General features: G+C 38.3%; 1 protein-coding gene and 1 pseudogene across 7 annotated transcripts; both read right to left on the bottom strand.

Moving 5' to 3' along the window:
• Positions 1-30,190: 30,190 nt before the first annotated feature.
• On the bottom strand, positions 30,191-138,431 carry RAD54B (RAD54 homolog B). 7 transcript variants are annotated; one of them, XM_061123769.1, is made up of 16 exons: positions 138,338-138,422; positions 126,481-126,609; positions 122,964-123,114; positions 115,589-115,757; positions 78,604-78,798; positions 75,049-75,327; positions 70,679-70,841; positions 67,775-68,000; positions 67,303-67,510; positions 57,420-57,559; positions 52,056-52,346; positions 45,987-46,162; positions 39,691-39,952; positions 38,112-38,178; positions 37,727-37,924; positions 30,192-31,836 (listed from the first exon to the last, which is right to left on the bottom strand). In XM_061123769.1, the coding sequence occupies exons 3-16, from the start codon at positions 123,096-123,098 to the stop codon at positions 31,619-31,621; spliced, it is 2,727 nt and encodes a 908-aa protein (XP_060979752.1). In that variant the 5' UTR covers positions 123,099-123,114; positions 126,481-126,609; positions 138,338-138,422; the 3' UTR covers positions 30,192-31,618. The 7 variants fall into 7 exon arrangements, with proteins under 7 accessions (XP_060979750.1, XP_060979752.1, XP_060979751.1 ...); XM_061123767.1 differs by lacking the exons at positions 126,481-126,609; positions 138,338-138,422 and adding an exon at positions 137,652-137,708 and having other exon boundaries at positions 30,191-31,836; positions 67,327-67,510; XM_061123768.1 differs by lacking the exon at positions 126,481-126,609 and having other exon boundaries at positions 138,338-138,431.
• Positions 62,259-62,418, bottom strand: LOC133042931 (U4 spliceosomal RNA; annotated as a pseudogene).
• Positions 138,432-144,179: the final 5,748 nt, after the last annotated feature.

Below are 144,179 nucleotides of genomic sequence, written 5' to 3'. Positions count from 1 at the left end.
GGCACCTGCAATGACGGTGCCAGGGCTGAGATGGTCAGTAGGATTTATGCCAGACACAATCAAGTCTCTTTCCATTGTTCTTAAAGTGGGTCTTTATACCTGGAAATTTCCAGGGAAGATGTAATACTCATGATCTATGGATAAAACTAAAAGCAAATTTACTGACTATTTAGCTAAAGCATGCATAGCTGTTCCCTTCTGAAGGGGATCTTCCCAACCCAGGGATCCCTGACCCAGGGATCAGACCTGTGCCTCTTACATCTCCTGCATTGGCATTGGCAGGTAGGTTCTTTACAACTAGCACCACCTGGGAAGCCCGCATAGCTAAAGCATGCGTGTGTGCTAAGTCGCTTAAGTCGTGTCCAACTCTTTGCAACCCTAGGGACCATAGCCCGCCAGGCTCCTCTGTCCATGGGATTCTCCAAGCAAGAATACTGGAATAGGTCACCATGTCCTCCTCCAAGGAATCTTCCCAACCCAGGGATCGAACTCATGTCTCTTATGTCTCTTGCATTGCAGGCAGGTTCTTTACCACTAGCACCAATAAGCCCAGCTTATTGGTAAGCCCAGCTAAAGCATACCCAACTACTATTATATATCTGTATTATTATGGCTATACAAAAGCGCATAAGCAAGCAATTTAGGCTACTAGGATCTTTCACTTCATGTCACAGGCTGCTCCTTGGCATCTTGGTCTGCCTCTCCCTTCCCCTGACAACTTGGCTCATTTTCAAGGGAAGCACAGTCAGAAAAAAGGGGTCAAATGACAGTCTTGCCACTTGGGCCTTGTACACCACGAGCAGCTCTTCAAGTCCCGCATTCCTTATCTGTAAACTCGGAAAAACAACAGTAATGATAGGGTTGTTTAATTTACTGGAAATTGAATGAGATAATATAAATAAAATGCTTATCACTGCCTGAAACACTCAATAAACAGTAACTGTCTATCAGGGTGGAATCTTAGATGTACCATTTATACTGTTAACCTTGAACGAACGGCTCCATCTATCAGAGTTTCCATTTTCCTCCTCAGTAAAAGCGTGATAACAATGCCTGTCTTCCAGAATTCTTGAGAATATTCGGCGATATAGTATGTATAGAAGAGCCTGGCCCAGAATAGGTGTTCAGCTAACACTAGTTGATCAGAGGGAACAGCTTTTCTGTTCTGACCCATTGTCCCCTCTCGCATGGATTATGCTCAGATTTGCATGGTTGGGGTTATCTGGCTCTTTCTTCCAAAGAGAGAAATCTAAGTTACTAAGACTTTTAATAAATGACTTAAGGAGTGAGCCTATTTCTTCTATAATTTGGCATCCCTTGTGCCTGCACACATAGATACACAATAAAATAAAATTTTTAAAGAATTGCTTCTCTTTCACTGACTTCTCACCTTGCCCCACCTCCCAATAGCCCCCGACTCCATCACATACTGTTCCCTGAGAACTTATTTATTGGTTTGATGAAATAAAGGGTCAGCTCAGAAAGCACAATACTGGTAATATAGAATAAATTCTGAAAATTATAGATCATTTTCTTCCCTGTGATTAGATTAAGAAAATATTTAAAAGAAAAAAAAACTCTTTCTCTAAACTAGTGAGTGCTCCTCAGTTGCTTCAGTTGTGTCCGACTCTTTGCGACCCCCGTTGACTGTAGCCCACCAGGCACCTCTGTCCATGGGATTCTCCAGACAAGAATACTGGAGTGAGGAGTGTACTCCTGCAGGGGATCTTCCCAACCCAGGAATCGAACCCATATCTCCGGTGTCTCCTGCATTGCAGAACACGCATTGCAGGCAGTTTATTGACCCACTGAGCCACCTGGGAAGCCCATTAGCACACTAAGACCCCCTAAACCTTGTTCCCACTAGCTCATGGTATCAGAATGCAGAGAAGCAAACCTACAGATCTGTCTCCTGACTACCTTCATAAGGCAGGTAAAGTAACTGTTTAAACTATTTTGTGAAGTTGATGTGATTGTGGGGGAGGAGATTCATGCATCTCACAATGTACCCAAGTTGATCCACTAGTGTGTGGGCAAAACATATTAGTACTTCAGTTAGTGCAACAGTAGATGTATATATGCCAGTGTATAAAAAAATAAATTCTGTATACTGGGGGCACATATCCAAAAATGGCGATGGAATTACAATTTATGTCATCAAAAATGTTTGGAAATCACTGACTTAAATTGCATATTAAATGTCACAATTTTCCATTATTCTTATATCCAAAACTTATCATGACATTTCAATTTCATTACTTCGGATTTACGATCAGAATTAGTCCCATAAAAGCTATATATGTGGCTTTAGAAGGTCCAATACTTTTATTACACTTATGAGGCAAAAGGAGAGGAAATGAAAGGACCATGAGATTGAAATTGTTTAAATCTGAAGAGAATAACTTCACCAGCTCATGCATTGTACCAACATTTCTATGACTAACACCCCAGTGAAGTTGCTCAGTCATGTCCAACTCTTTGCCATCCCATGGACTGCAGCCTACCAGGTTCCTCCATCCATGGAATTTTCCAGACAAGAGTACTGGAGTGGGTTGCCATTTCCTTCTCCAGGGGATCTTCCCGACCCAGGGATCGAACCCGGGTCTCCCTCATTGCAGGCAGACACTTTACCGGGGAAGCCAGCCAAAGTAGAAGAATACTTGTGAAAACTTGAGTTTTGTCAGCCAGCGTAAAACAACACACGAACACGAGGTCCCATCTGAGTCAGCAGAGTCCAGCTTTCTCCCCAGGAACTCGAGGCCCTGGGCAGGTGTCTGTTCCGCGGCTCTTTGCCTGGCCTCTCCTTGACTCTGACCTGTGTGAGGACCTTGGCTCTTGGCTCCTGAGGTTGGTTATAATTATGTTCTTGCTGCCCTTTGCTTGTCCATGGCTTTTTTTTTTTAAGTATACTTGAGTTACAAGATTATATTAGTTTCAGGTGTACAACACATCGATTCAGTATTTTTAAAGATTATACTCCATTAAAAGTTATTAAGAGATAATGGCTGTAATTCCCTGGGCTGTACAATATTATCCTTGTTGCTCATCTATTTTATACATACTAGTTTGCATCTCTTAATCCCATACTCCTATTCTGTCCCTGCTCCTTCCCTCTCCCCTCTGGGAACCACTAGTTTAAAATTTTCTATATCAGTGAGTCTGTTTCTGTTTTGCATTTACATTGTTTGTACTATTTTTCAGATTCCACATATAAACAGTATCAAACAGTATTTGTCAATGTCTCACTTATTTCACTAAGCATAATATTCTCTAGATCCATCCATGTTGCTGCAGATGGCATGTCTATTCCTTAAAGAGGTGTTGAGTCATGAATGGGGATCCCAAGGATGCCCCAGGATTGCACTGGGCTGTAGGTTATTAACTCGAATTGCCTGAACAGAGCAGTTGCATGAGATCCTCTCCTTAGAGAAATGTATTTTGTTAAACATATGTTTTTAAAATCTTCACTTCATTACTGAAGCCTCTCAGCACCCTGTCTAGCCATCTAGGGACAAACTGAGGTGCAGTCTCCATTGTCTACATCTGCCATGGGAGTGGTGGGCACCCCCTCTCCCGTGGAAAGTTCTTGCTCCCACATTCAAGGCTACCCAAGGCCCATTAAAGCCGGTCTCTGGACACACTCGTCATCTGGGAAGTATTCCCTTTCTGTGAGTTGAATACCCATTATTAACACAAGGCCACTAATGAGTCAGTCCTGGTCTCTATTGTTTGGACAAGTCATCACTGACTAAGTCACTTCTCAGACTTGTGACCCAAGGTTTGGTGCCAGTGTGGAGGAGTTGCTTTTTCTTTATGACCTGAGGGCCAAAAGTTTAGCCAGCTGGGCTATAAAGTGAACTAGTAACAGAGATAAAATGTTAAATTATTTTTCAACATAAATCAGATTTTTCATTTAAATGAAATTGTGAACTTTTAGCTATTGTTAAAACAGTAATAACCAAACAGCAACTCTTCGTTAAGTCTCCTTTTAAGGTCCTCCATATTTTCCCCCACCCAACCTCTGATACTTGAATTTCATTCTTTCGGAACATTTCCCTTCCCCTCTGACACCTTGAATCCTGGGCCATCCGATCCAGCTGTCCAAACCCACCCTACCATCAAGGTCTCATTCACATCACACATTCTCCTAGAGCTTCTGCTGATATTTGAAGCCCATACTGATCTCCCCCTTCTGCGCATATTTGCAACAGCCTCAGTCAATTCAGGGGCTTCCCAGGTGGCGCCAGTGGTAAAGAACCTGCCTGCCAGTGCAGGAGGCATAAGGGTCACGGGTTCAATCCCTGGGTTGAGATGATCCCCTGGAGGAGGACATGGCAACTCACTCCAGTATTCTTGCCTGGAGAATCCCATGGACAGAGGAGCCTGGCAGGGCTACAGTCCATGGGGTTGCCCAGAGTCAGACACAACTGAACAACTACTTTCAGTCAATTTATGCTACTTTCTGCTCTTCTCCAATGATGCAAGAAATTTTGTATGTTTCATAATTACAAGTATATTTGCTTTCACCATACCACCAAACTCAACAGTCAATATCATACTATTTATGAAGCTACATTCAATCAGCATATGAGAACTTTTAACCTTGAGGCTGTCGGTTTCTGTGCTAATCAGGGGAGATGTGCCCCCATGCCAAGAAGAACCTTGATGGAAAGGAAACACTGTGTTCCTAGAAACAACATGTGCCAGGTTATTGGCTTATTAACCTAATCCTCCCCACATATTAATAATAGCTACTGTTCATTGAACTTTTAATTTCAAGCAGAAAAGTATAAAGGATGATGTTATAATAGTTGTGTTTATCTCAGATCAAGTTTTTAGAGAAAATAATGTTACAGAAATTAGAAATTTATATATTAGAAATTCTTTTTCCCTAGCCCCATCATGCTGTCTCTCTAGCCATTGGCAAGTAATATTTTGAATATGTGCATCCTGACAGAGGATAAGATGGTTGGATGGCATCACCGACTCAATGGACATGAGTTTGAGTAAACTCTGGGAGTTGGTGATGGACAGGGAGGCCTGGCGTGCTGCAGCCTATGGGGTTGCAAGGAGTCGGACATGACTGAGCGACAGAACTGAACTGATCCTGACCATGTTGTTGATGTTCATTTTACACACACACACACACACACTATGGATCTCTGTTACATTAGTTTCCTCTAATGAAAAACTCCTTCCAGAATTCACATCATTCAGTAGACCCGTCCCTTGAGTCCAAGTTGGCCTGTAAATGGTAGAAATGATTCTGGCCCACTTCCATGTCTAAGCTGTGAGAATGTCCGGCTGTTTCTACTTTTGCACTCTTGGAAGCCCTGACCCACCATATAGGAAACCTGGCCTGTGTGAGAGACCACGTGTAGAGACTACGTGGAGAAGGAGAAGCCCCAAAACAACAAGGAGAGAGAAAGCCCGGCTCACCTGAGCCCCTGCTGACTCAGGTCCGGCAGATCTGCCAGCCACCGAGTGACCACTGACCAGTAGAACTGGCCAGCTGAGCCAAGCCCAGGCTGCAGAATTGTAGCCAAATAAAATTTTTATTGACTTACAATGTTTTAGGGTGGTTTGTTATGAAGCAATAGATAATCAGAACATATGTGTTCATAAACCATATTATTTTATGTGGATTCTTTTTAACGAGTGTTATCCATGCACATGGGTTTCCAGATGGCTCAGAGGTAAAGAATCTGCCTGCAATGCAGGAGACATGGGTTGGATCCCTGGGTCAGGAAGATTCCCTGGAGAAGGAAATGGCAACCCACTCCAGTACTCTTGCCTGGAAAATCCCATGGACAGAGGAGCCTGAAGGGCTACAGTCCATGGGGTTGCAAAAAGTCAGATACAACTGAGTATGCATGCATCAGTGTACATAATATTCTGAAATTTGCTTTTTCTTGGTCAATATTATGCTTTTAAATTTATTAATATTCAATCCATAGATCTAGTTCATTCATTTCAATTATTACACATTCCATTTTATGAGCAAAACAACTTGTTTTAAAAATTGAGTTGTTCTCAGTTTTTCTCTATTGCAGACAAAGAAACAGTGGACATTCTTAAGTAGATCTCCTTGTGCTAATATTTGAGAATTTCTCTAGTTTAAATATCCAAGCATTATTTAAGATTTTCCATGCACTGAGCACTGTATTACTGAAACAAAGTTTTTAAGTAGTCAATATTACCCTGCTTTACAAATGAGGAATGTGAGGCTCAGAGAAATTAAGTAACTGGCTTAAGGTCACATAGCAAATAAGTTACAAAACTAGAATTTGAATAGGTTTATTTGTCTCCAGAGCTACATCCTCAACCTCTATACTGTTCTGTATCCAAGTGTCCTGTGGATCTACATTTGTTGATTTTCTCTACCAGAATTATAAGTCCTTTTAGGGTTAATAATAATAATAGCTACAACATATTCAGTACTTAATATGTGCCAGGTGCTGGGCATAACATTTGAAATACTATTTAATTTCATTTAATCATCACACAACCTGATGATTGAGGTATTACGCCCATTTTAGAAATGAGGAAACTGAATTTAAATAGCTTAGCCAGAGTCATACAGAGAGACAAAGGCCAAGACAGGAACAAAGCCAAGTTTTGCAAGGCTTGAAGCTTATACAAGTTGGAATAAGGAGGGTCTCTCATAGAAAAAGAATTCAAATATACAAATACAGAATTAGGTATGAAAGTGAATATTCAAACTGAAAAAAGAAATCACAATTAGTTGTTGAATTCTAGGTATGCAAGTCTCCTGAGATAGCTTTAGAGAGTTTCCCTGAAATGCTTACAAAGAAAACGCTTCCTGGTTGCCACCTGGCTTCCCCTCACCATCTAGAACATTCTGCAACTCCCTTCACCCACAAGGGCTGTTAACAGCGAGGTGCTCCAAGGTTGAACCAGCATTAGCTCATGACTGATAAATCTGCCTCTGGGCAGAAAATAATTATGAATTATGGGGACATAATTTTGTCTGCTCTTCTCCAAAGCCCAGATCTCAGGCACGATTTTGGTTTCACAAAGTCCAGAGGGCCTGGCATGGATGCTCAGTACATATTAGGAGCCACACCGTTATATGCTGTCCACCTCCATCATTCTCCCTCATGTCACACAGGTAATTTTCTTCCCAGTATCTATTATTGCCTTGTTGTTCAGTCCTAAGTCATGTCCAACTCTTTACAACCCCATGGACTGCAGATGAAGTTCCTTCCCTGTCCTTCACTAATCTCCCAGAATTTGCTCAAACTCATGTCCATTGAATCAATGATGCCATTCAATCATCACATATTCTCTTAACCCCTTCTCCTCCTGTCCTTAAGTTTTCCCAGCATCATGGTGTTTTCCAATGAGTAAGACTCTTCACATCACGTGGCCAAAGTATTGGAGCTTCAGCTTCTGCATCATTACTGCCTACAATTAGTGTGGGAGACCTGGGTTCGATCCCTGGGTTGGGAAGGTCCCCTGGAGAAGAGAAAGGCTACCCACTCCAGCATTCTGGCCTGGAGAATCCCATGGACTGTATGTATAGTCCATGGGGTTGCAAAGAGTTGGACATGACTGAGAGACTTTCACTTTCACTTTTCATCTTATTTGTGTACTCATGTGTCTATTGTCTGTTTGTCCACTGAAACATAAACTTGATAAGATCAGGGACCTTGTCCATCTTTCTTCCACACTGTATCTCAACATCCAGGATAGTGCCTAGGCCTCACACATAGTGTCAACAAACAACTGTAGAATAAATAAGAAACAAATATTAATTGAATAAACAAATCAAAATACTTTAGGATTAAAATAGCACAAAGCTTAGAGAAGTTTGTAACAGAAACAAAAGAAAAACAAAAATGTGTGTAATAGTTTGTAGCTTTTGAAACAAGTTCAGGTAATCTTCTTAAAAACAAATTTATATTTTGCACAAATCATGCATTATACTAAAGTCATTTTCTATCAAAATATTCAATATTTCAAATCCCAGGTACAATCCAGTTTTTGAGCAAGATTTATTATCTCTCCTCTATAGTAATTACAATAGTTTGAGATCTAAAATATTTGAGTATTATCTTTATTAATATGGTAATCAAAAAGTTACACCACATGTACTTTGGGAAAGAATGGGTATCTAAAAGAACTAACTATAGTAGCTTCTTTTTTCAGTGGAGAAATATCAGTTTTGCCCCTACATGGATGATTTATCTTAAGGAATCATCATAGCATCAAAATAAGGAGAAGTTTTCATTTCTAGACTATGAATCATATGAGAAAATTGCAGAAACTCTGTGTCTTCTATCTTTTTACTTTGGTCAACTTGACTACTTCATTTTTTATCCTCATTTCACATTTAACTAACATGATAAAAATTCAAAATAATGACCTTGTTTTCTTTAACTACATAATTGTTACTGAAGAAAAATTATAGACTACATGAAGTTATTGTCTGAGGTAAATATTTGAGGTTAAAATGTCTTTTGTTTTCTGTTGTTCTATTAAATACAGCAAAAAATATCCTCAAAATAACCATAATTAATGTTTCATTTGGGAATGGTTCACTTGCCTGTTGACTTTCCAAGCAACCCACAAGCCCCTGTTTCTGTTTGTTTGGGTTAACAAGATTTCCAAATCTTTAGCCAGTATTGTGATGAGATTTAAGAGTATGATTCCAGCATCTATTTACATTGCTGTCAAATGTATGTGTTGGGATAGTTAACTTACCATCTGGAGAAAAATTAATTAGATAACTCACTTCTTATACCAAAATAAATTCCAGTGGAACCAGACACTTAAATAGAAAAAAAATAAAAGAAACCACAAAAGTACAAGGGAAAAACACAGGGAACTTCTATTTCTTGTGCTAGTAACTTGGGTAATTCAATTGTCCTCTTAAGAAAAGCAAGGTAAAATATTTTTAAGCACATACCTACCAAAGGATCTAATTATTCCACTCCTAGATATTTGCCAAAGAGGAATAAAAGTAAAAGTCCATACAAAGACTTTTACATAAAAGTTCACAGCAGTTTTATTTGTAAGAACCAAAAACTGGAAACAATCCAAATGTCCATCAACAGGTGAATGGATAAACAAATTGTGGGTACATGTACTCAGTGGAGTACTACTCAGTTTTAAAAAGGACTGAATACTCTCACAAGCAACAACAATGGGTGAGCCTTAAGATAACTGTGCTGCCTGAAAGAATCCAGACGTAAAAGAATAAATGCTTCCATCCTTTTGTTTATATAAAATTCTTGGAAAATGCAAACCAGTTTTCAGTGATAGAAGGTAGATCAGTGGTCACCTGAAGAAGAGGCATTGGAAGAGGGAAAGGAATGGAGGGAGAATCAGTAAATGACATGAGGAAACTTTGGAAGTGAACATTTTGATGGTGGTAATGGTTTCATGGTTATATACATGTGTCAGACTCATCAAATTATACACTTCATACCTATGCAGTTTGCTAAATACGGACTATACCTTAATAATTAACTCAGCAACAGTTAAAACAATGAATTCAATAATATACCTCGACAAAATGAGTAATAAACAGAATCTGGCAAGATTCATCAGGAAAAAGAAGAAAAGTAAAAAATATACCAGGAATGAAAAAGGTGATAGAACTATAAAGAAAGTAGATATCTAAAAACCATAAAATACACAACTTTATGCCAATATATTTGAAAATGACACTTTCAGAAAAATTTTATTTACCAAAACTGACATAAGGAGAATTTTTTCTAACCCTAAATAAACTTAACAACCATTAAAGTGTTTTAAAAATCTACCCCTCTTACACACACACACACACACACACACACACACACCCTCCACAAACACCAAACCTGAAGAGTTTCACCAGCAAGTTCTAGCAGATCCTCAAAGAACAGACAATCTTAGTCTTATATTTCAGAGCATAGAAAAGACAAATTCTACAGTTCATTTAACAAACTTAATATGACCATTATACTAAAACAAACTAAGGAGAGCATGAAAAAGGGAAATTATGGGCTAATACCATTTATGAATATAAATGCAAAAGTCCTAAATAAAATGCTTCTTAATATACGAGTGTATTAAAAATTCCTCTTGACTGAACTATGTTTATTCTAGGGATACAAATATGGCTTAATATTTAAATTTTATTAATGTACTCTACCTAATTAACAAAACAAAAAAGTTATGAGTCTTCCAATAGTTGCAGAATATGCATTGATATAAATGAAAACCCATTCATAAGTTTTTTAAATCATAGAAAATAAGAATAGAAATATCCTTAATCTGAGAATGGGAATCAAGCAAATTCTTATATCAAACATCTTATTTGATGGTAAATGTTAGGTCTATTCTCTTTAAAGTAGAAAATATAAAGGATATTTATTACCGATTCTATCCTACATTGTACTGGAAGACATTGTAAAACAAGAAAAAGTAATATAAAGGCTACAAATGAATAACAAAACTGTCATTACCAGATGATATGTCAACAGACAAGCCAAGAGAACTTACAAACTTTTAGAGTTCAGCAAGATCAACAGGCCTGAATCAATTACTTTTCTATGCACCAGTAACAAATAAGCAGCCAGAGCAATTTTTAATAGCATGTTTTTCACAAAAGAATAAATAACACCTAAAGCAAGAACTGGGCTTCCCAGGTGGCACAGCAGTAAAGAATCCACCTGCGAATGCAAGAGATGCAAGTTCAATCCCTGGGTCAGGAAAATCCTCTGGAGTAGGAAATGGCAACCCACTCCAGTATTCTTGCCTGGGAAATCCCACGGACAGAGGAGCCTGGCAGGCTACAGTCCACGGGGTCGCGCAGAGTCAGACACAACTGAACAACTGAGCACGCACACATAGCAAGGACTAAATCTATCATTTATGTGCAGTATTTCTGTGGAAAAGGCTATAAAACAACACCAAATGATACAAAACACAATTGAAGGATTAAATAAATGGAAACAGATTGATAGTCATAGGTGGGGAGCCCCCATATCTTCAAGAGAGCAAGTCTCCCAAAATGAATCTAGGAAAGTTAGTGCAAACCCAATCAAAATACCAAGACTGTTCTCTGCATCTTGACAAGCTAACTCTGAAATTTATAGGAAAAGCAAAGAGCCAGAAGCAGCCACAGCATTCTGAAGAACACATCTGGGTATTAAGCTGTAGTGATTAATAGTACTTAGGACAAGGACAGCCAAGTATATCCATGAGCGATCACAGAAAGTCCAGAAACAGAACCATAAATATAAAAACTTGATATTTTCAAAGACAGCACTAAAAATCATGGAGAAATTATCAACTAGCATGTAAATAGCATTGGAATAAGCAGTGATCCTTGCTGCTGCTGCTGCTGCTAAGTCACTTCAGTTGTGTCCAACTCTGTGCGACCCCGTAGACGGCAGCCCACCAGGCTCCCCCGTCCCTGGGATTCTCCAGGCAAGAACACTGGAGTGGGTTGCCATTTCCTTCTCCAATGCACGGAAGTGAAAAGTGAAAGTGAAGTCGCTCGGTCGTGTCCGACTCTTAGCGACCCCATGGACTGCAGCCCACCAGGCTCCTCTGTCCATGGGATGTTCCAGGCAAGAGTAGTGGAGTGGGGTGCCATTGTCTTCTCCTAGTGATCCTTAAGAGGGGAAAGAAAACCTAGATCCTGATTAAACAGCATATACAAAAACAAATTTCAGGTGGATTAAACACTTAAATGTGAAAAGGAAAACGTTAAAGATTTTAAGCTAAAATATAGAAAAATATATTCATGACTTTAGGGTGAAGAAGGATTTTTTTTAACCAAAATACAAGAAGTCATAAGGAAAGATTGAATTTAAAAGCCTCTATTCAACTGAATAGAAACACCTAAAATTTAACACAACATTGTGATTTAACTATATTCCAATAAATTTAAAAACAAAATAAAAAATATTTATTGAGCAAAATGATACAAAGTTAAAAAAAAAAAAGAAACCAAAACCTCTGTACATCAAAGCATATGCTAAGTCGCTTCAGTCCTGTCTGACTCTTTGCAACCCTATGGACTGTAGCCCACCAAGCTCCTCTGTCCATGGGATTCTCCAGGTAAGAATACTGGAGTGGGTTGCCATTCCCTTCTCCAGGGGATCTTCCCAAGCCAGGGACTGAACCCACATCTCCTGCATCTCCTGCAAAGCAGATGAATTCTTTACCGTTGAGCCATTCAGAAAGCCCATATCAAAGTATACTAGTAACAAAATGACAATACAAACTACTTCAAAGAAGATAATTTGACATGCAACTGCACAAGATTAGTGTTCAGAATATGTAAAAGGTTCATAAAAACAAGTAAAACAAAAAGTTCAGTGTTTAAAGTGGACAATTCTCAGAGGAAAAAGTCCAAATAGTCCATTAAAATATGACCGTATACTCAATTCCACTTGTAGTTAAATACGCTTTCACTAAGATACAATTTTAGTCCCGCAGGGACTGGCAAAGACCACTTGGAGAGTAATTTTTCTGTAAGGATGGACTAGCTCAGTGAAGTCGCTCAGTCATGTCCAACTCTTTTCGACCCCATGGACTGTAGCCTACTAGGCTCCTCCATCCATGGGATTTTCCAGGCAATAGTACTGGAGTGGGTTGCCATTTCCTTCTCCAGGGGATCTTCCTGACCCAGGGATCAAACCCGGGTCTACCACATTGTAGACAGACCCTTTACCGTCTGAGCCACCAGGGAAGTCCTTATAGCTGAGCAATTCCACTTTTAGACAAACTCTTGCTCAGGTATCTAAAGAGACATGAGCAAAAATAAGTTTGGGAGCTTGTCTATGGAGGAAAAAAAATTAGAATCAACCTAAATTTTCACCATAGGATAAACAATGAATTGTGATATGTTCATTCTATGACTATTACTCAGCAATTACAGTAAGAAACCAGAGCAACTTGTATTAGCATGGATAATTTTTTTAAAATATGTAGGGTTGAAAGAATACTCACAGTACTATAACACTTACATAAAGTTTTACAGCCCACAAAACAATACTTTAAAAACTTTATGGAAAGATTCAGGATATCAATTATTTCTGAGAAGAGGAATGAGGTCAGAGTAGGGTTCACTGTATTTGTTAGATTTTGTTTCTTTTTTAAAAAATCCATTTCTTTTTATTTTTTAAATGTAGATTTTATTTCTTAATGAAAAAACATCTAAAGTGACCCAGCAAAATGTTATGATAGTGAAAGTTGTGTGATATGTAGAGGTAGCTACTACTATATTGTACTATATACCTTTTTTATATGTTTAAAGTATTTCATAATTTTAAAAAGAAAAAGGTGGTATAACCAGGTACTGGGGGCAGAAGTAATGTTGAGAAAAAAGACCCAGGTGATCGAGTCATTAAAGAATGAAGAAATGAGAATGCACACATGTAACTAGGCAGGCTGGGTGAAAGGAACAGGATGGGTTGAACAGAGAAGACTGTCAGATATCACATCGAACAGCACGTCTTTCACAGGGTCTAGTTTGGAAAAAAGGAGCAAGCAGCCGATTTATCGACAAAAAATTTAAATCCCATTATTTTACTCATAGGAGAGGTTTCCGCAGTCTAGGCACCATCAAAATTCTTTACACAGGTATAAGTTAATCAGCTCTGCCAGCTCAAATAAAAAGATTTCTCTTGATCAATATTTCTGCTCACGGGCATGGGGCATGGCAGAGCTTCTCAAACTGCAGCTGATGGCAAAGCAGTCTGAAATTCCTGAGTCAGCGGTGAAGAAATACACTGTGGCAGTGCTGCAAGGAGAAAATTGGATTCTGCTCTGGCTACTGGGGATTCGCTCCAAGGGAGACACCCGAAATCCTCTCTGAGACGGAAAGAACCTGATCCAATCTAATCATCAGAGCACTTCGAGTTCTGAGCAGAAGCAAATGAACCTCTGAATCCCAGGAGAAGGGCTCATCTCCTTCAGACAGCACCCTTCTCTCCGCTCTATCCCCACAATTCAAGTTTGGTATTGTCTAAAAGCATCTTGCCAGGATTTGTTTATGTGTCGAAGTTTCCATGGACTTTATCTACATTATAAAAGTGTACTTCAAACATCAGTTGCAGTTGTGTTTGGTTTTGTTTTTTACTGGAGGTAGAAAATAATGCTGACCCATCCTGAAAACCTAGAACGTGAAATGATCCCATCGGCTCTTTGAGCAAAGTAGAAAATCTTATGCTGTTTTATGGCAATTTTGGGTCCAGCGAGCAGTTCTACTTACAGCCAAAGAAACAATAGAATCACAGCATCTCAGAGGAGAAGAAACTTATTTTACTTCCCAGAGTAAACAAGTAAACATTCCTCCAAGATGTAAGAAATCTCAGACCATTGACATTGTTTTACTTAAGATCTGGAAAAACTTCGGCACAAAACTAAGCCTAAGGTGTCAGCTCAAAAGAACAAAACATTCAACTAAGATTTGGGAATAAAGATGGACGTGGGTCATTTTTCAGAAAGACTGTATTTAAGTAGCTGCAAATTGGGGTTTCTTAATGTAATTAAAAAAGAGTCTGAGTTAATAGAAAATGTTCAAAGATTGGTACAAAAAGAAGAAAAAGAAGAAGGTCAGGGACAAGCATACAGAGGGAGGGAGACAGAAGAAACTGTCCCAGCCAAGAAGACATAACCAGGCTAGCCATTAATATTTTAAAATTATGGTGATTTTCTGGAGTGATAAGATCTTTTCAATTTTTTTCTTCAGACATTTTTATTACTATTAAAATGGACTAAATAGAGAATGAGTAACTAAAAAACAATGTCAATGGCTCTTTGTAGCTTTACAAGTGAAAACTAAAATTAATGGAAAAGAGCAAAAGATCAAAAACAAGTCAGTACAAATTTTAAGCAAAATGGGTGAGCTTTCCATTCGTATGTCAAGATTTATTACAAAGTTATGTAAATTGAATGAAAGTAGTATTTATTCAGGGTTCAGCTAACAAACCAACATAAGAGAATACAAAAGGCAGAACTTTTCCATGTGCGGTGGAAACTTCAGCCGTGTCCAAGGCAACATTACATTCTACCGAGGGCATGCTCAGTCACTCAGCTGTGTCCAACTTCTTTGCGACTCTGTGGACAGTAGCCCACCAGGCTCCCCTGTCCATAGCATTCTCCAAGCAAGTATACTGGAGAGGGTTGCCATTTCTTCCTCCAAGGGATCTTCCAACCCAGAGGTCGAGCCCGGTTCTCCTGTGTCTCCTGCATTGGCAGGTGAATTCTTTAACACTTCGCCACCTGGGAAGCCCTTACATTCTAGTTTCAAAGGGATAAATTTATTCAACAAATATTATTAGGACAACTAATTATGCAATCAGAAAAAAATACATAGATTCCTATATTACATCCCTTACAAAAATACATTTCAGGTAAATTAAAGACCTAACAGGAAATCATAAAACTTAAAACTTTAGGAGAGGACTTCCCTGGTGGTCCAGGGGCTAAGACTCCAAGCTCCCAATGCAGGGGTCCCAGGTTCAATCCCTGGTCAGAGAACCAGATCTCACATGCAGCAGCTAAGAGTTCTCCTGCCACAACTGAAGAACCCACATGCCACAGCAAAGATCGAGGAGCCCACATGCTGCAACTGAGAACTGGCACAGTCAAATAAATAAAAACTTTAGCAGAAATTATAGAATCTCTTTATGACTTCAGGGCAAGAAAGAATTTCTTCAATAAATGAACAAATAAGCAAACAAAAAAATCACAAACTCTAAAAGAAAATATAAATTTGTCTACTTTAAAACTTAAGAATTATATAAATAAAGAAACAAAAGATTGCAAAGAAGATACACGTGTAATGCAAACAACTGACAAAGGATTAGTGACCAACCAAAATATTAAATTAATATTAAATATTAAACAATTAAATCAACCTGAGTATTTTCAATCTTTAATATCAGTAAAAGAAAAACAATAAGGAAATGGACACTATAATGAAAAGGCAATGTACAGAAGAGGAAATCTAAACGTCCAATTAAGAATATGGAAGGCTTCCGGTTCAAGATGGCAGAACAGAAGGATGAGCAGCCCACAAGAGCACCAAAATCGCAACTAGCTGTTGAACAACCATTGACAGGAGGACCCTTCAGTTCAGTTCAGTTGCTCAGTCGGGCCCAACTCTTTGCAATCCCGTGGACTGCAGCACTCCAAGCTTCCCTGTCTAACACCAACTCCCAGATCTTGCTCAAACTCATGTCCATTCCCCAAAATCAATTGGCAAAATAATTTTAAGACTCATCCAAAAAAGTAATTGACAAAATATTAATAACAAAAGAAACATTAAAAAAAAGATGGGTACTGTAGTGAGGTCTGATCTACTAAATATTAATAAATCTTGTAAATCCATAGTAATTAAAATACTTTGTCTAAGTTCAAGAGCAGACAGATCAACTCAAAAACACAAAAAGTCCAGAAATAAATCTATAGTATATAAACAGCATATCACATCAATTGTCAGAAAATGAATTATTTAAGTGTAGTTACAATTGGCCAATTGAAAAAAAAATGTTTTTTCCTAAAATTTAGATTCCTGATTCGCTCTTCCCACCAAAATTATAGATGAAAGAACCTGCAGAAATGAAAATAAGCATTTTGAATCTGCGTGTGCATGCTCAATCGCTTCAGTCATGTCCGACTCTTTGCGACCCCATGATTATAACCCACCAGACTCCTCTGTCCATGGGATTCTCCAGACAAGAATACAGGAGTGAGTTACCATACGCTCCTCCAGGGGATCTTCCTGACCCAGGGATTAAACCAGTGTCTCTTCTCTCTCCTGCATTGGCAGACGAGTTCTTTACCACTTAGCGCCACCTGGGATGCCCCATCTTTGAATCTAGGTATTAATAAAATCTATTAGTTTAGCATGAATATCTGCATGCTCAAATAATGTATGGCAGAAGAATGAATAAATGAATGAAATAGACCTAGAGCTCCTTACGGAAGAAATGAAAGGAGTTATCTTGCATTATGTTATTTGTCTTCTTTGTTTCTTCATTTAACTCACATAAATTGCACACTTGCTTAGTACCATCAATATCTCAGGGTATAGGAATTATTGAAAGCTCAACAGGTCCTTCCAGGTCTATCATATTTCTCCTGTTAAAGGGCTCCATCCAGATGCAACTTTGGGTCAGATCTCTTATCTACAAGGCACTCAGCATCCTTTAAGACCCAGCATTTGTTCCTTCCATTCAAGGAGGCCAGATGTGGTCTGCTGACCCTTTCTAATAAACATGACTCTTCTATCTCCTCCTCAGCAGTACTCTAGAATCAGAAACCCGGCTCAGAGGTAGCAAGGCCTATGGCGCTAAGCTACTCAGAGAAAAAGCAATGTCCAAGTCAAAGGATTAGTCTGACCTTAAGAACCTTCTGCATCTGGGCCTCCAAGGACAGAAATGGGAGTGAGACACGAGACTGGCCTTCTTCAAAGCTCAGAAATTGTAGACATTTTCAGTTTCTCTTTATGAGCACTTCCTTAGGCATAGATAGAACATCCAAAACACCCATTTATCTTCTACTATTTATAGACTTAATATTATTATTTCCATGTTTTCAAAGCCATCTGACAAAGAATTCCTTAATCATTTGTATGAAAGGAAACTGAAAAATCATTACCGGAGCTCTCGCAAAACATTCTCAACAAAGTAACAAATATTTCATTCTGTGCAAAACTCAGTTTATTAAATCTCTATTCACCTTACAACAAAATCAGAGGTTAATAACTAAGGCGTTACCAATTTCAGTGGTCTAGTCCCTCAGTTTTTAAAACGTTTGCACATTTTTCACTTAATTAGTAATATCCACCCCCCTTCCATCCCCTCAACCAATAGGGGAAGAAATGAATGTAAATTCTAGAATAGAAAGTGTTCTGGAAAATAATCCTGTCAGTCATATTGATAGCTAGAATGATTTTCCAATTTTTATAGCTATCATAACAGCAGCCTGTGATTTGAAATCTTATAAAAACAGGAAAGTCATGTTTTAAGCTGTGCTTGGAATTCCTAATGGGATGAAAGAAAATTGTGATCTGTTGCTGCCACCAGCAGGTCATTCTCACAAAATGATATTTTCCCCTTGGCTCTTGGCTTTGTTTCCAACCTTGACAGATATTTCTTGAACACAAGATTCCTCAGTCAGGATGAATAATTATTATGTAAGTGCTCAATCGCTCAGTCGTGTCCAGCTCTTTGCAACCCCATTGACTGTAACCCACCAGCTTCCTCTGTCCATGGGATTCTCCAGGCAAGAAAACTGAAATGAGTTGCCATTTCCTTCCCCAGGGGATCCTCCCAACCCAGGGATTGAACCTGGCGTCTCCTGCATTGGCAGATGGATTCTTTACCACTGCGAATAATTATTACCTAATAACAAATCTCTTTCATATGGAGCCTCAGTAACAATTTTTAAAATATCTACTATATATGATTTTTTCTTTTAGAAATAGATCTAATTTTTTTTTTCTTCTCTTCAATTCTTACTTCCATTTTTCTTCATAAGCTCCCAAACTCTTGCTTTTTGGAGGCAATTTTTTCTGGTAAATGTACCTTGAGAATATGTGATCTGACTGCTACAAGACATTCCTTAAATTTTCATTTAGCTTACAGGTTTAAGGCTGGAGAATACTAGTGCATTCTAAAGCCACATCATCCTGGGATTATACCCAGCTTCTACCACTAACCACCCTGGTGGTCTAAGGAAGTATGTAACTTTTCCAGGCCCAAGTTTCTTCCTCTTTGAAATGAAGATAATAATATATGCATCTCAGGACTGTTAAGAAAACTAAATGAAATAATGAGTATAAAGCATTTAGCAAAATGTCTAAGCAATCCATGATGATTTGTTACTATCCCCAGAAAGGGCAAAAATAAGCGACTTCTATATGATCAGAAGCCAAATGAGACAATTCTGCCTAAGTCTCCAGATGGTGGACTCCCACATCAAAGCTCTGACCATCACAAGGCTCTGATGCTGACTTTATCTCTGTCCAATTAATTTTAAGGCTCTGGTTCCCTTGAGACAGCTACAAAAGTGCTTCATTTTTAAAAAGATGGTAACAACAATCCTACATGCAGGGCAGCAAAGGAGACACGATGTAAAGAACAGACTTTGGGACTCAGTGGGAGAAGACGGGAGTGGGATGATTTGAGAGAATAGCCTTGAAACGTGTACATGACCACATGTAAAATAGATGGCCAGTGCAAGTTTGATGCATGAAGCCCAAGGCCAAAGCCAGTGCTCTGGGACAACCCAGAGGGATGGGGTGGGGAGGGACGGGGGAGGGGGGCTCAGGATGGGGGACACATGTATACCTGTGGCTGATTCATGTTGGTGTATGGCAAAAACTATCACAATATTATAAAGTGATTATCCTCCAATTAAAATAAATTTTAAACAAAAGTGAAGTCCTTTATAGGCCCAGAACTATATTAAGTTGGACAAAAGTTTCATTTTCCGTAAGATGGCTCTTACGGAACTTAGTTGTCTTTAACTTCACTCAAAACAATTTTGTTGGATTGTATTGTGACAGGTAGCATATCAGTTTGCATTTTTTTTTAATTATCAAAATTGGTGACTTATGTGTAGCCATTTTAACATTGGGGATGGAAGGGGGAAAAGCAACATTTTTTGTATATTATGCTTTATTTTCCATATTATGTTTTATATTTCAAGAAAGACAAAAATGCAACTGAAATGCAAAAAAAGGTTTGTGCAGTGTATGGAGAAGGTGTTGTGACTGATCAAACATGTCAAAAGTGGTTTGCGAAGTTTCATGCTAGAGATTTCTTGCTGGATGATGCTTCATGGTAGGGTAGACCAGGTGAAACTGACAGTGATCAACTTGAGACATTGAGAACAAGCAACATTATACCACATGGGAGACAGCCAGCACACCCAAAATAAACAAGTCAAACACTGAAAATCATTTGCACCAGCTTGGTTATGTTCATCACTTTGATGTTTGGGTTCCACATAAGTTAATTGAAAAAACCTGCTTGATCATATTTCCACATAGGATTCTCTACTTAAATGTAACAAAAATGTTCTTTTTTAAAACAAATTGTGATGGGTGATAAAAAGTGGATCCAATACAATGATGTGACATGGAAGAGATCGTGGGGTCAGGAAAATGAACCACCACCAACCACATCAAAGGCCGGTCTTCATCCAAAGAAAGTGATGCTGCGTGTGTGGTGGGACTGGAAGGGCCTCCTCTATTACGAGCTCCTTGCCGAAAACCAAACAATTAATTTCAACAAGTACTGCTCCCAATTAGATCAACTGAAAGCAGTTCTTGACAAAAAGCTTTGGGGATTAGTCAACAGAAAACGCATAATTGTCCATCAGGATAATGCAAGACTTCATGTTTCTTTGATGACCAGGCAAAAACTGTTACAACCTGGCTGGTAAATTCTGATTCATCTGCTGTATTATACATATGCTATACCATACATTGCTCCTTCAAATGTCCATTTATTCCGCTATTTACAAAATTCTCTCAATGGAAAAAATTTCAATTCTCTGAAGACTGTAGAAGGCACCTGGAACTGTTCTTTGCTCAAAAAGATAAAAAACTTTGGGAAGACGGATTTAGGAAGTTGCCTGAAGAATAGCCGAAGGCAATGGAGTGAAACAGTGAATGTGCTGTTCAATCAAGTTCTTGGTGAAAATGAAACTGTGTGTTTTATTTTTACTTAAAAACTGAAGGCACTTTTTGGCCAACCTAAGATAAACAAATTAGGTTCCCTGGATATCCCACTAACACCTGATAACAGCTTTCTTCCCAAGAGATGACAGAAGTGGTATTTCCATATTTCTCATAAGATATAAGTGCGTGTAAGTACATTTCTCTCTAAGCTTTGAAATTTCTTTCTTTTGATGAGTTTCAGAGAAATAAAAGTTATCTATTATTTGTTTCTGCCACCATTAAATATATTCAAGGTGGAGTGTAACCGATAGGGCTGTTCCCCAGTACAATTAGTGGAAATGATTTCTCGTCTAGGCCAAGAGAGTAACCAAAGCCACAGAGTCTCCTTGCTTGACGCTGGTTGAGACTGATTCCTTGGATGTCTCGCTGAGGAGCTTCCATTTGGTACAAGACTGGACAATGTAAATTCCCACCCAGCATAGCTCTAAAGTCTTGTGGAGGATGAAGATGATGGAAAATAAATTTCAAAAATAATATATGTGTACTTGCATAACTAAATCACCTTGCGGTGCACCTGAAACACTGTAAGTCAACTATACTTCAATAATATATTTATACATATATCAAAAAATAAAAAAAAATGATTGTGTGGATTGATCATTATTAGAGGCATGTGCTTCTGCCCCAATACTCCAGTGAAGAGGACTCAATGAATACAGCTCCTGCCTCCCTTGCTCCTTCATCCCCCGTAACCCTTGGGAGAAGGAGATGACTGCGACAGCCAGTCTGGACCACAAGGTGGAAGCCGCATGGTGAAAACAGAGGAGCAGCGGCATGCTGGGAGCCTGGGTGACTGAGCTCACACAGGCCTGGACTACCAACCCAGACCCCAGACTTTTACTTAAGAAATCAACTTCTGCCTCATTTTTGCTCCTGTTATTTTGGATTCTCTGACAATCGGAGCCTCAGAATGACAGCAGAGTCTAGGAACGCAGGGGCAGGCAGAGATGCAGCCCAGAAAAACAGGGACGTGATTAAGGCGAACAACAAGCAGATGAATGGGGTGGCAGGCAGTGCACATATTCGGGGAACAACCTAGCAAGCCATGAAGTATATTCAGACACTAAGATTCACATTCACGTACAAGTATAATGGATCTTCATTAATAAAGCACTTAGAAAAGTCTCTAGCACACAGTAAATAATATAGAGGTGCTACTAACTAAAAATTAAGAAGGATGAATGGGGTGATGGTTAATTTTGAGTCAATTTGGCTACGGAGGTGACTTGTGTGGGGCCAAAGCCTCTGTTCAAATCCCAGTTGTTTAGTAAATCACTAGTCTAGAGTTTGTGGTGAAGGTATATTTTAGATACGATTAAGATTTACCATCAGTTGATTGTAAATCAGATGGAAATACCAGAGCACCTTACCTGTCTCCTAAGAAGCCTGCATGTAGGTCAAAGAGCAACAGTTAGTACCAGATACAGGACAATGGACTGGTTCAAAATGGGGAAAAGCTGTATAACGTCACCCTGCTTATTTAACTTCTAAGCAGAGTACATCATGAGAAATGCCAGGCTGGATGAATCACAAACTGGAATCAAGATTGCCAGGGACAATATCAATAACCTCAGATATGCAGATAAAAGCACTCTAATGCCAGAAAGCAAAGAGGAACTAACTAGAGAGTCTCTTGATGAGGGTGAAACAGGAGAGTGAAAAAGCTGGCTTGAAATTCAACATTCAAAAAATTAAGATCATGTCATCCAGTCCCATACTTTACGGCAAATAGAAGGGGGAAAAGCGGAAGCAGTAACAGAATTTAGTTTCTTGGTCTCCAAAATCTCTGCAGATGGTGACTGCAGCCATAACATTAAAAGACGCTGGCTCCTTGGAAGGAAAGCTATGACCAACCTAGACAGCATATTAAAAAGCAGAGACATCACTTTGCCAACAAAGGTCCATCCAGACAAAGCTATGGTTTTCCCAGTGGTCATGTATGGATGTGAGAGTTGGACCATAAAGAGGGCTGACTGCCAAAGAATTGATGCTTTTGAATTGTGGTGCTGGAGAAGACTCTTGAGAGTCCCTTGGACTGCAAGGAGATCAAACCAGTCAATCCTAAAGGAAATCAGTCCTGAATATTCATTGGAAGGACTGATCCTGCAGCTGAAATTCCAATACTTTGGCCACCTGATGAGAAGAACTGATTCATTGGAAAAGACCCTGATGCTGGGAAAGATTGAAGAAAGGAGGAGAAGGGGGCGACAGATGGTTGGGTGGCCTCACCGAGCCAATGGACATGAACTTGGGGAATCTCCAGGAGATGGTGCAGGACAGGGAAGCCTAGCATGTTGCAGTCCATGGGGTTGCAAAGAGTCAGACATGACTAAGCTACTGAAAATCAACAACAACAAAAAAATAGATTATCCTCCCTAATGTGGGAGAACAGACGGCATTAAGAGCAAAAACTAAAGTTGCCAAAGAAGAAGGAATTCTGCCTCAAAACTGCAACATGGAGATTCTGCCTGCTTTTTCCAGCTGCTGGCTTGCCCTAGATTTTGGCTTGCCCCACCAGCCCTCACAATCGCATGAGTCAACTCGGACAGAGAGATAGACAGACAGACAGACAGACTACTCTCATTTTGCTTCTCTAGAGAACAGTAATACAAATGGAAAGTTGGTGGTCCAGTGGTTAAGAATCTGCCATACAATGCAGGGGACAAGGGTTCGAGTCCTGATCAGGGAACTGGGATCCCACCAGCTGCAGAGCAAATAAGCCCTCGCACTACAGCTAGAGAGTCCACGCATCACAAAGAGAGATCTCGCATGATGCAGCTGAGACCTGAGGCAGCAGAGAAAGAAACCTGCGCTAGAAGGCACTGGAATTGTTTGCTGACCGCTGGGAGGGGCGGTAACGGACCAGAACAGTCAGAGGGAAGCCTTGCTCAGCACAGCATCACCTCCAATCCTCAGCATCACCTCCAATCCTCCTTCCCTCCCAAAGCCGTCCTGAAGACCAACCCCTCCAGGATCCCAAATGTTCGGTCACCCTCCTTCCCTTGCCACTGATTTAGAGAAGATGAGAAGGACCATAATAGTAACAGTCTACCCCAGCTCTGGAAGTAAATCCTTACAGGCACAGGATATCTTTGAGAGGGTGACAAAAATGTTCTAGGGTAAGAGAATGGTGATCACTAAGCACCACTTTTGAAAAAATATTAATAAATGGCACTGAGTCACTCACTTTTAAAATGATTGGTTTTTATGTTATGTGAACCTTACTTCAATAAATTACTTTCAATAGTGAATTTTATGTTATATGAATTTTTCCTCAAAAAAATTTCCACCTCCTTCCTCTGGGACGAGAGCTTTGAGCCTGTTACAGAAAGCAGGATTCCTTTCCCCGCCTCCACAGCACAGCTTTCCCAGGGAAGCATTTCCATGCAGGCAAGACAGAGGTCAGTATTATGTTCACTTGGGTAACAGACCTCAAGCTAAGTCCAACAAGTAAGCTGTTGTCGATAATAAAAGTGGTACCTTAGCCACATTTACTCTTTATTTCTCAACCTTGAAAGGTATAAAGGTTGAAGGACCCCCCAGTAACTGAGGTTGTCCACACCCCCTCAGTCTTACGTCCCACAACCACATGCACCCCAAGTGCAGAGTGGTTGGGGCATCTGGAGGCCTCGCCTGGAGTCAGGAAGCTTCCGCTCCACTTTTACAATACACGCTCTCTTGTTCCCCATCCTGTATATTGTTGTTGTACGGCTGCTAAGTCGTGTCTGACTCTGCCACCCCGTGGACCGTAGCCCGCCAGGCTCCTCTGTCCTTGGGATTTCCCGCACAAGAATGCTGGAGCGGGTTGCCCTTCTCCTCTCCAGGGGATCTTCCTGACTCAGGGATCGAACCTGCATCTCCAGCTTGGCAGGCAGGCGCTTTACCGCTGAGCCACCTGGGAAGCCCCCACCCTGTGTCTAAGGAGACCTCAAAGCAGCCTCTTGTGACTTGTGTTTGTCAATCTAAGCAACCTGAGCAGGACGGGAGGTGCAATCAGACCAACTGCACTGGCGGTGAAGCACCATTTCCACACTGTCCTGTGACAGCACAAACGCCCATGTGGACCAGATATTCCCATCAAGTCAGGGATAAAGACCACGGCGAAGACGAGGGAGAAACTGTGGACATGAGCTTCTCTCCTGTCCCCTTGCTACGTCCCTACCTCTGACACTATACGGATCTAAAACTACTTAAAACGTCTTTAGTATTTTCTGACATTTCTTCAAAAAAAATAGAAATAAAGGAATCGTTTGTTTTGTCTGTTTGATTGGATTTTCATCTCTTACAAAAAAGATTTATCATTTTTTATAAATTAAAAAAATTATAACGATTAACCTACATTTAACACTTTAGGTTTTCAAGTAAGTGTAACAAACTCCAACAAACCGTCCTGTCTGTGTCAATAAGGATTTTTCCCCAGTTTTTTTTTTTAATCACAAATGCTGCATGCTGAACTGGTGCGGACGTTGTGGACAACATAAGGCTCTTAGGGATGTTAGTCTGTGATGGTCTGAAGCCGAGAACACAGGTCAGCTATAGAAGAGGCTTCAGGAAAACTATTCTAAACCAAAAAAACCCTCTGTCACACAAGGTAAGAGAAAATTATATCCCTTTGTTGAGTCCTTTCTTCAACAACAAAAATAGCATGTCTACAAACCCCTCTAAGGCCCAATATACTAACTGGGAACCAACTCAGAGAAACAGTGCCACCTACTGATTATACATGCTATTTGCCGCAAGTCACAGAATTTCAATATTGTCAGTAAATTGCCAGACAATGTGAAGTAGACCTTGAACACAACGTTCAGAAACAAAGTTTATTTGACTCGTTCCTTTATCATACACACTGCTAAATGGATGGATGAGCTCTTGGGAAGTTGAATTCTACAGATCCGAGCTGCTCACACTTTAATCCATTAGTGATTCAGTCCTAATGAGAACATGATTCAAATGTATTTACGCTGTCATTTAGAGCAAGATATTCCCATGAAGACATGTCAAATGTGAACTTGTGCAGTTAGAAATGAATCACATACTTGAATCAAATAGTACCCTTTGCACTGACAGTTATTGTCAGCTCATGCTGCAGACATGATTCCAGAAATCATGGAAGTAAGAAGGGAAGTCTCTGATGCTGGAAGGGAAGAAAAACCACTGGTTCTGCCTTCTGGAGAAGGAAACGGCGACCCACACCAGGACTGCCTCGCCTGGAGAATTCCATGGACAGAGGCCCTGGGCAGGTTACAGTCCATGGGGTGGCAAAGAGTTGGACACAACTGTGTGACTAACTTTCACTTTCACTTTCTTTCTGCCTTCTTCAGTGCCAAGCGCAGCCCCACATTCAGCAATCAGCTTTAAAAAATACCCTGAAAGTGAGATCTCTGAGTAAGGAACCCAATCGAGGCAGTTAAAGGGGGCGTGGGGCGGAGAGGGGGGGCGCGGTGCGGGATGAAGTATCTCATTCATTTATTCATTCATTTCTCACTTGCAAGTAGCTGTCTTGTGCCAGAGACCATACAAGGTACTGAGATACTAGGAAAGTGAAGTCACTCAGTTATGGCCAACTCTTTGCAACCCCATGGCCTGTAGCCTACCAGGCTCCTCCATCCATGGAATTTCCCAGGCAAGAATACTGGAGTGGGTTGCCATTTCCTTCTCCAAGGGATCTTCCCAACTCAGGGTTCAAACCCAGGTCTCCCGCGTTGCAGGCAGACGCTTTACCATCTGAGCCACCAGGGAAGCCCCGAGATACTAGGGTGAATATGATAAAGGCCCCATCCTCAGAGAATTCAGCCTAGTGTAAGAGGGAGCCAGGTATTACAAAATAACAGTTACAAATTGTGTTACCTTGGAGTAGATAACAGACAAAAGAATTCTTATAAATTGAGTACCAACCACAGGAAAGGCACTGTGTATGTGCAACCCAGATGTTAACTGGATACTCCTTAAATTTTGGGTTCACTGAGTCTGATCCCCCGCAAATCCCTGGCCTGTTGGCCCGAAAGCCTTCTTCGATCCCCAATGGCCGAGCGCTGTCTTCTCAGCCTCCGGGCTCCGTGTGTCCTGCACGCGGGCCTTGGCCCCAAGTCACATGGAGGCTCTTGGCAAACTCAGCCTCTCTTCTGAAATTCTGGCAAGATTTTGGGGTAGGGCAGAGATTGAGGAGGGTTACTTTCCACACTCCTTAGCAAACAGTCAAGTGAAGAACAATTGTGATTCAAATATCCTCCCTTGTTCTCATCACAGGGCGCATCCCTTATCTAACCCAGTCCCAGCCTCCCTCCACAATCTCATTTTTCTCCCCTCCATCCTTCCCACTCAGATTGTCTCCAAAGTTCTAAATTTTCCTTCCTCTATTCCACTTTGAGAGCAACCAACACCCATGTTGTTGAAAGGCTCACCAAGTTTGAATAGGGTGTTTTTCCAAATAAAAACTAAGAGGAATTCTGATGTAGTCTAGATAATATTTCTCCACAGACACAGAAAACAAACATCTGGTTACCAAAGAGGAAATGGGGCAGGAAGGATAAATTAGGAGTTTGGAATCAACAGATACACACGACTATATATAAAATAGTAAACAGCAAGGACCCACTGCAGAGCACACGGAACTATACTCAGTATCTCGTGATAGTCTCTAATGGTGAAGAATCTGAAAAAGGATATATATATAAATGAATCACTTGTTGTAAACCCATACCTGAAACTAACACAACATTATAAACCAACTATACTTCAAAAAAAAAAAAATAATAATATTTCTCTACCTGGCTGGCTATATATTTCATGAAGTTTTGCAACTACTCTTGGACATATCACTGAACAGACAGTAAAACTCAGTTCATCAAAGACAACACTAACGCAGTGTCATAGGTTGCTAATGTATGCAAAGCACTTAGCATTTAGAACACAGTAATAAAAACTTAATGTTAGCCATTATTATTTTTATCATTATAACATTCATTTTATCTCTTCTGTAGCAACATTTACTACCAAGGTAATATCTTCCAGTCTCACGGCTTTATTAAACACCATCTACATGCTGAAAAATCCTGAATTTCTCTCTAGCCTTGACCAATGTCTCCGAACTCAGCTCATACCAAATTGCTTATTTGACACCTCCACTGGCCACCTAACAGGCATATCAAACTTGACGTAATCATGTCTGAACTTGCGCTTTTCCCCCACAAACCTCCTCTCGCTGTCTTCTTATCTCAGTAACTGGCAATTCCATTTCTCCTTTGGCTCGGGCCAGAAACCTTGCCCCATTCCAAATAATTCCAAATTCAAAATCACTTTTTCTTTTTTTCTTACACCTTAAATTCAATCCATTCAGATATCTTGTCAGCTCTGTTCAAAAATATCCACAATCCAACACTGCCCTGCTCCCCCTTGGTCCAATCACCAACGCCTCTTGACATGATTATGGCAAGAGCCTCCTAACTCATCTCATTGTTTCCATCCCATGTTCCACCAGTCTGTTCTCACGATGCGAGTCAGCTCGTGACTTTCCTTGGCTCAATTCCCAGTGGTTTTCCATCTCCCTCAGGGTAAAGCTGAAGCCTTCAAGATGGTCTTCCATGCCCTGTAACATCTGACCTCCTCCACTGCGATTATCTTTCACCTCATCTCTTACTACTCTTCTGACTCTCTCCACAGCTGCCTCCAGCTGCTTCTCAAATGCATCAACACTCCTTCACCTGTCTCAGGACCTTTGCCCTTGTGGTTCCTTCTATCTGGAACATTTTTTCCCAGAGAATGTCATGGGTCTCAATCCTTTTTTCAGGCCTCTGCATAAATCCACCGCATATAAATAGCAATCTCCATCTTCACTTTAATATCTCCCTTATTCTTCTTATTTTTCTTCATAGCACTTATCACCATGTGCAATATTATGTTGTTAAGTCACTTTAGTTGTGTCCAGGCTTGCCAGGTTCCTCTGTCTCTGGGATTCTCCAGGCAAGAATACTGGAGAGGGTTGCCATTTCCTCCTCCAGGGCATTTTACTGACCCAGGGATCAAACCCACATCTCTTATGTCTCCTGCATTGGCAGGTGGGCCCTTTACCGCTAGCATCACCTGGGGAGCCCTCTGAAACCACAGAACTGTCTACAAAAGCAGGCTCCTGCTCAGGACACTCTGGGCTGCAGAAGTAGACACACACCCAGGCACGCCAGCTCTGCGCAAGGCTCCAAGGTCACACGTGTGCGGGTGCACGATCCCTGCTCCCTGGGGGACCAACCTGACCGGCTCTCACAGGCAGACCTGAGAACACTGCCGGACGGGGGTCTCCTGGGAGAGGACATGCTTCCTGACCAAGCAGGCCCAAGTTCAAGGCTTCCTGGCCTAGAGCTGAGGGCCTGGGCTCCCAGAGCTGCCTCCCCAGAGCTGGGGGTCCCTCTGAGTGGCCCCACCTGGCACATCCATCTGACACCTCCCTTACATATGCGCATTATTCTCATGATGCTAGAATGAAAGCACAAGGAGGGCAGAGACTGCCTCATTTTTTGTTGGATGTGTAATCCCTAAGACGACGTCCAACACATACTAGGTATTCAATAAATAATTGTGGAATGACAGATGAATTTAATCAAAATTAAGAAAGGCGGGGATTTCAAGCAGTTCACCAATACCTAAAATGAACATAAGTCAAGATGAAGACTGAAAAGAGTTCACTGCATTTGTCAACTAGTGAATGACTGGATAGAGGCCTCTTGTATTGGGAAGAGACACTGAGAACTCTTCTGAAAATGGATAGTGGTGATGACTGTACAACACTGTGAATGTACAGACAGTAATTCATTTCGACGGGGTCTGTTTTTCAAATGTGGTATAAAGTAAAATTTATTATACTTTTTACAATGTTTTCATGTATCAGTTCATTCCATTCAAGGATTATTCTGCCAACAACTAATGACAGTTGGATGCCATCAATTATATTATTAAAGTGCTTTTCCTCGGTGATATCTCTGTGGGTAATGTCTCACGTCAGGTCACCTGGAAAACAGACCGAGCAGATCTGCAGGCAGGGAGTTTGTTAGGAGCGACATCTGTAAGGCACTGAAGGAAGCAGGTCTGGACACAGAGACAAGCTGAACGTCAATGAAACTACAACACAGGCCTCAACGGAGGGCCTCTGGAGCTGGAGTGGTCCTGAAGGCTTGTCCCAAACTGAGGCAAGGGGCTGGGCCTTTCTACCTTATATCATCAGATCAGTGGGCGCCAGTCACCTAGGGGAGGGAGGGGAACTTTGCATAAGGCAGCTCCTTTCAGCTGCGGGCTCTTCTTGGAGAGAGACTTGGCTATGAGTGGTTGTCAGTGACACTCCCAACAGCTGGATAAATGAGCAGCCTGATCCTAAAAGGGCCAACCTGGGCAGTACACCCTAGTGTCCACTACAATTAACATAGACAATAAAGAAGCTAGTCTCTTACCTTTTAAAAAATATTTTTCCACATTTATTTTTGTTAGTAAAAAAGATTTTATACCTGAGAATAATGTGATACAAGATACATTTGAAGACAGTTTTATATGTTAAGCCTCACATAAGAAGCCTATACACAAGAGTCCAGAAATGCCATTTTTGCTTTTTATTAGTTGATTACTCCCTTTCTGACAAACTTGGTCCCCAAAATGCCAGTTTGAGTCACAGATGTACAAATGTCCAGGCGTGCATATGCGTGCCGTGTCTAGTCACTCAGTCGTGTCCGACTCTTTGTGATCCCATGGACTGTAGCCTGCCAGACTTCTCTGTCCACGGGGACTCTCCAGGCAATAATACTGGAGTGGGTAGCCTTTCCCTTCTCTAAGGGATCTTCCCAACCCACTGATCAAACCCAGGTCTCCCACATTGCAATTGGATTCTTTACCATCTGAGCCACCAGGGAAGCCAAGAATATTGGGAGTGGGTAGCCTATCCCTTCTCCAGGGGATCTTCCCGATCCAGGAATCGAACCGGGGTCTCCTGCATTGCAAGCAGATTCTTCACCATCTGAGCTACTAAGGAAGCCCATAAATACCCAGGCATGGCACTACAGAGCTAAAGAACTCAGATTTGATGATAATGAGTCTTTACTCAAAATCTTAAGACCATATTCAGTCTAAAAGAAATTTCCCTAAAAAGAATCAAAAGCTGATTACAGGAGCCCTAACTGGAATTAAATGAGTAATTCCTTTCTCTTTGCAGACTTCAGTCTTGTAAAGCTTGTTTTGTACATTAATGGCAACAATTACCTCACAAACCTTCGACATGATGGTAGCTGAACCATGGTCCAGTGTATATACAATGCTTGGTGGACATGGTTTTACAGACCACGTGTCAGTCCCCTAGGAGTCAGAGGTCCCAGATTAGAAACCAGTGCTTTGAAGCATCCAGTGCTCCTCCGCATCCTGCCACAAGCTACACACCATTCTCACCCAAACTGCCCTGCAGTAACTACCACATCACATCTCAGCATCTGCTATCTTAGTCTCTCACCCTCCCTCTCCTTTGAGCTACAGTTTAAACTTAGCAAAGCTTTCAATTGTCTACCACATCTATGGCTACAACTCCTAATCGATTTAGCTTTCCCAAAGACAAGGAACTGGGTGTTTCACCTTTTAATATTCCCTATGAAAATTCCTTAGAAAGCACTTAATAAAAGCGCACAAATTATGGAATTATTGATAAACAATTATAGGATGACAGAAGTATGTCTTTAATGTGTCAATATTTAGGAACATATACAAAACATTAAACAAGTCAGTTTTGACTACCGTATCAAAACTATAATATAGTGTGCAACAAAATACATTATTATAATTAAAATAATTCTGTTTGTTTTCCAAAAGTACATTTACTTACTAGATTAACTTTTTAAAGGGGGGAGCAAAACAATGTCATAAAGTAATATTTCATTATATAGCAACAGTTTGATTGGTTATATTTTGAAAAAAGAATGATACATTTTCTCTTATTCTTTCAAGAAAAGGATCTGTAAGATTTAAATGATCTCCAGGAAAATGTTTCCACTGTTTCAGCTGTGACATGGAGAGAGGTTTCAGGGAGTCAGACTTCTGGTGATGTGGACCAAGCTGACAACTTCTAGACACAGGGAATTTTTCCAATGAATCACCTGAAAAAAGTAAAACAATAAGAAAATCCTAAGGCCAATCAATATTCTATTATACACAATACCTTTTAATTATATAATGAGTTTGTGTGATTTATTATATTTGATTACCATAGTTCATGTTAAGATGAGCAAATTCAATTGATTCATTCCTTCTACAAATATTTATAAACCGTTTATTATGTGCTAATTTGAGCAAAGAGGGCCAAAGTGGTCAACAAAAATAGACATGGCCTCTGACTTCAAGGACTTTATGATCTAACAAGAGAACTACACATTAAACAAATAATCATCCAGAGAGATAGATGTATTATAGGTCCACAATTTCTTATCTAAAAGCCTGTGGGGCCAGATATGTTTCCAAATTTAGAATATAATTGTAACAACGTGGGATAACACTTCATAGTCAAATTCATTAATTAGCTACGGCAAGAACAGTTGTACAAAAGAGATTAAAGACCATCGATGAATTCACGTAAATTTAGCTAAGGTTTCTGCCAACAACTAAGATTGAAGCAAATTTATGAAAGTGTAGTGAGGGAAAGTCGCTTAGTTGTGTCCAACTCTGCAACCCCTATATAGTCCATGGAATTCTCCAGGCCAGAATACTGGAGTGGGATCTTCTCCAGTATTCTCCAGGGGATCTTCCCAGCCCAGGGATCGAACCCAGGTCTCCCGCATTGCAGGCGGATTCTTTACCAGCTGAGCTATAAGGGAAGAAGGTGCGGGATGGGCAGAGGGGGTGGCCCACAACTTTTGGTCTTTCAAGCTTTCTAGATTTCAAAACTGGAAATAAGGAACTATGGAGCCACATTACAAATAGAGCTAAGGGTATGAAGCTAAGACAGAGAGGGCTATGAGCATGTACAACAGGAAAAGCTGACCTGTGTTACTGAGATCTGAAGGATGACAGAGTGGCCACAATGGCAAAGCAGGAAGGCCCTGAGCTCACCTTCTCCCGTGAGCACACCAGAAGAACTACTATGCAATTGTTACAAATTGCAGCTTTTTATGAGAGGGATGTGAAGACTGACAGGAGAGATTTTCCACAATTAAAGACAGAAGGAACTACAAGGAGATAGGTAGGAGAGGCAGAGATGCAGTCAGGAACCACCCCCTGGGTAGGTGACCCACAAAGGGGAGGATAATCACAATTGCAGAGGTTCTCCCCAAGGAGCAAGGGGCCTGAGGCCCACATCAAGCTCTCCAGCCTGGGGGTCCTGCACAGGGAAGATGAGCCCCCAAAACATCTGGCTTTGAAGACCAGAGGGAATTACATATGGGGAAGCCAGAGGACTATAGGAAATAAGAGACTCCATACTCAAAAGGCTCATGCAAATCTCACATGCTAAAAGTCCCAGGGCAGAGGCAATGATTTGAAAAGAATGAAAAGAACCGGTGTCAGATCCACTTGCTGATCTTAGAAAGCCTCCTGGAGAAGCAGGAGCTAACTGTAATCCCCCTGGGAACAGCCATTCCGGGGAGCTCATTCTTCCCACAAGGGCATTGATGCTGGCGAGCACCATTTTGAAGTTCTCCCTACAACCTAGCAGAACCAGGGGCCTACCTGCCCACCAGCAAGCCAACACCAGTCCCAGAAACCATAGGCCGAGCAGCTAGACAAACAGGAACCCGGCCCCACCCACCCGTAGGCCACACTCCCCCTATGACCCTCTGGGGCACACAGCCGGCAGAACCAGGACGTGGCACGGCCAGTGAACCGGCTGGAGCCACCGTATGCAGCGAGTCTGGCAGCCAGCCAGGCCAGGGACCGGCTCCAACTCCCAGGGTACCCACTCTGGCTGCCTGCCACAACAGAAGGAGCCACGCAGCCCCCAGAGGGGGCGCCTGAGATACAGCTCCGGTGACCGAGGGGAGTGCGCTGCGGGGCCCCACTGCATGACTCCTACACAGGCCACTTCTCCAACATCAGGAAAACCCCAACCTATTTAATACACAAAAATAAACACAGAGGCAAAATGAGGAGACAGAAGGATATGTTCCAAACAAGGAAATAAAATGAAAGCCCAGAAGAAGTACTGAGAGAAGAAGAGATAAGCAATCTACCTAATAAAGAGCTCAAGGTAATAATCATAAAGATGCTCAACAAACTCAGGAGATGAATGGTGAGAAGTTTAACAAGAGCTAGAAAACAGACAGAAGAACCAAACAGAGCAGAAGATAACAAAAGCTAAGGCTGCTTTGACAGTAGAATAATACCTCAAAGTACTGACTAAAAAAAAAACCAAAACATTAAAACACCCTATCAACTAGAACTGTACACTCAGCAAAGAAAGAATTTAAGAAAGAGAAAAAACACTTTGAAAAAATACTGAGAGACAACCACTAATAGACCCTTGTTGGGGGAAAAAACAAAAAATGAAAAGACAGACAGTAGAAATGAATCCAAATATATCAGTAATTATAATTAATGTAAATAGACTGAATGCTCTAGTTGAAGGAAAACATCAGACTGGATAAAAAAGAAAATCCAGGCTCATGCTATTTAAATGAGAGTTACCGAAAATGATACAGAAAGATTTAATGTAAAAGAATGGGAAAAGTATCAGATAAATACTAACAATGAGAAAGTCAGTGTAATATATTAACAGAAGACAAAATGAAAGCAAAAGACATTAGGGATAAAGCAATTCCTACATAATAAAAATATAAATAATAATAAAATAAATAATAATGAAAACATTTCACAAACAACATAAAATATATAAAGCAAAAATTGACAGAACAATGAGAAACAAATTCACTGTCATACTGTAAGATTTTAATGTATTTCTTAATAACAGACACGTCTAACAAAGAATTAGGTTATTAACGGAAAAATGGGCAAATGTTATAAACAGGTGGTTCACATAAAGAAAATACAGCTCTTAACCACAGAAAAACATTCTCAATTTCACTCATAACAAAATAAAATTAAATTAAATTAAAACTAAACAAACAAACCATTTTTCACTCTCAGACTGGCAAAAACCCAAACATTTGATAATCCTAAATTGGGAAAGCTGTGGGGAAATAGTATACTGTTGGTGGGGTATAAATGATACAACCTCCACTCCAGTGGAGGGCACGTTAGCAGGACCTATCAAAATTACAAATGCACATATTGTCTGACAAAGCAACACTGATAATTAACCTTACAAGATATTTGAACATATGGAAAAAGATGTATGAATGAAGATGCATACTGACTGAAAAGAACCTAATTACATGGCTGTGAGGTTAGATGAATAAATATGGTCTATTCATTCAATGGAGGATTATACACTGAGGGGAAAAAAAGAATGAGGAAACTCCTTCTGTAATGATATACTATTAAATGAAAAAGGTACAGAAGGTACAGAATCCTACATATACTACACTATCCCTTATGGGGGGTGGGCGGAACTGGGCAATAATATTTATTCAGAGTTCCTTGCATATGCATAAAAATACATCTAGGATACACAAGAAACTAGTAACAGTGGATTCTTATAGGGTAGCAGGACTAGAAACTAGACAGATGAGGGCATTACAGAAGGAAGTGTTTCCACCATATACATTTTATACTTTCCAATAGCTTTCACATGTAAACACTGCCAATTTTCCAGTTAAATTAGTAAATTTTTAAATCTTTAAAATAAGAAAAAAATAATTTGGTAACAGAAAATTTGACTAATATGGCAGAGCTCTAAACTAAGTAATTAAGAGAATACAAATGATTTTCATGCACAAGGGAAACATTTATTAACTGAACACACCAGGCCATACACCAAGTCTCTATAGTTGCCAAAGAATCAATATCATGCAGACCATACTTGGGACTACAGTGCAGTAGCCAGAATTCAATGACAAAAACTAAAATACACTTTAAAACATATTTTTAAATACCTCATGAGTCAAAGAAGAAATCATAATAGAAAACAAAAAATAGATGGCATATCAAAATCATGAGATTCAACTTAGTAGAAAATTTACAGCCTTAATACCCATTTTAGAAAAGAAGACTGAAAGTCATTAAGCTAAGGATTTAACTTTAGAAAATAAGGGAAAAAATTAGATAAATACAGGGCAAAAGAAAAGAAATAATTAGAGTAGAAATCACTAAAATGGAAAAAACATACAATAGAGGAGATTAATGTTGACTATATAAAGTATAAATTATTTCATGCTAGTCTTATACAGTTTCACTTCTTAAACTCATCTCAATACAATTATCAAGTGACTTCCAACTTCCAGACATTGCTTGCTCAAGTACTACTTCCAGTCGAGCGCCTATCTGAATAGTGTTCATTCTGGAGGGCTGACACTCTCAGCCTCATTTAAGCAGCACAAGCAGCGTGTGAAGTGCTGAGAAGTAGGGTGTCTCGGGCGTACTGTTGGGAAAGTATGACCTCATCAGGAGTGAGTGGTACACAAAAATAAACAGTAGGATTAGCCTGTCGTGTTTGTGTGTGTGTGTGAAACAGAAATAAGGATTAAAAACATTCCTCTAATTCTTAAATCATTATCATCAGGATTTGAATGATTTTTACTAAATAAGTCCAATTTTCCACAATTGATTCTGAATAGGCTAAATTGAGAGAACCAACAGGGTTCTAATTAAAATTTTTGCTCCTAGAGTAATGGAAATAAAAATAAAAATAAACTAAAGGATCTAATTAAAAGCAAAAGGAAACTATAAATAAAAAGACAACCCTCAGAATGTTAAAAAATAACTGCAAACAAAGCAACTGACAAAGGATTAATCTCCAAAACATACAAGCAGTTCAAGCAGCTCAGTATCAGAAAACAAATAATCCAATCAAAAAAATGGGTGGAAGACCTAAACAAACATTTCTCCAAAGAAGACAAACAAAAATGAAAAGATACTCAACACTGCTGATTATTAGAGAAATGCAAACCAAAACTACAATGAGGTATCACCTCACACTGGTCAGAACAGCCATCATCAAAAAAATCTACAGACAATAAATGCTGGAGAGGATGTGGAGAAAAGGGAGTCCTCTTGCACTGTTGGTGGGAAAGCAAATTGATACAGCCACTATTCCTTTAAAAAACTAGGAATTCAACTACCATATCACCCAGCAATCCCACTACTGGGCATAAACCTTGAGAAAACCATAATTCAAAAAGTCACATATACCCCAGTGTTCACGGCAGCACTATTTTCAAGAGCCGGGACATGGAGGTCACCTAGATGTCCCCTGACATAAAAGAAGTTGTGGCACATATATATAATGGAATGTTACTCAGCCATAAAGAGGAAGAAATTTGAGTCAGTTGAAGTGAGGTGGATGAAACTGAAGCTTGTTATACAGGGTGAAGTTAAGTTAAAAAGAGAAAAATATCGTATATTAACGCATACACATGGAATCTAGAAAAACAGTACTGATGAACCTATGTGCAGGACGGGAGCAGAGACACAGACGTAGAGAACAGACGTGGACACAGCTGGGGAAGGAGCGGGCGGGTATGAGCTGCGAGAGCAGCACTGACAGATAAACACTGCCACGTGTGGAACAGCTAAGCGGGAAGCAGCTGGACCGCACAGGCGTCTCAGCTGGGAGCTCTGGGATGACCCGGGGGTGGGGTGGGGAGGGGATGAGAGGGCGGCCCAGGAGGGAGGGGATATAGTACACTTATAGCTGAGTCATACAGCGGAAACCAACACAACACTGGAAAGCAATTATCCTCCAATTAAAAAAAAAAAAAGGGCCAAAAAAATTTTTTTTTCTCAAATACCTATGTCACAGCTGCCCTAGGATCTGAAGAGAAAATTAAACTAACATATGCAAGTGGTCAATATTTTAGTCATTCTGTTTTTAAATATTTTCAACTGCTAAAGAGAGACCAATTAACTTCATCATCATAACAGAATTAAAATACAACTAACCTGTATGATTTTCTCCTGTACATTCACAGTCAAGCAGGTCATGAGTAATGCAATGTGAACTTTCATGCAATGTGAACAAATTTTTAAGTTCTTCCACTGAAAACTGAATATGATCAGATGTCTTGGATAGGTCTACAACTGCCCCAGAAAGACCTTGCTTACTGATCTGTCTTTGATAGATCTTTTCCTCTATTGTGCCTGAAGAGAAAACATTCATTAGATTTCCTTCAGATTTTTACATCTGTCATTTTGGTAGGGTAAGATACGTTTATGCTATACTAGCTAAAAAATAGCTACCAATATTCCTGGTACTGAAGTTTAACACACAAAACACCTTTATTTACTCAAAGAGAATACATCTTTTTTCATACTGGAGGGTTACTACCTGTGGTTAGGAGTCTGTAAATATGTACAGGGTGCTTCTGACCATCTCTCCACACTCTAGACATTGCCTGTAGAAAATAAATGAGAACTCAGAGTACAACAGAAACTAATAACCTTCTCCACACAAGCAACTTGTATTCATAAATTTAAGACTAGGAATTCTACATTTCACTTATAGCTTCAAAAACCAAAGCCCAGACATACTTAAGCATTCTCCACTTCAATTTTTTTTTCCCCCGAGTTAAAGAAAGGGATGAATGAACACTTGCTATGGTACTGTAAAATAACTACAGGGTGCCAGGCAACAGTGAGAGGGTCTATTTACATAAAAAAAAAAAAAAAAATGGGATAGCAAGTTTAGGAAGTAAGAATGCAATAAACCAAGTATAGCATGGGCATTGAGGGTTTATTCTCAGTCCAAAAGGCTAATGATTCACCTCTAAGGAATCCTAGGATACCTGCAATCAGCTCAGGCTCTAGGCAGATCCCTGAGGTTTTAGGATTTATCAGTAATGCTATTTAGTAAAAGGTTAATGTTCAAACCCCGAACATTCCAAAGAAAATTCTGGCCCTCAAGCAGCTTCTGAAAACCCCTAGAATATCCTGCCTGATAAAAGCATCTTAGGTTACCTGGGGTCTTGGGCCACACCAAGTTGTTTACATTAACGATGTGATTTAGGTGGGGGCTTGGGCCAGTCTGACCTTTGCAGAGGCCAATCACGCAGGTATCTGTGCCTACATGACCTACCTCCAACAAAAAATCTAGACATCAAGGCTTAAGTGAACTTCTCTGGTTGACAAAATTCCATGGGTGTCGTCACTCACTGATGCTAGGAAAATTAAGTGTTGTCCATACAATTCCATAGGGAAAGGAAAACTGGAGGCTTGTACCTGGTCTCTCCTGGACTCTGCCCGATGTACCTTTCACCTGTGCTGATTTTACTCTGTATCCTTTCACTGTAATAAACCCTAACTTGAATGTAACTGCTTTCCTAGATTCTGTGAGTCCTTCTAGTGAATCACTGAACCTGAGGGTTGTCTCCCAGTCCCCTAACACAGCTACCAGGTGAGGTGCAAATCTATAAGTAGAAACCTCAAAACCCGTGAAGATGGACTGTACTCTGAAGAAAACCGAAGGCCGCTACTGAAATATTTTCCTAAGTAAGCTAATTTTGTATCTTCACTATACCCTGCACGAACACCGATCCTGGCACCGGTAACACCTTACTGTCGTCCCCTGACGGTCATGAGCATCCTGAAAGACCCAACTAACTACAGAGTCAAGTAGGGCCTGGAGACACAGGCTTGCGTATGGATCCTGGCATTGCCTCTTACAAGCTTCGTGACCTGGAACAAGCTTCCATACCTTCATCTGCAAAACAGAGCTTACAACACGCACACTTGTAGGACTACTGTGAGGATTAAACAGATGTAAAGCATTTAGTAGAATGCTTATTTTTAGAAAATAAAGGCTGAATATGCAGCAGTTATTATACTTCATCATCACCCTCATATCGCCACAGGCACCATATCCCCCTTCAGCATTCGATAATGTTTGTTTAATATAGAAACAGTCCTACCTGGATATCAGTAGCTGGATTCCAATCAATGTCATAGAGGATTAAGTGAGATCCTCCAATAAGGTTAAGCCCCACACCACCAGCTTTTGAACTTAACAAAAAAATAAAATCAGAAGAGTATTTACTATTAAAGCCATCAACAATTTTCTGCCTTTGAGAGATTGGGGTCTGTCCATCAAGTCTTGTATAAGTATATCCATGACGCTTGCAGACTTCTTGTAAAATATCCAAGGTTCGTGTATAGTTGGATACCAACACAACTCTGTTAATCAAAAAGAAAGAATCTTCATATACAACTTAGAAGCAGTATTTGAATTTTTTAGAGAAAAATACTAATATTATCATTGATATTTATAGAATAACCAACAGAACTTTGTATAATTAAAACATAGATTTTCTTTCAAATTCCAGTTTAAAGTCAATATCTAAGAGGGAATTCCCTGGAGGTCCGGTGGTTAGGACTCTGTGCTTTCACTGCCAAAGGCATGGGTTCAATCCCTGGTTGGGGAGCTGGGATCCCACAAGGCACATGGTGTGGCAAAAAAAAAGAAATCTACACAGAGGGATCGGGTAGAGAGGGAAGTGGGAGGGGGGATCGGGATGGGGAATACATGTAAATCCATGGCTGATTCATGTCAATGTGTAACAAAAACCACTACAATACTGTAAAGTAATTAGCCTCCAACTAATAAAAATAAATGGAAAAAAAAGAAATCTAAGAGACTTTCAGTATAAAGATAATGGAATAAACGCCGTTCTGCTTTCGTTACCTTTCTTAAGTCACCCTAAGAACAGCAGGAGAATAAGAAACACAAATTCTATCTTTGATGAAACAAGCAGAGATTTATATATGAAAACAGAGAGTAGTGGAATGGTGACCTGTTGAGGAGTGAAACCTAAGTGCCCACAGAGGGAGATACAAGCTCATTCACACAGCCACATCTTATAAAGGCAGTGCAGAAGGAAGGGGTTTAGACTGCAGCTATTACAAGAGCAAAAGCAAGTAGAACCAGGTCCTACTCCCATGAAACAAGTTGACTTCACTTTCTCAACTAGAATACTTACTCTCTGTGGAAAGTAAATCAAAGAAACTTACTCTCTGTGGAAAGTAAATCAAAGAAACTTAGACCAGGGAAGGCAGAGATATAGCAACAAACCAAAATGCAAGTCTGAGTTTCTCACGTCTCTCATCCTCTAGCAGGCTAGCCCAGGCTTCTTCACATGGTGACAAAAAGGTTCCAGGAACCCCAAGGGCGGGCAAGCCCCAGTGCACAAGACCTTTTCAAGCCCCCTGTGCTGCCACGTTTGCCAGCATTTCATGGGCCAATCCAAGTCAGGTGGCTGAGCTCAGAGTCAGAATGGGAGATGACCCAAAGTCACACAGCAAAGGGACAAGGATGGGGGGAGGGGGAACTTGAGACCATTTTTGTAATCCACCAACATTCCTATAAAAAGACTCTGCCTGTACTAACATAGGGACAACATTATTACTATTGTTAGTGGTATAGGAAGAACACTCCAGTACTAATGTTTCAGTCATTTTTTGCCCTTTCAATACTATTGTGTGGATGAATAACATTATCTAAGCATAGTTTTTCTGATACAGCTTTACTGGACTGGAGGAAGTCTGGTTTAGAATATTTTTCCCCAACAAGTTCTTAGAAGACTAGATGTAGATTGATGGGAGCAGTGATTATCTTGGTAAGGAGTCTTGGACAATCCCCTTTCATAGGTTGAGAGCTCCTCCTCCTCCACAAACATAATACTTTCAAATAAGGATAGTATTTTCATGGTTACTTTAGTGTCCCTAAAAGCAGGTGAAATCTGCAGGAAGACTGCCATGTGAGGTACAGTACAAGGTGTACCCGGCACAAGAGTGTCCAACCAAGATGTACGGGGGTTGGAATTCAGCAGGAACTCTGCTCACTAGGTTTCAAGCCATGCATGAATGCAACCAAGAGGGAAAAGGAACTTTTTAAATTTTGAAGTATTTTTTTTTAGAAATTCCATATAAGGGCCATCATCCAGACAAGTCAGGAGTTCTAATTAATCTTAATATACACAAAAGCACTGTGAAAGAGTTTAGCCTGGAGACCTAAAACACAGCTACCTGGTTCCAGTTAATGAGGGTACAGTAGACCAAGTACACACAGTAATACTATCCCTGAAATCAAACACTGTAGCAACTTATAGCTACATATTTTAAAGGTTTAGGAGATGCTTGTACATAGGCAGTTCAGCTGTGGAAAATCTGACCTCTATATCCAATTGGCCATATAAGAAAAAAAAAAAGGCTACAACTCAGCAACAACAATAAAAAACCAACCCAATTAAAAAATGGGCACAGGATTTGACATCTTCCAAAGAAAATACACAGATGGTCATTAAGTACAACAAAAGATGCCCAACATCACTAATTACTGTGTATGTGTGGGTGCATATGTGCACTTAGTTGCTAAGTTGTGTCCAACTCTTTACGACCCCATGGACTGTAGCCTGCCAGGTTCCTCTGTACATGGAATTTTCCAGGTAAGAATACTGGAGTGGGTTGCCATTTCCTACTCTAAGAGATCTTCCCGACCCAGGGATCAAACACACATCTCTTACATCTCTTGCATTGGCAGGCAGACTCTTTACCACTGTGCCATTTGGGAAGCCCCCATTAATTACTAAGGAAATGCAAATCAAAACCACAATGAGATATCATCTTACATCCATTAGGACATCAAAAACAAAACAGAAAATAGCAACACTGGTGAGGCTGTTGAGAAACTAGAATCTTTGTGCACTCTTGTTGAGAATATAAAATGGTGCAAAAAAAGAGTATGCAGGTTCCTTAAAAAATTAAAAAGAGAATTATCCTATGATCCAACAATTCTATTTCTGGATATGTATCCAAAGGAATCAAAAACATGGTCTCAAAAAGACATTGATTCACTCATGTTCACAGCAACATTATGCACAATAGCCAAAAGGTGGAAGCAACCCAATCATCCATAGGCAGATGAATGGGTAAACAAAGTATCACATACATACAGTGGACTATTATTCAGCCTTAAAAAGGAAAGAAATTCTGACACATGACAGAACATGGATGAACTTTGAGGACATTACGCTAAGTAGAATAAGCTAGTCATAAAAAGACAAAACATCGTATGATTTCACTTATATAAGGTACCTACAGTAATCAGATTCATGAAGACAGAAATTAGACAGGTGGTTACACACTTCAGTTCAGTTCAGTCACTCAGTCGTGTCCGACTCTTTGCGACCCCATGAATCGCAGCACGCCAGGCCTCCCTGTCCATCACAAGCTCCCAGAGTTTACTCAAACTCATGTCCATCAAGTCGGTGATGCCATCCAGTCATCTCATCCTCTGTCGTCCCCTTCTCTTCCTGCCCCCAATTCCTCCCAGCATCAGGGTCTTTTCCAATGAGTCAACTCTTCGCATGAAGTGGCCAAAGGATTGGAGTTTCAGCTTCAGCATCAGTCCTTCCAATGAACACCCAGGACTGATTTCCTTTAGGATGGACTGGTTGGATCTCCTTGCAGTCCAAGGGACTCTCAAGAGTCTTCTCCAACACCACAGTTCAAAAGCATCAATTCTTTGGCGCTCAGCTTTCTTCACAGTCCAACTCTCACATCCATACATGACCACTGGAAAGACCATAGCCTTGACTAGACAGACCTTTGTTGGCAAAGTAATGTCTCTGCTTTTTAACATGCTATCTAGGTTGGTCATAATTTTGCTTCCAAGTAAGCGTCTTTTAATTTCATGGCTGCAATCACCATCTGCAGTGATTTTGGAGCCCAAAAATATAAAGTCTGACACTGTTTCCACTGTTTCCCCATCTATTTCCCATGAAGTGATTGGACCAGATGCCATGATCTTAGTTTTCTGAATGTTGAGCTTTAAGCCAACTTTTTCACTCTCTTTCACTTTCATCAAGAGGCTTTTTAGTTCCTCTTCACTTTCTGCCATAAGGGTGGTGTCATCTTCATATCTGAGGTTACTGATATTTCTCCCAGCAATGATTCCAGGCTGTGCTTCTTCCAGCCCAGAATTTCTCATGATGTACTCTGCATATAAGTTAAATAAGCAGGGTGACAATATACAGCCTTGACGTACTCCTTTTCCTATTTGGAACCAGTCTGTTGTTCCATGTCCAGTTCTAACTGTTGCTTCCTGACCTGCATATAGGTTTCTCAAGAGGCAGGTCAGGTGGTCTGGTATTCCTATCTCTTTCAGAACTTTCCACAGTTTATTGTGGACAAACTAGTATATATAAAATATCATCCAATAAAACATTTTAATCAAACTGTATTAAAGAGTTCATAGAAAGTTTCCTTAGTCACGTCAGTATTATGAAAAAAGCAAATGACACTGTTAATACTCCAAAGAGGTGAAGCAGACTCCTTGACAATTAAATATAATTACTATTTTGCAAACTTTTCTCTGCATTTTTGCATTCAAAAAGTTTGAATATCTCCTACAAGGATAATTAAGACACAGTCCCTGCACTACAGGTGCTGACATAGACGAGAACTACTGATGACAGTATAACATGAGAAGAGCTCCATCAGAGGCAGGTACATGACGCTAGGGGAGTACAGATGAGGGGCCGCTAACTCAGTATGAGGCCAGGGGCTTCCAAGAGGAGAAAGCTTCTGACCTGAGTCTTAAGAGAAAGTCAGCCAGAAGAATGAGAAGTGGGGGTATTTCAGGCATAGGAACCTGCAACAGGTAAGAACAGAGGTGAGAAGCAGAGCAAACTGTAGGTTCTGCAAATAGATTCTGGTATAATTGGACAACTTGAAAGTGTGAAAGAGTCAAGAGGGATAAGGCTGGAAAAGGAGGTACCACCATGTCATGAAGAGTCTTGAACAATGTGCTATAGAGTTTAGAAATTTCTGGACGGCAACTGGGAATCTTTGAATGATTTTTAAGAAAAGGAGTAACGTGTTCACATTTGTATTTTAAAAAATATACATTTTAGGGCACAATGATATGCAATGGGATTGAAAGTCAGAGGAACACAGTTTATATGAGACCACCACAATCCAATTGTAATTACAAGACTCAAAACAAAAATCTTGGTTGTGAACAGCAGTAATTAACACAGCAGTGCAATCCAACCAGACCTCAAAAATAAATTTTTTTTAATAAATTTTTAAAAATATTTACAATAAAACTCAAAACAGGTGCTAAAAAAATTCTTGGTACCAGAAAGCAAATGGATTCCTGAGATCAAGAAATAAAAGCAATAGAATGTAGTGACTGATGACACTGGGAAAGTGCAGGAGAAAAGTGAGTCTAGAATGATGAAAGCTTTTTCTTTGCATATGGTACCATTCATCATGCCAAGGAACAGTGAAAAAAGATTTAGGCTTGCAATGGCAAAGTGATGAAGCTGGTTTGGTACATGAGAAGGCTGAGATCCAGACAGATTTAGAGTCCATTAAATTGAGGCTTGAACTAGAGATACAGATTTCGAATCAACACTATATGGCTGATAGCTGAAACTAGGGGACTAGAACTAAGGCAGGAAGGATCTTTAGAGTGAGAAGGTGGCTGAAGAGAATGTCCTTAGGAGTATCAACATTGAAGGACAGAAAGAGGATTCTTAAAGAGATAAAGAAATGAGTTAGGGGCTTCCCTGGTCGCTCAGTGGTAAAGAATTCACCTGCCAAGGTAGGAGACACGGGTTCGATCCCTGATGCAGAAAGATCCCACATCCTGCAGAGTAACTGAGCCAGGGCACCACAACCATTGAGCCTTCGCTCTAGAGCCTGGAAGCTGCAACCACTGAGCCCACGTGCCCAGCTACTGAAGCCTGCACGCCCTAGGACCCATGGCCCTAGGTGCCAACCAGAGGAGGCACCGCAATGAGACACCCGTGTGCCGCAACGAGAGAGGAGCCCCTGCTCGCTGCAACTAGAGAAAGCCCGTGCAGCGATGAAGACCCAGCACAGCCAAAAATAAACAAATTTAAAAACAGAAAATTTTTAAAAAAAAGAAACAAGTTAGGTGTTACATATCAAAAGACATCTCTAGGGTTTTTTAAATATAGGTATTTACTTTACATTTAGTTTTTCTCAGATAAAAACTTACAGACACATTGGTAATGGCAGGTTTATAAAAGACTAGGAGCTGACCATGCTCCCAAAAAAGAAAACAACTTGTCTTTAATGTTTTCTTTTTTTCAAAAAGAGGCAGTGAGGAAAGGGAGTAAGGACATGGTCTAAGCTGAAATCCATAAGCACATAGAAGCGGTTTATTAAACCGCGCTCTTACTTTTCAGCAGGACGAAGTTCGCGGATAACGGCTAAGAGCTTTGACAGCACCTGCAGTTTTCCAGACTCTTCCTCAGTAAACATGATCGGGTTGTAATCAGCAGGGAACACATTCATCAAGCCTTCATAGAGATTTCTTTCTTCACTCTCATCCCAAGTTGAGTTGCTTTCTTTTTCCTGTTAAAAAGGGTAACTGTCAACCCTGGTTCATGTTTTTTAAACAGGGAGGAAAAAATGCTTAAATTATGGGTAAAAAAAAAAAAAAATGAAGTTTAATAGCTACCTGAAAAGCCCACTCTAATTGTTATGTAAATCTTTAAAGGTCACAATTCGACCATGTTTGATTACAGTGATTACAGAGCAGTTCTAATGATGTCTCCAAAATGCCTGCTCCCTGAACCCCACAAGGGCAGTAGCATCGCCAATGTGTGATCAAGGGGGAGGCGGGTAGCAGAGAAATAAACGGGAGGAAAACAGAGGGCAGACAGTGCTAGGAAATCTGTGCGCTCTGAAACCCTGAGGATCCTCATCACTGCTGCCTCCTTTTCTCTCTTCTTCCCTCCTTCTCTCCCTGCCGTTCCTTTTCTCTCCTGATTTGCAGGCTCACACAGCACCTCCCAGGTGATACTCAGCACAAACTCAATCTTATCCACTTCTTCTACAAGAAGGAATAATTCTGCCAACACATTAACAGAGAAATTTACTGTTAGTTACAATATTTTGGCTTTTTTACAAAAGGTTTTTGTATATTATTCCAAAGAGATTATCACCACCTCCAAAACTCCCCCGCCAAAACTGACATGTGAGCCCAAAACTGGAGATTACACTTGTTAATGACTGCATCACTTTTTTAGATTAAATTTCTGGGATTGGCAGTCTCCTCACTCTCTCCCACATTTAGCAGATTTTTCACTGTTCCTGAAACTTTGTTCAGCCTATGTCCCCTGCCTGGAATGTTCCGTCACTTTTTTTATTTTGCCCAATTATCGCACTTCTATAAACACTTGAGGACCCAATGCAAATTCCACCTGATTACTCACAGACACCTTTTGGGGGGCATTAAGTCTTAAAACTTTATGGTTACACAGTACATTTCAACTTTGAATTTATTTAGTTGTACAATTAACAATTTTTTAAAATAATTCCCTAATGCTTTAATGTGTAATATTTCACTAATACTACTAGAAACATCTTAAGGGCAGTGAGTCCTGTAGCATAAATTGCTTGGCACAAAGTACTAATTTTAACTTGGCTTATTCCCAAAACATAGCAATATTTGCGTAAAATCACTTGATTAAAAATACTTGGAACCCTAAGATATTTTACATAACTGGGATATATATGAGAGGAGAGATGGTTGCTGGCTGCTTTGGGTTAGGTTTCCTACACCAATGCCTACACCTTGGCAGGGTTATCAAAGGATGACAGACCCTGGGTCCAATCTACAGCTTTTCATGTTCAGAAACTTGCATATGCTTAAGCTCTAGGGAAATGAGCCATACTAACCAAATTAAGAGACTAAATCAGACTATAAATTATATAAATTTATTGACCTATAAATGAGGCCTGACTATTTAAACCGACTGGTCTATGTATTCTATCCTATAAACAGTCCATGGGGAAACCAAATTATTAGCACTACGCTGTCTGGTGAACAATAAACCAAAATACAAGGGAGGTGAGTGATCCTAAGGCACAAGAGTTCTCAGCCAGGAGCACATAATCAGAATCACTCGGGGCAGCTTTTTCAAAATCTTCATGACTGGGTCCTACTCTCAGAGAATCTGAATGTCCTCTAAACAGTGTCCCTGAAAACTATAATGTATACTCCTAATTAAGAATCAATTAACAGATAACACCTTTATGCTGAGACAGCCTGATTCATGGAGATGCATCACAGAGATTTACCAGTTAGACTTCCCAAATCAACTAGACAGGGCAATCTCTTCTCTGACTCTATGCAACCCAATACTCTCCTTATAAGAAGATACACATATATCATATATAAGAAGATACACAGAAATACACAACTCATATAAGTTGTGACTTATTTTTATTGGTTATATCCATGCACATTTCCTGAAGAGAAACCCATCATTTTGAATGAACTTGGGAAAACAATCTAGTTTCAGTTGGAACACATTTATTAAGCCATTGCTTAAAGGTTACTTATATATAAAGGCTCATTTCAGTCATTTTCTTATTGATCCTTACTTGCTATGATGTTAGAGGGATGGTAAATTATGTCCTCTATTTAAAGTTTGTAGTATACTCTGCCTGTTAATAGTTAAGCGGTACATTCTGGGTCATCATAGGTTTTTTCTTTTAAGGAAGAATTCTGGCTTCTTTTTTTGCTGGGCATCATGCCCAAAGAGTTTAATTTTTATCACTGTGTTTAGAATCTGTTCCTTTAAAAGTTGCTTAATAAATTGTTATAATCCTGTCTACTGCAGAGTTATAGAGAGCTGACTTCTCCTATGATAAACTATGTAAATATAATCCACTGTAGGAATAAACACGGAGAAATGTGACAGAACACTACATCTCCTAAATACATAATTAATGACCTCTGCATAACGTAGCACCCACAGGTTTTCTTTCGATTTGTTTGCAAATTATTTTACTATTTAAATAAAAATTAAAAAAAAAATTAAGGGTGAGTTGGGGATAACAGGGTATTAATAGTTACTGTACAGCTTCCATGACCAGGCATTCTGCTAGGTTCCTTCCATCTTCTTTCATCAAATTGCCTCAATAACATTTTCAGGAGGTTATTATTATCTCTGTCTTCCAGTTAAGACAAACTAAAGCTCACAGACATAACCTGGCCATGGTTAAATAAGTAGTACAGAAGAATAAGTAAAATGAGTTAAATAAATAAGTAGTACAGAAGAATAAATCCAAGAAGGCAAAGTTGTTGTCTAAGGAGGCTTCCCAAATATCTGAGAAAAGAAGAGAATTAAAAGGCAAAGGAGAAAGGGAAAGACATACCAAACTGAATGCAGAATTCCAGACAATAGCAAGGAGAGATAATAAAGCCTTCTCAAGTGAACAATGCAAACAAATAGAGGAAAACAACAGAATGGGAAAGACTAGAGATCTCATCAAGAAAATTGGAGATAGCAAGGAAACATTTCATGAAAGGATGGGCACAATAAAGGACAGAAATGGTAAGGATATAACAGAAGCAGAAGAGATTAAAAAGAAGTGGTAAAAATATACAGAAGAACTATACAAAGAAGGTCTTATAGGACCCAGCAAATCACAATGGTGTGGTCCCTCACCTAGAGCCAGACATCCTGGAGTCAAGTGGGCCTTAAGAAGCATCACTACGAACAAAGCTAGTGATGGTGATGAAATTCCAGCTGAGCTATTTTAAATCCTAAAAGATCATGCTGTTAAAAAGTGCTGCACTCAGTATGTCAGCAAATTTGGAAAACTCAGCAGTGGCCACAAGACTGGAAAAGGTCAGTTTTCACTCCAATCCCAAAGAAAGGCAATGCCAAAGAACGTTCAAACTATCTTACAACTGTGCTCATTTCATGCTAACAAAGTTCGGTTCAAAATCCTTCAAGTTAGGATTCAGCCATATGTGAACCAAGAACTTCCAGATGTCCAAGCTGTTTAAAAAAGGCAGAGGAACCAGAGATCAAATTGCCAACATCTGCTGGATCATAGAGAAAGGAAGGAAATTCTGAAAAATATCTATTTCTGCTTCACTGACTGTGGTAAAGCCTTTAACTGCATGGATCACAACCAATTGGAAAATTCTTAAACAGATGGGAATACTAGACTACCTTACCTGTCTCCTGCGAAACCTGTATGCAGGTCAAGAAGAAAGTTAGAACCAGACATGGAACAAAGGACTGGTTCAAAATTGGGAAAGGAGTATGTCAAGGCTGTATACTGCCACTCTGCTTATTAACTTATATGCAGAGCTGTTGCTGTTGTTCAGTCGCCCAGTCATGTCTGACTCTGCAACCCCATGACTGCAGCACTCCATGCCTCTCCATCCCTCACCATCTCCTGACATTTGCCCAAGTTCATGTCCACTGCTTCAGTGATGCCATCCAGCAATCTCATCCTCTGACGCCCTCTTCTCCTTCTGCCCTCAATCTTTTCCAGCATCAGGGACTTTTCCAATGAGTTAACTGTTTGCATCAGATGACCAAAATACTGGAGTTTCGGATTCAGAATCAGTCCTTCCAATGTACTTTGCACAATATGCAGAGTACATCATGCAAAATGCAGGACTGGATGAATCACAAGCTGGAATCAAGATTGCCACAAGAAATATCAACAACCTCAGATATGCAGATGATACCACTCTCATGGCAGAAACCAAAGAGGAATTAAAGAGCCTCTTGATGAGGGTGAAAGAGGAGAGTGAAAAAGCTAAGAATACTCAAAAAACTAAAATCATGGCATCCGGTCCCATTACTTCATGACAAATAGAAGGGGAAAAAGTGGAAACAGTGATGATTTTCTTTTCTTAGGCTTCAAAATCATGGCAGATGGTGACTGCAGCCAGGAAATTATAAGACACTTACTCCTTGGAAGAATAGCTACGACAAACCTAAAGAGCATATTAAAAAACAGAGACATCACTTTGCCAACAAAGGTTCATATAGTCTAAGCTGTGGTTTTTCCAGTAGTCATGTACAGATGTGAGAGTTGAACCATAAAGAAGACTGAGCACTGAAGAATTGATGTTTTCAAATTGTGGTGCTGGAGAAGACTCTTGAGAGTCCCTTGGACACCAAGGATATCAAACCAGTCAATCCTAAAGGAAATCAACGCTGAATATTCTGTGGAAGGAAGCTGAAGCTCCAATACTTTGGCTACCTGATGTGAAGAGACGAGTCAACGGAAAAAACCCTGATGCTGGGGAAGACTGAGGGCAGGAGGAGATCGGGGTGACAGAGGATGAGACAGTTAGATAGCATCACTGACTCAATGAACAAGAATTTGAGCAAACTTCGAGAGATAGTGAAGGACAGAGAAGCCTGGCGTGCTGCAGTCCATGGGGTTGCAAAGAGTGGGACACGACTTAGAAACTAAACAACAGTGTCAGAGTTGGGACTGATTCTTTGTTCCAAATCCAAAAGAGAAAGTTCTCACTGTAGCCCAAACTGCTTTATGTTCATATTCAAATGGACAGCTCAACTACGTAGCCATTAAAAACCGTATTTGTAGAAGGCATCTAATTTGGGGAAATGTTCACAATTTATTTAGTTAAAAAAATAGATTTTTAAATAATAAGCATAGCATCATTAGAATTAAGTTTCTCTAGAAAAAGACTACACATGTGTATCTTTAAGTTCCTATTTCCTCACCAAAAAATGGAGATGGTAATAATAATACTTACTCCATAAAATTTTGTGAAGTAAAACAATATTTGCTAAGTACTTAGTGTTTTGATACATGTAAGTGTTTAATAAGCATCAACTAAGATTATTATTACTAATACAAAATGTGGTTTTCTCTAGCTGAAGAGCTTTACCTCTTTATAACAAATTCCTCAAAGTGGTATTGCCAGGCCACAAGTTACATAAAATTTTAACGTCTTTGATACACATTGCTAAACTGTCTCCCAGTTGGACCAATTTACATTCTAACCAGTAGATGATTTTTATTTTCTTCTTTGTGATTTTCACAAACTTCATACAATAATCATGTATCACTTTTATAATGAGGAAAAAATAAATTATTTCTTAATGGTGGATTTTGTATGTGTTAAACCAAACAAACTGACTGGCTTTACTAACATAAAATAGGAAGGGAAACCAGGACCAAACAGTAGGTGAGGCACCAGAGGGCATGGGACACAAAATCCAGAAGAAGGCTCTAGAGCCCAGTCCATCCCCTGTTTAACCCTATGAATAAGGACATGCTCTGAAGAACAAGCAGAAGGCTGGATGAGCTCTAGAGAAGAATCACACTGGAGAGGCTGCACAGCTTTTGGAAAACACACAAATGTAACCTCAGGGATTAGTCTCATCTGCCCTCTTGGATTCATATGACATAGAACCCTCAGCTCATATTCCTGACAGTCTCACAAACTACTTACCTTTATTGAGCCAAACAAAAGGCAGGGGTGATTGCAAAGTTTTTTAAGAGCTCCAATACATATTAGGTGAGAAGTATTTTCCAACAATCCTTGAAGACAGAATCTGACGGCCTGAGAATTTAACAGTTTTCTATAAAGTTCAATCTGTAGGGCTCCTGGTCGGCAAAAGACTACATTCTCTATTTTAGGAGGGAGATATTTATTTATGACTTCTTGGGTTCTTCTAAGGATGAAGAGTCCAGTGAGGCAAGTAAGTTCAGCTGCTCTTTGCTCTCCTAACTTCCTTTCTTCCTATGGAAAAATTGCAGACTTAAAAGTGTTTTAGACAAAAAAAAAATACATGCAGTTAAAAAGAATATTAAATATTTTATCAAGATCAAACATTTACTAATTGCTTCCCTTCAGATTTATTTTAAACAAGAATTATTTGAAATACAGCTTAGAACAGAAAAACCAACAATCATCTCTTTAAATGTTTAGCATAACCATTTAATTAAGTGAAGCCACAGTCTCCAAATCCTTGCTTGTTTGGCTACTGCCACCACTGACAACCACTGGAAATCAATAATCTACAAACTGAATTATCTGAAAGTAATCTTTTATGTGAAGATACAATGGTACAATAGTCTTAAAATCATTATCAAAGCACTAAAAAAGCAAATTCTTGGAAGAAAATATTTTTACAATTACTGATCCTAAAACAAAGCCTTTAAGAAATTACTGGCACAAGGCACTGCTGACTCTTTAAAAATCATTACACATTGTTTGTTCATTATATAATAGTACATCTTTAAAGTCAAAATACAGTATGAATGAAATATATGTTTAAATTCTCTACATAGAATCTTCTTGTCTTCTACACTACAATCTTCACAGTGTAAGTATATATTTGTTTCTATACAAATCATGGAAAATTTCCCTTATATTTTAAAACTATTTTCAATTTTTATTACAAAAAACCTGGGTCACAGGTAATAAAATACAGTGATACAAAAATAAAAAAATTAAAGCTAACTTTCATCAACCAGAAATAGCAAACGCTGTCAAAACTTTTTATAAATATTTTCAAAATCATTTTGTTTGCATAAATATGCAAACGTATTATATGTTTTATTTTTATTTGTTACAAAAAACATGATCTGAAACAATAAAGCTTCAAGAAAATTAGAAACCAGTTTGGCTTATCATCATAGTCCCCCGTGTCTGGCACTTAGCATTTGGCCCACTTGAGGGATTTCATATGTAAGTGCTGGGGAAGTAAATGAATGTGGTCTTATTTTTAAATAATGTATTATAAACACTTTCCTTTCTATGAAATATATGTATAAATAACTATTTTATATGGTTCCTGGTTCATGGAAACTGCTCAATAACTATCTGTTAACTAATCACAGTATTGTATTAATTCTGAAATTTTTTCTTTCTCAATTTAACTGCTCTGAAATAGGATGCTTTTACAATCGATGACTTCTTACAATTACAACTGACAGTGTTTTGCTACTGGTACAAAAAATAATGGTGCATCCTAGAATTAATAGTATAATAGATGTTATGAAATATATACAACATGTAGCACCTAACTTAGATTTTTCTATCTTCAGTTCAGTTCAGTTGCGTCCAACTCTTTGAGATCCCATGGACTGCAGCATGTCAGGCCTCCTTGTCCATCACCAACTTCCAGGGTTTACTCAAACTCATGTCCATTGAGTCAGTGATGCCATCCAACCACCTCATCCTCTGTCGTCCCCTTCTCCTTCTGCCTTCAATCTTTCCCAGCATCAGGATATTTCAAATGAGTCGGTTTTTCACATCAGGTGGCCAAAGTATTGGAGTTTCAGCTTCAACATCAGTCCTTCCAATGAACACCCAGGACTGATCTCCTTTAGGATGGACTGGTTGGATCTCCTTGCAGTCCCAGGGACTCTCAAGAGTCTTCTCCAACACCACAGTTCAAAAGCATCAATTCTTCTGTGCTCAGCTTTCTTTATGGTCCAACTCTCACATTCATACATGACTACTGGAAAAACCATAGCCTTAACTAGACAGACCTTTGTTGGCAAAGTAATGTCTCCGCTTTTTAATATGCTATCTAGCTTGCTCATAACTTTTTTCCCAAGGAGTAAATGTCTTTTAATTTCATGGCTGCAGTCACCATGTGTAGTGATTCTGGAGCCCAGAAAAATAGACTTTCACTGTTTCCCCATCTATTTGTCATGAAGTGATGGGACCAGATGCCATGATCTTAGCTTTCTGAATGTTGAGCTTTAAGCCAATTTTTTCACTCTCCTCTCTCATCTTGAAAATCAAGATGCTCTTTAGTTCTTAGCTTTCTGCCATAAGGGTGGTGTCGTCTGCATATCTGAGGTTATTGATATTTCTCCCAGCAATCTTGATTGCAGCTTGTGCTTCTTCCAGCCTGGCGTTTCTCATGATGTACTCTGCATATAAGTTAAATAAGCAGGGTGACAATATACAGCCTTGACGTACTCCTTTTCCTATTTGGAACCAGTCTGTTGTTCCATGTCCAGTTCTAACTGTTGCTTCCTGACCTGCATACAGATTTCTCAAGAGGCAGGTCAGATGGTCTGGTATTCCCATCTCTTAAAGAATTTTCCACAGTCTGTGGTGATCTACACAGTCAAAGGCTTTGGCATAGTCAATAAAGCAGAAATAGATGTTCTTCTAGAACTCTCTTGCTTTTGTGATGATTCAACAAATGTTGGCAATTTGATCTCTGGGTCCTCTGCGTTTTCTAAATCCAGCTTGAACATCTGGAAGTTCACAGTTCACATACTATTAAAGCCTGGCTTGGGGAATTTTGAGCATTACTTTGCTAGTATGTGAGATGAGTGCAACTGTGCAGTAGTTTGAGCATTCTTTGACATGGCCTTTCTTTGGGATTGGAATGAAAACTGACCTTTTCCAGTCCTGTGGCCACTGCTGAGTTTTCCAAATTTGCTGACATACTGAGTGCAGCACTTTCACAGCATCATCTTTTAGGATTTGAAATGGCTCAACTGGAATTCCAGCACCTCCACTATCTTTGTTCATAGTGATGCTTCCTAAGGTCCACTTGACTTCATATTCCAGGATGTCTGGCTCTGGTTGAGTGATCACACCATCATGATTATCTGGGTCATGAAGATCTTTTTTGTATAGTTCTTCTGTGCATTCTTGCCACCTCTTCTTAATATCTTCTGCTTCTGTTAGGTCCATACCATTTCTGTCATTTATTGAGCTCATCTTTGCATGAAATGTTCCCTTGGTATCTCCTATTTTCTTGAAGAGATCTCTAGTCTCTCCCATTCTGTTGTTTTCCTCTATTCCTTTGCATTGATCACTGAGGAAGGCTTTCTTATCTCTCCTTGCTATTCTTTGGACCTCTGCATTCAAATGCATATATCTCTCCTTTTCTCCTTTGCTTTTAGCTTCTCTTCTTTTCACAGCTATTTTAAGGCCTCCTCAGACAGCCATTTTGCTTTTTTGCATTTCTTTTTCTTGGGGATGGTCTTGCTCCCTGTCTCCTATACAATGTCATGAACCTCTGTCCATAGTTCATCAGGCACTCTATCAGATCTAGTCCCTTAAATCTATTTCTCACTTCCACTGAATAATCATAAGGGATTTGATTTAGGAGATAATCTGAATAGCCTAGCAGTTTTCCCTACTTTCTTCAATATAAGTCTGAATTTGGCAATAAGGAGTTCATGATCTGAGCCACAGTCAGCTCCTGGACCTGTTTTTGCTAACTGTATAGAGCTTCTCCACCTTTGGCTGCAAAGAATATAATCAATCTGATTTTGGTGTTGACCATCTGGTGATGTCCATGTGTAGAGTCTTCTCTTGTGTTGTTGGAAGCGGGTGTTTGCTGTGACCAGTGTGTTCTCTTGGCAAAACTCTATTATCCTTTGCCCTGCTTCATTCTCTACTCCAAGGCCAAATTTGCCTGTTACTCTAGGTGTTTCTTGACTTCCTACTTTTGCACTCCAGTCCCCTATAATGAAAAAGACATCTTTTTTGGGTGTTAGTTCTAGAGGGTCTTGTAAGTCTTCATAGAACTGTTCAGCTTCTTCAGCATTACTGGTCGGGGCATAGACTTGGATTACCGTGATACTGAATGGTTTGCCTTGGAAATAAACAGAGATCATTCTGTCATTTTTGAGATGGCATCCAAGTACTGCATTTTGGACTCTTGTTGACTATGATGGCTACTCCATTTCTTCTAAGGGATTCTTGCCCACAGTAGTAGATATAATGGTCATCTAAATTCACCCATTCCAGTCCATTTTAGCTCGCTGATTCCTAAAATGCTGACATTCACCCTTTCCATCTCCTGTTTGACCACTTCCAATTTGCCTTGATTCATGGACCTAACATTTCAGGTTCCTATGCAATATTGCTCTTTATAGCATCGGAACTTGCTTCCATCACCAGTCACATCCACAACTGGGTGTTGTTTTTGCTTTGGCTCTATCTCTTCATTCTTTCTGGAGTTATTTCTTCACTGATCTCCAGTAGCATACTGGGCACCTACCAACCTGGGGAGTTCAAAGTGTCCTATCTTTTTGCCTTTTCATACTGTTTATGGGGTTCTCAAGGCAAGTATACTGAAGTGGTTTGCCATTCCCTTCTCCAGTGGACCACATTTCATCAGAACTCTCCACTATGACCCATCCACCTTGGGTGGCCCTACACGGCATGGCTCATAGTTTCATTCAGTTAGAGAAGGCTGTGGTCCATCTGATTAGACTGGTTAGTTTTCTGTGATTGTGGTTAGAAATGTTTATTTCAGATTAGTTTGTTTTCCTTAGTTTTATCTATAATTTTTTTTTACCCTTACAGCTAAATCTTTAAGCATTTAATAAACATCTATGATTACTTCTGTATAATAAATTCCTAAAGGTGGTACTTCCAGGCCACAAGATACACTCAAATTGAAAGCTTTTAATACATATTGGCAAACTATCCTCCAATCATACCAATTTATATTTCAATTGGTAGAGGACAGTATTCTCAGGTACACTTGCTATTACAATGTAATCTAACCAATGAAAAAATCAGTAGAAATGTACAAAAATCACTTCACAGTTATTTAATTTACATTTTTCAAAATCAGTAAAGATAAACATTTTTATATGTTTCCGGTCATTTCTAATTCTTTGTGAAGTACCTACCTATGAATCTTTTTAAAGTGATAATGTCATTTTCCAAAGTAAGAAATGCAAAAGAAGTTGAAAGATTATGGAGAAAATAAAAAATTCACTCCACTAATTTATTTTTTCCTAAATTAAAATAATACCCAAGTTATGGATGATTTTCCCAGATAAACTACTCATCTTTAACCTTTATTAAAGTAAACTATACCTCAGAAGCAGAAGGTTGTCTTGATATAATAATGGGTTCTTCATATATTTTTCTATAAGCTGACAAAGAGCCTAATATTCCTGGATTTACAAAATCAATTAATGTAAAAAATTCTTGGAGATCATTCTGAACTGGAGTACCTAAAGAGATAAAAGTGATGAGAAGGTCAAGTTTGTGTTTTACAGTATGAGTTTTTTATAGAAATTTGTACTCTCTTCCCTCAGAGGACTACATATAAGCAAAGTCTCAAATTAAAAAAGAGCAGCTAAATCAAGTTTTTAAAAATTAAAAATCATGTAAATTTTTAACTCTGGTTGTAACTGTGAACTGAAGTCTTATTTGGTACAGCATTTTGGCAGAGTACAGGCTCTAGAGTCTGACTGTGCTGTGCTTAGTCACTGAGTTGTGTCCGACTCTTTGCGACCCCATGGACTGTAGCCCACCAGGCTCCTCTGTCTGTGGGGATTCTCCAGGCAAGAATACTGGAGTGGGTTGCCAAGCCCTCCTCCAGGGAGAGTCTGACTATTTGGGTTCAAATGCCACCTGTATCTCTTACTCTCTGAGTAACCTTGAAAAGTTACTTACCCCAATTTTATTATTAGGGTTGTGAGGATAAAATGAATTAATTCATACTAAGAACAGTGCCTGGAGCACAGTAATGTTCCATAGCTGTTAGCTGTTACTGTTAGAACTGTGTGACTCTGGACAAAGTTACTTAAGTTCTTTTAAGTTAAACTGGGGATTGTTTTTTCACTTAAAAAAGTGGAAAGATAATTTCCCAGAATATTACAATGAAAAGTAAAGACAAAGGATGTGAAGTGCCTGACATTTAGTAGACACAGTGAAAGGTACCTAATACCTTACAAAGTTATCAGATAAAATTGGGATCTTCACTAATCCTAAAGAGTGACAGAGACTCTAATGGATTGATATACCCTGCACATACTACATGCTCAATAACTTCCGGCTAACTAATTTTCAAAGAAACACCAGCATGTTTCAATAATTATAATAATGTCAAATGAATATATAAGTCAGCACAGTAAAAGAGCATAATTTCAGATGAGTTTCAGATAAGAGACTATAAAAAGTTGTCCAAAGATATAAATAATATAAGAAGTACATAAAAATGCACTTATTTCAGTAACAAATGACACGAACTTTTACAATGTTAGGGATTTTTACGATCACTTTCTTCAAAATTAAATGGGTAGACCGAGGCTGGACCAATGCTGACTAATTTTTTTAATACATCTAGTTAGTTCTAAATTTTTTTAGACACATCAGAGAGTTAAGAAAATATTATTTGTATTAATATGTATTTTGTTAAGCCTTTAAAAGAATTCATGACAATGATTGATAAAAAAGTGGGGGAACAGGAAAAGCAAGAAGGGAACAAAAGGTACAAGGGTCACTGTGATTGGCTTCCAGACAATCATCCAAATGATTAATCCAAGCTAATCATAGTAGTTCTGTCCCCTATGCCAATGACTGATGTTAAAGAAGAGTTTGTCTCAAACTAGGTTCTAAGAAGGAGAGCCTGAGATACAGATTAGCTACACATGATTTATGGAGAAATGACTCAGGAGAAAGGGAATCAGAAAAGGCAGGGAAAACAACTAACAATGTAGCTTGAGTTAATTTACAGGGAGCCTTAGAGCAAAAACTGCACCACATAAAGCTGCTCCTGAAATTACCCTAAGGTGAAGGAGCTGGTATTTTCTACTTGCTGCTCTATATGAGTCCGAGCTACAAGGGAGAGAAGCAGCTCTCATTCAACCAATGATAATTCTCCAGATAAGGCAGGAACACGAATTCTTTAACCAACAGTCCCAGTAGCTAAGAGGTGGGTCCGACAGCTCAGAAAAGGCGAGCTAGGGAGGGTACCGACAGTGTCCGCCAAGAGTATGCGATCCATCTTGTCCAATGAGGAAGTCAAGAGAAAAAGGCAGAGCCAGCCCATTTTCCTTTAAACATCACCACATCTGGATGTGATGTCTGGAACTGCTCCGGCCACTTGTTATAAGCATAAAGACGAAGTCAACACCAAACACGGCACAGCAGAGAACAAAAAGAACCAGAATCCTTGACAACATTGTTGAGCTGCTGGATCACCCCCCTGGAGCCTGTCCTTGCTCTAGATTTGCAGTTGTGTGGGAGAATAAGCACGTTTGATTCACGTATCTGTTACTCGCAGCTGAAATCACCCTGATACACAAGGGAAAGAGGCAAAAGCAAAACTGGAAAACAGAAAGGTGGAACGTAAGAAAGGGGCAGGAAAACGATTTAGGGCAGAAAATAATAGGGAAGTAGAGTAAAGAAGGAAAAGAAAAGATGGGTTTCCCTGGTGGTACAGTGGATAGGAATCCACCTACCAATACAGAGGATACAGGTTTGATCCCTGGTCCAGGAAGATTCCACACACCGGGGAGCAATTAAGCCTGGGTACCACAACTGCTGAACCCATGTTCTAGAGCCTGAGAGCCGCAGCTAGAGAAGCCACCGTAAGGAGAATCCTAAGCATGGAAAAGAAGAGTAACTCCCGCTCACCACAACTAGAGAAAGCCCACTCACAGCAACAAAGACCCAGTGCAGCAAAAAAATAATAAACTTTTTTAAAAAAAGAAAAGAAGGGGCTATACGCCAGACAATACACTAGGATAGTATCATTCTGAGAAGCTGTCACAAATGTTATCTAGAAATACTTTAGTCCCCAGCTCGCTGCTTTTAGTATTCCTTTCTAATTCTAGACTATGTGGAACTTGTAGAAGAAGCTAAATAATATAACGTTAATGAAAGTTAAGCAGCAATGTCCTGTGATAAGAAAAAAGGAAACACTGAAGATTTTTCAAGTTTGTGTATTTACTAAAATTATTTTCAGAGCTATGGAAGTGAAATTAAGAGAACTTTCTCTTCCCCTACCTCTATCCCAGCAATAAAAGCTTTTCATTTCATTGTTTACTTTTAAGGAGACATAAATCTACCACCCTACCCAAGTACAGCTATATCCATGTCTCTGATTTCCATAAAAAGGTATAAGAGCTCTTTATACATACTCTTAACGTGTATTTTTCCTTTAGGTCCAATAATTTCACTTTCAGCAGTCTACATAGAAAAAGTATGTACTTGTAGATATTCATCACATTTCAAAATTATGCAATATCATAGAAAAATGTTTACATTAAGTGTATTTTGATGTACATTGTGTGTCAATGAATAAAGATGGATTGTATGTATTGGACTGGCCAAAAAGTTCATTCAGGTTTTTCCATATGATCTTATGGGAAAACCCAAACACACTTTTTGGCCAACCCAATATATACAAAAAACAAAGAAATATGCATGTATGTTCTGTGTGTGCATGTGTGTGTGTGTGTGTGTGAATAATGAAACATGACAAAATGCTAACAGCTCATTAAGAAACTGAGACTGAAGGATGACTTCCACACTCTAGTTTGTAAGCATGCCATAATACAGCAGTACATATATGTATCTGTATGTCTGCGTATGTGGTATATATTTTTAACTTTCAATCTTCAATAAGAATTTTGCTTCAAATCTCATACTTTTCTTTTTTATACTATAAATAAAGGATATCTAACATCTAATGAAAGGTTATCTAACATAATGAGATGTTACAAATTGACCTGTGTCCCCTCAAAATTCCTATCTTGAAGTCCTAATTCCCAATGTGACTATATTTGAAAACAGGCCTTTTCAGGAGGTAAAGTTAAAGAAACTCATAAGGGTGAGGCCCTAATCCAACATGACTTATATTCTTTCAAGAAGAAAGAAAGACACAGGGATACACACACTCAGAGGACAGGCCATGAGAGGACCCAGCGAGCACACAGTCATCTTCAAGGCAAGGAGAGAGGCCTCAGAAGAAATCAAACCTGCTGATAGCCTGAGACCGGACTTCCAGTCTCCAGAATTGTAGGAAAATACATTTCTGTCATTGAAGAAATTTACCACCCAGTCCATGGTATTTTGTTATTTCAGCCCTAGAAGTCTAATATACCTCTATTAAATTTTAATTTTAATATTAAAATTTTCTAGGAAATATTAACCGAATATTCTTCATACCACTGAGCCAGGTAAGAGCAGGAAACAAAACCAAAATTACTTTCACTGGATTCTTAGATAGCTTTTGAGCACCTATTATGTATGCAGCACTGCACATACTCATAATCAAATGTTAATTCCATAATAAAACACAAATCACCTTGGGAGTAAGATATTCTGCCACTATTAAAAAGAATTTATTCAGGCAATTCTGAGCAGATAAAAACCAATGATAAGCATTTCTAAATACGAGAGGTTACCCAGTGCTAGTTTTCACCTAAATTCACAGCTCAGGAGCAGCAGTGACCAGGACAAGAAAACAGAAACAGGGACCTCCCTGGTGGTCCAGGGGTTAAGAACCCACCTGCACGGCAGGGGACCAAGTTCGTTCCCTGGGTGGGGAACTAAGGCCCCACATGCCACAGAACAACTAGAGAGCCTGCTTGCCACAACAACACAACAACGAGAGCAGCAAGAAAGGTCCCACATGATGCAACCAAGATCTGCAACTAAGACCTAATGCAGTCAAATAAATAAATATATTTTTTAAAAAGAAAGAAAGCAGAAACAAGGTAAAGAAGACAAAGCACAAATAAAGGGGGCAATGCTAATTCCTCAAAGGAAATGACTTTATTGGTCATCATTAGGACAGTCCTTCTGAATGGAGTCCCAGAATCACTTTCTAACTGAAAATATTAAATTTAATAATCTCCAAAATATATAAGCAGCTCTTACAGCCCAATATCAGAAAAACAAACAACCCAATCAAAAAATGGGCAGAAGACCTAAACAGATATTTCTACAAGGAAGACATACGGATGGCTAGTAAATTCAAGAAAAGATGCTCAACATCACTATTAGAAAAGTTTTCAATTAGCAATAATCGCGCCTCAGATAAACCTCATTGGCTACGATACTGCCACTGCGCAAAGCTAACATCACTATTAGAGAAATCAAAACTACAATGAGGTATTCCCTCACACTGGTCAGAATTGTTGTTCAGTCAGTCAGTCATGTCTGACTCTTTGCAACCCCATGGACTGCAGCATGCCAGGCTTCCCTGTCCTTCACTATCCCCCAGAGTTTGTTCAAACTCATGTCTATTGAGTCAGTGAGCCCATCCAACCATCTCATCCTCTGTCATCCCCTTCTCCTCCTACCCTCAATCTTTCCCAGCATCAGGGTCTTTTCCAGTGAGTTGGCTCTTCTCATTAGGTGGCCAAAGTATTGGAGTTTCAGCTTCAGCATCAGTCCTTCTGGTGAATATCCAGGGTTGATTTCCTTTAGGATTGACTGGTTTGATCTCCTTGGTGTCTAAGGGACTCTCAAGAGCCTTCTCCAGCATTACAGATCAAAAGCATCAATTCTTCAATGTTCAGCCTTCTTTATGGTCCAACTCTCTTTGACTACACAGACCTTTGTCAGCAAAGTGATGTCTCTGCTTTTTAATACACTGTCTAGGTTTTAATACGATGGTCAGAATGGCCTTCATCAAAAAATCTACAAACAAAAATGCTGAAGAGGATGTAGAGAAAAGGGAACCCTCCTGCACTGTTGGTAGAAATGTAAACTGATACAGCCATTATGGAGAACAGTATGGAGATTCCTTAAAAAAAAAAAAAAACAACTAGGAATAAATCTACCATCTGACCCAACAATCCCACTACTGGGAATATACCCTGAGAAAATCACAATTCCAAAAGACACATGTAGGGGAATTCCCTGGTGGTCCAGCGGTTAAGACTTGGAGCTTCAACTGCAGGGGGCACAAGTTCAATCCCTGGTTAGGGAACAAAGAGCCCGCATGCCGCAAAGTGCGGCCCCAAAAACTTAAAAAAAATTTTTTTAAATAAATAAATAAATACGACACATGTACCCCAATCAATGTTCACTGCAGCACTATCTACAATAGCTAGGCTATGGAAGCAACCTAGATGCTCGTTCACAGATGAAATAAGTCAGAAAGAGAAAAACAAATATTGTATATTAATGCATATATATGGAATCTAGAGAAGTGGTATTGATGAACCTATTTCCAGGAAAAGAATAGAAACAGATACAGAGACTTGTGGTCTTGTGGGGTTGAGAGAGCAGGACAGATGGAGAAAGTAGCAAGGACATATACACACTATCACGTCTAAAACAGATAGCTGGTGAGAAGTTGCCGTGTAACACAGGAAGCAGAGCCTAGCACTCAGTGATGATTTAGAGGGGTACTACGACGAAGGGAGGGAAGGGAGGCTCAAGAGGGAGGTGATATATGTATAATTATAGCTGATGTGCATTGTTGTATGGCAGAAACCACACAACACCGTAAAGCAATTTTCCCCCAATTAAAAATAAAGTGTAAAAAAATTAAGAGTGGTATCATCCACATATCTGAGGTTGTTGATGTTCTCCCACCTGTCTTGATTCCAGCTTGTAACTCATCCAGCCTGACATTTCTCATAATGTGCTCAACATATAGGTTAAACAAACAGGGTCACAGCAGACAGCCCTGTGGTACTCCTTTCTCAATCCTGAACAAATCAGTTGTTCCAAACAGGGTACTAACCATTGTTTCTTGACCTGCATAAAGTTTCTCAGGGGACAGGTAAGATGGTCTGGTATTCCTATCTCTTTAAGAGCTTTCCACAGTTTGTCGTGATCCACACAATCAAAGGCTTTAGTGTAGTCGATGAAAGAGGTAGATGTCTTGTCTGGAATTCCCTAGCTTTCTCTATGATCCAGCGAATGTGAGCAATTTGATCTCTGGTTCCTCTTCCTTTTCTAAACCCAGCTTGGACATCTGGAAGTTCTTGGTTCGCATAATGCTGAAACCTAGCATGCAAGATTTTAAGCATGACCTTACTAGCATGGGAGTCACTGACTCCAACTGTCCGACCCACACAGAGTCGGACACAACTGGGTGACAGAAAAACAACAAAAAAATAAAATTTAATTTGTAATGCTAGTTAAATTGATATTTTCTCATAATGGAGAATAGTAGTAAAACTGTTCGTTTTTGCTAAAGGACATTATCTGATTGTCAAATAGAAGAGAATCCATTTTTTTGCACTGGGTCTGGGTCTGGTTGCCACGTGTGGGCTGTCTCTAGCTGTGGTAAATGGGCTACTCTTTGTCGTGGTGTGCAAGCTTCTCACTGGGACAGCTTCTTTCATTGCGGAGCACAGGCTCTAGACAGGCTTCGGTAGTTGTGGCTCCTGGGCTCTAGAGCCCTAGAGCCCTAGAGCCCCAGCTCAGTAGTTATGGTGCTCGGGCTTACTTGCTCCACAGCATGTGGAATCTTCCCACACCAGAGATCAAACCCACGTCCCCTGCATTGACAGGTGAATTCTCACCCACTGTGCCACCAGGGAAGTCCTATTTTTTTTTTAATTGCTCTACTATTATTACCCAAAAGTAATCTAAATTCATCACTCTTTATTTTTGTTTTCCCCCTTGAATGCCAATCTTTTTAACACTATAGCTATTACTACTATTTAGGTAAGCAATATTGACGCCACATTGCGGTAAAGAGAAATAATCTCTGCTTTGCTCTTCCCACAATGTAACTAAATTCACCTAAATCTTTTTTCGCCATTGCTTTTCTGGCCCCAGTTCAGTTCAGTTGCTCAGTCGTGTCTGACTCTTTGCGACCCCATGAACCGCAGCACGCCAGGCCTCCCTGTCCATCACCAACTCTCAGAGTCCACCCAAACCCATGTCCATCGAGTCGGTGATGCCATCCAACCATCTCATCCTCTGTCGTCCCTTCTCTTCTGGCCCTCAATCTTTCCCAGCATCAGGGTCTTTTCAAATGAGTCAGCTTTTCACATCAGGCGGCCAAAGTATTGGGAGTTTAAGCTTCAACATCAGTCCCTCCAATGAACACCCAGGACTGATCTCCTTTAGGATGGACTGGCTGGATCTCCTTGCAGTCCAAGGGATGCTCAAGAGTCTTCTCCAACACCACAGTTCAAAAGCATCAATTCTTCGGCACTCTTCTTTATAGTCCAACTCTCACATCCATACGTGACCACTGGAAAAACCACAGTCTTGACTAGACGGACCTTTGTTGGCAAAGTAATGTCTCCGCTTTTTAATATGCTGTCTCAGTTGGTCATAACCTTCCTTCCAAGGAGCAAGCGTCTTTTAATTTCATGGATGCAATCACCATCTGCAGTGATTTCGGAGCCCAGAAAAATAAAGTCAGCCACTGTGTCCACTGTTTCCCCATCTATTTGCCATGAAGTGATGGGACTGGATGTCATGATCTTAGTTTTCTGAATGTTGAGCTTTAAGCCAACTTTTTCACTCTCCTCTCTCACTTTCATCAAGATGCTCTTTAGTTCTTCCTCACTTTCTGCCATAAGGGTGGTGTCATCTGCATATCTGAGGTTATTGATGTTTCTCCCCGCAATCTTGATTCCAGCTTGTGCTTCATCCAGCCCAGTATTTCTCATGATGTACTCTGCATATTAAGTTAAATAAGCAGGGTGACAATATACAGCCTTGATGTACTCCTTTTCCTATTTGGAACCAGTCTGTTGTTCCATGTCCAGTTCTAACTGTTGCTTCCTGACCTGCATACAGGTTTCTCAAGAGTCAGGTCAGGTGGTCTGGTATTCCCATCTCTTTCAGAATTTTCCACAGGATTTCAAAATCAAAGGCTACTCAAGAAGTATAAAGAGTCCACTTTGACTAAACATGAAGAATGTAAAGGTCATTTAACAGTTGCCCAAATCATTTCTAAAAAGCATATATGGTTTTAAAAATCACATTTGGTAATGGTTTTACAATCCTTCTACACAAATTGGAAGTCAAATAGCCATGAATCATTTAAAGGCGGGCCCCCTCTGTAGCCCAACTCAGGGAGAGCACACCAGAGGGGGTTTCTCTGTTGCTCCAGGGCACACTTCTACCCTGAAGATGTATACTGGAGGAATAAGCTGTTGGTCACAGCCCTTCTCCCTCATTTTAACTTCAGAGGAGAGCTCTGACATGCATAAAGGACACACGAAGGACACAAAGACATGGGATATAATGCAGTAAGAGTAACCATGCCCTGCCCATCCCTTCTAAAAGGATAAAAGATGATTGGGAAAAGGAGCCTTAAGCAGAAAACAGAAGGGTTGTAAACATTAGTAATGACATCTTCTTTCTCCTGCTACCGAAATGGTAAATTGAAAGCACCACACAAGACCAAAGTGAGGTGTGGGAAAATAACTCCTTTGAGTTATTTAGGCCTAATTCTAGTCTAGGCCTTAAGCTAAAAAGGATAAGGTAGAAAAGTATTCTTGTATTCATGTACAGTCGATCCCACTTTTCCAGACAACCTAGGCTAGAAGCTTTGGTCAGCAAAAAACCATATGCATACAGCACAAACATGGAAAAATAAAGGATATTTATATTAAACACTTATCATATAAGGGTAGTCTTCCAAGAACTTTACATGAATTAACTCATTTGGCCCTCACAACACAAGGAATCTATGTCACACATAAGAAAACTGAGGTACGGAGAAGTACAACTTGCCCAAAGTTGCACAGCTCTAAATGAACGTCAGACTTGGAAACCAAGCTCAAGCAGTCTAGCCCCATCTCCTACTTTCCTTACCATGACACCATCATGTTTACTCCTCAAAGAATCCAACATCTGGGAAACATTACGCAGGAATTTGACAATTCAGAATCCTACCGAGACTCAACTAACCCAGGTTGATTAGTATGAATTCCACTCAATATCATCAATTCTTTGGATGTCAAACATCATACTACAAGTTCTGCATATTCATTAGGCAAAACTCCATTATATCTCACCCAAAGTAAATACAAACCAGTTAAAATTATCCTTTTCTCACAAGAGAGGCTAATGAGGGCTGTAGTTGTCTTAATGGCACTGTTCTTCAAACGATGCCCTTCATCACAAATTAGAAGATCAAATTTTACAGTCTTAATTTGATCCAGGGACCGAAGTAACATTTCATAACTGATGATAAGAACAGAATAAAATGGAGATTTGGTGAATTCTTCTACTTTGTGGTCCTAAAAAAAAAAAAAAAAAGGTAACCTTTAACAAACCATGGGCAAAAACTGTGTGAAATTAAATAAAAGCAGCATATTCCTGAAAACCATTCTCTAGGTATTAGAATATATTAACTCAACCAAATTGTAAGGCAAGATTCCACTTATCAGAAAAAAGAGAGCTACATACACTTGAAAAACTGCTAGACAGTGAAAGCTGCAGCATTGATTTGAAAAGCTAGAGATTTAGTAAAGACCAAATCTAAATTTTCAAAAGTCTCTTACCTGATCAACAGTAAATATCTTGATTCTTTCAATTCCTAGCCATTTTTGGAATTCTTTCCTCCAATTATTCACCAAGCTTCCAGGTGTGACAATAAGTGTCTTCTTTATTATTGGCTTGCCTCCGTAGGGTCCCTGACACTGTAGGGTCCAGATAAGCGAAATACATTGCAGTGTTTTCCCTAAACCCATTTCATCAGCAAGAATAGCTCCACATCTGCCATTCACCCTGTTAGAAATAATTATATTTCCATCAACTACAAAAGGAAAATTTTTATGCCCCTAACATCATTACCTATCAGTCAAAAACCAGAAGCGGATATTTTGTAATTAGGATGAATTCTAGCCCCCACTAAACACATTTTCTAGCTCTTCATTCAGCTGATTTATGACATTTTGCATCTGTGCTAATTATATTCATTATATAGTTATTGTCAACTAAATTACTAAAACAAATTGAAATTACAGTTGAATCTAAATCTGTTACTATCATAATTCCATATTTAGAAACTAAAAATGAATGCCAATTTCATATCTACAGTTAAATAATTTAACTATAACTGTGCTTCTCATCACTAACAGCTGAGCAGTTTTTATCAGTTTCAGTATTAGATATCAAAACACTTTAAAATATAATGAAACATAAACCAGAAAGACCTAGTGATCTGTATATATGATTCTCTTTCAATAAATGATATCCTCAACCAAAATAGCTCCTTGACCTGTAAGAAAAATTAAACGCTATTTGATCTAATACACATAATTTAGTAAAAATCTTATCCTACAAGCCTACTTGGTTCACACAATTCAAAATGAAACATAAGGAATACTACCAGTAACTAAAATTTATACCACTTCATGGTTTTAAAAGCTCTTTGACAGGTATTAGATAAACACTTTAAAAGTTACAAAATCCAAAGGAATTAAGGAAATATAAGTATAGTTGGTTAATCCATTCTGTTTCTTACTAGTAGAAATAACAACCAAAACCAATTTGATTTATGTTTTCCAGTTCAAAATGTAGAGAAAAAATTACAATCATGAATTATAGCCACTATTATTATTTTAGATTATTATAGCCCTTAGTATTACTTTAGATTATTTTAGATTTTGCCATTGCAGGATGCCAGCTAAATGAGATATAGTGAGTGGCAGAGAGAAAACAGTGATACAGCATCCAGCATCCAGGTATAGTGAAGAGAGCAGGAATGCTTCCCTTGCGGAAGATGAACCTCGAGCAGAGTGTTAAAGGAAAACAGGAATTCACTACATTAATCAGTATTAACACATCAGCACAGCTGGAGCTTGAACTGAATTCCAAGCAAAGAAATACAGGGTTAGGAAGCTGGCAAGATTGGTAGCAGACAGACTGTATCTTGTAGGTCAGTGTCTCCCCAGCATCAGTCTTCCATGGATGACTACAATGCTTGGCCATATACGTGATACTATGTGTGCTACTATTCATTATTTTTCTCTAAATCAACTCACTTTTTAACTTAGATTTATTTGAAAAGAAAATAAATTCTTTCTAAGCATAATCTACTTGTGAAACCAAAAGTTTGATGTGCTATTTCCTTCCAATTATTCACTAACTAAATATGCTGTGATTAAAAGTAAAAAATAAAGTTTGTCCATGCACACCTAAAATAATCCTATACACCACCCAACTGGAATGCATACCACAGATTAGAAAACATTGCTCTAAGTTCTGAGAACTGTAATCACTTTAAGCAAGGAAATGCCATGCTCAGAACTGTTTCCAGAAACATCAAACTGGCAGCAATAAGTAGAAAGAATCTGAGGAGCATCAGAAACAGATATACAAGTTAGAAGCTGTTGCAATAGTCCAGATAAAATATAACTTTATGACACCAGTTACTAGAACTGCTACAGTGAGGTGCCAGAAACAGTTAGGTTCGAAATGGTATTTGGGAAGTCAAAATATTCAAAAGTTTAGATGTGATTAGATAGAGAAGGTGAGAGAAAAGAAATAAAAGATGATTCTCAGGCCAACTGACGTAAGATCTCCAGAAAAGAAGAGCATATTTGAAAGAATGTGAATCTAGAAAGTTTCTAGGAGATAATTTTCCCCTTGTCATCATTCAAGGGGTTCTTTAGAGCTTGGAGGAATTTACATTCCTAACTCCCTAGTAACTGAGACATACTGAGTGGCAATAACCAAAGTAAAAATCAAGGTCCTATGCATTAAAAACAAAACAAAAAAAGGACTGAAAGGAAATGTACTAATATGTTAGCAGAGACTTTTGATTCTTTTAACCCTCTTTGATTTGAATTTATATATGTGTCTTCTACTTCAACTGTATTTTGACTACAATTCTTTAAGAAAACTCAATTTTAAAAGAGGAAGAGGGACTTGTGTGTATATGTGTGTGTGTGTGTGTGTAAGCAGAGGTGAGATAAGAAGATAATTTTTTTGTAAAATCCTCTTAAGTTGTGTGCCCAGTTCCAAGCAAGATGTCTAGCACACAGTATCCTTCAAGAACTACCTGTGGAGATTTCCCTGGTGGTCCACTGTGGCTAAGACTCTGGGTTCCCAATGCAAGGGGCCTGGGTTCAATCCCTGGTCAGAGAACCAGATCCCCCATGCTGCAACTAAGAGTTAGCATGCTGCATTAAAAAAAAAAAAAAGATCCTGCATGCTGCAACAAAGACTAAAAATCCTGCCTGTCTCAACTAAGACCAGGCACAGCCAAATATTTTCCTAAATAAAATGATTTTTTAAAAAAGAACTGTGGAATAAACATATGCATTACCATTTGCCATTCCTATCAACTAAAATATATGCTGCACTCATTGAGACTCATTATATATTAGGCTCGTCCTAGAAAACCATTATGTTACAGGTAAATCAAAGCTCTGATTAGATCAAACAAATTGTTTTCCTACCTCATTCCCATCACACATTCATAAAGGAATATGACCCCTTCTTTCTGATGTGGTCGAAGGTAATATACAAGGTGAGGATCTATCACTACATCCACAACAGGAAAACAGGTCTTATTGAACAGCCACTGGTGATTCTTATCTGGTCGGAGCATAACAAGGGAATCTTCAGAAAAAGGGAAAAGTATAATTATAAATGTATTCCACTCTGTCAGTAATTACATTATCTTGCTCTAATTACTCAGAAGATACAACTGTTTGCCGTCATTTGTGACCAAAAAAAAAAAAAATCCAAAACTTTGAAATTCAAAAAGAAAAAGAAATAAAAACACAATAATTTTTAAATTCAGTAACATCAATGCTAAGCAAAGGCACAAAATTTTAAAAATAAATCTCAAAAAAAAACAAAAAAAACAAAAAAAAAAATAAATCTCATGCCTTATTGATGTAAGATTCATGCAAAGAATGGCAAAGAGTTTTCCAAATTTCATGCACAAAAGTGCTTTGAAACCACTAAAATTCACTATTGTTTCATAAAGAATTCATTAAGCCACAATACTTACTAGTTCAGTATTCAAAGCAAAGAGAACTGTTTCCAACTGAAAGCACAGGTTGGAATTTTGCCAAGATGGCCTTTACTAATGCTCATAGCATCTTATTCTGCAAAGGCTTTCCAAATTTAATATAAAGGCTTCCTTTATTTTCATTCCTATGCCACTAACAATGTCTATTACCCCTATTAAACAGAAGAACTGAGAAAGAATGACAAATTTTCCACTGACTTCACCACCATTATTTGCTTAAAATTAATTACTTCATTCATGAAATATAAAATTCATGAATCTTGACAAAGCAGCATGGAGTAACCATCAAATAACAATGTAATTCTTTAGTAATATGGTAATATAATTTAAAAGATTTATTGAAAATCACTCAAAAAACAAAGCTAAACATAACTAGAAAGCTGGTATCAACTGATAAATCCGAAATCAGATAATAAACTCATCAAAATAATTCTCTGGATATATTTAATGTCTACATCATGGTTAAAAAAAGTAAAATAGATTTTTTAAATATGAAGAAAGAAAAGAACAAAGATGAGAAAAGGAGATTAAAAAACAGTAAGTTCCAGGAGACTAAATATGGGAAATCCCCTGGTGGTCCAGTGGTTAAGACTCAGTGCTTTCACTGCTGAGGACACGGGTTCAAATCCTGGTCCAGGAACAAAAGCTATATGGGGCAACCAAAAAAAAAAAAAAAACGGGGAATTTAATAAATAACCATCAGTGTAGAAATACATAGTCACAGAAATGAGAGTCTGGTCATGTTTACTGCTAGTAATTACCTGGAGGAAGGTTTTCTGTGGATCTTCCCAGGTTTCTGAGCAACCAAAAGAAACTCTCATTTTCGAGGTAAATTCCTGGCAGGTAGGGGACTAGGGAGTGAAAACGGAAAACTCAGCCCCTGAGTTTCCTCCATATCCCAGTAGTAAAGAAGAGTGTATGCCTTGTGCATTTCCAACCAAGAAATGGTCCCATTTTTTTTCTTAAAAAAAAAGAACAAAAAGAGGATCTCCCTGGTGGTCCAGTAGTTAAGAATCCACCTGCCAATGCAGGGGACACAGGTATGGCCCCTGGTCCAGGAAGATCTCACATGCCTCAGAGCAACTGAGCAAACGCTCTGCAAAGACTGAAGCCCGTGCATTTCAGGGCCCAAGTGTAAGGAACAGGAGAAGCCGCTGCAATGAGAAGCCCGCACACCGCACTCGAGCATCCCCTGCTCACTGCAGCTGGAGGAAACCCACAGGCAGCACTGAGGCTCAGTGCAGCTACAAATAAATAAATAAAGCTTTTAAAACATTCGTTAAAAAGGACAAAGGGAATTAAAAAGAAAACAGAGAAAAAGATGATTCACAGCTCAAGCAAGGACCATAGAATCATAAATCATCTAACAAAGCATGAAGCTTTGAGAAAAATAAAACCTAAAGCACCACAGCAATAGGACATCAGTTTAAATCTTTAGATGCCCTTCATGATCATGAAGCATCATTTAATGCTAACAAAATGTCTCTTGCTTTAGTTTTAAGTCTACAACTTAGTACTACCTTTAACAAGATTTAAAAAGAGAGAGGATAATCAAGTATTTACCACTTACAAAAAGGGCTTGCTTACACACACACACACACACACACACACACTCATGTACACATATATACAAATTATCATAATAAAATTTTTCATTCACTCAGTTATCAAATATTTATTGTACACAGTATGTACCAGGCATTCTAAGTCTCTATGGTAGTTGTTAAAACCCACATTTTACATGAGGCAAAACATTTAGTGAAGTAAGTGACCACCTCAACTGATCGAAGAATCAGTAGTTTAGTGGCAAAAGCAGGTCTGTAACTCAGGTCCTTGACTAAGCACAGTGGTCTTTTTGGTTCACCACAGCTCTCTATTATGTAACAGGAAGGCAAAGAGAAAGAAGCATGAAGGACAGAAGGAGGCTTATGAGCCAGTGTGACAGACAAAATATTCAGACAAAGAGAAAAATCAGAAGCAGAAACTCCCACACTCTAAATTTCAATTAAGTCTCAAATGAGCTAGAATAAAGCAAGGAATTTTTAATTTGGGGGTTTTAATCCAAATTATGCCAATACCTACTTTAAGCAAGTCAGTTCATGCTTCTGGTACTCAGTTTCCTCAAATGCAAAGTGAAGGGATTGGTCTAAATTATCTAAAAGGTCCTTTTATTTCAAAAATTCTGTTTCCAAAATGGCAAGAGGGGAAAATAGTTATTTTAATACTTTTTGCAAGCATGCGTGCATTCTAAGTCCCTTCAGTTATGTCCAACTCTTTGTGACCCTATGGACTGTAGCCCGCCAAGTTCCTCTGTCCACGGGATTCTCCAGGCAAGAATACTGAAGTAGGTGGCCATGCCCTCCTCCAGGGGATCTTCCCAACCCAGGGGCTGAACCCTGAGTCTCTTATGTCTCCTGTATTGGCAGGTAGATTCTTTACCACCAGAGCCACTTGGGAAGCCCTTAATACATCTATTTATAGCTATTTTAAGAGTTATTTTTATAATTATTTCAATATTTTTATTTTTACTACCATTATGAGAAAAGCTTACTCTATTCTCCAACTTCCACATAACAAAACAAATTCAATAGGAATAAGTCTTTTCAAACACATGCTGAATTAACTGGATATCCACATGGAAAGCGCTTCCCAGATGGCACAGTGGTAAAGAATCCACCTGCCAATGCAGTAGATGCAAGAGAGGACAATTCGAACCCTAGGTTGGGAAGATCCCCTGGAGAAGGAAATGGCAACCTGCTCCAGTATTCTTGCTTTGACAGTTTCATGGACAGAGGAGCTTGGCGGGCTGCAGTCCATGGGGTCACAAAGAGACAGACACAACTGAGCACACACACTGCCACAGGGAAAGAGATGAACGTCATTAACTCACCCTGTACACAAAATTTTAGGCAAAATGAATCACAGACAATATAATTCAAATTTTATGTCTGTCACATCACCAAATGAGAAGCTTTATAATGAGTTTTACCTCTGGGCCCAATGTATAAAATGTACACAAGAAATACTTGTTGACTGAGCAATCAAATCTTAAAAAGTCATAAACACCAGACCCAGAGGAATCGGGTGGAGAGGGAGGTGGGAGGGGGGATCAGGATGGGGAATACATGTAAATCCATGGCTGATTCATGTCAATGTATGACAAAAACCACTACAATATTGTAAAGTAATTAGCCTCCAACTAATAAAAATAAATGGAAAAAAAAAAAGTCATAAACAGACTAGGTTTTATTTTTGATGCAATTTTTAAATTAAATTCATTAATGTGAAAATTAACTTGATTGGATTGAATTCTCATGAATAAAATTTGAATTCTTTACATGAAATCTCACCTTCTAATATTTTTTTCACCTTTCAATATTTTAATACTCAATTAAGTCACTAATTACTAATACTTGTGATCTTCAAAATGGAAGTTCAAAAATATTCCTAATTTATGAATTTACCAATTTTTCTCCCTACAAAAGATATCAGGTTTTGTTGAAATCATACACATGTATGTGTCTATACATCTATAATTTGCACAATTTTCCTTCAACACATGTATTTTGGTTACCATACTCTTGCAATTGAACATTTACTTATGAAATAATTCTCAAACTATATTATTATTCAGCTTCAACATTATCCCTTATGTCAGATTATATATCTGAAAAATGATACATACTTTTACCTGAAAGTGTTAAAACAAAATTTCAACTTTAAATTCACATACCAAAATATCTTTAGACAGTAAAAACAGAAAACTCAAATTAAGTTTTTAAATCTTACTTGGTGCATATGGGTCATGGCGTGGTTTGCAGTTTTGGAAACTGTTCTGTTTATTTTCCTTTGAACTGAGTTTACAGACACTTTTGAAAGGGTTAGAGAAACACTTCTTGGCAGCTTGAGAACTTAAGACAGCAGAACATCCTCCTCCAAACTGAAAACATCTTCCACTGTTGAAATCATCTGGAGAGATGATACCCATGACTTCTATTTCTTTTCCACCAATCATCATTGTTTGACCCTCTTCAATCTTTTCAAGCTCTTTCAATTTATATCCAGTGCCTTTAAATTGAGAAGGAAAAAATTAATTTAATTTATTGACACCCTAAGATGACTTAATTAGTAAAACCAGAGTCTCTTCTTATAACTGTACGGAATGAAAACTACTTTGAATGCAAACAGCCTCATACATATAATTTATATTATATATAAAAATATATATATATATTATGTATAAAATATATACAAAAATATAATTTACCCTTTTAGTAAAAATACACACATGCAAAAATCAAAAGGAATAAATAATTATATAGTTAAAAAATTAGGTAAGGTTTAGATAGCCAAGGCTTGTTTTTAATTACTTAAAATACAATCTACTGTAGTCATAGTTTTGCCATCTGCTCTATAGCAAATCAAGCGAAGAAGGGTTTTGGTTAAGCTGTATGGTCCCTCCTTTCTTGTGAACAACCTAGACAAATGCCAGGGCAGCTCTATTTCCACTTAGAAACAAGTGGAAATGTGAAGAACTAGCAACAGAAGCAATTTCTAACACAACTAGCACTGTACTCTTCCACCTGCAAAAGCATAGTAAAACTACGTTTGTCATAGAGGCTGCTGATCGCCCAAGTTCTCGCTCTTGAATAAAAAGTAGGATATTTTATAATACCACACTTGTTTGAATTATTATTAATTCAACAGACCATTTATTAGGTGCTGCCATGTCTAAGGTGTTGATGCAATATAAATATGAGTAAGTTATCACAGTCTGCTTAAAATGAACTCATTAATCAGATAGAGGGAGGGAATTTTATACTCCTCCGCTTGGAAACATTAAATGCATGATTTTTGTGCCACTGTGAGGGGCAAGACTGTGTATACCAAAAACTTAAGATCATCATATTTTAGATAACATTACACACCCCTTTTAAACTAGCTGGAAAATTGCTACAATTCCCTATTAACACTGGGCTAATAATTACAATCTCTGACAACTGGGAACTACATAATATACGTTTTTCAATTACTTAGGATAGAGCTCTAAGATGAAGCCAGATAGTTATTTGGCTGGTGTTCCTAAATGCTAAAAGACCCAGCCCTCCATTTCCCAAGCTGTTTCATTCAACAGCAGTCCTGACCTCTCCATATTAATGAAGATAACTGTTTTATCTTCATATTGAATCCAACCCTATTAATCCAATTACCACTAATTACATGAAAATGGGAGATAAGAATAAATTTAATCTTGAGGCATCTTCAAGAGGCTCTGCAACTCCAAAATCTCTTGTTTCACTTTGCTCCCTAGTGATGACTGTCTCAAACATCTCTTCATCTCCAGAAGATTTTCTTTAAACTCTTGAACTTTGTTTCCCACACTTGTTCTTTGCTGGGTATGTGGAATGGAAATCAACTGAATCTGACTATATTATCACAAGCTATTAGCAATTTCAGCATTCCAGCCTTCAGGTTCTTAAGAGTGTTTATTCTTATAGTAATAATATTTAAATGCTGAATATCCAAATTATTTAAAAGAAAAACTGCTTGTATTATAGGTGACAACTTGCAAGCTTAACTCCAGGTTGATATATTTATTACCATTATAATTAAGCAACCAAGTCTTATATTTGGATGCTTTCACTTTGAAAGCCAATAAATTAATTTTTTAAACCAGTGATTTTCAACTCCTGCTGGATATGAGAGTCATCCAGAAACCTAAAATATATGGATGTTCAGTCCCTCTCCCCATCATCCAGACCAAATAATCACAGCCTCAGAGATCAAGGCCTAAGCACTGGCATTTTTTAAAAGCACCAGAGGTGATTCTACTTGTATAGAGGTGATTCTACTTTTTTCCACTACTTGCAACTGAGAGATCATTTTATTATTAATCCAAACTACACATACTCAAAACCATATATACTATAGTTATGGGTAACAGATATTCCAGGGTAATTTTGGTAATTTTTTCCTTGCTAGGGGGCTTTAGAATATAATTTCACTAATTAAGTATAAACAAGTTCTCAAAAAAATTTAGCCTCAATCCTTGGTGGCTCAGATGGTAAGGAATCTGCCTGCAATGCAAGAGACCTGAGTTCAATCCCTGGGTCAGTAAGATCCCCTAGAAAAGAGAATGGCAACCCACTCTAGTATTCTTGCCTGGAGAATTCCATGGACAGAGGAGCCTGGTGGGCTATAGTTCATGGGGCTGCAAAGAGTCAGACACAACTGAGTTACTAACACCTTAACTAACATGGAATGTATATTGCTAATTTTAATTTCTCTAAACACTAGGCATAATATTGGATATATGGTATTTGTTCAATATTTTCATAATAAAAAATTCTATTACAGATAATTCCATTCAGCCTCAACCCTTGCCCCTCTGTCACTGCCCTTCGCATACTACATTCCTGAAACACTGAAGTCGTTTTTTAAATTCACTCTTGCTTATACCTGTACATATGCTATGCCCCTTTCTCATTCCCTACAAAATTACTCATCCCTCACATAGTACCTTAAACAATAACTCCTTTGAAGCTTTCCCTTAGCCTCGTAGGCTGATTTACATGGTCCTTCTATATATGCTCCTATCGTACTCAGCAAACATTCTCATTGAAACAATTATCTTAGTGCTTCCTAATTATCAATTACATTGCCCTGTCCCTACTAAACTACAAACTATAACCCTCTTTGAATGCTTACCCCTAGCATAGTTATTGAAACTACAAACTATGTTATTTTCAACATGTAGAACAGACTTTATAATTATGGGCCACACTCAGAATTGAAGAGTAATTTAAGAGACATGTAAAAAGACCATGATAACTTTACATACTCTGATTCTGTGGGCTAACTTATACAAATAAATCAGGCTGGCAATGTTTTATAATGGAAATAACGGTTACCTCCAATTTAGATGTATTAATCTAAGTTATCTCTAACTATTATCTCCTTGCTATTTTCAAATTTTTATTAGGTATCATTGAAGTTAGATATCATTCTACTCCTAATACCCAGCATTCTGGAAAAAAAGAAAAAAGATGAAAAACACATAAAGAAAAACTGCTTAATCTCAGAAAAATGCCAATATAACTGTATATATCTAGCTAATCATTTTATATTCAAAGAAAATGATACCATAGGATGAGATTCATCTCACTGAGTATATGTAAGACTGTCAGACTTGCTATTACAAGATAAATTTATGTTTATCAGATAATTTATACATGAAAGTCAAGAAAGAACACTTTCATAAAACACAATTACATTTCAATTTTGTAGTCAGATACATATATTAACTTTAGACCAAATCATAAACATCAGGTAATATCACAATACCTCTTCCAATGTCTTTGCCTTCCAAATCCTTTAAGGTAAATGACTTTCCTTTTACAATAAGAACAGCATCACCTTCCCACTTTTTGTGTTTTTTCTTTGAAGCTTTACACCAAACAACACTGAAATATTTAACTAGGCTATCAGGTTTCTCTTCTTGTCCCTTAGACACTGTTATTTCTTTAGGGGCTGAATGAACTAGAATATAAACAAAATAAAAACCAATTATTATAGATGACATTAATATTTAATAAAATCACTCAGCAAAATAAAAGCACAAGTAAACTGGATTGTATTAAGTATTTTTTCATATATATGTTATAAACTGGGAAATTCAAATATCAGCTTCTAGCATTATCACGAGAACAGAATGTAAATTTCTTATCATCATACAAACTTAGTAGAAGTAGAAAAACATAATAATCACTAGTAAGATTTTAAAACTCTAGTAATTAAAAATAAAATTTCAGCATCCATGGAAAAATACCTAAAATCACATGACAAGATATATCACGGAAAAGTAATACAAGATCACAGAGTTCTCTAAAAGAAAAATCTGTAGCTTTTTCAATAAGAACAAAGGTAAAACATTAAAGCAGCAATCAGACTAAAATTTCATCAATATATTCTTGTCTCCTAGCTTAGGGAGCTGTCAGGTTGGGTCACTGATTCTGAGAATTCAGTAGTATATGATCAGGAAATTAAAAGTTCCTTATGAAAGTCTACACTTTTCTTGAAAACATTCCCAGTATCACCTTACGAAAACATATCCAAAGGGTCTAACACAGAAAATTTTTCAGCAACAGGGAAACTGATTTATGGTGACAGAAACCAGAAAGTGGCTGCTGGCTCTGGAGATGGGAAATTGACTGGAAAGGGCCAGGAAAGAAGAACTTGTTCTGGGTGATAGTTGCATAGGTGAATACATTTAACAGAAATCATCGTGGATCATTCAGAGCTATACATTTTATTTCATGTAAAGTACAGAGCTTGAAAAAGACAAAACATAATAAGACAAAGAATAACAGCAGAATAGGCTAAGAGGTATGTATATGATATTCTATATAATGGTAGCTTTTAGTGCTTTGAAGCAAAAACACTCTTATCTATTAACTCTAAGCACACTTGACACTAAAGACAAAATCTCCCCTTATTACTGTCTTATTCTTTCTTTTCCGCTTGGCAGTTAACCATGAGCACTTCCGGGAGAAATACAGAGCATCCTCATACTGAGCCCTAGCTCTTGCTTCTCACCTAACTTGTATACTATATTTTTCAATGACTAGATAAGTTTAGTCCAGCTGAAGAGAGGAAAATCTCATTCCCTCATTATTGAAGAGCTATTCACTGTATCTTTTTCTTTATTTTTTTGTATCTTTTACCAAATACACACTTGACCTCCAAAGCTATCAAAACAACAGAATTTACAAAACAAAAGCCAAATTATTACTTTTTCTTTTAAAATACACCCACCTACTTAAATAGGAAAAGAAAAAGGCCTGAAACTAGGAATAAAAAAAGAATCCCCATTTTCACCACTTCTAATCAGTGTTGTCCTGGAAAGTCTTAGTCAATGCAATAAGGCAATATTAACAAAAAGTATAAAGATCAGAAAGGAAGAGAAGTAGTAAAACTGTACCTATGTGCATATGATAAAACTGTCTACATAGAAATCCACAGGGAACCTAAAAACAAAGGACTGAGAACTAATAACTTATTCCATCTAATTTCAAAGTTAAGTATCATGTAACAAAAATGAAGATATTTTGGTATTTTAGAAAAAGACACAACGATCAATGCAATGTAACAGTGGCCACTGTGTATGGCCACTATTTTTCAACAAAGTTGGCAGAACAAATTTATTTTCAACTAATTATCAACAAAGTTGACAAAACAAATTCAATGGGAATAAGCCTTTTCAAACAAATGCTGAGTTAACTGGACAGTCACAGAGAAAAAAGATGAACATCAACCATTAACTCACCCTGTACATAAAATTTAACAAAAAATGAATCATAGACTTAAATGTAAAATTTTACTACAAACTTTTACAAGAAAATGTAGTAGAAGATATCTGTAATCTTGAAGTAGGCAAAGGTTTCTTAGACTACAAATGTATAAAACATTAAAAATAAAATATATATTTAATTTTATCAAAATTTTTAAAGGATGCCATTAAGAAAACAAAGTCAAACAAATCGATAGAAAATGGGCAAAAAAACATGAACAGATAATTCAGGAAAGTCAGTAAGTCAGCAAAAGTCAGTAAGTACAGAAAAAGATGTTTAATATCATTAACCATTTGAGAAATGCAAATAAAAAACATAATATACACTTCACATCTACTAAGATGATTAGTCTCAAATGGATAAAAGCAAGTATGGTGCAGATGCAAAGAAACTGGAATCCACACTCACTACTGGTGGGATGTAAAATAGTCCAGCCACTTTAAAAAACAGTTTCACAATTCTTCAAAAGATTACAGTCACCATATGATCCAGCAATTCCACTCCTAGGTATATGCTCAAGACAGAGAAAAACATGTCCACACAAAAAAACTTGCACATGAATGTTTATAGCAGTATTATTCATAATAGCCCAAAGGTAGAAACAAAACAAATGTCCATTCAATGAACAAATGAATAAACAAATTGTGGTACATCACATTATTATCAGTGATATTATTCATAATATTATTCAGCCATTAAAGGAATAAAACACTGATACATGCTACCGCACATACAAACCTTAACAACATTATGTTAAGTAAGAGAAGCCAATCACAAAAGACTACACATTACATGATCATGATTCCATTTATATGAAATGTCCAGAACAGGAAAGTCTATAGAGACAGAAAGTAGTTTAATGGTCACTTAGGGCTAGGAGATGAGGGTGAGACTAGGGGCAGGAGGTATGGGGGTTGAAAGTTAGAGAGCACAGGATTTCTTTTTGAAGTACTGAAAACATCTTAAAACTATGGTGATAGCTGCACATAACTGTACATACACTACTAAAAAATCAGGAATTATATACTTTATATGAGTGAATTATGTTGCTCTTGTTCAGTCACTCAGTCATGCCTGACTCTTTGCGACCCCATGAACTGCAGCACGCCAGGCCTCCCTGTCATATAATGAGTGAATTACATGGAATGTGAATTATAACTCAATAAAGTTGTTTGAAAACATGAGATAACACCACACACTAACTTGATTAAAAATTTCAAAACTGACTATCTTAAGTGTTATCAAAATGTAAAGTCAATTATAACTGAAATAACAAGTATAGAGCGCCTAGAAATATCACACACTACTGGAAGGAATAGTACTATATACAATAGTACAGTAACTTTGGAAAACAGTATGATAGACTCCTAAAAATTTAAACATAGACCTACTATAACCAGCCATTTCACTGGAAAATATTTACTAAAGAGAGAAGAAAACACATGTCCAAAAACCAAACAAACAAACAAAAAATGTCTACAGCTTCAAGCCAGGTAAACCAGTCTCCTACAAGTCTGAAAAACCACTGTCACTACTAGAATTCAGATAATTCATTTGTGCAGCATTGGCATTCATGGATTTACAAAGTGAATTTTGAGTGCTCGCTTCGGCAGCACATACACAAAGTGAATTTTGACTATCTGAAGCCATCAAGGTTTTTTCCTAAGAAAACAAATGATTGACCCATAATGCTTGGCCCAACAACTTTTTATCCCCGAAAGGATTCTAGCTGCTGTAATCCCAAACCCAACAGTCAAGGACAGAAAGGACTAAAGGGCGGTGGCTCCAGGTTCCTGGCCTTCCGATCAAAGGGAGGGTGTTCAAACAAAGAGTGATTTCATATACTTCTTTGAGGGAAAATATGCTTCTAATACAGAAAATATGGTGTAGTTTTTTATTCTCCTCTTTTCATATATTATTTTGAATACATTTCCCATATCATTAAACAGTAAAATGATGCTTAATATCTGCATAACGTATTACCAATGATATTCCTACAAAGACAGGATCCACTTCACTACTATATTTAATATCATCTCACCAATTTTTAAAGTATTTATTTTTTATTGTTAACAATTATCATGCAGCAAAATCAACATTTTCTCTTAGTGCACAGTTTTATGAATGTTAACACAGGTATAAATTGACTTACCACTACCACAGTCAGGATGGGGTCTTGATCCCTGTCTCCTGTACAATGTCATAAACCTCTGCCCATAGTTCATCAGGCACTCTATCAGATCTAGTATCGATTTCTCACTTCCACTGTATAGTCGTAAGGGATTTGATTTAGGTCATACCTGAATGGTCTAGTGGTTTTCCCTACTTTCTTCAATTTAAGTCTGAAGTTGGCAATAAGGAGTTCATGATCTGAGCCACAGTCAGCTCCCGGTCTTGTTTTTTCTGACTGTATAGAGCTTCTCCATCTTTGGCTGCAAAGAATATAATCAGTCTGATTTCGGTGTTGACCATCTGGTGATGTCCATGTGTAGAGTCTTCTCTTGTGTTGTTGGAAGAGAGTGTTTGCTATGACCAGTGCGTTCTCTTGGCAAAACTCTATTAGCCTTTGCCCTGCTTCATTCTCTACTTCAAGGCCAAATGTGCCTGTTACTCCAGGTGTTTCTTGACTTCCTACTTTTGCATTCCAGTCCCCTATAATGAAAAGGACATCTTTTTGGGTGTTAGTTCTAAAAGGTCTTGTAGGTCTTCACAGAACCATTCAACTTCAGCTTCTTCAGCATTATTGGTTGGGGCATAGGCTTGGATTTACATGATATTGAATGGTTTGCCCTGGAAACAAACAGAGATCATTCTGTTGTTTTTGAGATTGCATCCAAGTACTGCATTTCAGACTCTTGTTGACCATGATGGCTACTCCATTTCTTCTAAGGGATTCCTGCCCACAGTAGTAGATGTAATGGTCATCTGAGTTAAATTCACCCATTCCAGTCCATTTTAGTTCGCTGATTCCTAGAATGTCGACATTCACTCTTGTCATCTCCTGTTTGACCACTTCCAATTTGCATTGATTCATAGACCTAACATTCCAGGTTCTTATGCAATATTGCTCTTTACAGCATCGAAACTTGCTTCTATCACCAGTCACATCCACAACTGGGTATTGTTTTTGCTTTGGCTCCATCCCTTCATTCTTTCTGGAGTTATTTCTCCACTGATCTCCAGTAGCATATTGGGCAACTACCGACATGGGGAGTTCCTCTTTCAGTATCCTATCATTTTGCTTTTTCCTACTTCCAAAATCACTGCAGATGGTGATTGCAGCCATGAAATTAAAAGACACTTACTCTTGGAAGGAAAGTTATGACCAACCTAGACAGCATATGAAAAAGCAGAGAAATAACTTTGCCAACAAAGGTCAGTCTAGTCAAAGCTGTGGTTTTTCCAGTGGTCACGTATGGATGTGAGAGTTGGACTATAAAGAAAGCTGAGCGCTGAAGAACTGATGCTTTTGAACTGTGGTGTTGGAGAAGACTCTTGAGAGTCCCTGGGACTGCAAGGAGATCCAACCAGTCCATCCTAAAGGAGATCAGTCCTGGGTGTTCAATGGAAGGACTCATGCTGAAGCTGAAACTCCAGTACTTTGACCACCTCATGCAAAGAGTTGACTCATTGGAAAAGACCCTGATGCTGGGAGGAATTGGGGGCAGGCGGAGAAGGGGACGACAGAGGATGAGATGACTGGATGGCATCACTGACTCAATGGACATGAGTTTGAGTAAACTCCGGGAGTTGGTGATGGACAGGGAGGCCTGGCATGCTGCGATTCATGGGGTCGCAAAGAGTCGGACACAACTGAGCGACTGAACTGAACAGTCAGGATGAGTTCCATCACTCCAGAAGACTACCTAATGGGACGTCCCTGCTGCTCAGTGGTAAAGAATCCGCCTGCCAGTGCAGGAGACGTGGGTTTGATCCCTCATCCGGGAAGATTCCCCATGCCTCAGAGCAACTAAGCCTACACACAACTATTGAGACTGTGCTCTAGAGCCTAGGAGCTGCGACTACTGAGTCCACATGCCCTGGAGCCCATCCTCCACAGCCAGAGAAGACACTGCAAAGAGAAGCCGGCTCACAGCACCGAGAGTAGCCCTGCTCTCCACTAGAGAAAAGCCCACACAGCAATGAAGACCCAGCAGAGCCAAAAATGAAATAGTTATTTTTTTTAAAAAGACTCTCTCATGCTATTCTTTTTTGGTCACACCCTTACCCTATTCAGTTACTGATCTGTTTTTCCACCAATATAGTTTTGTCTTTTCAAGAATGTTTCAGATAAATCAAAATCATACAGTACACCACCTTTCAAGCTGGTTTCTCCCACTCAGTATTATGTCTTTGAGATTTACCCCAAGTTGATGCCTATATATCAACTTTGTTCTTTATTACTTTGTTCCTTACTATTTATTGAGGTGTTTCCATTAATAGCTCTTAACTATCACAAATAAAGCTACTATGAACATTTATGTACAGATTTTTGTGTGAACATTCATCTTTACCAATTTGATAGAAATGGCATTTAACATGGTAATTTGAATTTTATTATTAGTGGTTTTTATATATAGTTATATTTCCTCTTTGCTTGACTTCTCTAATTTCATATTATAAAGGATGTACCTAAAATAAGTTTCACACCTTTTTAAACTGAATTTTCAATCTGATCTGAAGACCCTCAACATTCATTCATTCAACAACTTACAGATTGCCCAAAATGCAGTCTAAACTCAAACTCAGGGAGGCGGGAGGGGGGATCGGGATGGGGAACACATGTAAATCCATGGCTGATTCATGTCAATGTATGACAAAAACCACTACAATATTGTAAAGTAATTAGCCTCCAACTAATAAAAATAAATTGAAAAAAAAAAAAGAAACTCAAACTCTTACTGCAAAATTTCAGTGAAATCTATAAGTAGAACACGGGCACTAAAGAGAACTTGAATTAGTAAGATATTATGTCAAAATTAAAGGACTTTCCTGGTGATGCAGCAGATAAGAATCCACCTGCCAAAGCTAGGGACAAAGGTTTGATTCCTGGTCCATGAAGATTCCACATGCCATGGAGCCACCAAGTCCGTGTGCCACACCTACTGAGCCCAAGCCCTAGAGCCAGCGTGCGGCAACTACTGAGGTCCACATGCCCACAGCCTAGACTCGGCAACAACAGAAGCCACGGCAATGAGAAGCCTGCACAGGGCGACAAAGAGCAGCCCCTGCTCGCCACAACTAGAGAAAGCCTGGGCACAGCAACAAAGACCCCGTACAACCAAATTAAATGAATACAAAAATTAAAATGTTTTAAAAATATATAAAATACTATTACATTTTAATATGTAAAAGACTAATACTTAATAAGTGATGAATGTGCTAGAAGAATCAAGAATCCATTTATATCCTCTTTAACATAAGGAATTCACTACACCTTCTATTGTAATGAAATTTCAAATAATTTGTGAAATTTTAAATAGGCCCAGGTTATTTAAACACTCCTCTCTATCCCTCCCCACTAAAAAAAAGAAAACCATATGTTCTGGCAACACACAGAATTTAACAGTTTAAAATGCGCCAGGTTGAAATAAGCCCACTCACTAGAAATTATTAAACATTATACTGTAACTCAATAAATGATTATGTTTTAGTCATAGGTCAAAAAGTTGATTCTTTATTTTAATGAGAAACTATGAGATTGGAGGGAGAACCAGTGCATTATTTTAGGGGTAAGAAAGAGCTCTTAAAAAGATCACTTGACTTCCCCCTACTAAAACCCTTTCCCCACAATAAATCCCAGGAAAAGGCCATAGCATGGAAAAACAAAGTTAAAATTATTCTGTGATGTGTTATGCTCAGGGATAAACCAGAACACATGCATAAAAAGGGAACTTACATTGCCTGAAGGAGTTGCCTGTCCCCAGTTTCCACTATAATCATCTGAATAACCACTCACTCCCTCGCTTTCTTCAAATTCACAGTCAACTTCTCAACCTCGCCAACTTGGCTTCCAGTCGGGCCTGCCCCTAAGTTGCTGTGTTAAAGGCCACTAAGGAGCTCTTTGTCAATAAACCCACAGGTTACTTTTTAGTCCTGACCAAAGTTCCCAAAAGGATTGGACAGTGTTGACCATTTCTTCCTGAAATACTGAACTCTATTGTTATAGCTTCTAACACACTTCAAATTTTCCTCTTCCTTGATGGCTATTTATCATCTTTGCCAGTTCTTACTTCCAGTCTAACCTTTGTTTATTGGAGCTCTTCAGCTCTGAGTCCTAAGCCTGCCTCCCCTCACTATGTACCAAATCTTAAATTAGCTCCCATGGCTTCAATACCATTACTATACTGTTATATTTTTTTCTCTAGCCCAGATCATAACTCTAGATTTGCATGTATACCAGTACATGCAGTTGGTCTACATGAATGTCTCATAAATGTCACAAACTCACCAGGTCCACTTATCTTCTCTTCAAAAATTGCTCCTCTTTCAGTTTTTCCATTTTTCAGTGAAAGAAGCCAAGAAACTGGCAATCATCCAGGACATTCATTTTCTCAATTCCTGAGCCAATCAACCATAAAATCCACAAGATTCTACTCTCTTCATGGTTCTCAAAGCTGTGTACTATTTGCCTTTTGCACGGTCCTTACTCTTTCCAAATAATCATCTCTGGACTACGGAAATATTCCAGGGTCTTCTCAATAGTTCTAATGAAGTCTTCTCTTGCCACCCCTACACCCAAAGCCTTTTTCCATATTTACTGTATTTATTTTTAAATGTGGGCTTCCAAGGTAGTGCAGTAGTAAAGAACCTGCCTACCAATGCAGGAGACTCAAGTTCAATCCCTGGGTTGGGAAGATCCCCTAGAGAGGGAAATGTCAACTCCAAGATTCTCGCCTGGAAAATTTCATGGACTGAGGAGTATCACAAGATTGAGTGACTAAGCTCACACACACGAGTTTTTAAATGTAAATCTAGTCATCTACTTGTCTTAAAGGTCTTGAAGAAAACATTACTTCCAGCCAAAGTTCTTCTACTTTTCCTCCTTCAACATGCTTTATCTAAATTAATTTCTAGTCACCCTTCCATATAGTTTAAATTTCCCTGACTGCAAAACTACATCAAGCTGTGTTATCTCAGCATTAACTCAGCAATTATGTGACAAACTATTTAATGTCAGCCTTTCCCACAAAACTATAAAGTGTTGAGAGGAGGGTGTCTTTAGATCTTGATCATCACCATATTCCCATAACAACAGGTAGTTTTCAAAACTGCCATTTTTATTCTAGGCACATTTTTACTTCATGTTTATAAAGATAGTAAAATAGAATTACCTTAAAACTAATTTTCATGAGAAAGTAGCCTTAGAACTTAACTTTGAACTCAGCTGCATAGTTGTACATACTGTACATTCAGGATTATTTTCCAAGTAAATGCAATAACAAAGATTTATCACTTCTTTATGTATTTTAATTTTTGCCAACATAAATTCTTTCATAACCATTATTTCTACCAAATAGTTTTGCTAAATCAAATTTTGCTTCAACATTATGAAGACTGTATTACTCCATTAGTTTTTAGTCAAAAAGATACCAGTTCTTAGATAAGCTAGTTGTCATGTGTTATTTTTGTTATTTTAATTTTTCCAGATAAAGTTTTGAGGGTTTTAGCATTAATGAAAAAGATGGGATGCTTTGATCAGTTTTTGAATTCTAAAAAATGCTGTGGTATGCAATTTTAGACAATTTTAGTTTGTTTTCTTTATACACTATTTCTACTAGTAGCAGTCACTGTGCACGAATGAAAGACTGACAACAGCTTTCTGTATTTTTCAAATTTGTTCTTGATTTTCACTTGGTTAAGAGAAAAATGTAACTCCTCAGGATTGCTATTAAAGAAGGGACAAAAAGCCTGTCTTCATCAAAAATGGCTGGGAAAGATATCTTAGAGTCAAATATTGTATTGCATTCCCTGGAGAGCTACCTGTTATGTCCAAACCTGCCCCTGCAAAAAAAAAAAAACAACAACAACAACTGACTAGAGCAAAAGACAGTAGTTAAATTCTAAGAATTCAGAATTTCTTATACTAACTGAAATAACATAAGAGTCTCAGATTTAGATATATCCTTTCTTTTGCAGGAAAGAAAGGAGAAGGAATAAAAGCATGAACTCTGGAGCCAGACTGGTTGCACTTGAAGCTTGATCTGCCCTAACTAGTAATATGACCCTGGACAAGTTACTTACCCCTGTGCCAGCTTATAATTTGGCAAACGAATGTAATACTAATACCTACATCATAGAATTGTTGCCTTAGACTAGCTAATACATGTAAAATGCATACAACAGTCTTCGCCATGCAGTAAGTGCTCTCCAAATGTTAACGACCATCATCATCTTCTACTTGTCCCTTTCCCATTTAGTCCCTTTTTAAATGTAGGCATAGGGCAGGAGAAAGGAACTGCTCCAGTATCCTTGCCTGGAGAATCCCACGGACAGAGGAGCCTGGTGGGCTACAGTCCATGGGGTTGTAAAGAGTCGGACACAATTGAGAAGGACTAACACATAGGGCAGGCAAAGGAAAATGACTGCAAAAAAGCAGAACGAAGATATTAGGAATTAAACATATTAGGAGCATAACTTCCTTTATCTAGACTACTTGTAACATATAAAACAATGACTAATTTGCTACATTCCAGACTAACCACCACTAACAATTCCACTCTAACCTATAATTTTTCCCAGGTGTCTCAGTGTGTAAAGAATTCACCTGCAGTGCAGGAGATGAAGGAGAAGCGGGTTTGATCTCCAGGTCGGGAAGATCTCCTGGAGGAAGGCATGGAAACACATTCCAATATTCTTGCCTGGAGAATCTCATGGACAGAGGAGCCTGAATGACCATAGCCCACGGGACTGGAAAGAGTCAGACACGACTGAAGCAACTGAGCGCGCATGCTCTTCGTTTTTATTTCTAAACTTGGTTCTGATCTACTCCTTTGACCCTGTAATGCGCTTTCCAAATCAATGCCAAAAACAGTCTTCATAAACCAGAGGCTCGAAGGTGTACAGCAAGATTCACAAGGTAATTCACAGGGTAAGAATGCTTAAATTCATGCTTTGACAAAAGAGGAAGGCAGAGACATGATCATTTAAATATTAATAGTGGATATTATCATCTTAATGGATGAGTGCTAAGCATAGTAACTCTAAGACTGTGTGGTTTAATTATACATTTCATAAACCCAAACCTTTAATATTCTTTTCTTTTAACAATTCTAAACACAAATGGAGTAAATGGAATTTAAAATGTCTCATATCATCAAATTCAACAAAAAATATAAATACTCTTACAAACCATATTTTTTGAGTTTCAAAATTACCAAAAGCTACCAGAACTTTTAATATGCATTAACATATAACTGCAATATTAACGTGAGATCTGAGAGATATGGTTTTCATTACACTAAGAAATATGCAAACATGAATATACAAATTCTTCAAACTGGTAAACATCCACAGTTTTCTTTACCTAACAAAACAGACTGAATGCCAACTAACCGCAAGTATCATTATGCATAAAATAAACCTAGAAGATACTTCTCTGCATTAAAGATCATTTTCAGAATGATACTTTGAGAATGGCAGGAACTATACATTTCATATTTCTCAATTCTTCATGCCAAAGCATATATGCAATAAGTGCTAAAACAGAAAGAAAAAAAAAATCAACAAACTACAATATTCCCAGATACCTAAACTATCTACCCAGCATTTTTAATTCATTGAAATATACAAAAATTTATTCATCAATTTCAATTCTGACATTCCAGTCAATAAACATGCAAAGCTTTATTTTAAAAAATAATCCATACATTGTTGATGGGAGTGTAAAATGGTACAATCACTTTGAGAAAAGGTTTGGCAGTTTTCTTAAAAAGTTAAACAGATATCTTCCTTAAGCCAGCATTAAGTTCATGACATACTTATACGAGAAAATACAGAACAACCAAAATCTGGAAAAAAAGTCCAGAAGTCCATCAAAAGATAATGTATGGGGACTTTCCTGGTGGTCCAGTAGCTAAGACTCCATGCTCCCAATGCAGGGGGCCTGGGTTTGATCCCTGGTCAAGGAACTAAGATCCCATATGCCTCAATTAAGAGATGGTACAGTCAAATAAATTCATTAAATAAATAAAAAGGTTTTTTTTAAAGATAGAGGATAAACAAACTGTGGTGTATTTATAAAATGGAATATTACTCAGCAACAAAAAAAAGCAATGAACTACTGATGAGAGGATGGATGAATATTAAAAACATTAAGATGGATGAAAGAAAATAGATACAAAGTGTCCATACTGTTTGACCTCAATTATATTAAGTTCTAGAACAAGCAAAATTTATCTATGTTTTTTTAAAAATTAGAACAACGGTTGCCTGAGGTGCCAGGGGATCAGTTAGGAAGGGGCAGGAGAGCACATTCTAGGGTGATAATTTTTTACACTTGATCTTGGCGAAGAAGTGATAGGGTGATAACCTTTTTAAATCTTGAAGTGGGTTTAAGCTACACAGGTGTAGTAATTTGTCAAAACTCATCAAATGGTGTAATTAAGATTTCACATTTTGCAAATTTTACTTAAAAAAATCATACACACACAAATAAATATTGAACTCCAGTTCATAACACTCATGCTGAAGTGATTATGGGTAAAGTATTTTAATTCTACAACTTGTTTTAAAATAAGTTTTCCTTAAAAGAAAAAAAAAAGAATTTATGGATGGATATAGATGGATAACTATGTGATAAGTGTAAGTCTAATGATAGATACACGTTAGTTAAATGTGGACTAACTTAGGTGATATTTTTATTTATTTATTAACTTGCTTTCCACTATTTACAAAGGAACTGAAAACTAAAGATAAATAATATAAATTCACATCACAGCTGCTATTTTTAGTGAAAACAACTTACAGAAGATATATAAAAAATATGGATCCAATTTCTCAAAATCATATGCAAAGATGTGGCATGACTATTAATGTTTAATTAGGTTGCATGTTTTAAGAATTTGCTCTTTTCTATTTGTTAAGTATTACAACCATATTTCATCTAATTACTTTTACTATTTACAATCAAAGTCACTGCCAAATGTTCAATTGATTTTGAGAATCTGTGAGTCTTAACAATTGAAAAAAATAAATATATTATGAAATTTAGACATGGTACATTTGACATCTATACTGGCACAGAGGCTTCCCTTGTAGCCAGTTGGTAAAGAATGTACCAACAATTCAGGAGACCCAGGTTCAATCCCTGGGTTGGAAAGATCCCCTGGAGAAGGAAATGGCAACCCACTCCAGTGTTCTTGCCTGGAGAATCCTGTGGTCTGTAGCCTGCCAGGCTCCTCTCTCCATGGGATCACAGGAGTTGGACATGACTCAGCAACTAAACCACCACCAACCATTGGCACAATCACCGAAAGAAATGTCATTATTTCAATTATGTCTCATCAAAAACTTTTACCTGTGTAGTACTGAATTATTTGACTTATGGCACACAAAAAGAGTACACAAGTCAATACAATGTATTACCATGTATTTAAAAGAACATGTATTAACAAACCATTTAACCACTATCAACTATAGTATATTTTAATTACAATTTACCACACTCAGTTAAAACTTGACATTATTCTAAAAGAAGGCACATGAAAAAAATTCATATTTTAAACATTTTCATGTAAGTAATGATGCAACAAGGTAGAATGAATCTTTCAAAATTAAATTACACCAAGTTGATGTCTCATTACACAAAACAGAAATATATTTGCGTATTTTAAGAAATATGGCATTTTATTAGAAATCAAAGAACTTCATAAACTTTTTCAGGGTGCTATTATAAATCATACCTAGTTTTATAAAGTCATAGGTTGTTAAAAAAAAAAAAAACAACAAAATACCCATTTAAGTTCAAATGAGTAAGAAAAGACAAGATGACAAGAATAATGTATGCACTATCTAAATCACTAATATATTGGATGAAATAGTCTTATTTAGTATATTTTTCAAATTTAATGTATTTATACAGAACCAAGTCTACATTTAAAAAATAAAATCACTCTTTCCCATGTTTTCCCAGCATTACACTTCATAAGTAAAGCTCATGGCCCCAAACAGTTCTCTGTAGTATATAAGATGTCAGGGGGCTCAGATCTATTCCATTTGCACTAACAGAATTTGCCCTTACATATGCCCCTTAGTGAAACTTGTCCTCAGCAAAAACTGTTAATGTAAGTTGGTAAGTAGTCAAAAACTCAAAAAATTCTCAGTATAGAAAGGAAAAGAAAAAAGCTTTAGCTCAGAATTTCCCTAAGTTACTCTGCAAGGTAATAATAAAAAGCCTCCAAAACCAGTTCAGCAGTTAAACAAGTCTTTTTCGCACGGAATTTCTCAAAAAACTATCCTATGCTAACTATTGCCGGGGTGAGGAGGTGGAGCAATAAAAATGGAGCAGAATCACACTCACTTTAATTTCTGCAGATTAAAATTAAACAACAGTGACTCAGAAAAACTGCTGCAATGAACTCCGATGCAATGAGTGGAATGCTGGTGTTTAAAAATATGTAAAACTAAGGTTTTCCATTCAGCCCTAAACGCTAACATATTTGTCACATGATATCAGCAATGAAACAACAATCTTGAACACCGCTGGTGAAAAATCTTACTGAAGCAAACTATGTTTTCTTGGCAGCAAAAAAAACAGTCAAGGACAATTTTGTATAGTCTACATTTTTACCTTCCACACTTATTTTAGAATCTAACCACCAAAAAAAATATATATTGCACTTTTTTTGAACATGTTACTTTGCTAATAAAGACATTTCATAGAATGACTATTCCACAGAACAATTTGGAAAACTCTGATTTGGCTGTCAAAGTTAGCATTCAAATTGAACATTCATTAACAATTCTGAGTAGTACCATGCTAAGATTATAATATGAATTACATTTTGTATGGTAACTTGCTTTCAATAATTTCAAAAAGTTAAAGCTTACTACTGTAAAGACTTATGAGAATTATACTATAAAAACATTACCTCAAATAAGAGTTATAAAAGTCTTTAGACTGAAAGAAAAGTCAGAGAGAAGATTAAAGAAGATGAAATTATCAAAAGGATATATCACATTATACATTCAAGACAATTTTTATAATATTTAACTCTAATAGCAGATATAAAATGCCAATGAAATTAAGCAGTCAACAGGCTCAAACAGTACTGTAAGAGTCTATTTTATTTACTTTCTTTCTATTCCTGTAGCCATAACCTAAATTTTGGATTTCATCTCACTACAATGCCCACTCTGAAATGCTATCATGACCTTAAGACAGAGCTCAAGGCATATGCCCCTAATCAAAAGCCTTCCAAGGTTTCCCTTATACATTCACATTTGATTCCTTACAACAGCTTTTAATGTAATCCATAATCTAGCACCAGTTTCCAAGTTCCAAAATGATATCCCTCAGTTTACCTTCACCCACTCTTCAACAAAAATTTTTTAAATTCTAATGATTTATGCACCATGCTAGGTTTCCAAATACTCTATTTCAGTGGTTCTTTGACTGGCTTTATAGTTTGCATCAGAAATCTCTAGAGAGCTTATTAAAACAAACTGCTGGACTCTCCCCTTTGAGTCGCTGATCTAGAAGGAATGGATTTACATTTCTCTCAAGTTCTTAAGTGATACTGATGCTGCTGGCCAAGATGCACTCTTGGTGAACCACTGGTCTATACCAAAGGCCATGAGCCCGAAGCCCAACAGCTGAACAAGGCCCACTCATATGTTTTATGTTTTTATTCAACATTTTTAATTATTTGTAAATGTTTTAAAAATAAAATTTTCTCATACAAATGCAGATTTCTTGCTTATTTCTGCATGTAATAATTCCGCTAAAGCTAAAGAGTAGCTACCCCAATTAGTCAAGGTACATGTCCTCGTCCAGACTATCACAGCCCTAACTGGCTCTGTGTTCACTTAAAATCACTTAAAAATCACCTGGCTTAGCACTGTATTTGGGCTTATACACTCTGACCCACTTTTTCTCTTCATCTATGCCTTTCTTCATGCTGCTCACTCTGACATAAACAGCCTTTTCCCCCAAAACTGTTGAAATCCAACCTACCCCATTCTCAAGCTTGGCTTAAAATAGCCTTCCTCAACAAACCCTTGGCAAAAATAGAAATCCTTAAGTAGTACACATATTAAAGATTTAACAAAATGTGTATGTGTGCTTTAAGAATCAAGGTTTTATTTCCACAAATACTAAAATAGTAATATTTACAGAAACATAAGACTATAGATATCATAAGTTATACACATATAATGTTTTGCTATTTTTATTGTAAGTAAAATTTTAATTTTGTTCATTAAAGTTTACTGTGATTTCACCGTGAAAGAAATCTTTTTCAGACTAAGACATTCAAAATGAATCAACATATTAAATCTCATAGTCAACATGTTGGATTAGCCAAAAAGTTAGTTCGGTTTTAAGTAAAAATAAAAGACACATTTACTGAACAACATATTCACTAACCAAACAAACTTTTTTGGCCACCTCAATATATAACAGCTCCAACAGTACATCTTATTTTGCAGGACAAAAAAAAAGGAGGATGGGAGTAATTGACACAATCCCCCTGATTTCACAATCCACCGATTTTTAAAGACAATTTTAATGAAATAAATGTTTCTAATTTTTTACCATGTAGGATACTTTAGCAGATTTTTACTTCTAAAGGAACAGTAGGGGGAAAAAATTACAGAGAAACAAAAACTGAGTGCTGGTCCTTGCTATGCCATGAAGAGCTTTGTTAAACCAAGTAAATCACTGAGTTTTCCCTCGCCCTCAGTTTTATTACCTTTAAATTGAGGTGGGAAAAGTGCTCTCCAAATACCTTCTATTTTAGTCCCTAAAATTCTAGAACTTATTCCTTCAAAGAATGAAAGCATAAAAATCAGTGTCATATAGACGAGCTTCTATTAAACTAATATTGCTTCTAAATTACACTAACTTATTAATAAACAACTTGAACTACATACAGCTTTCAAAATGTTAATTTAAAATGTTGAAGATTCAGAACTTTGAAAGAATATTTATGTATATACATATGCATTTATATATGTTAATAATCAAAATAAAACATCTTTTTTAAGGCCCAGGAAGACAAAAAATTTATAAGCATGCCATCAGTGTTTTACTATATCTCAAAGGAAAATTAAATAATCAGAAAATCATGTCAAAAAAGCCTTTTTCATAGTAGAGATTAACAATATGTTTTAAGAATATGTACTCTGCTTCAGGATATTCCCAAATGAAACTAATCAGGCCAAAATAAATAATCAAATTGCAAGATTGAAAAAAATCTCAGAGACTATTATATTCAGGTAGATCATGCCGTAGTCGAATTGCTTTCAGCTTCTCAACTTCAATTTTTGCTCTTAGCAGCTCTTCCTCTAGCTGCTGCCTTCTTTTCAATCCATCCCTCTTCTCCTGAACATATAATCCAAAACTTTTTTGATTTTCTAAAATTATCTGATGCTCCTCTTTCAGCATTTGTAGAATCTGAGGATCATACCCTAATTGTGACCTAAAATTTTCTCCACTCTCATGCCGAAAAAAATCATCTCTCCTTGGGATAGAAGATGGAGACGATGTCATTCTCATATCAACAGAGGAAAGTGATGGTGACAAAGATCTTTCCATGACACGCACTAATTCCTGTTCTTCTCTTTGCTCTAAAGTATCACTCTGTTGAGAATTTAAAACCAGTGGAGGAGGGGGCTTAATGTCTTCTTCTTGCTTCACCTCCACTGTAATAGCAACTGGATGGCGGTCCAACATTACCTGTAGTGAACTGGTACCAGCCTGTGCTTCCTCATCCAAGTTTGCACTACAGCACACAAAAAACCATCACAAAATGTAAATCAAATGAAGACAAGAGCATTTTAAAACATAATTTCATATCTAATATACATTAAATTATCAAGCTAAAAAGCAAATTAGGAAACAAAAAATATTTCTTAATCCTTGGAATAATAAAGTGACTAAGGCTGGGATTTTAATTATTTTATATATATATATATATATGTATATATATATGGCTCTCCCTTATCCTTAACTTTAAAATTGGGCTCTTAAAAGAACAGTAAATTACAAATACTAAACAAGGCTATGGAGGTAAATAAAAAAGAAGTGGCATTTTTAACACCCTCAAAGAGATATCAATTGTCCCTGTAAGCCTGAGGTTCTTAAATGCTGTAAAGAGTCATTTAATTCATTCTGGGCCTCACTATCCCCACATGGTAGTCCTAGACCTCATATTTCTGCTCTCTTGAACTGATCAATCTAAAAATCACTGAGGTCCATGACTTTGGCAGGAGGACAGTGGAAGGCCAGTGGATAGCACAAGGCAGTCTCTGAGAGGTACTGATTTCTGTATTTGTCACACACAAAAAATCAAGATTGTGTATGACTTGGGGTATGCTCCACTAGCAGGCAGTTCTCCTAACTTTCCAATTTCAAATACAGTGGTGTTCCCCCCATACCTATCCAGAACCACATGACTCAGGTGCTCTTTAAGTCTTTTAACCAGTGGCCAGGTAAAGTGTACAAGAGCAAGGGTTTACATCTACCACTGAATCATCAGTACCCAGCATCATACTATACTTGGAATCTAGTAAGTACTCATCATATGTTGAAAGACTGAATAAATGAAATGGTGTTTTTAATGCAATTTTTAATGTCCTCTACATATTGAGAGTTTATTAAATTTACATGAAATTTCCATAAAATATGCATTCCTATTAGAGGCAACTATAGTTTTAGCATAATTTAAATTTTGATATACCAATATTTGTTATGACAAAACACAGTGTTCCTTAAAACTCTGTTGGTTTTTAAATAATTTCATGTATAACATTAAGTTGTGAATTAAGAATACATGTTTCCTAGGTTTTTTTTAAAAATATGTCTTTATCTAACTTAAAAGTTATAGAGGTGAAAGAGATTATTGGAACATTAATGGAAATGCTACACTTAACATTATTGAAACAACATTTCATAAATCATAAATTAGTAATACAGGTAAGAATGCATTCCACATGGGTGATTAAACTGCTGGAACAAGTTCAAGTAGAACATAAGGAAAAGAATTTAAACTCCGTATGTCACTAATAGCATTAAATTGCCAGAAATATCAGATATTTGTCTAAGAGGTACAAATGAAATAAGATATTTAATATGTTACGAAAAAATCTATTTGTATAATAGATTATATAAATTATAATGTTGCCTTTGTGATTTTATGATATTTGAAAGCAAAAAAAGGAATACAAATATAATTCAAATTAGTAAGGCTTGCTTTTACTAACATCTCTAAATCCTAGAGTGAGAAAAAGTTAAAACAACAGCTACAAATGAAATTTTAAAAACCCACATAATTACTTTTCCAATTAGTATGTATAATAGACTATAAGACTGACAATTAAACATAGACAATATACTCCCATGTAAATTAAAAATATGCCTTATATCTGGAATATTCCATGCTATTTTAGTTTAAAACATCAGAATAAGGCATAACAAAGTCTAAAAATGACTTAGAGAAAGTCACAAAAAATGATCAAACAGGAAAGGACTTTTAAAATTTATGAATATGAATTCTGAGGATCAAACTGGTTATAAAACACAAAATATAACCTGATGTTAAAGAGAGGCAAAAATAAAGACATAAATCAATATAAGTTGTAGAAACAGCCTTATGAAATAGTTGCATATCTTTAAACACGTTAAATAAAATATGTAGTAACATTTTCCTTATTAAGTATAGAGAGAGTTTGATGAGATTAAGAGGTATATTTATATAGAAGCATAATTAAAATACTGTAATTATAAGCTTCCAAGATAATTAAGAGTCAAGATGATGTCAAATAAGTATATTAAATACATAAATAAATGAAAATACTAGCATAGAGTGTGGCAGAGCTGACCTGCTAACATGAGTGTTTTAAGCGGCATATTTCTGATACTCCTACCTTTAAACTGAAAAACTGTTTCCACAGTAGGCATAGAAATGTGTAAATCCAGTAGGCATAGAAATGTGTAAATCAATTAACTCAATTTATCAGAGAAATGTTGGTGTCCCAAAAGACTGATTGTGTAGGTATATATATTGCATGTATGTGTACATATACCATATATACATAAACAGATAGTTGTATCTTATATATTACTTCTCTTCTACATTACTGTATTTTTAAAATACACAACTTAATAAAACTACATTTAGTTTTAGTTTTCAAATTATAAAAGCCTACAGCCAAAAGGTAGTTTAATACCTATAATGCAAAGCCAACGTTCTTTATGGCTCAAAGAGGTAAAAAAAATTGAATGAGTATAAAGCAGTCTCACTGTGAAGGGGTTTTTTTTTGACATTCACCATACTGGGATTTAATCATTTGTCATCACAGTGAACAGTTTAAGCAGTAACCCCATGAATTAATGCATTGTGCATCCATGTCTTGGATTCCCACTGGCGCTATCTTTCACTATGATATCAACTAGAAATAAGAAGTATATTGTTAAGAAGTTGGCTCAAAAATATTATCCCAGTAAATTATCAAAATAACAAATATGTTTGACTAAAAAGGTTTTTCCCATTTCTTCCCTAACTTCAAAGGAATTTCACAGGTAATTAATCATTTTGCTTATATAAAGACTCTTTCACCAACAGGAAAGTACTTTGTAAAGTTAAGTTTGAGAGGTTCCTCAACTAGCAAGGAGTTTACGGTTTGCTTAAACTATTCCAAATGATTCAGAAAAAGCATGAAGCTGCCATTTGTATCTTCTGCTGGGGGTTAAAAATCTGAATTAGCAGTAAGATAATAGTTTTTTAAGATTTCCAGGCAAGTGGTTACGTAGAGCACAAAATTCAACCAAAAACCTGTTTCTAATCCAGTGGCTCTTATTAACATATTAAAATTCATATTTTGATACCCTTGCAAAACACTATGGGAGAGCTTAAAGTGAACAGACCATTAACATATAAAAGCAACAAAAACTTTTACTACATAATCTGTATCCCTAATTAGGCATTAACACCTTTTCCTGTGTTTCCTTGTCTCTTTGAATATAAATGAGAAAAATAATTTAAACTGTCTTAACATATACATATACAGTGGTGCTACTAAGAAGTTTACTTAATTGTTCATTTTAGGTTTTTAGCTCAATTAATATTTAGTAAGTGTAGACAGTGAAAATTCATAATAAAGCAAGGGTACCATTTCTCCTGAAACTGCTAACTTTATACAAAATTGAAAATCCAATGAAATGTAATCTTAAGTGAAATAAGAAAAAGGTATCTCTCAGAAGCTAATTAAACAAATTAATATTAAAGCTTAAAAAGTTTATGAGGTAATGTCACAAATTACATCCCATTTATTCCTCCCTAACCTTTACTTTTTAGAAACTACAGAAGGAGGGAAGGGGGAAGGGAAGACAATCAACAGTGGCTTAAATCAAATGCAGCAGAAAAATTCCTTATAGCCTCACTTTTCTTGTTTAAGAATGCAAAACAAAGACACTATTCACTGCTCCCGTAGTGGGGATGTTTACTATGCATATCTCTATCACAACTAAGCCAGAGCCCAATAGATAGGAGGCGCCATAATTTTCCACAACAAAATAAAATAAAGCTTACCTTTGTATGTGGTTTCTGTCTCTTACCAGGCAAAAACTGGAAATCTGGGGTATCATCTCCATAACTTTCTTGGTTGGCTCAGAAATATTGCTTTTAAAATCTGACTGGGTCTCTTTTTGCTGCAATAGCTCCTGTTTGGCATATTCTTTGAGCCTTTTGTAAAGAGTGCGTAGGCCCTGCGCTGTTCGAGGAGGGCGGTCTACTCCAATTGCATTATAGTTAACTGCTATGATATCCCAACATCTATTCTTTTCCACTATCACTGAATGTTTGTTAGTGTGTTCTTCCAGAATTTTAACATATGGCTTCACAAGCTTTAACAAATCAAGCTTTTCAGATAAGGTAAAATTGGAAGATCTAGCTTTTCCTACCATTGTTCTTTTCAAATTAAGTAGGCAGTTTCTGAAACCACCATGCAGCTTTCAGCTCTGCTCAGCTCTTTTCACAAACAGAAAAAGATCAGGCTTAACTAGGCTAGCCTCATTTAGGCCCACGCCTACAGGGGAGGGTTTATTAAAATTCCTCCAGCTTAAGCTGACGCAGGTTCAGGAAATCTGCTTAAGCCAAGCCTGACCTACATAAAGCTTCTCACTGAAGACAGGAAGGCACAAGCAAAACACACTTGCTTATAAAGAGAACAGCTCGAGATAGGATTTAATACACAAAGGTCTAGAGATAAGCATGGAACACAGCTAAAAACTGGCTAATTTAGTGAGAATATCAAATTTCGACACGTTTGCCTAGCTGATAGACTGAAACTGCATTGCAGTATCACTTTAATAAAAACAAAAGAGGAACAGTTTTGTGCTATTTGTTTACAAATCCAGTAGGCAGAAAAATGAAGAAACTAAAGATATGAGTGGTGAGTGCAGTGATTCCTAACAGAGCCCTTATCACGGTTTCTGAGCTGCTGCTCTCTCTTACAAAATCTGCCTAATGCTGGTCCTGCTGTCAATCAGGAATTGCATATCCTCTAGCTAGTTAGGTTACACCCAGCTCAGACTCCACGGTAAAGCTAAGCTTCTCCTTCATTTTACAGTCTACAGTAGCCACCGTGTATTTTTTCCCCCAGTTACTTATGAAAAAATATTTGAACACTAAATCTAAAAAGCAGATAAAAATTATTTTTAAAGCAATGGATTATTCCAGCTGTAACGTACATTGAATATGCTGGCCTGCTTTACCAGGTGTAGAAAACATCATTCACAGAGAGAACTGCATAACAACGCCTTGAGAGTGCACACGACAAAACTACATTGGCTCTTAGTAGGAGGATTTCTGTTTAGCTACAGTCACACAATTTGGACTGTGAAAGGTAACAGTCAGTCTAGTCATTTGCAAGGCCATCCATTTGTGTGTTTAGGATGTATTTCCTAATCTCTGTCTGAAAACATGATAAATAACAAAGTAAACGAAACAAGCCTATTTTCTCCTGATATACATGTTTTTCCAGACAGGATAATGAATTAGAACATACTTCAACACAGTTACATTCAATCAAACAATTAATGAACACCTACCTATAATAATGTTCCCAAGCACTGAGAAAGATCCAAGGAAAACAAAGGTAAATACTGAACTGTCAGGGAAGTCCAAATCTAGAAATCTAGATACAAACCCTATCCAAAGAATTGCAGCTCTACAGAAATGCCATAAATTTTCAATTACTTTATTTTTCATTCTTTCAGTGGAAGAGAATTAAATTTATTAAGTTCTCACTCTGAGCCAGACAATGTGCTAGAAGCTTTAAATATGTTATTTGTCAGGAAAAAAAGTGAAAGATTGCCGAGTGCACTATAGGATGCTAGGTGTTTTCTGGCATACTCTAGAGGGTAACCTGATTCTGTAGTGGTCTCTAGCCTTTCACTGTTTTTGAGCAGTTTTATTGCTGAGTAAGACTGCAGAAAATAGTCATGTAAATGATTCTGGTCCATAGAGAAGCAAACTGAAAACTGACCTGCTCCAACCACCTGATCAGTCACTTGAAGGAAAGCAAGAACACAGGATATATACTGTCTTTAAACACAAGTATTGTGTTAAGAAATGAAGTGCTAATGGAAACATGAAAACCCATTCAATCTCACTATCAAGGAAATGTATACCAAAAGTGATTTTCATTCATAAGACTGGCAAAATTCTTAATGACTGAAATGTCAGGAGTGGATGAAGGTGCAGGACAAAGAGTACTATTCAGGAAATGTTCACGGGAGTGTAAAATGGCTTTTGTGATGGCAATCTGACAGTATCTATTCATAGTTTACATGTGCAAAAACTTTTAAAATTGCAGTAATTTTACTTCTCAGAATCTACCTGGAAAAATACTCAAACACACAAGGCCTTCTTATAGATGCATAGTACTGGGTGCAATCTAAGAACAATCAGTTGGGAACAAGTCACTAAAGTATAACCATACTATGGTCAGCCCCGGAAAGCACTAAAATGCAAGAGGCAGATTCCTATGTATTGACACAAAACAAGCTCCAAAATAAATGGTAAGTAAAAAAAATCAAGTAAAACAAAAATATATACAATATAATCCCATTATGCTATCAAAAACACCCAAACCTAAATATTTCTGTGGGTACAGAAAATACATATTTAGGTACAGAATGCAGGTCAACACACAGGTGATAACACTCCAAAAAGGTCTAGAACTCCACTGTCTAATTACAGGAGCCGTGAGCCACAGCCAGCTATTGAGCAAATTTTTTTTTTTTTGGCCCTGCAGCACATGGGCTAGGTTCCCCAACTAAGGATCAAACCCACAACTGCTGCAGCGGAAGCACAGTCTTAACCACTGGACCACCAGGGGAGTCCATCTGTTGAGCATTTTAAATGTGGTTAATGGGATGAAGAGGTTGAATTTTTCTGATTTTACTGAATTTTAGTTGTGCCTTGCTGTGCTCAGTAGCTCAGTCGTGTCCCACTCTTTGGGACTCCAGGGACCACAGCCCGCCAGGCTCCTCTGCTCACAGGGATTCTCCAGCCAAGAATACTGGAGTGGGTTGCCATGCCCTCCTCCAGGGGATCTTCCCAACCCAGGGATCAAACTGAGGTCTCCCACATTACAGGGAGACTCTTCACCGTCTGAGTCACCAGGAAAGCCCAAGAATACTGGAGTGGGTAGCCTATTTCTTCTCCAGGGCATCTTCCTGACCCAGGAATCCAACCGGCACCTCCTGCATTGCAGGCAGATTCTTTACCAGCTGAACTATAAGAGAAGCCCTGGTTTTTAACTGATAAAAACACAATTTTTTAACTGAAGCAACATATTATTCCATTAAACACAATTTCATTGTTTGGATAGGATTACATTTTTACTTAACCCTTTTGTCACAAATGATTCTATTGTTTCTAGTGTTACTGACAAGAACTCCCTCCTTGACCAAACTTTAATCAGGCTCCTCTAAGCCTTCTCAACTAGCAAAACTCCTACTAAACCAGTTTATAGACAATCCCCCTACCCTTGAAACCTGACCAAATTGTTGACACTCCCACCCTTAATACCTAACCAAGTTTTTCTCAGTAATTTTTTACCTGACTGCCTTACCCTGCCCATTGGCTACAAACCCCTCAGTAGTAGCAGCTGAGTTCAGTCTCTCCCCTGTCAGAACAGTCTTGAGTAAAGTCTTCTTGCCTGTTTAACTTGTCAGTACAATTTTTCTTGACACTACATATAATCACATCACCAGTGTAGTCAATCTTAAATTGGAGATTCTGCTTGAATGAATTTTTTCTATGCACTGATACAACATTTAATTGATTTGTTTGAATATTTTACGCAAACAGCACAAATTACAGTGACACCCTGGGTAAACTGTAATTGATTATTAATCTGAATTGCTTATTCTGTCTTAATTATAATTATTTTTCTAGCTAAAAAATAATGAGCAAAATTTTTAATGTAAAAATGTGTCATACTGATGCAGAATCAAATGCAGGTGCAGAAGATAGTACTCTTATTGAAATAATACAAAAAAACAGACAGACGGAACTAAAGCATATTGCATATTTCACATTGAATACCAAATGTAATTTACTAAGCAAAACAACAGGAATAAGTTGTCCAATGCATTTTATTTTTTTTTCCCAATGCATTTTAAAAGCTTCAAGAAAGTAAACTAAACAATACTGAGAGACACTGTCAACATAAACATAATAAACCTGAGAAGCAGTTTCCTCTCAACAAACAAGAACTGAGGAAGTTTTAGTCACCTCAAATCAAAATTAAATATCCAGAAATATTTTTAAATAATATGCAACAAGGTCTGACCTTGTAACTTTGGTCAGCTGTAAAATGGTTTCTTGCACTCACAAAAAAAGAAAACCATTTTTAGACAAACAGATGGTAAAAATATATATTATTTCAGTTGTGGGAATTTTATCAGAAATTATGGAGAAAAGATTTTAAAAGCTATTTTAAAAATGAAAGATCTTCAATTAAGCAGCCAACAATTGCCTATAGAATATGAGACCTAACATATCGAACATCAATTGATTCAATATTTGTAAAATTGCTAACAGTTTCCTTTTGCTCAACTTTCTAGAGCAGAATCTATGATGAGTGTCATGAATATGTTGTTACACATCTGGAGGACTTCCCTCATGGTCCAGGGGTTAAGAATCCTCCTGCCAATGTAGGGTACAGGGGTTTGATCCCTGGTCTGGGAAGATTCCACATGCCTGGGAGCAACTATGTCCATACACCACTACTAAGCCCACACTCTGGAGCCCAGGCCCTGCAACAGAAGCCACCCGGAGAAACCCAAGCAGTGCAACTGGGGAAAGCCCAAGCGCAACAACAAAGACCCAGTGAAGCAAAAAGGAATAAAATAGTAAAAAAAATAATTTAAAAAAAACAACACTTGGAATACATATGAAATATAAATTCTTGGAACTGGTTAAAAAAGAACACAATTTATTTAATGATTTTTCTGGTTTTTTGCCAGTGCTCGTTGGTTGGGTCATGAAGAGTTTTATAAATTACTGTACTATCTATAAATTTATAATTTTTATTGCCTGTGATTATGGGAGATAATAACTCCAATAACCCAATCAACCCAAAATTTTTAACTGAACCCAAGATTTTTTAAAGAAACAAAACGAACACTTGCTAAACATTCAAAAATCAAGGACAAAAACAAAAGAGCAATGTAATTTATGTTTCTCATCAACATCATGCTCTATACGAGTGAGTCAAACCTGAAATTCTGTAGAAAAGAAAGGCATATATGTGACCTGGTGAGATAGGTAAAATAATCTATGTTTAAAGTAAAAATTTCCATAAAAATACAAATCAGTAACTGACATTATATATCTCTCTGACATAAACTGACAGAAAATTTTAACTATAATTAAGAGTTTTATTTAAATTACATGAAAAAACTACAGGAAAAATTTGAAAAATACTTTGTTGATTTTGAAATTTAGAGCTGCTTTTATTTATTTATTTATTTATTTATTTATTTATTAGAGCTGCTTTTAAATTTATACAATTCTCTTATGAATTCAGTATTAACAATATGGAATTGACACAAGAATTAGTAAATGTGCTTAACTTGGACAGACATGTTTTTGAAAGTTACATGGTTTTATTTCCAAGTCAAATCAATTCTTCTGAAAAAGATGAGATAGTTTTGTTGATGCAGATGTGAACATAAACAGAATTTTTTAAAAACTGAACTCAGCTAGTGAACTTTTACATTATGTTTAGAACTTATTTATTTCATAAATATGAAGTCTAATCAAGAATGCAAAATAAAAGTTCAGCATCTAAATTGAGATCTGCTGCAAATGTAAAATACAGAGCAGCTGTCAAAGACTCAGTATAATAGTTAATAACTTTTACATTAATTACACCTTGAAGTTACATACATAGAGTTGATTAAAATGTATTATCATCATTAGCTTCACCTGTTTCTTTATACTCTCTTTAACATGGCTATTAGAAAATTTTTAAATCTTAATATATGATTTATATTCTAGTTCTATTGGGCAGCTTTGGTCAAGAAGGACAGACACCAAACTAATGACAGCAACTATTACTGGGAGGAGACCAAAAGTGAGGGGAATAGCTTAGAACCTTTCATTTAACTGTATTAAATGGCAGAGACATTTCAGAAGGCAACTAGCAAACCATATTAAAATGTAATTTAAACGCATTATAATCAGACAAGTGAGAAATATTTGTATAAGTTCATAAGACCACATGCACAAGGATGTTCACTGTAGGATTGTTTTTAATACAATCCTAAATAAATCATGACATATTTACACTATGTAAACCCTGCAGCAACTAAAAGGATTCTAAAATTTAGAAAAGAAAAATCTCCAAAGAACAACAGTGAGAACTGCAAAGTGAGTACTTTCAGCACAGAATATCTTCATCCAAACCCCTGCCCTAAGAGGTGTGACCATGCCTAGGATGACCTCTAGCAGCCTAAAGGCCCTGTCCCTGGGACAATCTAGCCTCCCCATAAGTTCCGTTCTGCAAAAGCTCAGAGCTATCAAAAGAATTTACTGTTTGTTCTTCTGGCCAACACCCGACCATAGGCCCTTGACCTCCCTTTGGTAGCACATTTACTAAAAAGGCTGACAATTGTGAATCCTTCCTCTGTCCCTCAGACATGCTTTGAATCTCCCACAACTCAGGAGTGTCCTTCTCAAGGACCTGAAAGTCATTCCTTTAAATGTAATTAACAGAAAGAATAGAGTCAAGGCCTTCCAGTCTTGGTGAGAAGGCAGGATCCTAACTTTGATAACTGCCAACTAGCAGACACAGCTGCCTAATCTCATTTACACCAACCTGCCTTTTGCCATTTTTCACTTCCCTGACTCTACTTGAGCACTCTGCCTCCCTCATCCAGTCACCTCTGCACAAATCAGAAAGGAGCTCAGTTCTTGACCCCACTACCAGGAGTTATTGAATAAAATCTGTTTTAATTGTTTTTAACTATTGTCTGACTTTGTTCACCTTTGACAGTAATGAATGAACAAATCAAGTTGTATGTAGATATATGTATACTGTATGACATCATTTATTTGAAACACACCACTCACATCAATAATTCCAATTTCTTACACGTAAAACTTAGAAGAGCCTAGCTGACGCTGGTGGTAAAGAACCCACCTGCCAATGCATATGTAAGAGATGAGGGCTCAGTCCCTGGGTCAGGAAGATCCCCTGGAGGAGGGCATGGCAACCCACTCCAGTATTCCTGCCTGGAGAATTAAATGGACAGAGGAGCCTGGCGGGCTACAGTCCATGGGGTCACAAAGAGTCAGACATGACTAAAGCGACTTAGCATGCACGCACAGCTTTACTTATAGTATTTTAGATAGTTGTATGGGGAGAACATACTTAGATACATTACTCTCAATGAATGCATGATATATTTTGAACAGAATGTACTGATGTCTACAACTTTAAAATTCATTTTTTAAAAGTAAGACAGACTGATGGATGAACAGATATGCAATAAAGCAAATACAATAAAATTTTAATTGTGGAACCTAGATGGTTGGTGTATGGGTAGTCAATGTAAAACTATCAATGTTTCTTTATGTTTCAAAATTATACGTCCAAAAAATTATCCTTAAAAATAAACACAGCTGCTAATATATTTTAACTCTTTAGCTATTAAAAATGTGGGAAATGTGGACAAAGCTAAATTTCCAAAGTAGACTTTAGATAATTAGATCTATTAAATTTAATAAATAAGGAATAACTCATCCCACCAGGAATAATCCCTACTGCACTTTCAGACTGTGCCGTCTAGTCTCCGAGGGGCACAGAATGTTACCCCCAACCTCTGTGGTGTGGTGTTTGATCCAGCATCAGATGTGGCAGGAGGAGTCAGTCCCTCCCAGAGTAGGGGGTTGTAGTGATTTTTTTTCCATGAGCTACTTGTTAAATAAAAAGAATACATGACTACTGAGATAATTTCCATATTTTAGGAGATTTTTTTTTTAAAAAAGGTATGGACTTTATACCTTATTCATCTTTGTCTTAGCCCACATTCTCTGGCAAACAGGGCCTGAAACGATGACTGGAATGCTGAGGCTTTCCTTGGGTACTGCATACACAGCACATCAAGAGTGAAAAAAGGTAAACTGAGGCAAGGAACCATGTAAAGTCCTGGCTTGGGGACTTCCCTGGAGGTCAAGTGGTTAAAACTCCACACTTCCATTGCAAGGGGCATGGGTTCGATCCCTGGTCAGGGAACTAAGATCCTGCATGCCACGTAGACAATAAATAAATAAACAAACACTATTTTTTGTAGTGCTGGCTACCACTTTATAGCAAGCTATAAAAAGACAGAGTAGGTCACTTGGCAAATGCATCCACGTGGTACTCAGCTTGGAACACCTCCCGACACACTATAAAAAGAAACAGAGTAGTCCACGGAGGAAAAAGAGGAATTTACCTGGCAGGTTCCCTCCTGTCTCCCATTCCTCAAAGACCAAGCTCACACCACTAGGAATAACCCCCACCGCACTGGCAGACTGTGTCATCCAGCCTCCACAGGGGCACGGAGTGCTAGCCCCGGGCTCCGTGGCACAGTGCTTCATCCAGGGTCGGAAGCGGCAGAAGGAGTCAGTCCCTATCCGAGAAGGCATATTTCACACCACAGGACGTGAGGAAGACAAGACTTTTAAAAAAATCTTCCACACAGGGTTAAAAGCCAGGGTGAATCCAAGCCCTGAGAATCATTCTCAGTTATAGCATTTACATCTCACACTTCACCCCTGTGCTTTGGGGATGACACCCTGAAATGCCAAGCACTCACGACAATCTAAACTGGGATTTCCCTGGAGGTTCAGTGGTTAGCTTTCACTGCCTCCAGCCCAGGGTTCAATCCCTGGTCAGGGAACTAAGACGCCATAAGCCAGGTGGCATGATCAAAAAAAAAGACAATCTGAGGTTATTGATATTTCTCCTGGCAATCTTGATTCCAGCTTGTGCTTCCTCCAGCCCAAGCATTTCTCATGATTTGCTCTGCACAGAAGTTAAATAAGCAGGGTGACAATACACAGCCTCGATGTACTCCTTTTCCTATTTGGAACCGGTCTGTTGTTCCATGTAATCATGTAAGTAATCAAACTTACTGTCACTAATAATAGGATAAATTGATATCATATGATATCATATCCCTTCTAATGATACAGTAAGAATTATTTCTGTGATATTTCTGCCAAAAATGTATAGCCTAAATCTATTCATGAGAAAACACCAAACAAATGCAAATTCAGGAACACTATACAAATGACTGGCCTATAATTTTAAGAATATTAAAATGCTCCACAGAAGACAAGCAAAGACTAAGAAACTGTTCAAGATTAAAGGAGACTAAAGAGACATGACAATTATATACAACAATCTTGAACTAGCAGAAAAAATGTTCACATATTCATTTTTTTAAAGTTCCTAGAGATTATCATGCTAAGTAAGCCAGACAAACAAATACTATATGGTATCACTTACATGTGGAATCAAAAAAAAAAAGACACAAATGAACTTACATACAAAACAGAAACAAATTCACAGATGTAGAAAAGAAACTATGGTTACCAAAGAGGAAGGAAGGTGATAAATTATGAGGTTGGGATTAATATATACACTAATACTATATATAAAATAGATAACCAATAAGGACCTACTGTCTAGCACAGGGTATATTCTATATAATAACCTATAATGGAAAAGAATCTGAAAAACAATGTGTGTGTATATACACACACACACACACACACACATATATATATAAAAAATCAAATCACCCTGCTATACAGCAGAAATTAACACAACACTGTAAGCAACTATATTTCAATTTTTTTTTAATTTATTTTTGCCATAAAGGATATCATTGGGGCAAGTGAAGAAAGTTGAGTGAGATCTGTGGATCAGATGATGGTATTATATCAAAGTTAATTTCCTAATTATGATGATTGTACTTTTGTACTTTATAGAAGCTTATCCTTATATTCAGTGTAGTTTAGGAAATATTACATAATGCAGAATTTAGAGTAATGAAGCACTATGTCAGCACCTTATTCTCATCTGGTTTAGAAAAATTACACACACACACACACACACACAAATTTGGTAAAGTGTGTGGAAATTCTTTGTACTATTCTTTGAATTTTTTTTGTAAACTTGAAATAATCTCAAAATACAACATTAAGAAGTTTAACTTAAAAAGCTCAACAACTCCAACTAATAAAAATAAATGAAAAAATAAATGAAAAAAAAAAAGCTCAACAAAATATTTTAATGATTAGATTGCCAAATATCAAAAATTGCAAGTATATACTTACATATAGATTTAGCATCACAGTAAATGACATACATTGTTTATACACTGCTGGTGAGAATACAAACTTGTATCAGCCTCTGCAGAGGGCAATTGCTCATTATCCATCAAAATGATAAATGCACATACCTTGAGACCCTACTCCAAGATATCCTAAGAATATATTCTCACATATGATTATAATACATAGATATTCATTGTAGCTTTGTTTGTAATAAGATACAAAACAATCTAAATATCCATTAATACAGAACTGGTTAAGTACAACTGGCAAATTCACATAGGAATATTATGTTTTAAAAAGAATGAGGTAGAAGAGTTCCCTGGTGGCCAAGTGGTTAAGATTCTGGACCCTCACTGCTCTGGCTAAGGTCCAACCCTTGGTCACGGAACAATGAGATCCCACAAGCCAAGCAGAGCAGCCAAAAAAAAAAAAAAAATGAGGTAGTTCTAAATGTACTTGAAAAAGATTTCAAAGATAAGCATTTATAAATTAATTATAAACCAATAAAATTCAAAAATCATTAACATGATAGTGATATTTTACTGAAATTAAACTGCTAATCACAATATAAACATTGTACCAAAAGATATGGCGCGAGTTCTTTCATGTCCAGCAATATTCTTCTGCAATACAGCATGTGCATACGTGTGTGCGCTCAGCTCAGTCGTGTCAGACTCTTTGCAAATCCGACTCTGTTCTCTGACTGTCCTTAATCCAAACAGACAAGACCTTCATCTAGTGGGATACCCCACTTTGCCCGCCTCTGTTCTCATCTGCGGACATGAAATCCTGTAACAGTGCTCAGGTTTATGGTGGCCACCCAAAAGATCCAACATGTGCATACACACTTTTACTCATATCATGTAAAAGAAAACACAAACTTCTAAGTTTCTCTGAGAATTTATAAACCCCTGAAAACAGGTCCAAACATCTCTAAGGACCTAAAACCCATTTGGAAAACACTTATCCCGCCAACAGAGACAGATTTTATCATTTCCTTTTTATATCCTTTATCTTCCCCTCTTCAATACCGCTTTCCTTTCAAATTATGACACACTACCTTTAAAAAAAAAACCAACCAAAAAACTCTCTGGTTCCCTGCTATCCCTCAAGATACCACTCCTTCCCTTCAAAATCATATTTCTGTATTGATTTACATACATTATTTATTTCATACACTGCCTCCATTTGCCTGTTTCCACTCATCACATATCCTTTACAATAAGGCTTTTGTTCCAAACACTTTCTGAAACTATACTCTCAGGTATTACCAAAACCTGCAAACTGTAATGTTCCAGCAGCTACTTCTTGACTTCTCTAAAGCACTTGAGAGCCAAAGGGCTTAGCCAAGACTCAACTACAAGTTTTACAAAATCCCTTCATTTAGTCATAAAATGTTTTAATTTATCCTGTTTGACTTACAACTCAAAAAGGACACAGTTACTGCCTTTTTATGCCACAGCTTAGTGAAGGAAAATCAGGTAAAAATTAACAGATAAAATATAATGAGTATAGTTGAACAGCCTGAGGGAGAATTAATGGTCTCATCTCATACTTCATCACAATGAAAAGGAATCAGAAAGAATCAAAGATTTCTTTGTTTTTCTAAAGACTGTAAGTGTAGCCATAAGTATCAGGAGGTCTAGGGCTCTCTTTATTAATTTCCAAGGACTACTGCAACAAAGTATTAATACTGCAAATGCCTAAAACAACAGAATTTATTGTCTTAGGTTTGGAGACCAGAAGTTCAAAATCAAGGTGTCAGCAGGGCCTGAGGTAAGAGATAGATGGGCCCCAGGTTAGCCATTTACAACTAGCCTCCTGTTTGCATTTCCTGGGATAGGAGACGGTGGGCTCCAGCTGAGGCGTTTACAATCAGCTTCCTGTTTGCAGTGTTTGTCTTTTGTAAACACCTTAAGGTAACAGTCATGGCAGGGACAAAGAGGTGCAAAATTCTGTTTGAATAAAGGATTAAGATCTCTGCTCCCCCCTCTTTTGGGACAAGGGATACACAGAAAGGCTCCCTATGGGTCTAAAGACAGGGGATGACGCCAGGCTCTAAAGAGCCTTGCTCCTCCCAGAAGCCTTCACTTCGAGATCCATCTTGGCTGAGAGGTGCAAGCCACCCCAGGAGAAGGTCCCAGGGTGGGGAAGGTCCCAGGGTTGGTCAGGTGGGGAAAAAGCAGCCAGATAATTGGCCTGAAGGAAGACAAAGACCCAGAAGAACTGACAGACGTAAGTGACTTAACCGCTTCTTTACTGTGCCCCTCACTAGGGGAACGCCCACGGCCTTTCTCTCCAGGTGTGCATCTCTGCCTTTTTCAGTCTCAACTAAACAAACTGCTTCTCTCTGTGCTCTCCCGCTTGTTGTTGCGCTGTGTCTCTAATAACAAACTCTGTACCTGCAATTCACACTTTTTTCCATGATAAATCCATTTTTCACTAGTGGCAAAGATCCAGGGAAAAACAGCTTCTAGCCTCTAGCCTTTGCTGTTTTGGTGGGTAGGATTCCTGGTTTTCATCCAGGCGACCCAGGTTCAATTCCTGGGCAGGTAATTAAGATCTTGCTTCACGCTACCGCTCACCGCTGCCTCGCTGAGATCAGGCCATGTTTTCTCAGAAGAATCGAGGGGAGAATCCTTCTGTGCCTCTTTCTGGAGTCTAGTGATTGCCACCAATCCTTGGTGTTGCTATGCTTGCAGCTTACTCTGATCTCTGCCTCCACTGTCAGAAAGTCTTTTCCTCTCTGTATTTCTCTGTCTCTCTTCATAATCAGCCACTGGATTCAGGGTCCACCCTAATCCAATATGACCTCAACAGACTTGAAGAGACTTGAAGTGTCCAGTAAAGTTCAACAGAATGAAAATATACTTATTAGGGCTCTTTCAGTTAGTAAAGAAACCAAATATAAACTAGCTTAAGTAAAAACGGTTTTCCTGATGAACTAGATATTAAATACTATGAATTATTGTTAACTGTTCAGTGTAATGTGGTTATATAGGAGACAGCATTTATTTTAAGACATACATGCTGAAATATTTAGAGGTAAAGTGGCATGAAAGCTGCAACATATTTTCAAATAGTTCAAAAAAAAAACTGCATACAAGGGGGTGGGGAATACAGACAAATGAGGCAAAATGTTAGAAACTATTGAATTTTTTATGATAATTGGATTATTCTTTCAACCTCTCTGTATGTAGGAAATTTTTCCAAATAAAAAGCTAGTAAGAAATGAGGGTGTATTTTCACTAGGACATGCAGGCTTGGAACTGACTCCAAGGAGAATTAGACGTAGAATTAAAAGAATGTCAAAAGATGAATATATAGGTCTTTCACCTCCATACTTTTTTATACACAACATTCCTCTCCAGCAATCACCAAAGGAAGCATGATGTTTCTCACAATATTTTTTTCCCCAGCTAACCTCTCTCTCTAAATGAGAGGCAGGAGAGTATCAGGAGATTGGCACAGGTTCCCCAATCCAGTCAATGTACCAAATCAGAGAAGGGATTAAGGGATTAAAGGTTGAGTAAATTAACTCCCTCCTCAATTTATCTTAACTCTTAATTCCCTTCTCATATTTAGTAAGGAAGAGAATGAGAAACTATAGTAGAACACAAAAGCAGCCCCAAATCAGTAATAATAAATGTATTATATTCTAGAGTCTAATATCATTCTCTGGTGAAGAGATTAGCCACCATGATATAAAAGAAACAGGTATAAATGGATCACTAACCGCCACAGGCTTGACAGCAGAGAAAAAAAAATCTGAGAAAAAAGGATATTCACCTAACAAAGATGGAAGGAAGAAAACAGAAAAGGAGGGAGGTAAGGACACAACTGAGTGACTGAACTGAACTGAACTGAAGGAGGAGAGTAATAAAAAAAGAGAGTAAAGGAGTGAAACAGGGCAGAGGCTAAACTGCTATGCCCGTGACCGTGCCCAGAGCTGTCTCTAGGGATCTCACTAAATTGATACTAGCTCCAAAAGTCCTTCTCAACTTCATTCTGAAACTTGTTACAAATCTGAAGTTATGAGGAGCACATAAATGGTACTAAGGATCCCAGCTAGTTAGGAAAACACAGAAGACCCTCTGCCCCAAGAAGAAATGAACCCATTCACATGTAAAATTTATTAAATATCACAACTCTCAAAAAGTTCCTTCAAAAGGGTTTAGTTTAAGGCACACTGCTAATTTGCATTGGTATCTTAGGGAGACAAGCTGCATTCTGTAGACTAGTAAATGAGGCTCTCTCTCACAAACTCTATTCAACCAAAAAATGAATAAAATGTAATTTAGAAAAATGTAGTCTTAATGGTGTGCCTTTCAAAAGGCCAAATAAACACCCATGAACACTCCAGATAATTTTTTTAACTACCTGAAAAATATTAATCTCTTACAATGCAACAAGAACCATAATCATTATTTTAGTTCAACTCAGCAGTAGGGGAATTTGTTAAATGCTTGGTTTTACTGCAATTATATACTTTCAAATCTAACTGATCTGAAGTTACTCCAATGTACTATAATGAATTAACAATTTTTAATTAACATTTAAAGTTTACCTCTCCAATTTTAATGCTGCTAATGCATTTTAAGACTTTTTTTTAAATTAAATCTTAAAAACAAAAATCAAAGCTTTAAACACAATTCATTTTGGTACTTGAGGTAAAGACCATTATTTGACCAGTAAGTTTACGATGAACAACCTTAGACATATGCCTATTACAAAATACAAGATTTAGATGACATGGTTACTAATTCAATCATTAAAAATAAATCATACCAATGATCTAGCGGTGCTACTAATGTATCAACTATTTCCAAATATAATATATTCATTATTGTAAATAATCAATTTAAATAATACTGTAATAAGACTGGTCAAGTATAACCTGTACAGTCTTACCTGTATGATGCAGGTCTAATGTTGCCTTTGTAGATGCTTCCAAACAATATTTTTCCCTGTGATTATCCCCATGATTAATTCCTTTAGCACATTCTTCAGTAGGCAAATTAAAATTGCATATTCTGGGATCATTTTGTGGCTGGAGAAAATTATTCTTATTTGCAGCAACCTAAAAAAACAAAGTATGTATTTTATACTGATATTAAACCTAATTTCCCATATTTTTACATAATAGAGTCCCAATTTAAAATACTGAATATGAGCTACTAGTTTCTCATATCTAAATAGGGAATAGATATTTTAAAATAAACTAAAATTATATTTTTTTTAAACTAGTTTTATTATGTTATAAAAGCTGAAAGCTGGTAAAGAATCTGCCTGCAATGCGAGAGACCTGGGTTCAACTCCTAGGTCAGGAAGATCCCAAGGAGAAGGGAAAGGCTACCCACTCCAGTTTTCTGGCCTGGAGAATTCCATGGACTATATAGTCCATGGGGTTGCAAAGAGTCGGACGCAACTGAGCGACTCTCACTGTCCATTTCAAAAGCTGAAAGATACCACAGAACGAAAATCACGCTTACAATTATAGTGTATTTTAAGCAACAGATCAAATTAGGTTTTAAACAAGTCACAATGTGCCATTCTCAGTCAACTGCTTATTTTTCTTGCTAAATTTCTCAATATTAAAAGCAACACTTAAATATTGTTAATTTCTTATGTGGCTGATGATATTGCCACATATTGTTTTAACAGTACCTTATATTTTAGAGTCAAATACTAAAATATTTACAAATGAGAAGATATTCCTGGAAGCTGTATCAAAATAATGAGTTGAGAAAAAATGGGGAGGGAGCTAGAGAGGTAAAAATGAAGCAAGAGGGGTCATAAACTGACAACTGCAGAGGCTGGGTGATGTGTACATGGGGGGGTTCTTCATATACTCTTCTCTATTTTTATATATGTATCAATATTCTGTTGCTGCTGTAACAAATTACAACAAACTTAGTGGCTTAAAACAACACAAATGTATTGTCTTATAATTTTCTAAGTTTGAACTCTGACTTGGCTCTTACCAGGCTGAAATCAAGGTTACCTGCATTTCTTTCAGGAGGTTCTAAGACAGAACACATTTCCTTGGCTTTCCAAACTTCTAAAAGCTACCAACATTGCTCCACTTCATAGTCAGTGCCTCTGCATCTCTCTGCCCCTGCTTCCTTAATCACATCTCTTTCTCTAACTCTCATCTGTCTCCCTCTTCTACTTTTAAGGACCTTTGTGATTACATTGGGTCCACCTTGATAAGCCAGAATGACCACCCTCACTCCCATCTCAAGGTCCTTAAACATTAATCACTTAGTCAAGAGTCCCTTTTGCCATGTGAGGTAATATATTCACGGGTTTCCAGGGACTAGGATATGGACGTTTTTGGAAGGTCATTTTTCTGTCTACAATAGTATGTTTGAAGTGTTTTTTAAATAATAGCTTACAATAACAGACACAGCTGTCTTATCTCTATAAATATTCATTTTAACAAATTTCAGAGACATTCAAAAACCTATCTGATAATATTTTAAAGTAAGTCATGGAAATAATGAGAGTCACAAATTTTATTTTTTGCAACATTTTATTTTGATATAATTTTAAACTTATAGAAACATTCCAGGAATAATACAAGGAAGTCCCATGTACTCTTTACCCAAATTCACCATCTGTTTACATTCTGCTCCATTTACTCTCCCTCTATCTCTCCTGTGCATGTGTGTGTATCACGTGTGTGTGTGTGGTGTGTGTACATCTGAAAGTAAGCTGGAGACACCATGATCCTTTACCTCTAAAAACGACAGGGTGTGTTTGCAAAGAGCAAAGACACTCTTGTATAATCACAGTAACTATCAAAATCAAAAATTTAACCATGGTAGTAAAATATTATTATCTAATCCACAGCCCACATTCAAATGGGGTCACTTACCCCAACAATGTCTTTTGACAGTTTTTTCCCCTGAGCAAGGATCCAATCCCAGATCACACAATACATTTAGTCAACAAGTTTCTCTAGTTTCCTTTCATCTAGAACAGTTCCTCACCTTTATTCATCTTTTGTCATTTCTGGCACTTTCGAAGAATTGTCAGGCCAACTTTTTTATAGAATGCTCCCCTATCTGGATTGTCTGATGTTTCCTAATGATGAGCTTCAGATTACATATTTTGGAAGGAATATCATAGTTCACCATACTAAGGGCACAAAATATCAATCTGTCCATTACTGGAGGCAGCCATTTGATTAAAGTGGTGTCTACCAGGTATTCTCACCAAGTTAGTATTTTTCTAGTTGTCTTTAAAGTATGTTGTAAGGAGATGCTTGAGTGTATTCAAATATTCTACTTCCTGATAAAACATTCACCTATTAATCCAATGGGTTCTGGAACCCATTAATATTTTCCAACATCACCATTACCTTTATTTTTGTGATTTAGCATTCCACTCTGAGAAAGAGTTTACTACTTACTTAGTTATATTACTATGGATTCAGACTCCTACATTATTCAGTGGGTTATTATCCATTAGTATATTTATTTTGATGCTTGATTTGTTCCAGATTTTTATTTATCAGACCACTCAAATAAAAGACCCCTGAAGTCACCAAACCAATACATTCTTGGTATGGATTAATTCAATCTAAGAAAAAAGTTAAGGATGGAATAGACAAAGGGGACAGTAAAGTTGACTGCTCAGCCTAATACTTTTAGGCTTTGCATATTGCCTTACTTAAAACAGCTGTATGGTTTCAAAAATGCCTATTTAATTAGTATTTAAAGAAAACTTTTTAGTTTCTTAATTATAAGAGGAAAAGAATAAACCAGTGGTTTTGGTTTCAAATTAGTCCTTAGAACCTCCGTCAGAAAATAAACCTAAACACAAGGGTATCAAAATGATTCAATAGAGGAAAAAACAGTCTTTTCAAAAACTGATCCTGGAACCCAATTAGATATCCACGTGTAAAATGATAAAATAGGATTCCTACCTCACACCATACATAAAAACCATTTCAAAATGGGTCATGGACTGAAATGGAAGAATTAAAACTATAAAACTCTTAGAAGAAAATACAGTAAATCTTCATGACATTCTCAGATACAACATTAAAATCACAAGTACTACCAACACCAAAAGAGAAAAACCCAGATAAACTGGACTTCGTCAAAATTTAAAATGCTCGTGCTACAGATGAAGCCATCAAGAAAGTGAAAGGTAATCAACAACATAAGTGAAAATATTTGCAAATCATATAAGGCACCTATGTTTAGAACCTATACAGAACTCTTACAACTATGTAATAAAAAGCAAATAATCCAACTTAAAAAAATAGGATCTGAATAAACAATTCTCCAAAAAAGATATACAAATGGCCAATAAGCACATACAAAAATGCTCAATATTAGCCACCAAGGAAAAGTAAATCAAAACCCCAAGTCGGATACCACTTCATCCATAGTATGGTTATAATCAAATAGATAATAAGTAAGTGTTGATAAACATGTGGAGGACTGAAACCTCATACATTAATGATGGGAATGAAACAGTACAGCCACCATGGCATTAAAAGGTTAACCACAGAATTATTATATGATCCAGCAATTCCATCCTAAGAATGCACCCAAGAGAAATGAAAACATGTATCTATTCAACAATTTACACATGAATATTCATCAGCATTATTCATAATGCCTAATAAATTTAAAAAATAGAAACAACTCAAACATCCATCAACCAACAGATGGAATAATAAAATGTGGTATATTAATGCAATGAAATATTACTCAGTGTGGTAAGCAGAATAATGCCTCCCAAAGATGTCCATACCCTAATTCCTAGAACCTACGGAAATGTTACCTTATGTGGCAAAAGAGACTTTGCAGATGCAATTAAGGTTAAGAACCTTGAAATAGAGAGATTGTCCTGAGTTATCCAGGGCGGCCCAATCTAACCAAATGAGTTCCAGTTTCAGAGAACCAAAAAGATGTCAATAAAAGGAATCAAACTGCCACTACCAATTTTCAAAGAATTAAGAAGGGGGCCACCAAGATTGCAGGTGGCCTGTAGAAACTAGAAAAGGCAAAGAAAACACTCTTAAAACCTCCAGAAATAAATGCGACCCTGCCAACACCTAGATCTTAGCCCAATGTGACCCACGTTGAGTGACTTACAGAACTATAAGATAATACATTTGCATTGTTTTAAGTCACTAAATTTCTGGTAATCTGTTACAGCAGCAATAGGAAACTAATACATTCAGCAATAAAAAGAAATAAATTACTGATACATGCCACAATATGGACAAGCCTTGAAAAACACTATGAAACTGAAAACAGTGAGGCATAAAATGCCACATGTTGTGTGACTCTATTTATATGAAATGTTCATAATAGATAAATACATAAAACAGAAAGTATATTAGTGATTACAAAGGGCTGAGGGATTTGAATGGGTTGATGTGTGTGAGGTCTCTCTCTTTCTGGAATGATTAAAATGGTCTGAAATTGATTTTGGTAATCATTACAAAACTCTGACCATATGAAATACAACTGAATTATAGTAGGTAGATTACAGGTATGTGCATTTAATTTAAACGAAGTTGCTTTTATAAAAAGAAACCATATTTAAAATGAAAAACTATGCTTACATAGTTTTCTCCTTACATTGTGGCCAGAATTCTAAAGGAGTGTCGGATAAAACAAACAGATGCAGACCAAATAACAAGAGTCAAGAATGAGCAGATGTTTTCAACAACAAAAAGACAAAAAACCAGTTAAAAGCCTCAAAGGATGTGAAAAGACATTTCGCCATAGAAGATAAGCATATGGTCAATAAGCACATGAAAAAATGCTCAGAATTACTAGTCATTAGGAAAGTGCAAATCAAGACCACAGTGGAATATCACTTCACACCAACAAGAATGACCATAATCAAAAAAACAGCAACAAAAACAAAATAACCAGTGTTGCTAAGGATGTGGAGAAATTGGAACCCTCAACATCGCTGGTGAGAATGTAAAATGGTTCAGTACCTATGGAAAACAATTTGGTAGTACCTTAAAAACTAAACATAGAATTACTGTATCATCTAGCAATTCCACTCTTGGGTATATACATACAAGAGAACTAAAAGCAGGTACCTAAACAAATGTGAGAGTTGGACTATAAAGAAAGCTGAGAGACAAAGAACTGATGCTTTTAAACTGTGGTGTTGGAGAAGACTCTTGAGAGTCCCTTGGAATGCAAGGAGATCCAACCAGTCCATCCTAAAGGAGATCAGTCCTAGGTGTTCATTCGAAGGACTGATGTTGAAGCTGAAACTCCAATACTTTGGCCACCTGATGCAAAGAGCTGACTCATTGGAAAAGACCTGACTGATGGGAAAGATTGAGGGCAGGAGGAGAAGGGGACGACAGAGGATGAGATGGTTGGATGGCATCACCAACTTGATGGACATGGGTTTGGGTGGACTCTGGGAGTTGGTGATGGACAGGGAGGCCTGGCGTGCTGAGGTTCATGGGGTCGCAAAGAGTCAGACATGACTGAGCAACTGAACTGAACTGAACTGAACCTAAACAGAAACGTGTATGCCAATGTTCATATCAGCATTAGTCAAAATAGACAGAAAGTAGAAACAAACCAAGGATCTATCAATGAATGAATGAACAAAATATGCTGTATGTATATATATACATACAACTGAATCATTCGGAAAACTAAGATCATGGCATCTGGTCCCATCACTTCATGGCAAATAGATGGGGAAACAGTGGAAACAGCGGCTGACTTTATTTTTGGGGGCTCCAAAATCACTGCAAATGGTGACTGCAGCCATGAAATTAAAAGACGCTTGCTCCCTGGAAGAAAAGCCATGACCAACATAGACAGCATATTAAAAAGTAGAGACATTACTTTGCCAACAAAGGTTCGTCTAATCAAGGCTACAGTTTTTCCAGTAGTCATGTATGGATGTGAGAGTTGGACTATAAAGAAAGCTGAGCACCAAAGAATTGATACTTTTGAACTGTGGTGTTGGAGAAGACTCTTGAGAGTCCCTTGGACTGCAAGGAAATCAGTCCTGAGTGTTCACTGGAAGGACTGATGTTGAAGCTGAGACTCCAATACTTTGGCCACCTGATAGGAAGAGCTGACTCATTTGAAAAGACCCTGATGCTGGGAAAGATTGAAGGTAGGAGAAGGGGATGACAGGATGAGATGGTTAGATAGTGTCACCGACTCAATGGACATGAGTTTGAGTAAACTCTGAGGGTTGCTGATGGACAGGGAGACCTGGCGTGCTGCAGTCCATGGGGTCGCAAAGAGTCAGACATGACTGAGTGACTGAACTGAACTGAAACAATTAAATATTACTTAATCACATAAAGCACTGATGTTCACACCTGTTACAACATGGATGATCCTAGAAAACACAGGCTAAGGGAAATAAGCCAGACACAATAGGACAAATATTTATAATTCCACTTAAATTTGAGGTACCTAGAGTAATCAAATTCATGGAGACAGAAAGTGTAGTGATGACCAGGGAAGGGAGAATAGGGAATTACTGCCTAATGGTTATAAAGTTTCTCTGAAATGAAAAGTTTCGAACACAGAAAATGGTGATTACTGAACAATAAAGAAAATGTAATTAATGCCACTTACCTGCACACTTAAAAATGGTAAAATCGCAAATTTTAGGCTATATATATTGTGCCATAATAAAAAAAAGAAAAAATATTAGCAGATTTCAATCTCCAGAACATAAATCAGAGAACTGTAGAGTAGCCAAAGTATGGACTGTCCATTTTACATATGGTCTATATAATCTTTATAAACCTTCTATTATACCTAAGACTTAAATAATCTTTCATCTTAGTAGCAAAGAATATATATTAAGACTGTTTTGAGCACTTACTTTTTATAAGTAAAAAGGAAAGGAAGTTTCCATAACAGTGATATAAAACATTATTTATATATGTTTTCTCTTTAAATTACCTTATCCAAAGTTTTCGTTTACTTATGTGGTACTTTTAAAAAGAACACTGATCCAGAATAATTTTTTTTCTTGAACAAGAATCTCCACCCCTTCCCTTGTGGAGGTATTTTTCACTGTTACCAAAAGTTTATTTATAGACCTAACCCAAGTTTACTTTATGCCATTCCTTCAAATATATATATTTAGTCATTATGTCTAAGGTTTTTAGAAGAATTTATCAGAAACACTGAAAACTCCTATAGGCAGTGAGCACTATTAACTGTTTAAATGGCAATTTTTTAAAATACATGCTTCTCTACATTAGGCTTCCATTACTGTTGTGTTGTTTTGTTTTTTTTTTTTTTACCTCAAATAACTTTATTTCTGAATTCAGTTTTGCAACCTCTTCATTAGGACTTGGATGACTTCTTGCTGGTGATATAAATTTTGGTTTTTTGAAGAGATTCCCTTGCAACCGACTTGGTGCTGCTGATCGTCTCATATTTAGCAGTATTAACCTGAAAAATACCCAAAAGTCATTTCATCAGAAGTCTGATTAGAATTACCTCCAAATATATCATCACTATAATCATGACATCTTTAAAAATATAAGAGGATAAGCCTGTAAAAGGCCTTAGAAAACAAATTCAACATTTGGTAACATTTTCTTTTCTATCACAAAAGGCTTTTGAATGTATTAAGATTCAAAATATATGGTACAAACCTGAACATATATTGTACCAATTTTGATAAAACTATAGATTAGATAACAACAATAAAGCCTTAAACGTAATTTAAATAGTAGTTTCAAAATCAAAGAAAACATAATTATTCACATACATATATTAATCATGTTGCTTTTTTCCTATTCCACCAATCCATAAACTGCATGTGGGTAGCAATCACTGTTTTCTTAACCATTCTGTATGCAGCATCAACCACAAAGCCAGATACATGATAATCACTAACAAATACTTTTGAATGACTGAATAAAATTCTGACAATTGAAAGAATACATTTACAGTTCAATTTTTACTACCCTATTTCCTTTTAAAGCAGTGAGGTATTTTAAATAAATAAATCAAGAGACAAGAACCACGTTTCCAAACTTTTGCTCAATGTTATTTCCATCAGGACAGGACCGGTGAGACAGATAAAAGACAAGAACATTACAAGCACACATCATGCTTCTGCAATGGACAGCAGCAAGCACTCTTATTTAAAACAATCTCACAAAACTGTACACAAAATAAGGCATCAACAAGGATGTACATGGCTACCAAAATAATTTGCTTAACCCAGAAATTAAACTTCTGGAAATTTACCCTAAGGAATTAGCAAAGATATACTCAAAGAATTATGTATAAGGTTTTCATGCCAATATTACTTATAGTAGGAAAAAAAAGGGAAATTTAAATATCTACAGCAGGATACTGGATAAAATAGAATACACTCTCTTCCTACATGACTAAAATGTAGTGCTGCAATTTCCCAAACAAGCCATGTTCTCGTTTCCTCTAGGTCCTTGAACAAACTCCCTACACAGTATTGGGTCTCCGATACAGCCTTTACCCATTTTTCTTTGCCTGATGAATTTCAACTTATCCTTTAGGACTCTTAACTATGAGCCGCCTTCATCTCCCCCAAAGACTGGATTAGAGATCCTTCCTATGTGTCTACTACCCAAGTACTTTTCACACTGTAATGAAACTGCCTATTAATTCCCCCAAGTTGTAAACTCCTGGATCAGGCATGAAGTCTTACCTTCCAATCATCAGTATATTGCCAGTATCAACACAAGAAGGCATTCACTATTTGTTACATAAATAATTCTACAGCCATGAATGGGGGGGGGGGGGGGGGGGAATCACATTTTAAAAGAATGTTTAATGATATGAGAAACTTTCTTATACATCAAATAAAAAATGGCTAAAAACAGCAATTTTAGCAAAGTTGCAAAAATACAAGATTAATACTCAGAAATCAATTATTTTCCAACTTATCAGCAATAACTGGAATTTGAATTTAAAAACACAATACCATTTATATTAGCACCCCACAAAAATGAAATATTTAAGGGTAATCTAACAAAGCATGTATAAGATCTATAGAAGGAAAAACTATAAACACTCTGCTGAGCAAAATCAAAGAACTAAATGAGTGAAGAGATACTGGATTTCCCTGGTGGTCCCGTGGTGAAGAATCACATGCCAGCACAAGGAACACAGGTTCAGCCTCGGGTCTGGGAAGATCCCACACGTCACTGAAACCAACTATAAGCCTGAGCGCCACAGTTACTGAGCCCACACGCTAGAGTCCACAAGCTGCAACTACTGAGGCCTGTCTGCCTCACAGTCCATGCTCTGTAACAAGAGAGGCCACCACAAGTTCAGTCCAGTCGCTCAGTCGTGTCTGACTCCTTGCGACCCCATGAACTGCAGCTCGTCAGGTCCATCACCAACTCCCGGAGTCCACCCAAACCCATGTCCACTGTGTCGGTGATGCCATCCAACCATCTCATCCTCTATTGCCCTCTTCTGCTTTCCATCTTTCCCAGCATTAGGGTCTTTTTCAGTGAATCGGCTCTTCCCATCAGGTGGGAAGTATTGGCGTGTCAGCATCAGTCCTTCCGATGAGTATTCAGGGTTGATTTCCTTTAAGATTAACCAATTTGATCTTGCTGTCCAAGGGACTCTCAAGAGTCTTCTCCACCATCAAAGTTCAAAAGCATCAATTTTTCGGCACTCTGCCTTCTTTATGGTCCAGCTCTCACATCCATACCCAACTACTGGAAAGACTCTTGACTACACACTTTCGTCAGTAAAGTGTTGTCTTTACTTTTTAATACACCATCTAAGTTTGTCATAGTTTTCCTGCCAAGAAGCAATCGTCTTCTAGTATCATGGCTGCAATCACCAACCACAGTTATTTTAGAGTAGAAGAGGAAATCTGTCACTGATTCCCCCTTTTTCCCTTCTATTTGCCATGAACTGATGGGACCAGATGCCACAATCTTAAGTCTTTTTTAATACTGAGTTTTAAGCTTTTTCACTCTCCTCTTTCACCCTCATCAAGAGGCTCTTAAGTTCTTCACTTGTCATTAAAGTGGTATTATTTGCATATCTGAGGCTGTTGATATTTCTCCTGGCAATCTTGATTCCAGCTTGTAACTCATCCAGCCCAGCATTTCACAAGATGTGCTCTGCGTATAAGTTAAATAAACAGTGTGACAATAAACAGCTTTGTCATAGCACTTTTTCAATTTTGAGCCAGTCAATTGTTCTATATAAGGTTCTCATTGTTGCTTCTTGATCTGCATACAGGTTTCCCAAGCGACAAGTAAGATGGTCTGGTATTCCCATCCGTTTAAAAGTTTTCCATAGTTTGCTATGATCCACACAGTCAAAGACTTTAGCGAAGTCAATGACACAGAGGTAGATGTTTTTCTGGAATTCCCTTGCTTTCTTTATGATTCAGCAAATGTTGGCTGAATTGATGTTTTCGAACTGTGATGCTGCAGAAGATTCTTGACAGTCCCGTGGATAGCAAGGAGATCAAACCAATTAATATTGAAGGAAATCAACCCCAAATATTCATTGGAAGGATTGATGCTGAAGCTCCAATACTCTGGCCACCTGATGCAAAGAGCTGACTCATAGGAAAAGACCCTGATGCTGGGAAAGATTGAAGGCAGGAGGAGAAGGAGACGACAGAGGATGAGATGGTTGGATGGCATCACCGACTCAGTGGACATGAGTTTGAGCAAACTCCAGGAGATGGTGAAGGACAGGGAGGGTTGGCGTGCTGCAGTCCATGAGATCGCATAGGGTCGGACATGACTGAGCAACTCAATAACAAGGTGGTGCTAGGGGCAGAGAACCCACCTGCCAATGCAGGAAACATAAGAGATGCAGCTTCAATCCCTGGATTGGGAAGATCCTCTGGAGGAGGGCATGGCAGGCCATTCCAGTATTCTTGCCTGGAGAATCCCATGGACAGAGGAGCCTGGCGGGCTACAGTCCACAGGGTCGCAAAGAGTCAGACATGACTAAAGTGAATTAGCATGCACGCACACATGCAAAGAAAATGAACCTAGAAACAAGACCTTATACTCTTCAGAATAATTAACTTAAAATGAATCATAGGCTTACATGTAAAACACAAAGCGAAAATACTCCTAGAAGATAATACAGAAGAAAATCTAGACGACCTTGGGTATGTTGATGACTTTTTAGCTACAACACCAAGGAACAATCCATGAAAGATAACTGATAAGCTAGACTTCATTAAAATTTAAGACTTGTGCTTTGCAAAGACAATGTCAAGGTAATGGAAAGAAAGCCACACTAGGAGAAAATACCTGCAAAAGGTGTATCTGATAAAGGACTATTATCCAAAATATAAAAAGAAATCTTAAAACTCAACAATAAGAAAACAACCCAATTAAAAAGTGGGCCAAAGATCTTAAAAGACATATCACAAAAGATATACAAATAGCAAATAAGCACATGGAAAGATGCTCCACATCATATGCCATCAAAAATGAAGAAAATCCAAAACAGACAATACCAAATGCCAGTGAGGATGTGGGGCAATAGGAATTTTCATTCATTCCTGGTGGGAATGCAAAATGGTACAGCCACTTTGGAAGACATTTTGGCACTTTCTTATAAAAGTGAACATATTTTTATCATAGGATAAACCCCTTTCAACCAAGAGTTGAAAAAACCTGCATAAAAATGCTTTACAGCAACTTTATTCATTATTGCCAAAACTTGAAAGCAACCAAGCACTCAGGTGAATGAATAAACAACTGTGGTGCATTCAGACCACAGAATGTTACTCAGAAATTAACAAAAAAAAAAGAAAGAAAAGAAAAAGAGCTGTCAATCCATGAAAAGACATGAAGGAACCGTAAATGCATATTACTAAATGAAAGAAGCCAATCTGAAAAGGCTACATACTATATGATTCCAACTATGTGACATCCTAGAAAACTACAGAGGCAAAAGTATGGAGTAAAAAGATCAGTGGTTGCCAAGGGTTAGGAGAGGGGCAGATATGAAAAGGTAGACTACAAAATTTTTTAAGGCAGAGAAAGTATAGTTTATAATGTCCTAATGATGGATACATGTCATTACATATTTGTCTAAATGCAGAAAATGTACAAGGCCAAGAATGAATCCTAATGTAAACTATGGACTCTGGGTGCTTATGTGTGTCAACAGTAACAAATGTACCATTTTGGTGAGGGATGCTGATAACAAGAGAAGGCAGGGGTGCATGGTAAATCTCCACCTAAACCTAATGCTGTAAACCTAAAACACCTCCCTCCACTTTGCTAAACTAAAACTGCTCTAAAAACAGTAAATTTTAATTTCACAAATGGCTACCAAACATGTTCAGCATCATTTCAATGTTATAAAAGAAAAAGACAAAAAAAATAATATGTGAGTTTGTGCTAAAGACTAGAATACAAAGGGGCATGGGGAACTTTCAGGTGTGATCAAGGTAAGCTCCATCATACTGCAGTGTGGTTACAAGTTTGTTAAAACTCATCTAAGTGTACATTGAATTATTAACTGAAAATTACACATCTATAGAGAGCTATAAAAGACTAGAAAAAACACATGCCACAACATTAACATTATATCTAGATGTCAGAAGTACCAGTAATTTTTTTCTTCTGGATTCTTTACTGTGTATTTCCAGTTTTCTACAAAGAAAAAAAGAACTACAGCCAATTAAGCTGGGACATGCCATCACTGCTGGTTAGACCTTTCCCAATTTCAGCAATGTAAAAATGAGGAAATACATGAGTATCTGATAAATAACCAGTCTGGATATACTTTGAGGGATCAGCAGTGGTATAAAAATTAGAAATCTCAACTAAAATACAGACCAGAGGCCAGAAGGAGCAGCTCTCCCTCTGTATGATGATAGCAACGGCCAACAGTTAGAAGAAGAGCCCTCTTTTTGCCTGGCAAGAACTCAGCCAATAAAACTGTCACAACTCAGCCAACGAAAAGTCACTACTGGGACCTCCCTGGTGACCCAGTGGTTAAGAACCCGCGCTTCCACTGTGGGGGGGCATGGAGGGTCGGCATCAGGGTGGACTCTAGTAAGGGAACTACAACCCCACATGCCGCAGGGCGTGGGCCTCCCCCCCACAAAAAAAAATGAAGGAAAAGTCACTAGACTTCAAACTCTCAATTTCTCCAATGGACTCTTTGTTTACCGTAGCCCTTTTTTTATTTATTTTTGGTTTGGCTGTGTCTCCTTGCTGCCACAGGCTTTCTCTAGTTGCGGCGAGCGGGGGCTACTCTTTGTTGTGGTTCCTGGACTTCTCACTGGCGCGGCTTCTACTGACCGGGAGCACAGGCTCCAGAGGGTGTGGGATCCAGCCGTCCTGCTGCAGGGGCTTAGCTGCCTCACAGCAGGTGGGATCTTCCTGGACCAGGGATCAAACCCATGTTTCCCACACTGGCAAGTGAATTCCTACAATAGCCTTCTTAACCCCTCCCCCCACCCATAAAAGTGTTCTCCTCTCCTGGGTGTGCAGGTTTTGCACATGGCTCACCATGACTGCAAACTGCAAACTGCAATTGTTTGCTGATCCCGAGTAAACCCATTTTACCCGGAGAAATAACTGGCAGTCTATTTGTTTAAAGTCAACATTTTGGTGGCCCAGACTGGGATCCAGAGAAGACCTGTGATGACTCCAAGGCTGGTGAGCAATCAGGTGCAGGACCCACGCCAAGTCCATTGGTGCCCACTGCTTTTCTTCGTAAACCCTGGGGCTCAAGAGTAAGTCTTTCTCCTGGATCTGAGCTTACATCTTCTTTGGGTTTTTGAGGCTCTCCAGGTTTTATTCAGGATCTGTTTCAGGGACTCATTCTTTCTGTTTAAGGCCTTGTTCTGTCTGTGAGTATTCATTTGGCACTTTGGCCTGACACTTATAAAGTCAGGCTGTTTCAACTATAACTGCACTAGCCTCCAGCCTGATTCCATTTAGAACAGGAGCTGTTTAACCGGAAATGTGCCAGTTCAGCCTTTGGCCAGATTCCCTTTGAAATGGGCTGTTCCAGTGGAACTGCACTGTTAAACCTTTGGGCTCACTCCCACAGATTTAGGCTGTTTCACTAGGCTTTTGCTGAGCAGCTTTTAGCTTGGCTCTTGCATGACTGGGCTGTTCCCTTAGAACTGGCTAGTATTAGACCTACAAAGTATTTGAGCTGTTTAGGCTTTTGAAACTTATTCTTTCACGCTAGAAAAAAACTCTGAGAAATGGGATCCCAGTTACCTAAATTATTTTTGAGGGTGCACTCCACCACTACAGGGACTCCGGCCGATTTTATGTTTAAAAACTACAGTCCTTCTGCATACACAGTTCCAGCTAAATGGACCAACCTACCCAAAAGCAATTTAGAACGTCAATGGCCATTAGGAGGAACTTGTGAAGTTCCCAAACTTACTTTTCTTAAAACAAAACTGGACAATCATAGTTCCAAAATTCCCCAAACTGAAGAAAATGAGTATTTTGATTGCTACTCAGGTTTCCAAATGTTATCAGGAGCCGAAAATTGTCTCTTTGCAAAATAACATCTTAGTTAATGCAAAGAAAGAAAGATAAAAAAGCTTCGAAATCCTCATCCCCCTCTTCCTCGGCCCTCAAGGGGAGGCCCACCCTCTGGCACCATCTCTCTTCCCTTCTACACCACCTGCACCTCCTCTACACCCTCAGTTCCCCCAAGAAACTCTCCAGCCGAATTTCCCTTTTTCACTAAAACTATCCCATCCCCTTTTCCTCTGAATATATCAGAACCTGCCTTTTAAAATTGAGCCTTCTGAGGACCCAGATGATAAACTCTTGCTTTCTAATAAACCCTAAACTAAAAAACTACTGCACAATTGCACTCATCTCACACGCTGGTAAAGTAATGCTCAAAATTCTCCAAGCCAGGCTTCAACAATACATGGACTATGAACTTTCAGATGTTCAAGCTGGTTTTAGAAAAGGCAGAGGAACCAGAGATCAAATTGCCAACATCTGCTGGATCATCAAAAAAGTTCTATTTCTGCTTTACTGACTATGCCAAAGCCTTTGACTGTGTGGATCACAATAAACTGTGGAAAATTCTGAAAGAGATGGGAATACCAGACCACCTGACCTGCCTCTTGAGAAACCTGTATGCAGGTCAGGAAGCAACAGTTAGAACTGGACATGGAACAACAGACTGGTTCCAAATAGGAAAAGGAGTACATCAAGGCTGTATATTGTCACCCAGCTTATTTAATTTATATGTAGAGTATATCATGAGAAATGCTGGGCTGGATGAAGCATAAGCCAGAATCAAGATTGCCAGGAGAAATATCAATAACCTCAGATATGCAGATGACACCACCCGTATGGCAGAAAGTGAAGAAGACTTGAAGAGCCTCTTGATGAAAGCGAAAGAGGAGAGTGAAAAAGTTGGCTTAAAGCTCAACATTCAGAAAACTAAGATCATGGCATCCAGTCCCATCACTTCATGGCAAACAGATGGGGAAACAGTGGCTGACTTTATTTTGGGGGGCTCCAAAATCATTGCAGATGGTGACTGCAGCCATGAAATAAAAGACACTTACTCCTTGGAAGAAAAGTTATGACCAACCTAGAGAGCATATTAAAAAGCAGAGATATTACTTTGCCAACAAAGATCCGTGCAGTCGAGGCTATGGCTTTTCCAGTAGTCATGTATGGATGTGAGAGTTGGAATATAAAGAAAGCTAAGCGCTGAAGAATTAATGCTTTTGAACTGTGCTGTTGGAGAAGACTCTTGAGAGTCCCTTGGACTGCAAGGAGATCCAACCAGTCCATCCTAAAGGAAGTCAGTCCTGAATATTCATTGAAAGGACTGATGCTGAAGCCGAAACTCCAATACTTTGGCCACCTGATGCAAAGAGCTGACTCATTTGAAAAGACCCTGATGCTGGGAAAGATTGAAGGTAGGAGGGGAAGGGGACAACAGAGGATGAGATGGCTGGATGGCATCACTGACTCAATGGACATGAGTTTCAGTAAACTCGGGGAGTTGGTGATGGACAGGGAGGCCCAGCGTGCTGCAGTCCATGGGGTCGCAAAGAGTTGGACACAACTGAGCAACGGAACTGAACTCAACTGAAAGCTAAACTGTAAGCAATAGTCAAAGATTTTCCAAAAGCAAACAAAGATCCTCACAGGTTTGTATCAGAATTTAGTATAGTCATTCAAATTTATCAACCTGGTTTCTCCAACTTATATCAGCTAGTTCATATGAGTGTCAGCAAAGGTCAGGCCCACCTTGTATGAAAACTGCTGACTTGGAGGAATTCCCTGGCAGTGCACTGGTTAGGAATGGGTGCTCTCACTGCCAGGGCCGGGGTTCAATCCCTGGTCAGGAAACTAAAACTCCACAAGCCATGTAGCATGGCAGGAAAAAAAAAAAAAAAAAAAACATGCTAACTGGAAAAATACTGAAAGGTCTCTAGAATTACAACCCAGAGACCAGTCCGCCAACTTATTATATGGTTAGGCTCAAGCAATCTCCAGATGACTTCATCAGGCATTTCCACAGACTTTTGCAAAGTCTGTTAATCTGAACAAAATTCAGGCTTGCACACAAAAATCTGATGAATCTGTTCATAACTATTACAACAATTTTAACCTGTTTTTTTAAAAAAACTCTGCTTTTTTTTCTTCAGATGTTGATTCCACCTATGTAGCTTTTAACTGTATGTTCATTAATGGGCTGAACCAGGACCTTTCTCTTCCAATAAAATGGACCAGGATAGGATGGAAAACTATGCCTATTTCAGATTTAGCTAATCTAGCAAGCCAGCTCTTTCACACTCTAGATGAGTCACCTCAAAGAAAGCCTGCCATAATTCTTAATATTCAAGTCCAGCAAATAAATTCAAGTCCAGCCCCTAAAAGAAACCAAAGCCCTCCTAGTTTTGCTAGGACTTCAAACAGTCAGAACACTGGAAAGAGACTGTTATAAATTTAAGCACTTTCAGGTGCCATTAGCCCTCTAACCAGCCTTTCCAACATTCTCCCAATTGTTAATGAAGGGATTCTGAGAAAATACAGGGGTTCTTCCCAATTCTTCCTCTTAAACGTCTGGAGAAACATTTGCCAGATTGAGGATGAGTCTCTTCCAGTCCTAAAGGACATGAGAGACTTACTCTCAGTGTTCAACACCACTAAAAAAGGAGCCTCTGACTCAGAGTACTACAACAGTTCAAGTAGTGGGGATCTCTAATGAACTTCAATAGATTCCTGTCTCTGAACCTATACCCTTTTGTTTAGGCCACTTGAGAGATACACACCCTTTTCCCCTTAGTTTCTCTGCCCAAACCCACTTATTAGGTTGATCCTTCCTTAGAAAAGTCTCATGCCAGAACTTCTTTCTCCCAAAGGGTAAATAATTCTAGAGTTTTTATAGTAGTAAAGCAACCAACCAGGTGAATGGAATTATCTTTGACAACCTGTATTTGCTTCATCTTTCATGTTACTAGAGCTGATTCAGAAAACACAGATCATCTCTCCCTATTGAATCAGCTATCACCCTCCTTATGGAGGTGCCATATATACCTGAAGTTGGCAAAATTCACAGTGCATCTCCCATCAAGGGAGATATTTACAAATGGCACTAGTGGTAAAGAACCTGCCTGCCAATTCGATCCCTGGTCGGGAAGATACTCAGGAGGAGGGCATGGCAACCCCTGGAATCCCCAGGACAGAGGAGCCTGGTAGGCTTAAGTCCAAAGAGTTGCAAAGAGTCAGACACAACTGAAGCGACTTAGCAAGCTTGCAGGCACCCACGCACTCCCATCGAGATTCTAATAGATCCTTCAAATCCCCTCCCCCAAATTAATTAATACCCTACAAGTAAAGAAGCCCTTCAAGACAGAAAACCCATAACAGAAGATTACAAGGCTCAAGACTTTACAATCCCTACTACTAGTTATACTAATATAACATTCCCATTTTACTGGTGAGAAAATCAAAGGGCCAAAGGTGGAGTTGCCCAAGGACCTCCAAGCAATAAACAACACTGCTATCTCTTGACACCTTGGCTGTTGTTCCTAACCCTCTACTAAAATCCATTCTCACTGGAAGTAAATTATTTACTGTAACTGATTTATCAGTGTATTCTTTAGTATTCCAGTTGATCAAAGCTACACAACGCCTTTTTGCCCTCACTTGAGAAGAAAAAACTCACCTGGACAGTAAAAACTCAAGGTTTTACTGAGAGCCCTCATTATTTCTCATAAATCCTAGAGGCTGATCTGTATGATAAAAAGTTCCCCACAGGTTCTACTTTGTTGTAATATGTGAATGATTTGCATCTTTGCTCTCCCTCTCAAGCTGCCTCCTTGGAAGACAGTATCCACTTGCTATAAGGTTTTAGCCTTATAAGACATAAAATCACCAAGGAAAAATTGCATCAGTTTGCCCAAACCCAGGTTCAATACTTAGGGCATCTGATATCAGAACAAGGGCTGTGTATAGATCCAAACAGGCTTCATAGTGTACTAAGTTTCCCCAAACCCAAAGTGAAAGTGAAAGTCGCTGAGTCGTGTCCAACTCTTTGCAATGCCATGGATTTCTCCAGGCCAGAATACTGGAGTGGGTAGCTATTCCCTTCTCCAGGGGATCTTCCCAACCCAGGGATCCAACCCAGGTCTCCCGCATTGCAGGTGGATTCTTTACCAGCTGAGCCACCAGGGAAGCCCAAACCCAAAACTAACTGTCAACTACGAGGCTTTCTTAGGCTAGTTGGTTATCACTTTGATAACATTCTAAATTTCTCTTATGGCCAATCCGCCATATGTTTTACTAAAGAACAACAGGAACCATTTCTATAGGAATAACCAGAAAACATAGTCTTTAAGGCCTTAAACAAGTTTCATGAACCCACCTGCCCTTGGGCATTCCAATTATCAGATTTTCTTTTTCCTTTTTGTGTATGAAAAGGAAGGAAATGCCCTTGCATACTCACCCAAAAACATGGGGACCACCAACAACCCATAGGGTATTACAACCATTACTGCCACCACCATTTTGGTTAAGACCATCAAGAAAATAGTTGTGGGATCCTCATTAACACCTGTGATGCAGAAATCCTCCTAAATTCAACATTTCCAAGTCAGCTGCCTCACCTATGAAGTCCTTTTGTTAACCCCTCCTTACGTAACATTTCTACAGTGTGATAACCTGACCCTCCCGCTACTCTTCTCCCCTCTGTCAACAAAGTCCCTCATGAGTGCTTAACACTGAGGGATCATCTGATTCCTTGTGACTGATCTGCAGGAAATTCCTTTGGGTAACACTGACATCTTATGGTTCACTGATGGCTGGGAGAGTGACAATATTGGAACTATTTTTGATAGTGTTGGGGTAGCACCTTTACTACTTCAACTCAATAAACTGAATTATATACTATTATATGGGCTTGTACTTTAGCCAAGGGCAAAACTGTCAATATTTACACTGATAGTAGATATGCTTTCAGAGCAGCTCAAGATCTTGGAATGTTGTGGAAGCAATGTGGCTTCCTTACTTCAGCAGAAATAAATTTTTAAAAGGTCCCTATGTTCAGGAGTGACTGGATGCATTACTTTTACCTGCAACGTTAGCCAATACTAAGATTCTGCTAAACTTGACTCTCTGAAAGCTAAGGGAAATCACCTTGCTGACATTTCCACAAGAAATACTGCCATGGTCCAAATAGATATTCTCCTAAATGGCAACTTAGAAAACTGGCTAGAGAAGCCTAACAACTGGCTTCAGAAAATGAAAAACAAGATTGGAAATTCAGTACCTGACGGCTTGATATTTTAATATCAAGAAAGCTCTGGTTTGGACCAAATAACTACCCAGTCCACTAAAGATTCTAAAATTCCCTCTCCTAAGCACTGTACATAATACCATTTGGTCTACTGACAAAATTATAGCGTTTATGAAAATGGATGCATGAGACAAGTGCTCGGGCCTGGTGCACTGGGAATACCCAGAGGGATCAGGTAGAGAGGGAGGTGGGAGGGGGGATCGGGATGGGGAATACATGTAAATCCATGGCTGATTCATGTCAATGTATGACAAAACCCACTACAATATTGTAAAGTAATTAGCCTCCAACTAATAAAAATAAATGGAAAAAAAATTTATAGCGTTTATGAATCAACATTTGTGAGGAAATATTAACAAGGCCACAAAAAAAGTGCCTATCTCACTTGTCCCGTTTGTTTAAAATACAACCCAGGGAACCTGAGAGTACTTCTCCCAGATATTTTAAACTGCCTAGTGGACCATTTGAGGTCCGGCAAATGGATTTCACACAACTTCCTTCATCTTATGGATAAAAACATGCTTTTGTCATGGTCTGTACATTTTCACACTGGACTGAAGCCTTCCCCATTACAGACAGCCTACTACCTCTTCTGCAGCTAAAGCCTACTTGGAAAAGATTGTCCCAACCCAGAGAACTCCCCTCAAACTTCAAAATATTTGAGGAACCCATTTTACTCGATAGGCACTTCAACAAGTCAGGCCAGTTCTACACCACTTTCACTGCGCTGCTCACCCTCAATGCCCTGGTTTAGTCGAACACACTAATGGCTTTATCCAAATATCTCGGCCAAAAGCATTGCCACTGGTCCTCCTATATCTCACATTTAAGAATCACCATCTTAAACCCTTCAACTTTTCTACACCTAAATTTTATCATGTCTAATTTTTCAACCCTTCTCTTTATCCTGTAAACTAAAGAAAATATTAATGAATTTGAGCATGCAGGTATGCGAAAAGCAGCAAAGTGGGGATTAAGAAAACACTTGAGCCAGCCTGCCTTGGCTTGATTTCTAGCTCTGCCATTTATATAAGCCCTTAGGCATCCACCAAGCCATCTAACTTGCTGATGATGCATTTCAGAGTAAAGTGCAGATTATCATTATGTGTGTGTGCTCAGTCGTGTCCTACTCCTTGCCACCCCATCGACGGTAGCCACCCGGGCTCCTCCGGCCGTCCATGGAATTTTCCAGGCACAAATATGGAGGGGGTTACCATTTCGTACCACACAGGAGCTTCCTAATCCATGGACTGAACCCACAGCTCTCACGTCTCCTGCTTGGCAGGCAGATTCTTTCCCACTGTGCCACTGAGGAAGCCCTAGACATCAGTATACCTCCCCCAAAATGTTTCTGAATCCTTATTACTTCTTAAATTAGTGCTATGTGCGCCCTTTCCCAGCCCTAGAAATAACACCCATTTGGCACCCTGCTGTGATGCTCTAACATCTGTTATATTCTAAAACCTACCTACTTCTGCTCTCCCAAGTAAAATGGCAAATCCAGGCTAATGACACATCAGAAGACCTATGTTACTGGGCAACTTAATACACTGTACTGTGCAATAATTAAGAATACAGTTTTTGAGGCAAATGCCTGAATGGACTAACATTTCTATCATGTGATCTTACACGGTTTATATAACTTCTTTGGGCTTCCCTGGTGGCTCAGTGGAAAAGAATCCGCCTTCAATGCAGGAGATGAGAGTTCGATCCCTGGGTCAGGAAAAAGCCCCTGGAGAAGGAACTGGCAACCCACTCCACTATTCTTCCCGGGGGAAATCTCAGGGACAGAGGAGCCTGGCAGGCCTCAGACCATGGGGTCAGACAGGACTTAGCAACAATACAAGGACAACATAATAATAATTATTCATAAGATGGTTGGGGGGTTAAATCAAATACTTAAACTACTTGGAATAAAGCCTGACATAGTAAACACTCAGTGTTATCTGTAACGTTACAATGTATGATAATTACTATTAGACGTCTCGCACATAACGTTCTATGAGACTAGAAAAGAGGAAGGTCCCGAGAGAGTGTCTAGCAAAAGATGAAGATGGACAAAGGAGATTTTGACCAGAATCTAGGGATTCCGTTTGGCTTTGAAGCGGGCGTGGGAGGGGAACCATCAAACCTCTAGGATGCAAGAATTCAAATACAATAGTAAGGAACCAGCAACACACCTCCCCTGCTGTTTCCGCTTTCCGACTTCCAACACCATTAGAAAGAAAGAAAGTGAAGTCGCTCAGTCGTGTCTGACTCTTTGCGACCCCATGGACTGTAGCCCACCAGTCTCCTCTGTCCATTGGATTTTTCAGGCAAGAATACTGGAGTGGGTTGCCATTTCCTTCTCCAGGGGATCTTCCTAATCCAGGGATCGAACCTGGGTCTCCCACATTGCAGGCAGACGCGTTACCGTTATTTCCCTTCGTGGCTCAAGTTGCTCCTTTGATTTTTATGGCCCCTCTAAAGAAAATAATTCTTCCATTACTTAGTTAATTCTAATTAATACCGCACAGGACAGTATAGCTGAATCCTGAGGAAAGCCACCCAAACGCCACAGCAGGTAGGCGGGCGGGAGCGGAGACACCACCGCGCGGAGTCGCCTCTCCTGGCGGCCTCCCCACCACAGACGCGCCCCCACGGCCCTACCTCGGACACCAGCGACCCACGGCAGGCAGCCAAGCGCCCCTCAGTCTCGAGACCCCATCGGCACTCCCAGACCCGCAGGAGGCGGCCGCGGCTACGCCGCCGCCTTCCCGCCCTCCCGCCTCCTTCAAAGCCTCGCTCTGGAGCCTCTCGCGTCTTTGTCCCACACAAGCCTACAGCCTGTCACAGCCTCACACGCCTCCCCCCTCCAGGGACGCACCGGTGAGGATCAGAAAGGACCGACGCCCCGGGGGCCAGGACTACGCGGAGTAGACAGCAACACCCCACAACGCCAGAGCATCTCAAGGCGCCCGCCTCGGCGCAGCCAATCGGGGACGACCCCTGGCGCGTGCGCAGTAGCTTCCTGCCGCAGTTCCGGGTCCGCCTCGTCTCTAAATGGACGACGTGTTCGCATCACTGCGCAAGCGCCTTCGTGTGTCTCCTCGCGCGCTCACTTCCAAGTTGGCTTCGGGATTGTGGTTCATTTCTCAAGTTTGCTGCCAACACTCAGATGCTGAGGCTACAGACCACATCCTAGGACACATAAGGCATATTTCTTAAATCAAGAGAAAGTCTCCATGGACATGTTTGTGCAATTTGATGGTCCTCTGAATAGCAGTATTTGCTGCGAAAAATAGTGTACAAATATAATGGATTTTTTTTTTACTGTACAGCTCTCAAGTTACGCCTTATGTTAGGAATGAGGTACAAAAAAGATCTTCACGACCCAGATAATCACGATGGTGTGATCCCTCAACTGGAGCCAGACATCCTGGAATGTGAAGTCAAGTGGGCCTTAGGAAGCATCACTAGGAACAAAGCTAGTGGAGGTGATGGAATTCCAGTTGAGCTATTTCAAATCCTAAAAGATGATGCTGTGAAAGTGCTGCACTCAATATGACTGCAAATTTGGAAAACTCAGCAGTAGCCACAGGACTGGAAAAGGTCAGTTTTCATTCTAATGCCAAAGAAAGGCAATGCCAAAGAATGCTCAAACAGTGACACGGTTGCACTCATCTCACATGCTAGTAAAGTAATGCTCAAAATTCTCCAAGCCAGGCTTTAGCAACACGTGAACCATGAACTTCCAGATGTTCAAACTGGTTTTAGAAAAGGCAGAGGAACCAGAGATCAAATTGCCAACATCTGCTGGATCATTGAAAAAGCCAGAGAGTTCCAGAAAAACATCTATTTCTGCTTTATTGGCTCTGCCAAAGCCTTTGACTGTGCGGATCACAATAAACTGTGGAAAATTCTGAAAGAGATGGGAATACCAGACCACCTGACCTGCCTCTTGAGAAACCTGTATGCAGGTCAGGAAGCAACAGTTAGAACTGGACATGGAACAACAGACTGTTTCCAAATAAGTAAAGGAGTACATCAAGGCTGTATATTGTCACCCAGCTTATTTAACTTATATGCAGAGTATATCATGAGAAATGCTGGGCTGGATGAAGCACAAGCTGCAATCAAGATTGCTGGGAGAAATATCAATAACCTCAGATATGCAGATTACACCACCCATATGGCAGAAAGAGAAGAACTACAGAGCTTCTTGATGAAAGCAAAAGAGGAGAGTGAAAAAGTTGGCTTAAAGCTCAACATTCAGAAAACTAAGATCATGGCATCCAGTCCCATCACTTCATGGCAAATAGATGGGGAAACAGTGGAAACAGTGGCTGACTTTATTTTGGGGGGCTCCAAAATCATTGCAGTTGGTGATTGCAGCCATGAAATTAAAAGATGCTTACTCCTTGGAAGGAAAGTTATGACCAACCTAGACAGCATATTAAAAAGCAGAGACATTACCTTGCCAACAAAGGTCTGTCTAGTCAAGGCTATGGCTTTTCCACTAGTCATGTATGGATGTCACAGGTGGACTATAAAGAAAGCTGAGCACCGAAGAATTGATGCTTTTGAACTGTGGTGTTAGAGAAGACTCTTGAGAGTCCCTTGGACTGAAAGGAGATCCAACCATTCCATCCTAAAGGAGATCAGTCCTAGGTGTTCATTGAAGGACTGATGTTGAAGCTGAAACTCCAATACTTTGGCCACCTGATGCAAAGAGCTGACTCATTTGAAAAGACCCTGATGCTGGGAAAGATTGAGGGTGGGAGGAGAAGGGGACGACAGAGGATGAGATAGTTGAATGGCATCACCGACTCAATGGACATGAGTTTGGGTAAACTCCGGGAGTTGGTGATGGACAGGGAGGCCGGGTGTGCTGCGGTTCATGGGGTTGCAAAGAGTCGGACACAACTGAAGGACTGAACCGAATTTCAATGACTTTGTTAATAGGTTCCTTTTAGGTGCATGAGTGCTCAGGTACTCAGTCCTTTCTGGCCCCCTGAACTATAGCCTACCAGGCTCCTCTGTCCATGAAATTTTCCAGGCAAGCACACCAGGATGGATTGCCATTTGCTACTCCACGGCATATTCCCTACAGAGGGATCTAACTGGGTCTCCTTCGTCTCCTGCAGGCAGATTCTTTACCACTGCAACACCTGGGAAGCCCTTCTTCGTAGGTACCCAATGGTGGCCCAGGAGGTAAAGAATCTGCCAGCAATGCGGGAGGCCTGGGTTCGATCCCTGTGTTGGGAAGATCCCCTGGAGGAAGAAATGGTAACTCACTGCAGTATCCTTGCCTGGAGAAATCCCATGGAAGAGGAGCCTGGCGGGCTTCAGTCCGTGGGGTCATAAAGAGTCAGACACCACAGAGCGACTAAGCACACAGTGGAAACATCAGTGAACTGATGTTTTTAAAGTGGTCAAGGGCTTCCCAGGTGGTGCTAGTGGTAAAGAACTCGCCTGCCAATGCAGGACACTAAAGAAGAGTCAGGTTCCATCCTTGGGTTGGGAAGATCCCCTGGAGAAGGTAATGGCAACCCACTCGAATATTCTTGCCCAGGGAATGCCTAGGACAGAGGAGCCTGGTAGGCTACAAGTCCATAGGATTGCAGTCCTAAAGAGTCAGACATGACTGAAGCGACTCAGCATGCACATGCACCTTTTAATACAGTAACTAGTTAGAAATACATAGTTCTTGACCCCTTTAATGTAAAGTGAAAGTGAAGTCGCTCAGTCATGTCCAACTCTTTGTGACCCCATGGACTGTACCTGCCAAGCTCCTCTGTCCATGGGATTTTGCAGGCAAGATTACTGGAGTGGGTTGCCATTTCCTTCTCCGGGGGATCTTCCCAACCAAGGGATCGAACCCAGGTCTCCTGCATTGCAGGCACACTCTTTACCATCTCCAAATCAGGACACCATCTGTAGTATATAGAAAAATATTCCAGTTTGAACAAAACACTTAAAAGTGTGTAAATAGAATAATTTTTATCATTTAGCCTGATTTTCAAAAGCCAGTAACTAAAAATATGTGAAGAATTAGAGCATTAAATTTTACCAAATTGTAGTAGAGTAGCTATCTTTTTTTATATAATACATTGTTACAATTTTTAGACCTTATTTTGGTAAAATCAGTGTTTTTAATAAAGATGTTATTACTTATATAACAGCATAAATTTCTGTGTTCATTGTTTAAAAGCTTGGACTAATTTTCTACAGTAAAGATAAGGACAAAAAGCAAAGCTATGAGTGATGAGTATAATCCAAAAGAAATACAGTCCTCGTTAGAACATAGCAAATAAAATACTTTTATTTGAAACAGTAAATTTCAACTTATTTATGTTTTATAGGTATTGTCTGTGGGGGGAAGAAATCAACCTTACTTTTTATTCTTTCTAATAAAAATCATCATCATGAAATATTTTACTTCACTTATTATTTTATTAGATTAAAATGGTCTAAAAAGATATGTCATTTTAGTCAGAAAGAATACAACTATTTCTCAGCATTAACATGATTTATTACATAAGTGATTTGTAATTGTCTGCATCTCAGTCACAAAGTCTACCAATGAGGTTGACTTTGTACCAGTCACCATAGGTGCTGGGGAATATGTGTCTTAAGTCACTCAGTTGTGTCCAACTCTTTGTGACCCCATGGACTGTAGCCCGCCACCAGGCCCCTCTGTCCATGGAATTCTCCAGGCCAGAATAAGGAATGGATTGCCATTCCCTTCTCCTAGGGATCTTCCCGACCCAGGGAATGAACCTGGTCTCCTACATTGCAGGCAGATTCTTTACCATCTGAGCTACCAGAAAAGACTGCTAGGGGATATAGCAGTGGGTAAAACAGATAAAAATCCCTATCTTTATGGAACTTTGCTTTCTAATGGACAATCAATAAAGAGCATAGATAAATAAGTAAATTATTTTTAAAAATATAAAAGTAAATTATTTAATATATAGTGTTAGATGATGAAAAGTGGTATGAAGAGTAAAGCAGAGATGGAGGGTATTGAAATTTTAGATAAGGTAGCCAGGGAGAGCCTCCCTCAGCAAAGGTCCCCTGGTAATCATGTACTTAGGGGCAGCAGGAGCACCGAGGATTTGGTGGCTGAAGCAGAGTGAGTTCAGAGAGTAATGGATGAAGTCAAAGAGATAACAAGGAGGGGAGAAATCACGTAGAACCTTGTGGATCATTATAAGGACTCTGGCATTTATTCTGAAATGGGAGGAGTTTGAGCTGAGTTAGGAGGCTATTTACATAATTGAGACAAGAAACGATGATGGCTCAGCCCGGGGTGGCTGCAGCAGAGGTGATAGCAGTTACAGTCAAGGTATGTTTTGAAGATAGAAGCCAAATCAGAGGTAGAGTGTATGAGAAAAGGAGTAAATAAAAATGACTAAGGTTTTAGGTATGAGAAACAGGAAGATCAAATTGCCATTTACTAAGAAAAAGAAATGAACAGAGGAGTAGTTACCATGAAGGGAATATGAGTTCAGTTTGGATATTCCAAATTTCAAGTGCTTACTAGACTCTGGTGGAGATGTCCAGTGCAAATCTGGGGCAACCTAGGAGAGGGCTAGGTCGAAAATTTAGAGGAATCAGCATGTAACGGTGCTATTTAAAGCCATGACCTCAAGAACAAAAAAATTAACAAACAAGTAAACAGTGAAGCCATGACTCTCAGTGTGGCCAAGATAATGAACATGGTTTTTGAAAAAAATCATCCTGGAGAATTTCCTAGCAATCCAGTGGCTAGGACTCATCATTTTCACTGCCGTGGCCAGGGTTCAATCCCTGCTCAAGGAACTAAGATACCACAGCTGCAAGGTGTGGCCCCCCAAAAAAGAAAAATAAATAAAAAATCTTGATCAACTGAATACAGGCAATTCAATTGGATACAAGCAAATCTGTATCCAATGCAAAGGATACAGATATCTTTGGGAAAAATAATTTGGTAAATTTTAGTTCCTTTCCTTCTTTAATCATTAATTAAATATTAAAATGTTATCACAATTAAATACTTTTTATAAGGATGTTTTATACTTTTTAGAACTACTGAAAGTTAAAGTAAAAAATAACTTCTAATTTTTAAATAACTTTAGTTATTGAGTTTTTATAATATTGGCTAGTTGATTAGCCAACACCAACATCAGAGCTGAAAGTTTCTATGAGGGGGAATGAAGAGGGGAAAAATAATTTGAATACCTCCTTTTCATGGCATACCCTTCCTTTTTCAGTTGTGTTTATTCTACTTGTCTTTTAGTCACTACATTTCATCAATTTTGGACTGCTACTTAGTACTTCAGTTGTACAATAAGTGTCTATAATAAAATCTCTTCTGATTCAACCTCTCCAGTATACACATTCTGAATCCTATTTTACTTTTTTACTTTTTACTGAAGTATAGTTGAATTACAAAGTTCTCTTAATTACTGCTGTACATAAAACTGACTCAGCTATATGACAAATATACATTCTTTTTCATATTCTTTTCAATTACGGTTTATCATGTGAATCCCATTTTATACTTAAGAGTACAGGAGAAAATAGAGGCCCCACTGAAGACTTGATTTGTTCATATCACATAGCAAGTTAATGAATAGTAAAGTCAGGACTGGTGCCTACCCTTTTACATTTCCAATTTTTTTATGTCTTTTCATTAAAATCAGTTTGGGAGAGAAGCAACTTCTTAAAATTCCACGTGCTTA

The sequence above is a fragment of the Dama dama genome, chromosome 21 (genome assembly GCF_033118175.1).
Source record: "Dama dama isolate Ldn47 chromosome 21, ASM3311817v1, whole genome shotgun sequence".
NCBI lineage: Eukaryota > Metazoa > Chordata > Mammalia > Artiodactyla > Cervidae > Dama > Dama dama.
The sequence above is the reverse complement of the archived record's forward strand: the minus strand, read 5'-3'. Positions and strand labels throughout refer to the sequence as shown.

Bases quoted from the DNA above. Each gene is read 5' to 3' on its own strand.
- RAD54B (XM_061123765.1), bottom strand. From the start codon at position 137,689: ATGGTGTTGGAAGTCGGAAAGCGGAAACAGCAGGGGAG. The intron at 67,511-67,774 runs GTAAGAGACTTT...TTTTTTTTTTAG, and splicing joins AGATATTTACTGTTGATCAG to GACCACAAAGTAGAAGAATT. The intron at 52,347-57,419 runs GTATAGTTTACT...ATTTTTCCATAG, and splicing joins GACAACCTTCTGCTTCTGAG to GAAGAAAGGAAGTTAGGAGA.